At 52.0% G+C, this 143,754-nt stretch overlaps 1 protein-coding gene and 1 pseudogene across 9 annotated transcripts; both read right to left on the bottom strand.

Annotated features, from left to right (window-relative positions):
* Positions 1-18,942: 18,942 nt before the first annotated feature.
* Positions 18,943-21,166, bottom strand: LOC308556151 (transcriptional regulator QRICH1 pseudogene; annotated as a pseudogene). Its single transcript has one exon. The product of its transcript is annotated as a transcriptional regulator QRICH1 pseudogene (transcript).
* Positions 21,167-36,380: 15,214 nt separating this feature from the next.
* UGT8 (UDP glycosyltransferase 8) lies at positions 36,381-87,453 on the bottom strand. Of its 8 annotated transcripts, none has more exons than XM_081134766.1 (7): positions 87,391-87,453; positions 66,247-66,275; positions 63,938-64,761; positions 43,682-43,824; positions 42,460-42,536; positions 40,451-40,670; positions 36,381-38,722 (listed from the first exon to the last, which is right to left on the bottom strand). In XM_081134766.1, the coding sequence occupies exons 3-7, from the start codon at positions 64,757-64,759 to the stop codon at positions 38,359-38,361; spliced, it is 1,626 nt and encodes a 541-aa protein (XP_080990892.1). In that variant the 5' UTR covers positions 64,760-64,761; positions 66,247-66,275; positions 87,391-87,453; the 3' UTR covers positions 36,381-38,358. The 8 variants fall into 8 exon arrangements, with proteins under 8 accessions (XP_080990892.1, XP_080990888.1, XP_080990889.1 ...); XM_081134762.1 differs by having other exon boundaries at positions 66,118-66,275; positions 87,391-87,446; XM_081134763.1 differs by lacking the exon at positions 87,391-87,453 and adding an exon at positions 87,085-87,177.
* Positions 87,454-143,754: the final 56,301 nt, after the last annotated feature.

The raw sequence follows: 143,754 nt of genomic DNA, 5'->3' as shown, positions 1-143,754 counted from the left end.
TGCTCATACATCCTCCAAACACACTGGAGGACTTCGGGAGTCCCGAGCAGCAGGGGAAGCGTTTCCTGCTCAGACAGTTCCCCAGGGTCGCTGCGTCCGCCAGTGTCCGAGAGCGTACAATCGTCCGCAGCATTCTGGTCTATCTGATGTCGTGATTTGAGATCACAATTTGATTTGTCACATACAGGAGACAACAGAGGAAGAATGAGCTCACCATCACGTCCTGGGGATGGAAGTCTGTAGCTATAAACTCACGTGGTCATCCTGCTGTTTGCTCTGCGTTCGGGGTGCCCCTGGCCAGTTCTGCCCGAGGCCGTGACTGCACAGCTCACACTAACAATGTACCCCCAGGGCAGGCAAATCTGAGGTGCAGTCCTCAACCAAGTCATCTGAAGCATGCCAGCCTTCTTCAGGCATGCTCCTCCCCTTGGCAAAAGCGAAACCGGGACAAAGAAGCTGCCATTGTAGAGTTTATAGTTAGTGAGAAGATGAAGACATGCAGCCTTGAGGGCAGAAATCCAAATATTTAGAAATAAGAGAGTATTGATCTCATGATATGAGAATCTGTCATGAAGGTGCTTAGGGTTCCCAGAAACATGTTTTATTTCCTTAATCATACAGGATCTCCACCAGAAAGATAGGAGGAGGTGCCTAGAGAATGCGGGGAAAGGCATGCTCGGAGGAGCTCACAGTCTGAAATCCATATGCACCTAAAGGTCAGTGAGAAGATGGTGCCTGCCCTGGCCGGTGGCTCAGCCGGCTGGAGCCTCGTCCTGGGCACCACAGGGCTGCAGGCTCGATCCCTGGTGGGGGTGCATACCTAGCTTGTGGGTTCAATCCCCTGCCGGGCAAGAACTGGAGGCAACACATCCATCACTGACATTTCTCGCCCCCCCCACCCCCAAATCAAAACATAGCCTCAGGTGGGAATTTTAAAAAAAGGTGACGTACAAATAAGATCAATGTCTTGCATCCAAAGCTCCTAATCAATTTAGGCTTTAAAAATACTGCTCTGAACAACAGTGCCCCCTCTTTAGGTTAAATTCGAACCAAGGAAGATGAACCACAGAGTCTGGTCTCCAGGGGCCCAGTGTTTTCTGTCACCTGCTTTATTGTCCTTGTGAAGCAGGGTCATCTGCAGCTGGCGAGGAGGAAATAAACCCTCGTGGCGGGAGGGTAATCGCATCGCAGGGCACAGAGAAACGTGTAAATGAGATCAGCGAACCCCTCTTGGAAACTCTGAGGAGGCTGAAGGGTAAGAATGATGCCAGAGGCCCGTGGAGAGATAAACGCCAGTGCTGATCTAGAAAGAGGGCAGAAATAGAGTTCCTCATCTATTTATTATTTATGCATTTATTTATTTCTGTTTTACTAATTTCATACAGGCTTTGAGGGGATTTAGACAAAAGCGCTGTAGATATAAGAACAGCAATAATTGAAATAGAGCAGAAAAAACTTCACAGGGGGTGGGGAGGGGGAGCCCTGGCTGCTGAGAGACTTCTCATGTCTTCTGCAAGCTGGACCCCTGTCCCCTGGCCACAGCCAAGTGGACCATTCAGATCAGGACTTGCAGGAAACAGAGGTTCAGAGGAAGGGCATGCAGAGCCACATGGAACTCAGTTATATACAGCAGAGCCCGAGATGTAGGCCAGGTGATGTGCCTGTTGGGATTGTCACCTCTGGCTGGGATCCTGCTCTTCCTGAGACCAGATGATGGAGCAGGTCTTCTGGAACTTTCCTCTACAGACATTTGTAACCAAGAATCCCCACAATGTCTGTGGCTAGTCCACGTATAGATATATCTGCTGCACACACAGTAGCTTGATGGGGGAGTTTTTAGTAAGCCAGATGCCTGGGAGGTGTCATGCATTTGACAATTCAGGGACCTAAGTTTCTTCCATCTTGAGACTGGGCCCTACTCTAAGTCCTCGGAGCAAGTGAATAAAGAAAGTGTTTTTATGGCTCACTTCTCTGCCTTCCATTGACTGGAACTCAGTCTGTGCCACAGGCTGTCTGCATATCACCCAGCTGGGTGCCAGGAGAGAGAGAGAGAGTGGTGGGCAGCTGGTCATTGTCCCAGTGCCAACCCTCCAGTCACCAACTGCCTCTCACGCCTCCACACAGACAGCACACTCACCCCACTCTGGGGAACCTACCTGGAGCCCTACCTGCAGGGACCAAGGAGCAATGGGCAGGGAAGCCCCAAGGCAGTGGGTTCCGACTTCACACTAAGTTGGGGGGGCTCGCTGCCCAAAGTTTCTTCCTTCCTGTCGCCATAGGATACAAACAGAATTCACAGTCACACCTAAAACCTTCGCTGTAAGCAGACCTCCTTTGGAGATTATTATTGAACCAAGACTTTCAGAAACGAAAACGATGGAGGCAGACAAGCAGGAAACACAGTCTCTTAAGTCAAAACTGGGACTTGGAGGAATTTGACAAAAGTAAAGTTTCCTCCATCAGTGCCCCAGACTCCATAAGCACAAGTTTAGTGATCTGTGGGTAGACTGATTTCATTCACAACGACCGCCCATTTACGGGGGGGTAGACATGGGGTAACTGGACACTCAGAACTTCATCTGCAGACTACAAGCATTAGGTACACGACAGTAAAGTACTTTATCTGAGCCTCGGGATGAGAGACCGTGGGTATGTTATTACCTTGTCCGCTCGCCAGGTGTTTTTAAGAATTTTGAAGAGAGCGTTTAAATGTATAGATGTTTATAAAAGGATTTCTCTCCAACAGGAAGGCTGTGCTGTAACAAAGCTGGTTACTCTCGGCTGCCCCGGGTCCCCTGCGCGCCCGTCCCTGTGTGTCAGAGCCGGCGTGGAAGGAAAACGAACGGTGCTGCGTCCAACACTGAGCCCCTGTAAACAGGTCATGGGGGAATGCTTGTCTCCGGGTGTCTTCTGTTTTTCTAAATTACAGGCACATGGAAGGACTAAAGTCAAGCGCTGTTGATATACACGTGGACTTGACATTTATGAGGGTCTGGGTTTTCAGCTTGTTTCAGACTAACTGGCCAGATATGATAAGACACTTTTTCAAGTGACTTTAAAAGTTTCCATTCTACAATCATTTTATTTTCAACTTTCTTCCCATCGCTCTCTTTCAAACACTTATTGTTTAAAAGCTAACTGATTACAACCCCTTGGGAAGACAGTTTCCAAATGAAAACAATGACGACAGACTTTCATGGTCTTCAGCTGGACTCCAAAGAAGGCTGATCCCTCACAGGGGACAGACACCTCGATGAAAAGTCACAGACAGCAACGAAAGGGGGGCTGATGGGTGGAGAGTGCCACCCATCCCAAACGCTGTGCTTTGCTTTAGTAACTGTTCGCACTGTGAAGGCTGTGAGCGTTTGGTACGCGAGGCCCTAACTCCGACGCGTATTTATGCCGAGCCTCCGTGATGGCGTCCTTGGAAGCCCAAGGGTTTTTCCAGGATGTGTTGGGCCATCAGCTCTGTGTGCATCTTGTTGATAAAAAACATACATTTTACTTGGGAATGAGCACATGTTTGATGTAAAGGTTAGCTTGAGTTTCATGCAGAAATCAAAAGCTTTGTCAACATTACAGATCAACATTAAAACAGCAGCCGGTGATTTTAGACGCAATTGGTCCAGGGTGAAGACTGTGGAAAGACAGTCCCTGTGACTGGAAAGTAAAGTCAGGGCTTTTGTTTTCACTTGGAGGTACATTAAGAGGCTAAAGAAGTGGTCTCATGGGTTGTGTTCTGACAGGGACTATATTCTCACATGATATAAAGTGTCACTTTCTCATGGAACAGATTCCCTGTCTCTAAATCACACAGATCCCTAACTGTGGAAAATACGTAGAATCCCCCTTCTCCTGGAGACTCGCCCCAAACCCTTCTTACTGGGCACAGAGCACTGAGAATTACGGGGGATGAAATTTAAGGCCCAAGAATTGCTGCAGTTCATTTGTTAGAGTCCATTAAAGAGAAAAACAGCGAAGGACAGAGATAAACTAAAATCAGATATTCCACCTCCCGAAAAGAATGGTCCCTTTTAATTAAGAGAATGGACATTTTCCCAGAGACCTGTTTGTGTCGCAGGCATGTTAAGCCTGCTGTGCTTAAAGCTCAGGTGCGTCTTCCTTAAAGAAACAGTCCAGGGGTTTTCAGCTGAACCAGGAGTGTAAGTCCTGAGTGGAAATAATTTGACTGCATGGATTTAGGCGGGAAGTTCGGCTTGTTCAGCCGCCACGGGTCCTTTGGTGCCTATTAGCAATTGCGTCAGGAAACCGACCCGGCCCGGCGTGGTTCCCTCCAGCTTCAGTTTATTTGGTTTGGGTTAGTGCTGGAGGCTGTTGTGGCTCATTCACTGATGCCCCAAATGCCCAAGCACTAGAAAAGACAGTATTTGGCCACTTGAGCTAAATTTCCTCAGATTCCAGGACAGTCAGGCCCAAACTAGGCTCTCTCGGATCCTGAAACCCCCAAAGAAAGAAAGAGAAGGTGGAAGCGGGGTGGGGGGGGGCAGGTTAGGAAGGTCGGAGAGAGGGGGAGGAGGGTGGGGCCACCTTGACCATCCCCCTCCGACTGTCCCCACGCTTACTAGGCATCAGTATTAGTGTTTTTTCCAAACACGGGTTCTAAATTTAGAAGCTGAATTGAACTAAATTTAAGTAGGAAAGAGCTAGACTGAGTCTGGAAAAGTCTACACTTTTCCTTTAATCTGCCCAGTTGTCAGGTTCATACACAGGGTCTTACTAAATAAATCAGCAGCTGCCACCCCTGACGACAGGAGCAACGCCCTGCACTGAATCTAATGACTGATCTCCATGACAACATGAGCAGGTGGATGTCCTTAGTTTGCAGATGGAAAAACTGGGACTCTGGCAACCCTGGGGACTAGGTGTTCACACCAAGGGGTTGGCCTCAGTCGTTCGGACTTTGCTCTCTGTAGGTGTTGAAACCTCGTGGCTTCACCGACCACAGGAGGTAGGAGGCCCAGGACTTATCCGCCCGATGATGTCCGGACAAACGCTGGGCCCTGGGAGTCACTCTGGCCTCCATTGCTCAGTGTCTGTGACAGACTCAGCCCACATGTGTTACTTGTGGGATGGTCCCTCCAAATGGCAAGAGGCCCAAGGCCCCGATACTGCGTCCAGCACAGAGTCCTGGACACTGATGCAGGGCTGAGCAAGTGGTGGGGACTCGGGAACTGCTTGTTGAGACAATTAGTTATAAATCATTACAATTTGCTGTGACTCCAGTGTCCCTGGGGGAAAGATAAAATTCTGTGCACGTGGTGACCTCTGATAGCAGCAGCTACAATGACTAACTATAGACACTGTCCCCTGGTTGGGGGCCTGAGGGGCAGTGAGACCATGTGGAGGAGCCATTCCAAGGCCACGTGGGGCCATTTCCACCCATAGTTAGCAGCAGAACAGCTTCCCCTGGTTTCCAGGTAGAAGGAGCATAACTCCGCCCAGAGACATGGTTTCACCCATTTTGCAGTAAGGAGGTGACATGCTATTTAAACTAGGAGGGGAGAGGAAAGGGCTGCTTCATCATTTCTGCCTGGTAGTGTCTAGTTTATTCTCTTCAAAAGGCAGGAAAAGGCGATCACCCTCTGTTCCACCTGTGCCCCCTCGGCTGCCCTCCAGGTCACGGGGTTGTCCTGGGGCAGTAACTGGCCACCTGAGAAATCCCATCGCCACAGCACAGAAAATGTGAAATCTTAGAGCGGGCCTGGTCTAGGTGAGAACATGGAAAATTTGTAATTAAAGTAAATTAAACAATTTTGCTGGGATGGATAAAGGCAATTGACGTCCACAGACACATACATTTAGACAAACATAAGAAGTAAGTTGAGCCTGTCATTATTTCACATTGGAAATTTAAAGAGTAATAGATTACACATAAAGCTATCCAGAATCACGGGGAAATTAGTCACAGTGGAAATTTTAAATGGGAAAAGTGATGCAATTAAATATAATTGGACATTCTCTCTGAAAAGCAAGATGGTATTCAAGGCAATCAAGAATAAATTCAGAATTGGGAAGAAAATTTGAAAAGCTCCATCAGCAGTCATATCTTTATGAATGCAGTCCAGCCATGCATGTTATGGCTTTGTGGTGAAATTACTTTAATGTTCCCTGTGACCATGTGAAATCTGGGCCCCGTCCAGTCCCTATAGCCCCTCAGGACTCCCAATGTCATCTGTGCTGCTTAGAACAAAGGGGCTAAACTCGGGCTTCAGGGGCTGCCTGGTGTTCCCACACCCCTGTGCTCCACTTTCCCATCAGCTCAACAGCCTGACACAGTCCTACTGTGCGCCAGGCACCAGGGGATGGAGGGTCCATCCTCGCCTCAGTCACGATGCTCAACATGACAGGCTTGGGGCCCAGGACTACAGAAGCCCAGAGAGACGGCGCTAGCAACCTGGGTCCTCCAGGATCCGACTGGACCTGAGCCTGTCCCGTGAGGAGAGGTTTGCTGTATAGACCTAGTAGGGGAATGGGGAAATGAGCCTCTTCAGCTATCTGTGCTGAGCCATTGACCAAGAATCCCGCGCCAGACGGTGAATGACCTCAGGAGAAACTCGGCGTCATTAAGCACACAGGTGTCGGCATTGAAGCCCCCACCATACATGCCCTCGGGTGAGGAGGGGACACTCTCACGCTCCCCTGGGAAGCAGGACTATTCTCTCCACACTGACTAAAGAAGTGTATTTCCATGTCTCCCCCTCTCCGCACACTTGAGGGTGTTGGGATAAATCCACTCTCTGAAAGTTTACCAGGAGCAATGCCCCTTGTTCAAAGCTGCCCTAACTGCCCAACAAAGGTGCCTGTCAAGAGCGGGGCTCTGGAGGCAGCAGCTTGGGTTCGAAGCCGGCTCTGCCACTGGCCAGCTCGGCTTCCCGTCTCTGAGCCCTGGTGTCCTCGTGTGTGACGTGGGAGTAAGTCGTGTGGAGTTAGGTGTGACTGGGCCTGTTAGACTGCTGGCCAGTCTAGCGGCGGCTGTAACAACTTTGGTCAGAGCGTAATAAAGAGCCACACACACACACACACACACACACACACACGGGCACGCCGAAGAAGAGAATCTTGTTTTATTTTGAAAAACGACACAGATTGCCTGAGACACACCAGGTCTTCCCTTCTCCCGCCAGCCTTTAGATAGCTTACGATCCTTTACTGAAAGTGACCAAAACAGCCAGGACAGTGCGCTGCCCCCATCCTGACCGCTCCGGGCGCGAACGGCTCGGAGAGACAAGGCTGCCCTGCAGTGTGACAGACTGTCTGTGTGGCATGTCTCTTCCATGTATTTTCTTTTTTTTCTCTCAAGTTACATTCACTGCCACCACTTCCCCTTTATAATATTACTTTCTTTCTTTTCTATTTAATGTACCCCTGTCATTTATTCCCCACCACAGGGCACCTGAATCCTTAGCTACAACTATAGCCCCCTCTCCTCAAACAGCCCATCAGCAAGTCCCTTGGTTCTGTTATAAGCAGTCAGACAGACATGAGCAGAGCAGGACAATGGTCCAGGTCAGAAGGTCACCAGGGAGGAAAGCCCTGGGAGCTTAGCAAGGGGAAAAACTTGAAAAACAAGACCCTTGTCCCCAGGGGAACCTTTCCTCCCCCAGCATATCGCTGGCCATGTGGTTTAGACCCCCTGAGCTTTTCCTCCCTAAAGGTAACATCTAGGCCTCAGTTGTATTTCAGCTCCAGGCCCAGAAAAGCAGGGAAACCAGACAAGTGACCACGGTTGCCTCAGGACCAACTGCATTGACTAACCACCTGCCCCGGCACCAGCCAATTAGTGGAGACCATGACCCTGAAAAAGCACCCTGGGAAGCTGATGAGTATTCCACTGAGACCCTCCCTGAGACTCCCCTCAGATTCCCACCTCCTAGAAAGAGATAAATGCCCTCAACACAAAGGCCCTGCCCTGCGCTCTCCCCAGGGGAGCATGCCCACGCCATTCCCTTCCCCTCTTCTTCCCTCTAAGGGACCCCAGGAGACTTGCAACCAGGGGAGCCATGGCAGCGGCAGCTCATCCTGGACTTGCCCCCCCAACCTGTCCCAAGACCCCCTTCTCCCTGGGTCCTCAGTGAGCCACAGCAGCCTGCCTGGGCTCTCCTTTTGCTTCTTCTAGGCCCTTCCGTGTTTAGCTGTCCTGAGTGTGCTTTTGCTGCAGCCAATAAACTGCTTTCTCTTCTACACTGTCCCTGACTGAAAGCTTCCTTCAAGACAAGAATGGAGGTCTTGTCGTCTCATTGGTAACCGTTCCTCCTTTTCCAAACTCTCTCTGCCTCCTGTCTCCGCTGTGAACCTGACCCAAGCCCAGGCTCTAGTGTGGCTTGTGGCCATCCTGACCCCACCCACCCATCCTAGGGCTCAGCCAGAGCACTGCTGGGCTCAGCCACCTCCAAAGTGCAATAGCTGTCACACAAAGTTCACATTGCTCAGTCAAGTGTTAAATGGAAAATTCAAAAGAATTTGCACTAACTTTTTTTCTAAATAGGAGATAGTTAGAAGATAGGCAGATGGAAGGACCTGCAAGAGGAGGGAGACAGATAGGGAGGGAGGAGGAAGGAGGGGCTCACGGGCTTTGTGATCAAGGGTGAGCACGCACGCAAGGGGGTGACCTTGGAGCACTAGCCTGCAGTCTTGGCACCTGCAAAAGGACCCATGACCTTGGCGAGACCTCCTTTCAGATACAGGAACTTAAACTGCTGATTTTCTTAGAAACCGTCATTAAGCAAATGCATGAAAGCAAACGATTGCCCTGTCTGGGGCATGTCTGACTTTGAATCCCTGCTCTGTTTTAGACTCGATGCTGTGCCATTTTCCTCTCCACTCCGTGAACTCCTAGTTTTGCCGATGGCTACAGAGATGCTCTCCTGCCGCTAACAATAGGTCTGAGTTAAAACAACTTATTGTCTATATTTTGGCAGGAAACTCCTCTCAAGAAGTCATAAAGTGAACACCCTTCACCCTGTGATCAACCCCAAAGGTTCTGTTGGGCTTTTCTTGTGCTGCTGATACAAATTTCCCAGAGAATTTTAAGTTTCTTTGTCCTAAAAATCCATCAGGATTTGGGCACACTTAAAAGAAAAGGGGACTTCAGCACAAATGACAGGTAAAGGAAGGACGGGTTCCTCGAGTTTCTATCCCATCTTCGGTTTGGAGTTACACTGGCCCCAGGTAGGAGGTTAGGCGTGGGTGGCACCAGTGATCCGGGTCCATTTCCCGGAGAGCACACGTTGTCCAGCCCGACTGTCTCTCCTCTCACAGGGAAACAAACGCTTCCCACAGTTTTCAGCAGTGGCCCAGAGACTCTGCCACTCCTGCCCCCTCGTCCCAATTTCATCTGAACTCTGCTGCACCATCACGCGCCTGCACCTGCATTACACACACCGCAGGGCCCGGCGCCAGTGCACACGCCCGTCCCCCGTGCGCTGTGAACGTCAGCGCTGGAACAGGACACGCTGTGGGCCCACAGTCCTCACGGCGCACATGGGCCTGCACAGAATAAAACCAAGGCCCGTCCCCATAGGAAATGAAATGTAACGTTTCTTATCTTTTCATTAAACCACCTCAGGCCAGCCTGATTCTTCCACGGGGAACCCATCCCTTGGCCTTCAGACGGCTACTTTCTGGAAGATTCCTTCAAACCTCTTGAAGTATGTTTGCTCTCAAAGTAAAAACATGTAGCAGCTACTCCGGCAGAGTGTTGCTATAGCAACGCCGGAAGCTGCGCACCTCGCTAGCCACCTCGCGTCTCTGCCGTTTCGGTTTCAGATGATTTGGCAAGAGGTGGCACATTTGTCATCTGTGAGTTGGTGGGAAATCATGGCCAAATGAAACCGCAGCAGGAGGGTCACTTTTTATTTACTCAGACTTCTAATGCGGTTATAAATATTTTTAAAACCACGCAAAATGTAACAAACTCTGCTCCAGAGAACTTGGCGTCAGAAGGAATGCCCAGGTAAAAAGCCACGGGCACGTACAGCTTTACCTGGGCATCGATTCTGTTCGTCTTCCCGGCCACAATCTCATTTACATGCTGGGGACAGGCCCTCGGCGGAGTTTCCATCAAAGAGCAATGGTGGTGGTGGCCAAGTTGTCCCAAGTGGCAACGCTGACAACCCGCCTGGTGCTTCTCGGGGTTCATGCTCGGCCCTGAGCTCTCGCCCAGGGAGGCGGGTCACTGGCACTTGCAGGTGAGGAACCTGAGGCCGAGAGGACAGCCTGCCGAGGTCATGCAGCTCCTGGGAACAGAAAGGACGGATGTGCCCCAGAGGGTCAGGCGGCAGGGCCTGGCGAGCTACCGCTCTGATGTCACGCCCCCACCACCACCAGGCGTGGCTGCCCACACCACCCTGCGTGCTAACAACGGTGACGTCACGAGTCAGCCTTTGTCATCCCCTCAAATCACGTGGAAGCAGCACTCACTGATGCCCTCTTAGGGATGGGCCGACCCTATGCTCTGCCTGAGGCAGGCAGTCGAACACACAGGACCTGCCAGGAGCCTCCTGAGCCTGCATCGCTGCTGTGCCTGCCTTAGTTTTAGGAAACCAGGCTGGCTGCAGCAGCACCTTCTCTGCCGGACGGTGGGTCCTCCAGTGACACCACCCTCTTCCTGCCCCAGGCTCTTAAAAACCATGACATGAGCTCCTAGGAGCCTAAGAGCCGGGGTGGGAGGGGAGTGTCCCCAAGGCGCTTGTTTGAGTTTGTGTGCCTGGGACAGCGACACAGGGCCTCAAAGCATGTAAAGTGCCAGTGTGGGGTACCTGAGGGCTGAGGGAGCTCTGGGCCTGGCAGTCATTTCAGCACACCTGTCCCATGGACTCCTCAGACCACAGGGCCCTGGTCGAGTCCCCGGACCTATTAATTGGAAACAGTGTCACTGAGGAAACATAACTCCCCAACCTTCCTCCTCCGAGCTGAGCTGGAGCCGAAGCTGCTGCAGCCCCAGGCCCTGCTGAGGACAGAGTCCAGCCAGCTTTCTGGGGTCCACACACACAGAGCACTTGTTTATACAGAGATGGGAAGGGAAAATGTTATTGCATTCAGCTGCCTCAAGACATCTGCTTTTCTCTCTAATTTCAGGAATTTGCCGAAGATCCACTACCCAGAAAACACTTTCCCAGCCAGATATGTGAGTGGTGACAAGGGTCCCCTGTCGGGTGCCCCGGTGGAGCTCCGGGGTGACAGAGTCCTGGTGTGCCAGGGAGGTGCCCTAACACCCTGGGGACCCAGCATCATCTTGGGGGCAGCGGGACGGGACTGTCACCACGCTCCTTGCGGTCCTCCAGTGACTAAGCAGAAACTGAAGCTGGCCTGAGAAAGGCGGCCGAGTGGCATCTGTCAGCAAAGCCACGCGGCTGTGTTTATGGGACAGCCGTCTAGATAACAGAGTCCGTGTGGATCATGTAATGCATGCAATTTAACACCTGGCAAAAATTTGGCCCCAGCAGCAAGGAACAGAGGACTCTCCTTTTTCCTTGGTTTCTGTGACATCCTTCACCATTCTCCCCATCAGTTCTACCAGCGGGGACAATACAAGTAACTCTGAAAATCAGGCCGAGCAGCACCTGGGCTTTGTGGAGAGTGGGGCTGACCATCCCGAGGTTCCCTGAGCTCACAGACAGTCTCCCCATCCTATTTACAAGACAGAATACCCACCTAATTACGTCACAAAAATCCACTCAAATGAGAATTTTCATCTTAAAAAAATTTAAGACATTTCTGTTTCCATGAGAAAGAAATTGGTTTTCTTACTCTGCTAGCTGCTGCCTGTCTTGTGCTGTGTATTTATGGCTTTTTTATGAGCCTCAGAGCCTCCTAGGAACCTGTCCTGTTATTTTCCTCCCCGCCAGTGGGGGCCTTTGGTGATGCCAAGGAGACCACTATGGACGGTGCTGGCCGGGGGACGCAGAGGCCGAGCCACAGGCGGAGCCCACGCTGCATCTCTCTCGGGGGGGTGGGGGGTGGAAGATTGGCTTACACGCTGCCGGCCCGTGTTTTTGTCTCATCCGTTTGTTTGGAGACTGAGCTTTGGTTGGCTTTTGCGCACACATCAGTTTTCCTAAAGCAGGTAACATAATTCCAACACGTATGAAACCGTATTGACAACTGTTCCAATTCTGCACACTTTCCCCAAGTAAAATGGTGTCTGACCTTGAGGTGCTGACGAGGGGCTGCCGGGCCTTTCTGTTCCCTGGCTTCTCTGCTGAGATACCCGTCACTAACATGGGAAATTCCGTTTTCTTAAAGAGCAAAGGCACATTTAAAAAACATCAATAAAAAGCAGCTTTTATAGACTGTTAGTGTTTTTTGAAAAATGTGTTTTCTTCCCAGTACTGGAGACAAGTCTGCTAACGGTGAAGGGGCCTCACATAGTCAGAGATGAGTGGTCAAGATGACCGCCTGGGACTCGGCAGGCTCGAGCGCAGGCTGCTGTGACCAGAGGTCGCTGTCTTCCTGAGACTCATTGTCCCAACAGGGAAGGAGCCTGCCTGGGGACAGTTAGGAAATCGAGATCCTGGTTGAAGCGTCCGTGGTCTGTCAACTCAAAGAAAAAGCAGATTTTAACGGCACAGAGTCACTTAGTTCCTTAGTTCTTTTATAATTTCAACGCATCTCTTTTTGTCTGTCTTGGTGACTCAGCATCACTTCCATCTTTGTTTTCTCCCTGGTCGGATCACGAGAAATCTCCTGATGGCCCTCGGCAGCCCCGTGCACCTTCCCGAGGGTCCCCACTAGCACCGAGGGCTGCAGACCTGCGCGCCCAGCACTCCTGCCCCCTCCAGGTCTTACCACGGCCTGGGGGACTGCGTGTGAAGGACGCGCTCCCTCCGGCTGCGTGTCCATCCCACCCTCACATGCGCATCTGTCCTGGGCCAGCCGTGCTCCGGTGGACAAGACAGACCCTCCTGCCTTCGTGGGACTCACACGGAACTGTGCAGAGAGCCCTTAGTCAAATAGTAACTTAGCCAAAATAATACTAACACATCACAGCTACGGTCACCACCACCCAGGAAGGAAGCAGGTGTGTGTGGCTGTGTGGAGCAGGGCTCTGGGACCAAAGGGGGTTGGGAATAAAAATGAAAATGGGCGTGAGATGGGAAAGATGGGCAGGAGTTAGTGGGTGACTGTGGAAGAGGTGGGAGGGGCCAGGCCTGCGGGGCAGGAGCTAGTTCAAGTCCCCAGAGAAGGAGAGGCCCAAAGGGACCAGTGGGAGGGACGGGGCCACCCTGTGCCCCCTCGGGGATGTTCATGAGTTTCGTCTTTAGCCCAAGAGCAGTCAGGCGGCGGCCTGTGCCCGGACTCACTGACTCGGTAGGATGTGGTGTTTACAGGCATCTGTGGGACAGGACGGGCCCCTGGGCGAGAAGACAGGGTCTCTGTAAGCAGCCGGAGGCTGGCGGGGGCACAGAGGGGCTGTTTTGTGCGTAAATAGGGTGAGAGAACAGCAGCCTGTGAGGGGGAGAGAGAGGCTTTTATGGAAGAACCCCAGGCTCCAGGCTCTTAGATCTCCTTTGCTCTGTGGATCTACCTGCATGGCCCCTCCCCACCTCCCCACACACACTTCGGGGTGCAACTGAGCCCCTGGGGAGAAGGGGAGGGGGCGGGGGAGGAAAAGGGGGAGGGAGGGGGAGGGGGAAAGGGAGGGGGAGGGGGGAGGGGAGAGATGAGGAGGGGGAGAGGGAGGGGAGAGACAAAGGGGGGGAGGGGGAGGGGAAGGGAGAGGGAGAAGCAAAGGGAGGGAGAGGGAGGGGGAGGAGGAGGGAGGAGGAAGGGGAGGGGGAGGAGGAGGGAGGAGGAAGGGGAGAGGGAGAGGGAGGGGGAGGGAGGGGGGAGGGGGAGAGGAGAATTCTTCTACACTTATTCGAGCTAAATTTCCCAGGAGGTTCTGTTCCCTTGTGGCTTTGAACAATCTTGCTGCTTTCAGTCCTGGTCAATTATGAATCAAAACATGCTCTCATTTTGAGGACTATTTAATGTGATTAATGCATTAACCTCCCCACAAGGCTCACAGCACCCCTGATCTTCCTCCTTCCAGGAACGTCTCTCCCTGTCGGTCACTCTGCCCCTTTCTCCCTCCTGGCTCTCCTGTGCCAGGAGCAGGAGCAGTGAGGACAGGAGGTGTCCCTCAGGCCAGGTCACAAGGGCACAGCTGCACCGGCTGCCCTCCAGGCGGAGCAGGTGCCACAGCCCCTGTTGGCCTGGAAGCTCCTGAGCTCGGCTCTCCTTGTGCAGTGCCAGAACGACCTTCGTGTCCCCTACGGGCTCTCTCACAGTTCCCGACAGGGCCGTTCTCTAGACGTTTCCCCACGGGTGACCCAGCCACGTCCTCTGCTGGCATGGTCGCGGGGCACGCGGGGCTGACGCACCTGCCTCGGTCCTTCCTGACCGGCTGAAACTCTTTAAAAAAAATCCAAAACTAAGGCTATTCTCCCGCCTCGTGGAACGTGCCAGTTTGGCGGGCAGCTTTAGTACCTGTGATAAGGTAGGCAGTGAAAACGTGGGTCACTGTGAGGGGTAGGGGTCTGAGGCTCACTGGAATTCCTACATTAACACCTCCTTACAGCCTCAGCCTCTGAACCAATTACCCAACTGCGGGCAGTTTTAGCTGATGACACAGCATCGTCCCCACTCGTCCGCAGGCTGTGGTGAAAGGTGACTGTGGGTGCCCTGCAGAGAACCAGGCCCCACGCGCCCAGAGGGTTCTCTAGTCACCTTCCCCTGAGCCTTTTTAAACACTTCAGTCATGCCGTCCGGTGGACCCAGGCTCGGTGTCACTCCTGGCTGTAGGTTAGTCACCAGGATCCTGGGGAACTACGCTGCCCTGTGCTACTCGGGGCGCCGGCCGAGCCTGCGGCCGTGTCGGCTGCTGACGGTTTTCTTTAAAGGCCACCTGGCTGATTCCGAGGCCGTGGCGATACGCACCTTCCCACAGCGCCTGCCTGTGTTAACCGGGGAGTCGTGCACCCCAAAGAGAAAGGCACTCATTACTGGATCCTGATAATCCAATAATATGGTTTTAATTCTTCCTGGATAATTTAAAGGCAAAAACCTCAGCACCAAAAACATTTTCTTGTCCTCGCGATCTCGTGCTGCGTGAGCGAGGCCGAGCGTCACAGCCTTTGCCAGAACCGCAGGAATGGGCGCTTCCCCCCCACGCGTCAGCCCGCCAGTGGTGCCCCCGCGAGAGGAGAGGCGCTGGCGCGGATCAGCCCGTCGGAAGCACCGTAGAAGGAGGGAAATTCCTCTTTTGCCAAATGGGAAATGTCAGAAAACCAGCAGAAGGAAAACGAATCGGCCTTTCACGCTTCTAAGAAGTGGGGAAGACGAAAGAGAAACTGAACACCTGCCAGCCGGCTCCCCCAGAGTCACCGAGCTGGCGACAGCCCACCAGGAGTCAGAGCCGCCTCTCCTGAGCCCCGCGTCTCTCCTGCTGCTCCGGGGCTGGGCATGGAGACAGGTCTGTCCTCTCCTGCCGGCCAAGTCCCTGAGTTCAGATCCCATCTGTTCTTTTCTGCGGTAATTGTTCCATCCAGCTGCTCCCTGGCAGCGCCAAAAGGTGCCGGTAGAGGGAAAATACAGTGAGATCATCTTCAAAATATTTTTCAGAATATGACGCGTCTTCCCCAAGAGAGTATATGAACTGTATGGTTGAAATAAGGTGCCTATCACACAGATGACTGAAATCTTCAGTGTGAACCGGGAATGCGGCTTGACAGTCAGACCCAGACGGAGAGTGGAGTTTACAGTCCTGAAGGTGAGCACACCTAGTCAGATGGAATCAACATTATCGTGGGCGGCAGGAGAATTGTAAAAAGAACCATTTTTATTACTGTCTTTGGGGAAAAACGATGAGGCTGAGTTTATCCATTCCGTGTTGTGAATACGCAGTGGCACTCTCAGGGACATGGGCATTATGAGAACTAATCGTGGAGGGATGTCACCTGGCCTTGGGCTCCAATAAAGGTGGCGTAGTGGAGGGTCCGACCGACACACCTGAGCTGAGAGACAGATCATCCCTCGGAGACTTCCCACGGGTGTGTTTTTTCTAACCGATTTGTTTACAAAGATGCCATAAAGAACTGCTTCGTAATTACAGTGTAGTTCCAAAGAGCAATGTCTCTCCGAAGCAGCCGTGCTGGAAATGGGCCTGCAAACTTCATAGTTAGAAGGGGGAGAAATACCCTGTAACATCAGAAAGCAACATTACATAGCGGGGATCACTCACACTTCCTGAGAAATAGGAGAAAACCAAGCGGCATTAACAGCAGCAATATGCAGGGTGTCTCGGACTGTCTGCAATGCCTGCGCCATCCTGGGGTGTTTCCTACTGTCTGCAATGCCTGTGTCACCCTGGGGTGTTTCCACTGTCTGCAATGCCTGCGTCATCTCACAAGGATTGGGTGTAGATAAACTAAAGTAAGTAAGCTGTGTGTGCAGTATTGTGACTGACACACTCATAAAACACTTGCATAAGTTTAAAGCAGTCATTCTCTTGGGAGGTAAATTGAAATACAAGCAGATGACTTATCGAAAATTACTCTAATTGCCAACGGGTGTGTGTGTGTGAGTTCTCTGGAGCAGCCCACTGCTAACCTTGGGGTCCTAACGTTCTTTCCTTTGGAAGTTCTTTGGATTAAAACAATTGCAAAGCCTTGAGAAAGAACAAAGCTGGAGGAATCACCCTACCTGATTTCAAATTATACTACAAGGTTACAGTAATCAAAACAGCCTGGTATTGGCATGAAAACAGGCATATAGGTCAATGGAACAGAATAGAGAGCCCAGAAATAAACCCACACCTACATGGTCAATTAATATTTGACAAAGGAGGCAAGAGCATACAATAGGGGAAGGACAGTCTCTTCAATAAATGGTGCTGGGATATTTGGAGAGATACATGCAAAAAAATGAAACTAGACCACCAACTTACACCATACACAAAGATAAACTCAAAATGGATAAAACACTTAAATGTAAGACATGAAGCCATAAAAATCCTAGAAGAAAACATAGGCAGTAAAATCTCAGACATTTCCCACAGCAATATTTTTTCTAATATATCTTCTCAGGCAAGAAAAATGAAAGAAAAAATAAACAAAAGGAGCTACATCAAACTAAAGTTTTGCACAGAAAAGGAAACCGTCAATAAAATGAAAACACAACCTATTAAATGGGAGAACATATTCCCAATGATACATCTGATATGGGTCAATATCCAAAATTTATAAAGAACTTATACAACTCAACACCAAAAACCAAGTAATCCAATTTAAAAATAGGCAAAGGACCTGAATAGACACTTCTCCAAAGCAGACATACAGGTGGCCAAGAGACATATGAGAAAATGTTCACTAATCATCAGAGATGCAAATTAAAGCCACAATGAGGTGTCACCTCACACCTGTCGGAATGGCTCCATCAACAAGTCAACAAACAACAAGTGCTGGCGAGGGTGTGGGGAAAGGGGACCCTGGTGCACCGCTGGTGGGATGCAGACTCGGGCAGCCACTGTGGAAAACAGTGTGGAGGGTCCTCAAAAAATTAAATATGGAGCTGCCTTTTGACACAGGGATTCCACTTCTTGGAATATATCATAAGAATACTGAAACACTAAATTGAAAGAACTTATTCACCCCTATGTTCACTGCAGCACTTTTTACAATAGCCAAGATTTGGAAGCAGCCCAAGTGCCCATCAGTAGATGAGTGGATTTAAAAAGGCAGTAAATATGTATAAAATGGAATGCGACTCAGCCATTAAAAGAAGGAAATCTTGCCATCTGCAAGGATGGACCTAGAGGGTATTATGCTCAGTGAAATAAGTCAGACACAGAAAGACAAATACCATATGCTTTCACTTATATGTGGAATCTGAAAAACAAAATAAATGAACAAACAAAAGTGGAGCAGACTCATAGATACAGAGAACAGGCTGATGGTTGCAGAGAGGAGAAGGGTTAGGGGACTGGATGAAAAGGGGGAAGGGACTGAGAAGCACAGGCTGGTCGTTACAGTATAGTCGTGGGGGTGTAGAGCACAGGGAATACAGTCAGTAGTATTGTAATAACCATGCATGGTGTCAGGCGGGTGCCTGAGATGTTGGGGGGATCACTTTGTAAAGTATATGATTGTCTGACCACTATGCTGTTCACCTGAAACCAATACAAAATAACATTCAATATAAACTATAATTGAAAATTTAAATTTAAATTTTTTTTGAAAAGACTTGCTTGTCATTCCTAATAAACTAGATTAAGACTAAATAGGAGAAACAGTGGTATATTTATATGATACACAAGTGTATGTTACAAGGATTCCATCAGGCCCAGGAGCCTCAGGTTTAAGGCCTCAATGTTAAGCCAAAAAAAAAAAAGGCATGGTAATGTTTTTTACTTTACCATCTAAAATGTCACTTGTTCTAAAGGTGAGTGTAATACAAACTGTCTTTAATAAATCATAATTGAAGTTCCCTCGTTTTCCTTCCATTAAAATGCCAAGTTTACATCTGAGCATGAAAGAAAAGACTGTGTCCCTGTGGTCAGCGAAGTTGGCCATTCTGAGTGGAAACCAGCTGGGGAGGGTCCATCCATCATTAATTCCCTCTTTCTGGAGGAAGGGAAGGGACCATATTTCTCCAAAGAGTCCAAGCCCTTTCCCAGGCCTCAGACAAAAAAAGAGAAAGTCGGCCAGCAACTTTATAGAACACCTGGCTCTCAGGAAACGCAGAGCCCCTGTGGCCTCAGGGGTCACCACAGCAGGTTTATGAAGATGCACAGGGGCAGTGCCCTTTTACATTCTAAACAGAAGCAGCCTGAAAAGCTTCAAACTACGCCAATAAAAAAGAAAAGTGGAGGCCTCTTCTTTAGCGTGAAAGTCTGCCTGTGTTTTCCTGGGCACTCTCCCTAGCACCATGGCTTGCTTGGTCTCAGTGCACGGTGCTTGCTTGGCCACTGCAATGGCCTCTTGAATTTCTCCAGTCACCAGGATCTGAGTCAGCATCTGTCCCATCTGCTCTCTGCTGATAGGCTGGACTGAGTACCAGATTGGACTGCAGGGGCCACCACTGGCTCAGGCGTCAGGTAAGAAGTGTCATTCCCACCTTTCACACCCTGGGGACATTTAAAGAGGTGGAAATCGTAGAGTTTGAGGGGACATCTCAGTGGATTCTCTGGATACATGTCATCTGTAACTTTCTGTCCAGTCTGGTGTATCCCCAGTGCCTTCAGATACTGAATACACGAGTATTCAGTATTGGAGGGGTTCTTCTTTGTCGCAAGACCTTGGAGAAGGCCAGCGTCATGTGCTGGTCCACCGCCTTCAACAGGAAGAACTCGGTATTAAAGAACATGAGCATGGTCAGCAGGGTGGACGGGGAGTGAGCCCGAGCTGCTTCCACTCCCGCAGCATCTCCTCAGTCCCGGGGCTGGGCAGGACACAGCCAAGTGGACTGCCTCGGGCTGACTGTCCTCAGAACTTCACATAGACACTCCGTGAATCAAACATAATAAAGATCAGAGAAGATGTCCTCAACCTGTCCATTTTCAAAAGGACACTTCTGAGTGCACAGGAAGACAGAGCAGAGCACGGCTGGATCCCAGGGTTCAGCTTCTCCATTTCGAGCTTCCCGTGTCACTAGACAGAGCCCATAATTCAACTTGGCCACGGCAGAAGAGATGTGATCTCCCTGGAATCACAGGAACTGGCGTCTCCCAGTGGGCACCAGCCTATTCTGAGCATCCTTCCCTAGCTCAGCGTTCTTGGTCTGGGCCCAGTTTTTCCAGACTTCAAGCCCTCCTTCTGGCTTCAGGGAATTTGGAAGCAGAAGTTTTGGGGAAGCTGGTGGCTATGACTGTGGTTCAACTTCAGCAACTTGGACGGTCTGAGCTGAACAAGTAACCTGGCGCTGCGGTGGCGATGGCGGTGGCAGTGGCGTCTGTTCCTGGGGTGCCCACTGTCGTGGCTGCTGCTGAGGGTCGCATATGTGGGCAGTCTGAGCTGTACTCTGGTGTGTGCCTGCCACAGCCTGAGCAGCCACTGGAATGTGGACACTGCCGTTCATGAACTGTGCTGGAAAGAGAGTTTGCCAAGGTCTGCGCTGCCTCTTGGGGGAGGTTTTCACTGTGGATGTGCCACCATCTTCTCATTGTCAACCTCCAGCTTTACCGCGGCCAGGGCCCTGGGTGAGCCACTGATGGGAACTGCATTGCAGGCTTCCTGGGGAATGGCACATGGGGATGCTCTGCTGCTGAGGGTCTCCCCGGGGCTGGGTAGAGTAGACAGGGGTGGTCCAGGTTTCTCCTATAGGGCTAGCAATGGTCCCAGTGGCACTGCACAGGTGGGCACTGTCCACCGTCAGTAAGTCTGGCCTTAAAGACACATAACTCTGCTGCTGGCCCTGTGGAATGGCCAGCACGGTAGCTCCCGGTTGCCCTGGGATGGCACAGGACACAGAGATTGGCATGTCCACACTACAGTTTTTCACTGGCTGTGCCAACCCATTGCTCCCCTTCCCACAGTGAGCCATGTTGAGATGGCGTTGCGGGACGGGTACCCACAGTCTGGATTTGGATCTGCTGACCTCCTGCAGGAGACTGGCCGGCCACCAACTGAGCCTGGATCTGCTGCTGTGGGATGTGCTCCTCTGGGATCTCTGCAGCTTACATCGGCTGGGCTGCCTGAACGTGCCGCACCTGGATCTGGGCTGCCTGTGGCTGTGAGGGGCTGGGGCTCTGCCGAGATGGGGTCTGGATGGAAGGGGCTGCCGGCTGCGGTGCTTGGCCTTGGATCTGCACCTGGCCTTGGAAGGGCTGCTCTGCAGGCTGGTGAACTGTGAGCTGCAGGGAGAACTGCTGGGCTGAAACCTGCTGCGGAGACTGCTGGGCCTGCACCTGAACCTGCTGTGGCTGTTGAACCAGGGTTTGTGGCTGAACACTGGTGGTGACTGGACAGGCAAGTTCAAGCAAAGGCCAGGCCTCTTCGGTGCAGTTCCCACCACAGTAGTGGTACCTGTCTGCTGGAACTCCTGAAGGTCTCCTGGCCCCTTAGAGGCTAGTGAGTCCAGAAATTCCTTTATTCTGTGTTGGGACAGGCCGTGCCTTCACTCAGATATACTCTTCAAAGGAGACAGTGTTCTCCAGAGAATTATTCATATTGTAGAGTCCTTAGGGTTCCCAGTTGGGTGATCTCCACCGCCACTGCTCTACCTGCCAGCCCCGCCGCACCGCTCAGGGTCTGGTTCTGCCATCACCACTCCAAGACCAACCGGATTTTCCTCTCACAGCTCCCTGGATACCATCTTACATTTAACCCTCACAGCCAACGGGTGCCGAATGCCCCTCTTACAATAACCCAAGCATCCTAAATTTAAATTTCTTTTAAAAAATAAAATAAAATAAAATAAAAATATACTGTACACAGAATTTTGAAGACATTGCATAAAAATAAAAAATATCTCATGAAAAATAAATTGCAAAGCAGAAATGTGGATTGCCAGCAAAGGTGGCCTTTCTTTCCTATCAGATGTCAACCTTGTTTCTACGAAAGTGCAGGTTAGTTCTGAACATTGCTGTCCTAACCCAGGTTACCAGAACCAGGTGCGTCCCTCGCTCACCTTGGTCAGGATGTAGCCTTGAAGGAGGCGTTTACAGTGAGGGAGTCACGTCTCTGTTGGTGCAAATGGCCTGATGCTGCTGCTTGTGGTTCCCACTGAAGAAAACAAAGGACCAAGGAAAGAGCTCTCCCGGATCTCCGTGGAAAAGGTTGCCCTGCCAGACATGCGTGGTCCCGGGCCAGTGCGTGTGGTCTGGCCGACCATGCTTAGAATCAGTTCCTGGAGAACCAAGCAGGCTGGATGGCGGCTTGAACTGCTGACAGCAGCCGGGTCCTGCCTCTGGGTCCCCACCAGCTGCTCCACCCGCTTCTCTTGAGCCCTGCGCCCACCACTGCGGCCGCCAATCACCCCGAAGCCGCCAATCACGCCCGGCCTCTGTGGCTCCCCAGCAGCCGCCCCGCCCTGGGGCGTTTGCCTGGAAGGAACTTGGCAGCCCTTCCCCTGGCTCGGTGTCGGCGGGAGTGCAGCTAGAGCCCTTCCCAAGGCTCGGATTCTTCTCTGGAACTGGCTGACATGCTCCCATGGCACAAGCCTGCCTCCACACTTTGACCGCAATTCCTTGGATTTATAGATCATTGAACAAAAATACCTAAATCTAAGGTGTGGAATCTGGATTCTAACAAAGCACTTCAAGTGATCTTCTCCTAAAGTGTACAATAGGCTCACAGGGTGACAGAAACACCAAGTCCATGGTGCCCACACTTCTTGTGGCCCCAGAATACATCCCTCTGGGCAGCAGTCTCCAAGTCTTGACAGACACCTGCTACCAAAAGGCCCATAGACTCTTCTAAACAGTCATCAAATGCCCCCCATGCCGAGATCCTGGGATCGACGGAGAGGCCAAGTGCTCAGGACATGGGCTCGGCTCACAGCGGTTTGTCAATGACTTTTATTGAGGACCGCACGGCAAACATCGGCCCACGTCTGATGAACTCTGCCCGGCACGTGCGGTGCACACGCGTGCGCGCGGTTGGGGGGACAGCAGCGTCCTGCGTGGCGCTGCGAAGCCTCCTGCGCGGGGAGCCTGCTGGGGAGCCGCGGTGGGAGCCGCGTCAGGTGGTGGAGCCAGTGCCAGGCTGTGAGCAGCGGTGTCTTGGGCACAGCAGGGACCAGACGGACTCTGAAGTGGTTTGAAGCACAGGCATTTGCCTTTTTTGTGAGTCATTTCACACTGGAACTTTCTCAAGTTCAACCTAAAATTAAAGACAAAAAGAAGAGAAAAGCAGCAGACACGCTGTCTCAGGAACCGCCCGCTCTAGCCAGCAGTGGCCCATGCTGCCCCTTTCCTGGGTCTGTTTTCTTAAACAGAGATGGAGAGAGTAGGAAGGAAAAGACAAAAGGGCAGAACCAAAGGAGAAGAGCCCGAGAGGAGTCGCGTGGGGAGCTGGGCCGCCACCCGTCTCGGAAGGAAGCGGCTGCCTCCCGAGAGCTCTGGGGCACACCTGCCCGCAGCCACCAGGGACAGGGTGTCCGCAAACTTGGCACGGCTGCTTTCCAAGTCATGGCTGTGAGTTGACTCGTGTTTTTCTTTCCTTCCCATTGGCTGGATACGCGAAGGTCGGTGTAGAGTAACCGGGCCTCTCACTCACCGAGGGGAGCAGGGGAGCCCAGGGAGCACCCGGAACTCCTCCCCAGGGTCCCTGCTACGAGGATGCTTCAGGCCACCCACCCACCCACCCAGGGCACCGCACCCGGGGGCCCCACCCGCCGCCTCCCTCCCTCTCCTCCTCGACCTCGTCCTGCCCAGTGCCTTAGGCCACTCACCTTACATGACCTCAGGGCTTGGACCCCGAGGAGAGCTGTGGCTGAGGAACTGTCCACGCAGAGAGTGGGCTCCACAAACCACATCAGCCTCCCATCTGGGACACGGGAGCCTCGGGGGGGGGGGGGGACACTACTCCCATCCTTTTCACTTACGGGGCTGCATGCAAATCCCGCTTGATGAAAGTATCCTGCTACTAAAAATGTTTGGGAAACACCCGGACAGATGGACAGGTGACGTGATCCCCGGCGGTCCTTCCTGAGAGCTGTTCTCCCCAGCCCAGCCTCCGCCCCATCCTGGGGCCAGGAGGGTGGGTCTCACTCCTGGAGAGGCCTGAGCTCAGAGCTGCCACAGTGGCGGTCAGAGCAGGCTGGGCGGCGTCGGAGGCAGCCGTGAGGGACTGGCTGCCAGCCCCTTGTGAAGGTGAGGCTCCTGGGAAGGAAGGGTGCCCCTGAGCCCTGGGGCCGCTCACCCGTACTCCAAGGTGAGCCAGGTCAGGCCCAGGGGCAGGAGCAAGATTCTCATCAGACCACAATGCTGGGGGTGCGGCACTTCCCAGCAACAGTGGGAATTATATTGACAATCGTAATACTGTTTTTTTGAGGGGAGTCGTTAATCCTTACCTGAAGACAGATTTTCCATTGACTTTTAGAGAGTGGAAGGGAGGGAGGGGGAGAGAGAGAGAAACATCAATGTGAGAGAGAGGCATGGATTGGCTGCCATCTGCATACACCCGGACCGGGGCCAGGATTGAACCTGCATCCCAGGTACGTGCCCTTGACCAGGAATCAGACCTGCATCCCTTCGGTGCATGGGCGATGCTCTAACCACAGAGCACGCCGGCCAGGGCTGTAATAGTTTTGAAGGGACAACACAGGGCTGCGGCTTTACATGAGCTGCCATCTAATGAATTCTTCAACATGGGCTATTCCTTAGAAAGAGCAGACACCAGTCTTTTCTCTCTCTCAAAAGGACATACTCAGGGTTAGTTTGTCTCTCCACTGATGTCAGTGCTGTGCCGTGAAAACATCCCCAGCACCTTTACCTGCTGCAAAAGAACCTGAAACTCCAAATTTGAGCTGCCTCGAGGAAGTTTACCTGCGGGGCAGGCCTTTGCCTCGGGGCGTCTCCCCTGCAGCCCCAGAATCCCTGGGCTCAGATTCGCAGGTGCTGCAAAGGATGCGAGAACGCCATCAGCACTGAATAACCTTCAGGACCATGCGGAGGAGGTCAGTGCTCCGTCTGGGTTGGTGCAAAGTGAGATAATTAATTTTTAAAAGGGTAATAACTCAATTTTAAAAGGTACACAACTGCTCACCTTGAGTGTGACGGCCACTGGCTCGCTCTGGAGGTGGGCGGCAGGAGGCCCCACCCGATTCCGAAAGTGCAGGCGGAGCACAGCGCAGTCATAATGTATTTATCAGGGACGAATACAGACCACACCGTGTTCTGGGCAGGGGAACGCGCTCCCAGGGCTTAGAGTTTGCTGAGGAGGAGGAAGAGTTTCACACACACCCCCAAAATAAACCCCTGCTCCTGCCGCAGTGCTGTTCTCGAGTGGACCCCGTACAATCACGCGAGGCAGGGACAACCACGCTTGTAGCTGGTGCCCCTTCTTCCGTTTTCAGGTGTATGCTCCGACCAGGACGGCAACCCCGAGGTTTCTGTGGAGATGTAGTCCCAGGGGCCAAGGGCAGGCATCCCCGGCTCCTCTGGGTGGTGACGGCAGGGCCCCCCCTGAATGGCTGTCCATGCCGCCCAGCCTCACAGCCCAGCTCTGCGGTTGCACCAGAGCCGTTCAAACCCCCCCTGCATTCCAGAAAAAAGGTCAGGGCTACACAGAAAATGGGCGACTTTCTTTCTCAAATGTGCCGTCTGTTTCTGCCATTTCAAGGAGAACTTTCCCCTTGTTTCTGAGTCTTGTCTCCTCCCTAATTGATCAGATGTTAGTGACTCACAAGGCCCATGGAGCTGCCCTCAGAAAAGGGCCGCATTGAAACAGTGAGCGTGTGTCAGAAGTCCCCGCACGACACAGCCGAGATCAAACACACTTAGGAGACATCTGGACAAAATTGCATAAAACAAGCACAGGGACAAAATGTAAGAGGCAGAGAGGAGACCTGACATCAGATCCGAGGGCCAATTAGCTTCTCAGGGACAAAACATGTTAAAAATTACAGCCATTCTCTCAACAAATATTCACCAAGGTCAGTGCTGGGCAAGCTGGCAAAGCAGGAAACCTGGGCAGCAGGGAAACAGGCCCCTAAACGGGACACGGGTGCTGGTCCTGGTGCGGGGAGGCTGACCTCCCAGTCGGGTGCGGAGTCTGCCTTCACCTCGTGGGGGGATCAGGTCAGGCAGACGCCTTATGCCAAACACGAGAACGAACATGGATTGATGGAAACCGAAAATATGTAACAAAATACAACTAAAAGAAGTTAGAGCCAAATGTGTACCAACACTCCAGTGGGGATGGGAATCTGTAAGTCTGAAAACACGGGAAAAATCACAAAGGAAAAGACAGACAGAAAAATTTAAACTATTACACACGAGCATTAAAGGCAAACAACACAAGGGGAGATATATTTGCAAAAATATAGGAAAGCTTATGGAAATCCTGAAAAAATTTAAATACTAATAGACCAGGAAATCCGTACAAATACCTTTTTGATGAGGAAAGAACATGCACATGAAACTGAAGCACCTGGCAACCAGCAAAGGAAGCAAAAGCCAGCATCCTGAAGATGCCGCCAAGCCCGCGCACGGCCCGGGGCTCCGGAAAGGGCCCAGTGTCGAGAGCAGAGAGTCCCGTCCGTGGACCAGCCGAAGCCCAGCGCAGGACGCTTTCCTGACACAGTAGCGCAGACGTCGCAGAAACGCAAGCACAGAGATGTTCCTGAAAGTATGTCCACAACAGTGAACAACCGGAAGGAAACAGACAACGAAGTGTGGATGTGCTCACGTAACTGTCCCCTGGGAGATTAGGCCGTGGCAGGGACACTCCGGGGGACCGGAGCTGATAAAAACGGTGCACAGCGGGTGGAAGACGCGTGCTCTCCAATGCCGGGTGGGGGCAGGGAAATCACAGGCACACGGCGCCGCGGGCACGCTGGTGAAGAGGTGCGGCTACGAGAACAAGAGAGAATTCTCTGAGACATTCTTTCGGTGGCTACGCACTGTCCTGTCCTGTCCTGTGTCGCCCCCATTCCTCCAGCCGCCCGGCTTCTGCTTCTGCACCCGTGGGACTGTGCTGTGGGCACCCGGCCGCCGTGGGCGTTGGGGTCGGAACCCGCCGCCAGGGGGCCAGGAGCTTCAAGAGCTGTGTTTTGGGGGCAAGAAGACAAAAGTTTGCCATCTCTTCTGGAAAACAGAAGCGCCCAAGAATCACATGACAGCAAATCAGAGAAAATTTGGTACAACAGAAGGTGCTGGAAAGCAGAGGCTAGGTTGGGCACCGGCAGCAGGAGCAGTCAGCACCCTCCCAGCCTGCGACGCCCCCGCCGCAGGCGCCCCCCACCCTCGGCATCCACAGGGACACTGAGGGGCCCCAGGTCTTCCGCCCCTGGAGCACCTGAGCGGGCCCCTCATTGTCGGTTCCCGCCGGACGGCTAAAATAGCTTGGAGAGCTCTGAGGCGCCCAGGCAGCAGGTAAACCAGCCCTGCTGTGCGCGCTCTAACTTCCCCCAGAGTGGGCCCCTGCGTCCACAGCTTCTCATTCTTCAGGTGCCTGGCTGTGGGCCCCCCGCCCCCGAAAGGGTGTGTGTGGCACTCAGCGCTCAGGAAATGTCTTTGAACCCATGAGTGAAAATGGTAACCGTTCCTAAAATTCTGACTGTGTATTTCAAATATTCTCTTGTTTACTCAAAGTAAGATTAACGCTCATCTGATTTAAAGAAAAATATTTCCCAAGAAACCGAAGTCACATTACCATCCCCTCTTATCACACCCGTCAGTCACAAGTGAATCCACACAGCCACATGCAGTCTAAACACCAATTCCATCGAAACAGACCCATCGGCACTGGCAGTGAGGCCATGAAGAATTTAGTTTGGACCCTGGCCAGTGTGGCTCAGTGGTTGGAGTGTCAGCCTGTGCACCAAAGTGTTTGTGTCTGATTTCTGGTCAAGGGCACATACCTGGGTTGCAGGTTTGATCCCCGGCCCTGTTGGGGCTCAAGAGGGAGGCAACCAATTGATGTCTCTCTCTCTCTCTTTTTCCCTCCCTCCCTTCCTTCCACTGTCTCTAAAAATCAATGGAAAAAATAGCCTAACAATAAAAGTAAAAAAAAAAAAAAAAAGAGTTTGGATTAAGCACCTAATTAAGTTAACCAGATAATTAGCAAAATTGCAATTCCTCTTGTAACATGTAAACACATCCTTCAGAAGCATAGTCGCACTTTTTCCTTGCTCTTGGGTAGAATTTGCTCCAACAAATACATGGAGCATGTAGACAGTCCTGAAAACCAAAGAGGCGGACTCAGGGAGCTGGGAGTGTGCCTAATCCAGTATTTTTATTCTAAAAATAAGGTTGAGGTTTAAAGGTCTTAAATAACTTACCCCAATTTCTGTTGGTAGATTTACATCTGAGAACAGGCTCTGACATCTCCAGCACGTGTTTCTGCTGTGAAACGGGTTCATGTATTTAAAACATGGATAACTTTGTCCCTCGGAGCTTAGTAAAAATCGGAGACTATTATTTGGCCGGTTATTTTCCTTAAATAACATATAAGATGGAGAGCTAGACCAAGAACATTTTCTGCCAATAATTGTATCTTTACTTCCATCATCTTCAAAACATAGCCGGAATAAAATATAACGACCAAAGGTAGACGCTGGAACTGGGAGACCTGCACTCAGGCCCCTCGCCCAGGACCCACCTAAGGGCAGAGGGGCAGACGGGGTCCCCCGACCTCGGTGCGGGAAGGACAGGCCTCCCAGCCGGTGGCACAGGCTCCCTTTCGTCTTCCACACACTCCGCACAGTAAGAGATCACAACCCGTAGCAGAAGCCGCTCCTCTTTCCTGCCTCCCCCTTTGTTCTCAGCCATTTTTAAAGCAGTTTTCTGAAGAAAGTCGTTTACTAAATTTTTCCATTTTGTCCAAATCTCTCATTTATCTCAGCGCCCGCCAAGACTGTGGGCACTGTTGGCATCCTAACACTGAAAAAGTGAGCCGGCAAATCCGTTCCACCAGCAGATGTCACCAAAGACTCGCCCGTAGCATCGGCCTCCCAGCCCACAGCCGCCAGACTGCTGGCTGCTGCCAGAAACAGCCTAATTCTCAGCACAGCCAGGACACCATCCATTAGTGACACGTTGCTCGCAGCGTCAAATCCTCCGTGCCTGAGGGATGTGTTAGCCGGTGCAACGATACCTTTAAAATACATAAATATAGTTCAAGGTCGTCTTGATAGAGGTCGTATCACTGTGAGTTCCAGCGTTATTTCATAATTAATACATACATTCATATACTCATAATAAACACATGACTATAATTCCTCTTCAGATTTCATTTGAAAGTAGCAGTTGGACTCCCGCCGCCGAGGAGCCCGTGATGTGGGAATTACACCCCTCTCTGCCGCTGGAAGTGCTCACATCACGGGCATTGTTATGAGCCTGAGATGGAGAATGTGACAGATAATTATACCTGTTTAATGGCTTTAAATAATTTCTACCCAGTGCTTTTCGTTTTTAAATTAATTCCCACAAGAAATAATGGACTATTTGCTCTTAAGGTTTTAGGGAAGGGTTTCTTTAAAGACAGCGTTCCCTGCACAGGTCTGATTCTGTCTGAAAACTCCAGTCCCATCATGTTTTCCTTGCAGGGCGAGCAGGGCGAGGCCCGAGGATGGGCAGACTTCTACACCTAAGAGCTCAGGAAGGAAAACCTCACAGTAGCCTAACTTCAATAACGAATAACTTTTCTTAAGCACAGACTTGTTCATAACGTGCCACAGAAACCACTTTGGGCACCCAGTGCTTTCCCTGAGTGCACTTGATGATAGCCCCTCCTTTCTTCAAACTACTTGGATCGAGCACTAACCTTCAACACTCGCTTTGCTCTCTGGGACCTGCACGAGGCTTTTGGTGCTTTGTCTGTGTGCTGTGTCTGCAGCTGTGCCAACTTTAAGACGTCTCTACGTTTTGGAGAACACACTGAATGGAATGGATGGAGTATCTAACTACACCAACAACTCGATCTTTCCAAGGGAAAGAACATCAATTCCTTGCTCCAGTTCTGCCATAGGGAGCATCTGCTCAAAACTACGGTGTATCGGGCACGTCGCTCATCGGTTATGCTGATAACTTGCTCTGTGGGACATTCGGGAAAGGTGGGCAGCACGTCCCCTGCCCGCCGGCAGGCCTGCTTCCTGGCAGTGCCGCTGCTCTGTGCGTTTGTGGAGGGAATGAATGCCGAACGACACAGGCATCACCACAAGCACAGCCTGGGGTCCCCAAACCCATTGCTGCTGCTGTGAACAACCGAAACGCCACAGGTGACACTGGCGACAGCGACACCCTGGGGAAGCTTCTTAACGCGGGAACTATTTTATTTCCACAGTTTACGCCTGCGAGGAGGCAGGGGCTGCTATCGACAAGCATGGAGAGAGTGAGGGACCCGTCCCACTGTCACAGCCGCCTCCGGGAGATTAGCTGGGAGATGGAGCTGCCACATGTGACACGCTTCTCTGAACCTTCGCTGGGATATCCCGCTCCCTCCACCCCGTGTTTTTGGTGCTCAGGTCCCTGTGGAGCAAGGGTAGAGCTTGGAGGGTGCTGTGCTTTTAGGGACGGCTGCTCTGTGCCACCAGCAGAGAGGCTACGGACGGCCCTCGATCTTCTCGCACTCTGGTGGAACTGCGCCCGAGATCCTTGCTTTATTCTACAGCATTTATTTAGCGCCTGCAGGGTGCAGGATGCTAGGACCCAGTGTGGGAGACTGAATTCTCACTGAGAAATAAGTGTACACGGGGAAGAGAGACGGACACAAGTGCGCAGGTTTTAGGCGATGCAAGCTGTGAAGAGATTGGGAGGGCAGCACAGGACGGCTCGGACACGGGGGCTTAACCTGAGCGAGCAGGGCAGGCTGTCAGCAGAGCGCCGGCTGAGGACCGAGGCAAGGGCGGGAAGGTGTGAGCCCCTGGGGTTCCAGCAGAGGGCAGAGCGGGGAGGCTGGGCGACCGCGAAGCTCACCCGATCGCATGAACTGAAACCATCTGTCCCCAGGTTACAGGCACAAGGCTAAGTCACTGATGCTGTGAGCAGTCTTGTCCACTCGGGAACACTTGTCGTAAACCCGGTACCTGGATATCCACGAGGAACGTGTTAATATTAACTCATGAAAGGTAACGGAACTTTCGGAACAGGAAAAAGGCTGATTTAAGGGCAAAAGGAAACGACAGCTTGCTGCTTGCCTTTGATGAGGCCAAACAGTTACTGTTCTGAGCTTTCCTCTTGGGTTAAAAACAATATACTTGCCTGTGTTTACGTTTTTTTAATAACATCTTTATTGAAATATAATTTGCATGCCATATATTATAGCACATAATTATATATACAGTGTATAAAATCACGGAGTATAGTATATTCACGCGTTTGCCAGTAACCACAGGAAAGCAGTGTTTATGCCTAAATGTCTGACATCTCTGACTTAGGGCCACAGGAAGAGAAGCAGCTACTACACAAGCAACAGTCAGACATAAGGTTGTCTTTCTTTTTAAATTTTATTTTTTACTGATTTTTAGAGAGAGGGAGGGAGAGGGAGAGACAGAAACATCCGGGTGAGAGCAGAACAGTGACCGGCTGCCTCCTGCGCGCCCCCTACTGGGGGTGGGGCTCAAAACCTGGGCACGTGCCCTGAGCAAGAATCCAACGGGCAACCTTTCAGTGCGCGGACGGTGCCCAACCAAAGGAGCCACACCCGCCGGGGCACAAGGCTCTCTTTAAAGGACCAAGAAGCGGCGGCTCCAAGAAAGACACAGCCCTGCCTCCAGCCCCTCCCCCGCCCACTTCCCTCCCTCGAAGGGACTGAGTTCACTCTCGGCCTCCACTGAGGGGCGTCCTGGGCCAGACGCTGGCCATCGGTGAGCGAGTAGACTGGGCCTACAGTCCAGAAGGGCTGAAGAGAGCGGGCCTGTGCCTCCTGCTGGGAGCCAGGAAGGGGTCCCCCTCGAGACAGCGTGTCAAGCGGTGACAGCTGAATATATTTCGTCTCACTGTACCTGGCTTAGCCATAGTCCACCCCAGACCCTGATTGTGCTGATGCGGATGCAGGAAGGCCCGAGAGAACAGATCGCTCTTCCATTCACTCCACAAACGTTTCCCGTGTACCTCCTATGTCTCAGGTCTGTGCCAAGTGCTGGGAACAGATAGAAAAGTCGCCAATACAGGGTCTCTAGTGGAGAAACTAATCGTGAACATCCACGAGGTACAGCCACGGGCACAGAACCGGAAAGGAGTCGGGGGCAGGGCAGAACCCAGATGAGACGTCTGGGGGAAGAGGTGACCCCCGAGCTCAGCCCGGAGGTGGAGGGAGCCGGGAGAGGGTGAGGGCGCAACGGGGGGGGAGGTGAGACGGAGGCCGAGGCCACACTGATTAGGGAGCACGAGCTTGGAAGAAGCTGCACGGGGTTCATGTGCCCCGACACTGTTAGGACTCGGCAGGCAGTGAGTGCGGGGACGTCAGCGCCCGACGGACGGCCTGTGTGCTTATCTCACGGAGAACAGGAGCCACGGAAAGGCTGAGAGGTAGCGCGAGCCATCTGCATGTTTAGACAGCCTGGTCCTCAAGTGGAAGGGAAGCCGGTGGTAGGGAAGGGGTCTGGGCCGAAAGAAGACGGAGCGAGGCAGGAGGCCGGGTGAGACCACCGCAGGACCCGGGCAAGGGGCAGAGCGGACTCTGGACAGCAGGGGGGCAGCCAGCGCCTGCCAAGGGGTGGGGCCGCGTGAGGGCGGAGCCCAAGAGGGTCCCAGGTTGGCCTGGCTGGTTTATTAATGCCACCGCCACTGAGCAGAGAGGACTGAGGACGACACCGGAGAACAGGGACAAGGAAGGCCTGGTGCTATGGAGGGTGTGGGATGTGCTGGCACTTTCCTGCCACCATTGAATTTAATTTGGGGCCGAGTCCCACACAGGCCGCTCCGTCATGCTGAGCTCCAGGTCCGCGTATCCACACGCCCTGCCTGTCCGTCCCCTGGCCGCCCTTCATAGCTGGTTGGTCTGGGCCGGGTCTGGTGTTTGGAATACATGCTCCTATGACACAGGGGACAGTAAGGACAGAGCAACAGCTGGGAGAGCGAAGCCAAAGCTGCAGGAAGAGCCACGCGCGTGGGATCGATGGGGCTAAGCTTAAAGTGTCTGAAAGCTGTAGCCTAGACATTGTTTCCTGTGTCACTGCTGCTCCCATGGTCACCTCTCGTGCTCACAGGCGACACTGTGGAGATATGTCCGAGTTCACCTCTGACGGGCCCACAGCCTCTCCCAGTCCTTGGGCGCCTGCTGCCGTGAGCACCAGTCAGGTTCCCAGGCACTAACTTTTCGTTACCAGGTTCATGAAACAGATTATAAACTGCTGACGTTGCTGAATCTCTTCATGAGAACAAATTCTCGTCTATTTTCCCTCCAACTCCCCAGGAACCAGGCACAGGACAACCCTGATTTCCTCTGCAGCCCCGGCTCTACTCTTGGGTCTTTTCTGCCGTCAGGTGACAGAGGGGCCTTTCCCTCATGTGTGACGGTCTGTGAACAAGCACTGGACCCCAGCGGTACTGGGAGCCCTGCCCCAAGGCCAGGTGTCGGCTCAGGGACAGGACAGGCACCTGGGACGTCCCCGAGGAGCCAGTGAGCTTGTGTTGGACACTGACCAACTGGCTATAAATGTGTTCCTCAGAATCGTGGTCCTGTCCCTTCACCACACGGGCTCCTGCACACCTGCTCCCTGGCCACAGGACGCGCCCTCCCAGGACCACCTGCACCCACCTCTCCAGGAGGCACGTCCTTCATGCCCGTGCTTGAGGGCACTCTGTCCACACCGGCCCACAGCACACCCTCTGCTTCCTGAGCTGCTCACTACGCTTCGTCCCCTTGAACCGGGGACAGTGGCTTCTCCGTGCTGTGCCCCAGCATTGCAGGGGGCCCGGCCCACAGAGCCTGGCACTGTGGAAACAGAGAACAGCGTGGGATGGTGTTTTGATGCGGGCGGTGCTTAGAGCCGTGGCACCCAGAGGCTGGGAAGACCCCCAGCAAAGGGACAGGATTTATCGTGTTATCAGTGAAGAAACGCATCTGCCTGCCTGTAAATCAAAATAACTTTTCCGATGGCGTCCCAGGTAACATGGCAATGTGAGTCCAGAACTGACAGCAAAAAGGCAGCCTTCTCTTGATGCAAGATTCAGAAATATTAGAAAAATAGGAGGCAGGAGGTGAATGTAGAAAGCTCTCCCCAGGACGTGGGGTAAAAAGACACCACAATCTAGTCGGGGGATGTTTCAGTAACCGTGTTAGGGGAAAAGGGTCCAGTTGACACACCAAACCCCGCGGCCCGTGACGGGGGATATTCCACCCACAGGCTTGTTAATAACTGAGGCAGAGAACAGCGAACTCCGCGTCTCCGTCTAGCTGCGAAGCACCACGGGAATGCAGCTCACAGGGTGACCGTGGGAGGGCGCGACCGGGGAACTGAGGCATTCAGAGCAACCGCTCGGCTCTGCGGAAAACCCCCGGGCTTGGCCGGGTGAGGTGGCTCAGGTGGTCAGAGCGTCACCCTGTACACGAGAAAGGGTGTGGGTCCGACCCCAGTTGGGGCACATATGGGGGGCAACCAATCGATGTTTTTCCCCTCCCTTCCTTGATCTCTAAATTCAAAGGAAAATATCCTTGGGTGAGAACTGAAAATAAAATCTCCTCGTTTCATTGTACTAACTAGACGTATTTCAGTAATCTTGGGGACTGTGAATTCACTCTCAAACTACGTCTTATTTACCCACAAGGGAAGAGTGCGACTCATATAATATTTTAGTGCCTTTGGTTTTCACAATTGGGCAGGAAGACCATCCTTACTATATCCCCTGCCCCAACTCGCAACCCAAAAACCTGAGCACTTAGGAATTTGTAGTTTTGCAGAATTAGTGAAACATGACGACACGAATACTTTAAATGTATGCATTTCTAAGGCATTTCTAATGTTGGAAAAATGTTTTTGTTGTCGGTAAAAATTTTCACTAGCATTTTTTGCATGAAATACATGTCTTTAAAAGTTGGCCACTCCCTCTCATTTCCTCTCTGAAATCAATAAAGATATATTAAAAAAAAAAAAAAAAAGTTGGCCAAAGATCTTTCTACCTCAAAAGTATGAGGGTAAGAAACTGTTTAATACATGTTTTGGAGAATTTTCTCTAACTGAACTCATGTAATTCTCACACTGCCATATAAAAGTTTTGTTTCAATGGTTTTTCATTATACCAATTGTAAATACGTATCGTCCTATGTGACTTTATATTTACAAACTGGCTGAATTACTTAAAAGAATAAAAACGAGTTATAGTTCAATAATAAAACAGATCACTGAATTATCCCAAGGTGGTTTTATCGCCTCAGTTTGGTCCCCCATTTTCAAATGTTTTAGTAGCATCTTGGGGTTTGGTGAGTGGCAGGGCTTTGGAGAGAAAAGACGGAAACGAATAGGTGACCTCCTGCACCTAAGACGCTCCCAGCTGAGAAGATTCCACACATGGGTGGTGAATGAAGAATAAAGCTTTGTAAACAACTTTCAAAACCCGAAAGCACAGAAATATGGAAGAGGTCAGGCGACTCAGTGCGTCCAGGACTCGACCGCAAATCTGAGAGTTTCTGTGAGTGTGTGTGGGAATGTGAGTGTGCACGTGTGGATGTGTGTTTCTGTATGTGGGGGGTATGTGTGTGTTAGTGTAAGTGTGTGTGTTTCTGCATGAGTGTGATTGTGAGTGTTAGTGTTGGTGTGTGGTGTGTGTGTATGTGTACACACAAGCCTGGGGGTAATCACTGCACAAATAAGAAATCAAAACCTAAAGATCAATAAATACTGGATCTGGCCTCAAAGTCAGGACCTCAAACGACAGGAGCCTGACTTCCATGTGACTCACAGAATGAGACTCCCAGGACCGTCCAGATGGAGCAATTAGCACCCTGGGGTCCGACTACAGACATCTGCCAATGAGCGGCCGTGAGCAGGGGCCCCTGGGCACGGCGGGGCTTCCACAGCCCCCGCCTGGTGCCGGCACCTCACACGGCCCTGCTGTCCAGTGGACGCCGCCCAGCAGTTCCCCGATCCCAGCGGATAAAAAAATTCCTTCCTCAGTCCACTCCAGGTGTGCATGTCAAACAAGGCCCTTCCGTTTATAAACGCAAAGGCCACAGTGGCTTCACAACGAACTGGCCTTCTTTCCTGTTAACTCCAGCACGTGCTCTGTGCCCCAGGACACCTGATGAGACACCTAGTCTGACTGATGGCCGCGCAAAGCAGGCAGCTGGGCTCTGGGCAGGGCCAGACTCTGCTGGGATCCGAGCACAGACCTTGCAGAAGCAGGAGATGAAGGAGAAGGGGTGGGCAGGCAGGTGTCCCATCCCATGAATAGAGTCCTGAGGTCCAGTGTGGAGGGGCACCACCCAGGCTCAGGTGTAAATGCTGGTGGGTGACGCGCAGCGCAGATTCCTGAGTTACACCCAGGCCTGAGCTGATACCCCAGAGACCGTCCCAGAAAATGGTCGCTGAAGCCCCGGCATCTGAGGCCCAAGTTGTAACAGGGCCTCTACTCTCGAGAGAACCTCTAATTTCTTCAGCCTCGGTCCTGACCCACTGCAGTCCCAACATCGCTCCCCTCGGGCTCGACAGCCAAGCTCTGCCCTCGTCTCCGAGGGCAAGGGCCCCAGTGTCTTGGTCTCCTTAGGTGTGATCATGAGCAGCATGGAAATATCTGCACAGGCTCTTTTTTAAGACAAATGAATAAAAACGTTCTTGAAAACTCTCCTTTATTAGAGAATCTAGCTAACAATAAGCTGACTAGAAAAATACAGCAACGCTCAGCCAGGGGCTTCACTTGACATTCTGAGTTGGGGACGAGTCTGAGACCCATGGTGATGCACTCGTATGGTAAGTAGATCCCTGTCTGGTAATAAACACCCCGCGCGTAACAAACACGCCATGTCACACTTACACACAGGAACGTGGGACACCTGTCTCAGAAACACGTTCATAACGGACAAGCACACTGCTGTGAAATAAAACCTGAACAAAGTTGTATTCCAACAACACTGGTCTATTTTAAATCACGTTTATTGTTTAAGTTTTGTCACAGTGGAGATTTTGCTTAATCATCCAGTGGGTGCTACTGACAACTCCATCCAATCCCAAAACCGCAGAGTCGGGGCCTCATACACTCGGCGTCCGGCCACCACCCACCGCTCACGGCCTGGGCTCCGTCCCTTTCTGCCGCAGCATCACGGTAAGATTGTGACACCGTACGGCTCGTAGGCCTGTAAGTGTAACACCGTTTCTTCAAGTATTCGGAGAGCGTGCATGTCTGCGCTCTAGGTTAGGACACTGCTGATTCTAGCGCACCCCGGCTCCTGGTGGGGGCAGGAAGTCGCGTGTCATAGTGTACGCGGAGGCCAAAGGCGGTAGGAATTTTCACGGCTCTTCCCATGTGAGTGAACGTCATTGGGTAACTGGTGTGTTTCTACTCTCAGCTGCAGACACGGGTGTCTCAGGATCAATAAATAAAGCTCACCTCACAGAAGTGCAGGTGCTCAGTAAACAGAATGACCTGAAATAACTCAGAGGTGCCAACGGGGGTGCTGGGCCAGGAGGTCCTGACGTCACTGTCACTGTCACGTGCCCCGTCGGACACAGTGGCCAGACTCACTGCTGCGGCAGGGCGCAGAGAGAGGGAACAGGAACTCATTTTACTTGGTTTCTAAAACAGTGCGAATCCTCTGTCACGTCTGCATATCATGTCAGGTCTGAATGAAGCGGACCGGACAGAGCAGGGACCAGGACAGAGACCGACGCGTCCCCTGGACCAGAATTTCGCGTTGGCACCTCCGTAGCATAGATTGTGTGGCCCAGACAAGAGGGGTGACAAGCATGGTTTTTAAAGTTAAAACTGCGGCGGCGTAACACCTGGACATTCCACAACGACGCTGTGGAGAAGCATCGTTACAGAGCAGTCAGGTAACGGGCTACGCCGCCGCGGAGCCGCCGGCGTAGCTGGTCGCGGACTGTAACAAAAGCTGCAGCTCGGCCGCTGCGTCTGTTACACACAACGTGACTATGAAAATGAAACAGAAAAAACTATAAAATTCTTCCAGAGCCAATTATTGGTTGGGAAAACAAACAAAATGTGACAACCAACTGATGCATTTACTTAACTGTATGATTTTCCTCCAGAAGCATCCACAGTCCATAAGAAAAGGAAGACAAAAAACAAACAAAAAACTGAAACAAAAAACGTAAGAGTACAAAACCCAGTGCTCCTGCCTTTCATTTTCTCCCTGGTCGGTGTTCAGCTCTGAGGGGAAGTGTTGTTCTGCGCAGTGTCCTGAGTTTCACACGGGAGACTCTGGAAGAGAAGCATCGGCTCCTGACCGCCCATCTCACCCTTCGCAAACGGCACAGCAGCCAGGCCACGCTCCTCTAGGGGCCCGCGCACACGCGCGAGGAGACCACCCGGCCTGCGACAGGACGTGCGCCAAGCTTTGGAACGAAGGCTGACACGGGCACTGAGCCGATTTAAATAATTAAGGCTTCTAACAGGTCCAGCGCCAAACTCGACATGGGTGTTGGAATAAAATACGTTTGCACGTTAGGTTTGTGCTTTCGCAGCCACCTAACCCACAGGGTCTCGTTAGTAATCGGAGGAGGGGTTAGAACTGCTCGCTGACGCGACTCGGGGGTTAGGCTAGGGCAGCAGCGACCACGGGGCACGGGGCCGCGGGCTCACTTCGCCTTCTTGTCGAGCGCGACCTGGCCGTTCCTCTGGCACCTGCCGTTCAGGACCCCGTTGTGGGGGTACCCGTTCACCACGCTGGGCCTGTGTCTGGACCAGCAGCGCCGGGCCTGCCTGCGGACCAGTGACGTGGCCCAGGACAGGAGGACACAGAGCAGGGCGCTGGCCAGCAAGAGGACGGCGGCCACATCCAGGAGGAAGTACTGCCAGAAGGACAGCTGGTAGACGGTGGCCCGCAGGTGGTGGGCGCCGCGGTGGCGCAGGATGTACTCTATCCAGTACACGGTCCGCTCCACGGGGTGCTCGGGCTGGTCCCTGTGGATCTCGGACAGCTGCTGGGCCCTGCGACGGTAGCTGTGGGCGAGGAACACAGAGTGAAAACCAGCGGGCACGCGCGCACTGCGCTCAGGGCTTGGAGCACGTTATCTCATGTGGACACAGCGGGGTACGCTGTCAGCAGGCGAGGAACAGGGACCCAGGGGACCCTGATCACGGTCACAGAGCTGGCTGCACATGCAGCGTTTCGGACCGCAAATCTCTGTCCCCACACCAGGCACACCCCTTACGTTAGGTTTTACTAAACAGAAAGTGCCTCCTGTTGAAAGTCAATACCACAGGCTGTGGAGTAAGGATTAACTGCCCACCCTTCTCCGCCGCCTGCTTAAAATAATAAAACCTCCAGATGCAAAAGACTTCCTCCCAAAGAACAGATCACAGCTTGTGAAGTCCATCCGACTACCTGCGAGAGGCGTGAGGTGCCGAGGACCTCCTGACAGTGTGAGACGTACCCATACGTCCTCAGCAACACCGGTGACGGCGGGGACCCTGCACCGAGTGCCCGGCACAGGGTGCGCTGAAGCACGTCAGCCCTGAACGAGGCCTGCCTGTCGGGCTGGAGCACTGTCACACACGACCTCCGCAGAGACGGAGGCCCCTGGGCATCGCCTTCCCACACTGAATAAGGCACCTTCTGCCCTGAATGCACAGAGCCTCGTCTCACTTGCATACTTTGTAGAACTGCATACACTTGCTCACTGCACAAAATGAGAACACTCTGAGACCACCCTGGCCGGTGGCTCGGTGGGCTGGGGCCCTACGTGGACCAAAAAGGGTAAGGCTCAGCTCCCAGCCAGGGCCCACCGACTGACGTCTCTCTCCCCCTCACTTCCGCTCTATCCAAAACCACTAAGCATGTCCTCAGATGAGGGAAACGAGAATGCTCTGACATCAAGCGCTTCGAATACTAGGAGCCTGCCCTGGGTTTCACAGTGTGACCTCAGCCAGGTCTCAGACGTGGCCCTGCTTTGCGCCATGGGGCACAGCGACTGTGGCCGGGGGGGGGGGGGACCACCTCAGCAGCTCTGGAGGGGCCCAGACGCTGCTGCAGGCCGCCTTGTACAACCTGCCTCAGAGCCTGTCTGGTCCCTGCCATTTCCCATCAGAACATCACATTTGCAAAAAACAGACTTGGAAAGAAGTGCGGCAGAATGGGCAAAGGGGTCCCCTTCTTGGGCACCCCTGGTCACCTGTGCTCCAAGCACCAGAGCTGTGACCAAGGCGCTGGGTCCCCCCTACCCCCCGAGCCCACAGGTGGCGGCCTGCAGCCTTTCACATGAAAGAATCTTTCCTGTGGGCTGGTCCTCAGAGGTGTCCGTGGTCACTACACAGGGGGAGCAGAACATGCACACTCCTCCCTGTCAGTGTCACTTGAGGCACAAGGTCAATGGCATGTCCTTAGAAACAGGGCCACTGTGTTGTCACCATACAGCCTGCTCGCCACCAAGACTCAGCTGTGAGCGCAGCCAACTCAACACACACCAGAGCTTTCAAAACAAGACAGAGATTCTGATGAGCCCGACTGAGGGATGCCCGGTGCCACCTGGTTACTGTGAGTGCCACAGTGAGAGCAGGACGAAGGCCTGACCCACGGCGGGGACCCCGGCGACTCCCTTGCAGGTCCTCCCCCACAGAATGTGGACACATGGGGCTACTTTCATTTCCCAACTCAGAAACCTGCACAAGGTGCTGTGCACTGGCGTCTGCAGCTGCTGGGGTGTCTCCTGTCCCCTGCTGGAAGCTCACCTCGGGTCGTTGATCACCTTCACCAGGGCCGCGTGCAGCTCTGCCTCCGTGACCGTCTTCCACTCCAGCAGGATCCCCATGCCTTTGGCTTGCACCCGGGTCATCGTGTCATAATGGTCCCCGAAGAGGGGGATGCCCACCACCGGGACACCGTGGTACATGGTCTCAAAGATGCTGTTTAGGCCGCCATGGCTCAGGAAGGCCCTGATGTGGGGGTGCCCTGGGGGAGCAGCAGACAGAGAGCTCACAACCTGTCACTCAGGCAGAGGTTCTCAGAAATACCCGAGGTGTGGACACCAGTCATGATCCATAATCACCTGATTTGCATATGTCAACTAAAAGCCAGTTTGTTGGGTGATTCCTTCCCTTTATTTACAACTCCTGGGGGGTCCTTAATACCTCCAAAGATGGCCAATGATGTCTTTTTATTTATTTTTACAGTATCATTATGAACACACAAATTTTAACGTATTTGATTACTTTTTAAGGCCATCACAGTTATAGAGGCCATTTTTAAGCAGCCAAGATTTATAGCTGAGAATTTTATTACAACTTTCTCTCAAACACAAATATGAACTGACCACCAACATCTACTGAAACACCCAGTAATTAAGAGGAGGCCAATGGGAGCAAGAAAAGCAGCACAGTGACCCCGAGCAGACGCTGTCCCTGCTGCTCCAATGCTGCCCACACCACCGTCAGACCGTCCCGTCCGTGAGAACCTGTGGAAGTGGGGGTGGTCCCAGGTGCACAGGAGCACTGCTCATCCCAGGACGCTGCTGACCCTCCACGGTATCTGCCACTCGGTGCGACGTCAGCACCCACCACACTGAGTGACATCAGCATCCCCCACACTGAGTCACATCAGCTTCCAACTCACCGAGTCACGTCAGCATCATCAGCACTTGCCACACTGAGTGACGTCAGCACTGGACGGCTGACCCCAGCCGTCACATCAGCATCTGCGTTCACTGCTGAGGTGTCCAAACAAGGGACAGACACTGACAGAAACAAGCCATAGCAGATGGGACACCAGGTAACACATGGCTGTCATGGGGATAAAAGCAGGAACTGACCAAAATCAATGCGGTGTTTCAATCCCCACAGGTCCTGTGAGCAGCCAGGCTCCACGAGGGGGGTGGACAGACAGGCCCCGAAGCCCCCAAACCTGCATCTTCTGAAGACACCCAGGCACACGGACCTGTGGGCCTCGGCCTCGAGGGGCCCCAGGCCTCACTGGACCAATGTCCGGCGGGGGGTCACGCAGGTTCTGACCCTCGCCCACAGGTGGCTTCTCTCAGCCAACACCAGGACCTGCCCTCCCAGTGGACCCAAACTGTCTCCTTGAAGGGAGCGTCACTGTCACCACCAGGCCCAGCCATGAGAGAGCTGGGAACAGAGGGCGAAGACACCCTGGGTCCACTGCTCGCCCTGGAGCACCCCCTGACCACAGCCAGAAATAAAGTGTTTCAAAAATGCCTGGTGATTTAGGCAGAAATTTTGGCAGATGATCCAAATAAAGTTAAAATAAACGGTCTGCTTCCTTGGCCCTCTGCTTGTCTTTGGTTTCAAACAAATGAATAACTTCCAATTTCCCTGTGTAATAAAACTGTGACACAAATCTACATTTTCACTGATTTAATTTACTACTTTAGGCAATTAGCCTAATTAGGTGTAACTTCACTCCCTGCTAATTTACACAGTTCCATAAGTATGTGGTTATATTAAGATATTTTCCAGAAAAATCAAAACTGGTGACTGGTCTAAAAATTTTCATTTATAGGCCCTAATGATTATACTTTTTATTTTCCCACAAATAAAGATCTGACTTGATGTGAAATCTAACAGCTGAGACACCAGATGACTTCACGGCTGTCTCACACACTGCACACATGACACATGTATCAGCCCCAAGCTGAAGGCAGAGTGTGCACATCAGCGTCGGAGCCTGGTCACGGTCACCCGTGCACATCAGCCCGAGCCTGTGTGGGGTGGGGCGGGCCACTCACCCAGCAGGTCGTTCTGCGGCAGCCACTCCAGGAGCTTCGTGTTGTTCCCCAGATTCCTCGGTTTGGCTCCAGAAAACCTACACATGCAGCAGACAAGGAGCCTCTCAGAAACCACTGCACTCTGCACAGACTCCGGTTACGGTGTTAGGTTTAAAATAAGAGTCACATCATCTTCCGCTGACACCCTTTAACAAGGAACCATCCCTCTTTCACCACAGCAGAAGTCTGGCAAGTTTCTTTATCACATGTTCACTGACTGGGGGACAAACAGGCCACTTGGTTATACTGAAGCCCACCTCCCTCTGCTCTTCTCACCTATCCAGAGGTGGAGAGAGCACCACATGAACCTGTGCTCGGGACTCATCCCACCAGAGCCAGAAGGTGAACTAGAGGGATCCAGAGGCCAGCGGCAGGCAGCCACCGGCTCCATCCTGGACACGGGCCTCCGGGAGGCGAGGAGGAGAGGAGAGCGCGCGGTCCTCCCACTTGGCCGGGGGCAGGGTTCAGGGGAAGGCCCTGCCTGGCTGGGTCCTGCCTCGATCTTTGAAAGGTGAAACTTTGAGGTTTACTGGACAGAAACTGTCCTAAACAAAGCAGGGGGCACTTTCCAGGGAAGCCTAACAGAAAACCCCACAGGACGGGGTCCGAAGGGTCAACCCGAATCCCTTCCCCATCGGCCAGGAGAAGCTGTCAGAGGACACGCTCATCAGCAGAGCTCCTCAGAGCCCGCGCAGGGCTTCAGTTCCCAGCTGTGCCACTCAGGCCCGAGGGTGGTGGCACCGCCCAGCAAGCACACTGCAGGAACGCCCAGGGTCGGTGCTCTCGGGCAGACACCGGCAGCGCCTGCAGGACGCAGGGCCGCCTGTGGGCCTGCTTACCCAGCGGCCTGGCACTGGCATGCTGCTGTGCTCTAAAGGTCCGGTTTCAAGTGGGACCCGAAAGGCCCCGTGGAATATTTCACCCACGTATCATTCATCCACTGTCCCCCATGCCAGCCCTGATCTGAAGGCGCAGAAAAATGGAAATAAAGGACAGACAGACAAGTGGGGCCACCATCCCGCAGACTACATGTCCCTACTTGCAGACTCACACATTCAAGCCTAGATCTCGCTACCCGAGACACACAATGCAGAGCCCAGGCTCCGCTGCGCCTGCCGGGGCCTCTGTGGGGCTCACAGACCTGTGGGCAGAGCGGGGGGAAGTAGCTGTGAGGACACTGTACCTCCAAATCACCTTCTGGGGCAGCCTCCCCAGAGCCCCGGCCAGCTTGTGAGCGATGTCCTCTGACAGGTACTTGACGCCAGCCCCAAAGGACACGAGAACAAAGCCGTGTTCGCTGGACCCGTTCACCCAGCTCTGCAGATCCTGTGAATGTGACAAACTGCTCATCAGTGCCCCCTGCCCAGGGGTGAACATGCCTCCCGGTGAGGTTCTCAAACAATGAGAGAGTAAAGGCAAGAACTCAAGTTTTCCTCTAAATAACTGCTTTTGCTTAAAATACTTCCTCTGATAATGGAAGGAAGAAGGGCAGGTAGTAACTTTGGTAAAAGCAACAGGTAGGCATACCCCACCCACGACAGCAAGCACCAGGCAGTTTGGGGCCATGCTGTGCCCACGAGCTGGCCGTTCGCCCAGTGCCAGGGCAGAGTGATTTACTGTTACTGTATTTGCAGGACAGCCTCTTACCACGCCCCACTCTGGGCTGTCAGGGGTTCCCACGTGGCACGTTTCTAAGAATGTGTCTTTCCTTACAGTCAGTGCGTTTACAAGTGGGGCATGTTCCCTCCGTGTGCCCTGGACAAGTGTGCACATACGTGGAGCACACGCACGGAGATACCGCACTCCTTCCTGAGGAGGGCCTGCCAGACGGAGCAGGGCATCCGGGCTCCGCAGGGCTTCACCCGCCACCCCAGACCCAAACCCACAGCTCCTCTCAGGCTGTGCCTGTTGCTGGCTGGGGAGAAAGTGGTCACAATCCTGGATCATGGCTCCATTCCATTCAGTCATGTAGACGCTTACCTTTACCTGGCTATAAAGTGACTTTTATATATGGCTTCTGAAAAGACAAGCTCACTATAAAAATAACCACTTATCTCCCTGCAGGATTAAGCAGGTCACATCTGAGGTCATTTGTGGGAAAAGGCCCAGCAGTGAGGAGACGTGGGTCACACACGTATGGTAGGAAGTCAAATGCTGTTGTGCACGTGTCTGCTCGTTCCTATGAAGGGGACCTGGATACACGTGACATGTTTCCAGTCCCACCAGCAATTACACACCAGATGCCTGACTCAGGCACGGGGACAGTGAGGGGACAAGAGGTGCGTGGTCCCCCCACCCCGGGATGTCTTCAGGATGAGCCGGGCAGCCTGGCCCAGGAGACGGAGCCAGAGTGAGACTGGAGCAGCCACTCCCAACACGAACACCTTTCCTTAATGCTAGGTGACATCTGACAGGATGGATTCTGAGAAATGGGGGACAGGGGAAAATACTGAAGGCACGGGTCCTGGTGGGAACCCAGCTCGGACCTGCTGAGTGATGTCCTCAGGCCACTGGCCAGGTGCCCCAAAACCCAGCTTTCTCTTCTCCAAAGTGCTGGCTGCACCTCCCAGGCACCTCGGGAGGTCAGGTGAGGTCCAATGTCTGAAAGTGCTTTGTCACATGGAGTCACCCTAAGTTTCCCTGGACAGCATCGCACAAGCAGCATGACTGTGGCCTAAACTGATGGCCACACTGAGGAAAGGAGAAACACAGTCATCTGGGCTGCACTCTGCTCACTGCGTTTCAGGTTCTTCTGAACAGAGCTGACTCAACACACAAACGAGGAGCAGTACAGACGATGTCTGCATCCAGGGTCCACACACCCAGCAGCAGCCTCTCAGAACAGTCAGTGATTTCCAAGGTTATCCCAGGGGTTAGGCCAAGCTGACCACAGGAGCACAAGGGTCATCGTCAAGGCGGTGGTTCTACTCAACACTCAGGGGAAGCCTGGTCCCCACTGCACCCCAGGAGAAGACGGGCAGGCCTGGGGGCGGGGGGATTCATCCCCACTGAGGTCCTACGGCACCTCTGTCCTTTCTCATAGGCCTCTAAGTTTTGCCGTTACTGTTACAATGAAAAAAGGTAAGCAAGCAAAATTTGAAACTTTGGCTTGAAGGGACTTAAGTTTTCAAGGTTCTTAAGGCCTTCTGGAAATTGCACAGTCGGGGTGTCCCAAGGAAGTGACCAGAGCCACAAGGTACTGAGGGAAGCAGTGTGGGACATAACCGCTGGGCAGGAAAAGCTGAGAATCTCACCATAAAAGGAAAATCCATCCAAAAGATGGCACCAAAATCTTTCTCAGGTTACAGAAGAATCAGAGGTTGAAGGGATCTGAGCTTATCTGCTAAAGAATGTGAATGGGGGGACAGGAAAGGGCCCCGTCCTCAGCTCACCTGCCATCCCCTCAGCTACTGTTCACGGTTCTGCTGAGACAGGGCCTGAGGACGGCTCTCCAGGAGGGTCCCAGCACCCAGGAGTTTCAGGCCCACTCGCTGACTCTGCCGAGCACCCGCTGTCTACCCCCCCAGGCACTGGGCAAACAAAGGAAAAGTGAACAGGATCCCCATCCTCAGTGTCCATTCTCAACAACGTGGCCATAGCTCCCCTGGTAGCTGACCTCCTGTCGGGGCTGACACCTGTCCACTTCTCATTCCTCCACAGCCAGGCTGCCCGGCTCCTCCTCACCCCACGGTCACTTACCAAGCCCGGCCCAGACCCTCCCCTGCCCACCCCGAGACAGCCTCTCACAGGACACACATCATGTGACTGCCGTGTGTGACCTGACACAGGAGACTCTCCTCCTGGCGGTGAAACACTGCAGGTGCTCACTGCTTACTCCTTTTAACAAATCAAGGAGCAGATAGTAATGGACATCCTCATAAAGGTAACACATGCACTGCTTTATTGTTTCATTCCGTTAACTAGGTAAACAAAACTGTCTACCCTAGAATTTGAGCTACTGGAGAACACTGGGCATTTCAAAGAAATGTCTCATTTTTAAACTCCAGTCTAGCTGCTAAACCTTGGGGCTGCCTAGAGGAAACAGAGGTAGGCCTCTCAGCCCTGCCCGCCTCCTCCCCTCCAGGGAAACAAAACAGACACTCTCTGTGACCACTGTGACCACGTCGATGCTATAGCAGGCCAAGCCCACGTCTGGGGACGGACGTGAGGCCATGCAGGAGGCGCCCATGGGACATTATAAGTGCTGGAGGAAGTCAGTGAGGGGTGGGGATGGGTCCAGCTCATGTCCTGTTTCCTGCTGGGAGTCGTCCCATAATTAACCAAGAGAAGAAACGTTACAGAGAAGCAGGTGGGAGGGGAAGACCAAGAGCTTACGTTCAAGCACAATGAATCTGGGACTTCAGGGTACCATCCAAGTGGAACCATCTGGAAAGAGCTGGAAATGTGAGACTGGAGGGAAATCAGGCTGCAGACACAGCTCCGCAGAGCTCTCAGATACATCTAGCGGAAGCATGCCAATGGCTCTTACTACGCCTTTGCCCCAAAGAGCACAGAATGAAGGAAGGACCGCCACTCATGAGGAGGAGAGAAAGAGGCTCCGGGTCCAGAGAGTCCCACAGGATAAACGAGCTACGTGTCTGTCCACAGCACTAACGAGAACATGACCCAGGAGTCAGGATGCTGGGCCCTGCCTGCAGTTCCGGCCCAGGAACCCCGCAAAAGGCCCCACTGGCCCTTTGCTCAATCTGGCTCCTTCAGGGAGAACCCAGAACTGCATCAGGGTCTCAAAATGACCACCACTCGACCTCGTCAGATGGCTTCAGGTCCACAGAGCCCCTGCCAAGGCCCCAGGCCACCTCCCACCTTCCAGGAGGGGGCAGCCTTACGTCTGAGTCTAACCCACCCCACTCCACAGGTGCAGGCAGAGCCCACAGCGACGTCCCAACCCCCACCACACATGGCACCCAGCCTTGTAACACCTCTGTAACTCCCCATGGTCACTCGGGACAGCTTAGCCCACACAAGTTCACCGACAGATCTGTCTGTGCCACCCCCAATGAAGACTGAAGGCAAGAGGAACGCTGAACAGCGAACAGCACAGGGAAACCGGAAACCGTTACCCAGGAGCCAGAGTCTACCCTTCACTGTGCGGGGAAGGAGGCAGTCACGTTGTTCCTTTTACAATCTCATTTTATCATAAATCCCAATTACTTGCTCTCTAGAATATTAACGACTCTGCACTCTCTTCACTGGGGGTGCAAATCGAACATTCTAGGAAATCCACTCATTTTTATTCTTAAGTTCAAAACCCCTCCATCAATTTCAGCATCTGGCTCACAAGGTCACTGCAAATTATGTTTTTCCATTTTGAATACTGGGAGGCCAGGAGCAAGCAGACAGGGGTCTGCTTGGGTGAGTGACCCAGAAAATGAGGACCTGGCACACCCTCCCCTGTATGTCACCCCTGCAGATGACAGATCCGTCAGGAGCCTGTGACCCAGAGGGGGCGGCAGGGGGCTGGTCCCAGGATGATGGAGACACCTCAGGGAGCATGTGTCCCAGGGCAGAGTCTCGGCCCAGTGCCGGCCACACTGGAACCTTCTGGGGCCGACCCGACAGAAAGACACCTCATGGTTCCTCCTGCCAGGACAGGGAGCCTCAGCCCACCAAGGGGATGCGGGGGAGGAGGACCTGGAAGCTGCCTGGGGCTGTGTGGTCCCATCTCCCTCACCTGCTCACACAGGGCCACCTCTGTGAACACAGCGGGGTCATCACTCTTCCAACTCACAGGAGCCACTGCGCACATCCGTGAACAAGCTGCCCCAGACCTCCAGTTGCACCAGCTTCTCTCCTCTACTTCTGAGCTCTCTCAGTCCCTGCCGACCAGAAGTCAGGCTCGGTCCACTCAGCGCCCCAGTCCTCAACACAACTTCCTAACTTTACCCACGAGAAAGACACTGAAGTGTTCACTGGTCCAACCATCAGGCCGCCTGCCCCTCACGTCCGACCCAAACTTCGGACCATCCCATCAGCCCAGTCACCCGCCCATGCAGGCAACCAGTTCATGCTGACCCTGGGTCACAGTGCACCCCTCCCTCTGTCCAAGGGCAGGGCCTTTGGGTCAGGCAGACACTGCATTCTCCCTCTGCCTCTGATCTGGGTGAGTTTAAGAATTTATTACTTCTCATTTTTGATAGTACTGTATCTCTCTCATCACACTGCTCACATTTAAAACTGTTATAAAATTATATGTATACGTATGTCTTCCCCTTCTTCAGACTACAAATACCTGAAGATCGAAGCCCCCAAACTGCCCATAATTCGTGCCCACTCAGCAGTCAGTGGACACCTACAGACCTGATGCTTACAGTAGGTCTTCCCTAGGCCAACACCACCAACTATGAATGGGTTTATTCCAAAGGTGCACATGGGAGTCCTCTCTCTCAACTCCACCTGCGTTTTCACAAACTAGTTTATCCCGTTGGTCCAGTAGGTAAGCTGGACCTGAGGGTGTACCTTAGAACCTCGGGCACGCTATGGATGAAGCATAAATTTAAAGGCCTGTGGGAAATGCCTTGAGAACCTGGCCTGAGGCGTAACTTTGTTCCAGTGGGCACGTGGGGACGGCAAGTCCACATCCTCAATCCTGTCCAGTGGACACGTGGGGACAAGTTCATGTCCTCGACAGTCCCGGGCACTGGTGACCATGGACCTACTGCCTCTGCTCAGAAACCCACGTCTCTGTGCTCCGGCTGAATGCTGGGCTGTGCGGAGCGTACAAATTTGGGCCAGGTCTGGGTGAGGGGATATATGAGGGCAGGGGACACATAGGGAAACCAGCCTGGACCTGCCTTCGATCTGGACACGGTCTTAGATTCCCATAAAAATCACAAGAAGAGCTGAGACACAACAGAGAGAAACATGGTGGAAGCGAGAGGCTGAAGACACATCTCCAAGAAGAGGACTCGGGTGTCTCAACCTGCTCACACGCTTCCCGACATATGTGGCTTATTATACATTTGGCTCCAAGGGTCCCCCACCAGAACGAGAGGTGGAGAAAGAGGCAGACACTTCCACAGGGCCAGCGGTGAGGAGGACGTTTGCCAGCGAGGATCTCAGGGTCCCTACAGCTCTGAAAACCTGACCCCAGAGGCCCACTGGGAGCCGGGGCCGGAGCTGAGGTCAGTGAACGAAAGTGATGAGGCCGAGCCCAGGACCCGTCCAGGGCTTGCTGGGGTGAGTGCCAGGGTGGGAAGGTAGGCATTAGGGACGGATGTAGTGGCAGCAGGGGGTGGGGGCACCTCTGGCAAAGGGGAGGGAGGCTCTGCGGCAGAGGAGAGCGCCCCTGCCCGTCAACAATGAAAACTCCTCTGGGAAAAGGTCAATGGGCACGGTCAGGGAACAAGCAGGTTCCAGGGACCCTAACTTGCTACTGGATCCCTGTCACCTCACAGGTGATTCTGACAAACTAAGCAAACCTGAAAACAAAAGGAAAACCAACCACCCAAGGTCAAGTTCAACAGCAGGACGCAAGTCCGGCAGTGGGACTGGCGCTCGTGGCCACAGTGGACGGAGCACTGACTGATACCTGGAGGTGTGCACAGCATTGGGGGGAGATGGACAGCCCTGCAGCGACTGCACACAGGCCCCATCCGAGTGTTGGGGCCTCATAGAGCTGCTCACACCTGAGAAGGACCTGGCACCACCTGCAACAGCCTCGAGCCCCAGGTGGCCGGTGGCCAGTCATTCTGCAACCACAGGGCCCCACAGGAGCAGGTGTGAGTCACTGCTGCAGTCACGGCAGGAGCTTCAAACCTGAGCAGAGAGGACCCCGAAGCCCTGACACGTTGGGTTCACCCTGGGGCTCAGCCAGGAGACCCTAGTGCCAGTCCAGTGTGGTGAAACCCACTGGTCCCAGGTGACTGTCCACACCATCTGAATCAGTGGCTTCTGACTTTTGCCCTTCGTGATATCTGTGCCTCCCAGAGCAGAGCCCTAGGCCAGGGACACACACCAGCACACCAGGGAGTCACGCAGTCTGGAGTGCTCACCTAACCACAGTGGCCTTTAAATCCTTTCTGAACAAAACAAACAAAGGTGCATGGCCATGGGAGGGACTGCTGCCCAGCCATCCCTGTGTCCCCCAGGCTCTCAGGACAATTCCCAGCCTCCTGGGGGCAGGTCACAGCCCAAGCGAGACTCTGTCCTCCAGCCCAGCTGAGGCTAAGCATGAGAAGGTAAGGAGTCGCCTTCTGGGCCAGGACACCTGAGCAGTGAGCCCCCGTCCTGCCCCAGAGACTGGCGCTGCTGCAGGGGCTGCTGGGCCCTGGGGTCCTCAGTCACCAAACCTGCTGCCTGCCTTAGAGCCTCTTCACGGGACACAGAGACACACCTCCCAGTGTCCGGATGCACCTTTGTTTTCGGTTATTGCATTAACATGGGGTACTCAGTGACGCCCTCAGGGAAGGCAGAGAACTGAGGAGCCCCCTGAGCCTCCGTGCTGTGCGGAACACAGGGGGCCACACAGAGGCCACAGGGCCCAGGGGCCTCTCAGGTGAAGTGACGTCAACTGTGGGGATGGGGGGGGGGCGTGAGTGGTCTGTGAGGAGTGAGAACAGGAAGAGGGTCGGCCTGGCCTCCAGTCTTGGGTGGAGCTAGACACTGATGCAGGGACCCCGAGGATCCCAGGACAGACTCTACTGCAGCCCTCAAGGCCGCTCAGCTCTGTCCCAGGAGAAACCTGGGCACTGTCACCCAGCAGGGCTCACAACCAGATACAATGTGGAACAGAAAGGGGTAGGTGACAGTCTCAGGAAGAGCCACCAGTGTCTGCTTAACCAACAGGACACACACGTCATTTCTCAGGTGCGTTGAAGGTTTCGACGGCCCATGGACAGGACCCGAGTCAGCCCTGAGGACTCCTGAGGCTCTGCCTACACCTCCCATGGAGACACTGATGCAGAAACCACAGGTGGGCATCACACCCCACCAGAGGCCACAGGGCACCCACCGGGTCCCTGTCCCCCGGGCTCAGCTCCATCCAGGGACAGGAAGTGCGAGGACGGCTGTGCTGTGGGCAGGACCCCACGCTGAGTGACCAGGAAGAACCCATCTGAAGGGCAAGCCCGTTAACCTCACTCAGGAAAACATGACAACAGCTACTCTACAGCCTCAGGTGCCTTTTCATTAGCACCAAGTGACCACAAGACACAGGAGCCTGGGCCCATGTGCCTGTTAGCACAGGGCTCACTCCTGTTTTCAGGATGCCCTTGAGCGTCCCACCTGTAATCCAGGTGGTGGACGAGGCCTGTCACTCACCAGCACTACCACTATTAACACCTAACCCAGGGCCACAGGATGTCCTTCCACCCCCCGCACCTCACCACTCTGCGGTGGGCGCCCCACACACTGTCCATAACCTCGTGCCACAGAAGTCACAGAGAGGAACAGAATCCTCACCCTGGGCACGCAGCAAAACCATGCCAACCAGTCAAGTAACGGGAACCAGAAAGGTTTCTGTTTTCCTTTCGAAGCCCCCAGAAGTAGCTGCCCATCCTGGAGGAAAGTAGCCCTTCAAATGGGGTTTGTTCGGAATGAAGCAGGACGCTGACCAGAGAGCACACTTTGCATTTCAGCCGTCTCCACGATAATTCACAGGAGAAAAGTGGCATATTTTGCATTAAAAGGAAGTTCTCCCCTGGCTGGTGTTACTCAGTGGTTAGAGCATCAGCCTGCACACCAGAGGGTCCCGGGTTCAATTCCCAGTCAAGGGCAGGTACCCAGGTTGCAGGTCCGATCCGGGTCCCCCGTCAGGGTGCGTGTGGGAGGCAACCAATTGATGTGCCTCTCTCACATCGATGTTTCTCTCCCTCTCTCTCCCCCTCCCTCCCTTCCACTCTCTCTGAAATCAATGGAAAAAATGCCCTCATTCCTCGGGGTGGGGGGGGGGGAGAATTTCTCTAAAGACAAGAGGAAAATAGTAGACAAGTAATTACACTCCATTTATTTTTCTATAATTTAACCTTTCATGGGCACTTAAAAGAAAATGGTTTTTTGAAATAAATATATTTTTGTCATATACAAGCAGAAAATCAAACAGCAAAGTTAAATCGGGTTGCTTAGAAACTCAAGAAGCCGCGAGAGAGGGAAATCAGACAGAATGTGAAGTCTCATTTACTGGGCTGCTGAGCCCAGGGTACCAGCTGCCCTGCAGGCAACGAGGTGGTCACACAGCTGCTCACTCGGGCGAAAACCCATGGAAGGAATTCAGGAAGCAAAGTGCCCACAGCCTAACAGGGACTGATTTAAAAAAACAGAACAGGTTTAGCCAAAGAATCTCGTATTGAAAGGCACACTGATAAATCCTAACTAAATAAACTATGACAGAACGTGCTTCCCCGCTGTGAGCAGTGGCTACGGGCAGCCGGGGGCCCGGCAGGTGATGGGCAAGGGCGCTGAACCACACGCTCCGCTCACCGCTGTCCTGTTACCTGCAAAACGCCACGTCAGGCAGAGACTCCGTCACACATGACCAACCCCGGGTCCCAAGGCCCAAACCTCAGGTACAAGCGCTGAACAAATTCCACCAAGTTAATGAAGCTAAAGAGGCCAGGGCCTCTCCTCTAGCCACCCATGCGCCTGACGATAAATATTAAATCCTGAGGCCACGGTGGCGACTTTCGCAAGAGGAGACGCCACTGAGCACGTGGGCAGCTCTGTTCCCTGTCCACTACTGTCACGTCCTCTTCAGTGATGTTTACTTCTTTCCCTCCCCTCAGAATTTCTGTACACTTTGAAACTACTGAATTTTATCTTGTGACATTTCAAATTCACTTTAAAAATGATCAGTCCTATTGTAATATCTTTCAGTGCACAGGTGGAGGGAGAAATATAATGAGCATGAATTTTTGTTTTTGTGTCAATTTGCAAACAAAGATGAGACTAATTCAGAAAATGGGGAAATTTAGATCCTATAATTCCTTCAAGTTTAATTGCATGTTTTACACTCTCAAAAATCTAATGAAATCCCAAGCATGCAAGGCTGGGTCATCGTTCAAAAATAAACTAAGATAATCGACCACATCACCAGGCTAACAGGAAAATCTCATGATCACATCAATAAACTCAGAAGCAGCATTTGACAATCTAGCACCGATTCACGACAAAAACTCTGTTAACTAGGAACAGAGAGGCACTTCTTGGACAAGAGAAATACCATCTAGCTGTAGGGACAGCTAACGCACCAAATGGAAAGGTAAAAAATATATGGGCTGGGAAGGAAAAATGTCTTTGTCCAAGATGACATGATCGTCTCTGTAGAAAGTCAAAAAGAATCTACAAAACTCTGTCTGGGAATGACGCGATCATGGCAAGGTTGCAGGATGCGAGGTTAATCCCGTTACCGGCAATGAACAGTGGAATCAAAATTAAAACGATACCGTTTAAAGTCGCGTCTCCAAACATGAAATGCTCAGGTATAAATCTAACAAAATACAAGCAAGGTCTAAATGAGGACCACACGACACTGGACCATGAAAATAAAGAAGAAACGAGCAGCTAAAGAGAAGGCCCACGTTCGTGGACAGGAGTCCACAGTCGGGACGGCAGCTCCTCCCCTCGCCCTACACATTCAACACAACCAGAGTCACAGCCCCAGCAAGTTATGCTGTGACCCCAACAAACGGGACCTAAAGTTCCCACGGAGACAAAGCCCACAGCGACCGACACCATACGGAGGGAGAAGGGAGTGGAGGACTGACGCTGACCTGCTTCAAGGCCGGCTGTGCAGCTCCCGGATCAGGACAGGGTGGTGACTGACGGGGGAACAGGCCACAGAGCAGCGGGACAGAAGAGTCCAGAAACAGACCTCACACCCTTCAAATATGCTAAGTCAAAATGGGTCACAGACCTAAACATGAAATGAAAACTATAAAACTTCTAGAAGGGAACACAGGATACAGAGATGACTTTGGGTTTGGCGATGACTCTTTAGATACAAAACCAAAGGCACATCCCTGAAAGAAATAATAAGCTGTGCTTCATTAAAATTAAAATCTTTGCTTGGGGATGGACGCAGTCTCCCTCAGTCCTTGGGGGGGGGGGTGTCAGGGTCACTACACCACCGGGCCAGGGCACTGAGAGTGTCTGAGCCGTGATCAGTGTTTGAGACAGAAGTGATGGACGAATGAGGGAGTGAATGGACTCTGGTCAGAGGGTCAGGGAGCCCCAAACCCCTCCTTCATCTGCACATGGTGTTCTCCCCCCGGGACCTGCTCTGGAATCCCAGACAGTGGTGGAAGACCCTTTACAGCTCAGGGACGTGTCCCCAGCGTGGACTGTACCTGCCCACAGCAGGCACGCAGCAAACACTGCTCACTCCGTGAGGGAAAACCAGCAGGCAGGTATGAGGCCGCGAACCCGAGAGAGACCTAGTCATCGCGGGCACGTCACACGACAGGCAGGCCGTGGGGCAGGAAGTCCTGGGAAAGGCCCCTGCTGCCCCGATTACAGGGCGAGGACAGAGCAGAGACCCCCAGGGCTGCAGCACCACGTGCTCCGTCTACGTGAGGTTGCTCTGAGGGCCTCCCTTCCTCTGTGGGTATCACACTGTCCTTTGGCTGTTTCCCACTTGCCGACTAGGGGGCCCACTTGCTGTGTGACTCTCCCACTGGCTTGGCGGTAAGACCCCCAGCTGCTGAGAAGCCCACAGTCAGAGGGAGGCAACGTGGGAGGGGGGCCTCAAAGGACCCACGGGGAGTCAAGGGCACAAACAGGTTCTGACTCCCAGGCATTTGCTCTGGCTTCTCAAATGCCTTTTCAACCTGCCTTTAGCTCTGTTGTCGTCCAGATAAGCGAGAGGCCGGAAGAGCCTGCTTGTCATTGGAATTCCTGGGAGAAATCTCCATTAAATGTTGTCTGAAAATGCAGCGGATCTTAGCAAATGTGTTTTTAAAATTTTAATAGCTATCGACTGTAATTGGACATACAGCTCCTCCCTCATGCTTCAAATCCTTTACTTTTCCGTAATGCTCTTAAATTCACAGACGCACAAATAGGATCTCAGCAGATCTTCAATCAACGAAAACATCCCTTTACCCTCCTCTTACGGATAAGAGTGCTGCCTGTGACAGGCACCATGCCAGGGCAGGAAGGCAGACGAGTCTCGGTGTGTCTCTGGCATCCCAGGACCCACTGTGGGGACATGGGTTTGATACTGTGAGGTGGTGGAGCGACCGATCACCGAGGCAGAAACAACACAGACTGGGAGTGAGACTCGTTCAGTTCCAGACACTCATCACTGCATAGTGAACTCCCCGAATGCACCGTCCTGGACGAAGAAATGTCTCCAAGACAACTACACATTTTAAACATTATATTTAAATTTTGTGTGTGTGTTAATCTTCACCTAAGGATATTTTTTCCATTGATCTTTAGAAAGAGTGGGAGGGAGTGGGGGGGGGGGGGAGAAAGACACATCGATGTGAGAGACACGTGGATTGGTTGCCTCCTGTAGGATCCGGGACCAGGGCTGGGAATCAAACCTGCAACCCAGGTACATGCCCTTGACCCAATAACTGAATCCATGACCCTTCTGTGCACGGACCGATGCTCTAACCAACAAGCCACGCCGGCCAGGGCCAATTTAAACATTTAAATGCACTGACATGTTCTCTGCACCTCTCAGCCCCTCAAGGGAGTGTGTTCTGGCCCACTCAACCTCGACGCAGCTAAGGGAGGCAAACGGACAGCGTGCATGTCAGCCCCACGTGGGCCCACGGCCGTTCCCTCCGCACTCAGAGACTGATGGGCTGGCGCTGGCTGTGAGCAGCTGAAAGGCCGCATCACCACCTTCCTGGAGAAGCTCGAACCTTCAGTCACACGGGTGCGTGGGCAGTGAGGACAGATGCTGGGTCACACAGTGTGTGCCCGCGTGCCTGGAACCAGTCTGCCCTTCACTGAGCCAACTGACGGCTGGTATTGATTCTCCTGACCTGTGCCTTCCTGCCTCCGGCCTCCGGTTTCAGTATGAAATATTCACTAACCCTGGAAAGGAGATATGGGACGGGCACGTTGTCATCATCCACACAGCACTGGGGGCCCTCAGTCTGCTCTGCTCACGCCCAGGTTAGCGACAGGGGTCCCGGAGAAAGAAAGGACAGGGGTCCTGAAGGCGAGGCGGCAGGTTCCCAAGAGTGGCTGAGGGGCTCTGGGCTGCCAGGTCCTGAGCCCCGGGGGGGGTCAGGTTGGGGGCTGAAAGAGCAGGATGAGGGAAAGACAGAAGAAGGGGTAGTGGAGAGGCCACGTGTGAGCCTGGCAGCGGCCGAGGCTGGGTTTCCTAAAGGAGCCGCTGATAGCTTACTCCTAGCAGGTTGAATGTTTTGCTAAGGACTGCCTGCTCCATATACTCCGCGCAAATGCCTCTGGTGAATGAAGATTATTTATCTGTGTTTCTCAAACAAAACGGCACTGTGTCCGCAGCACAGGCGGCTTTGTGCCGCCCGAGGCTCTAATTGGGGAGTCCGGGCACGAGGGGACACCGGGCACAGCTGGGGCCTCCAGCTGGCAGCGGCCGCAGGGCCTCAAGACTCTGAGGGAACCAGGGACGGGGCCCTGCTCAGCTGGGCGGGTAGAGTTATCAACATGAGCAGTGACTGAGCCTGTGCCGTATCTGTCACCTCTGCCGGGAGCTATTTGGACCAGAAGGGAAGCAGCCTTGGTAACTGAGTCAGGTGACCTCACACTGTCAACTATTCCAGACTATCCATCAAATCACCATAATTAAAAAGGCTTTAACTTGATTACCAAGCAGGTCTAGACAGAGGAACCAAACTGTCTGCATTACAGACTGTAGGGAGCCATATCCTCTCTGGAAAAGGGAACTTTGCCACACAGACTACACTGTTGTACATAATTAGCACGGCAATCTCGTCCCTGTGGTCTGTCCCCAAGTTTCTTCACGATAACACCTGATGCTTCTCAACAGCTAAAAAGCAAAGTGGCCCAAATTACACCTGCCCTTTTAATCATAAAGACACAGCAAATAGTCTTATTTAAAGTTTTTATGGAACAAGGTAACTTAGACTTAACTGGAATAACTGTAAGCTGCAAAAAGGAAATGAAGAGGCCAAGCACTACACTGGGGGACGTGAACAGAGGACAGGTAAGTGGCAGGTGCCTCAGATCAACCATTCTCCTCTGAGGAACGTGTACCTGTAACTGAGCCGAGTCTCGGGCAGCTAAGCTTGGCAGCAGAGTGAAAATTCCTTACTTTTTATAAACTTCTCTGTATAGTTTTCAACTAAGCATGACCTTGACCAAAACAAAACCAAATTTTCAAAGGCTTTAAGTATTTTCCTATTTTAATTTTTGCCTTTAAAGAAAGCATATTTTACAATATCTATTTAAAAGTTCTATATAACAAAAAGCTGAATGAGACCATTTTTAAGGTGAAAAGAAACCAAATTATGTATATGGCTTGGTGTGTTTTATAATTCTCTTTAGGTTTCTAGTCCAAGGGGGGGAAAATATCCTTCAATAAAAGTGGCAACTCAATTACATTTTCTGAAAAAAATGTTATTTCTGTATTATGCAAAATAAAACCAAATGTGTAATTTTAATCAGGCTTTTTATAAATCAAATACTATGTTAATAGCATTTCTAGTTACTGTTCACCATTTACTAGAAAGCCAAAGCTCCACTGTATAAACTGTAAAACCCTTTCCCCACCTGCCCTGGCCCACCGCCCGCAAGCCTCTGCCTCTATGAACATCCCGTAGGATGCACCTGCGCAGACCCGCTTGGCTGGACGCGGCCGACACGGCTGCAGGGACTCGCATCCTCTAAGTAAAGACTGTAAGTGTATTTAATGTACTTCTGGTGCACAAAATGCCCATTTCACACCATCCCTGAAAACCCATCCAAACCCAGCCCAATCCCTACCAGTGACCCACCCAGACTTTAGTGATAAGCAAACAGCACCAGAATCCCAAGTGACCCCCCAAGGACCTGGCTGGAGACCCCAAGAGCATCGACTCCTGGTGTCCAGCTGGCCTTTGCCCACTTCACCAGTGACTTAGGCAGCCCACGGAAACCACTGTCAAAGGACAGCTTGACCTCGCTCTTTTATGGCAACAATTAAAACTGCCCAGCAACACAGGACCAAAGCACCATTCAGCAGAGATAACAACTGTGGACCATCCCCTCCTGACACCTCCTTTCTTGGATTCTGAACCCCCTTTTCCTGGCCCTGCTCCAGGTGGTAGGTCCTGACTTCTCGGCATTGAGCCCCAGTTCCTGCCCCAAACGGGGAGTCAGTGGTTCAAACTGAGCCCTCACCTGCTACACCACCTGCAAGCGGCTTCCTCCGCCCACAGCTTTAGCATAGTCTCCGGGAAGATGCCCAACTGGTCCCACCCACATGCTGCTCACATATTCAAGGCCAGTGTGACACTGGCTCCTACGTACTCACAGGTTTCTCAGGCTAAATGTCCCCCAACTGAGCAAGCCTCTTCCCTCCAACTCCTGGTCACCCCTTGGTCTGTCCCATCAAGGAAACATCACCCCAGTCCCTTAGGAGACCTGGCCATTTCCCTGCTCTACCCACTACCTCCCAAATCTGCTGAAATCCCCCCTCCTGCCACCACCTGCCACCTCCTGAGCTTTGGCCACTGGACTCCACTGTCACCCCAACACACTAGTCTCTCTTTCCCCACAGAGCAGCCAGGTCAATCCTTTCTGAAAGCAAATCAATTATGTCTGAGGCCACAACCCCATCCTGGTGTCCAAGGCCCTCCTCCGGGGTGCCATCTCCACTCAGCTCCCAAACCCGGGTAGGGGCCGTCCAGCCTCCTGGGCTTCTGCTCCTGGGCCCACTGAGCTCGCTGGGCCTTCACAGTGGGTCCCCCAAGCTCCCCATGGCTCCACCTCTCCTGAGCCCCTCTTTCCATGGCTAGTTCTAGACCCGCAGTGCCACTCGGCCACACGCCTATGGACCCACCCTGGGGACATCCGCTCACTCGGAAGGTAACTGGGCTTCTCCCCACAGAATGAAAACATAACATGCACTCGACCCAAGGAACCTGCATGGAACAGACCCATGAGCACATTTCTACATGAGCGAGTTCCACAGGGGGCCCCGCACGGCACCCAAGCTCAGCGTGGAGGGGACCAAGCTCAGAGCGAGGGCGCAGCACCCAGAGTCCCATGTGGAGCTCCAGATGTGCAGTAAATGACACAGCGGGGCACATTCTACAACAGGGCCTGTGAGGGACCAGATCCCAGCAGAGAAATAAAAACCACCCACGAAAATAACAGAAAAAAAGAGGCACGGACTGCAAAAGACACGTCTTTTGATTAAAGGACATGTTCAGCAGGGGATGTTCCAACCAATTTGCTACTCAGCTGTAACCCGGGTGCAGCTTCCTGTCCGATGAGATAACACCACCACCACAGCTGTTTCATTAAAAGGCCCTAATTTTCTGCATGCGCTGCATCCTGAGCGAGCACCTCTGCTCCAGACCCCTCCGGCATCACAGGGAAGCCCTCATCCGGGTGTCACCGAGAGGGATGGTGGAGCCCACCCTGCATCCTGGTTTACTCTTCTCATAACTGGATATGCTCACAAGCGAGTCCAAGGAACCAGCTGCTCCGCATCCCCAAGGCCGTCCTGGGAAGGACAGAATGACAGAAAGGGTCCTGACCCCACTTGGTCTCTTATCTCTACCTCTCTTATCTGTATCTGTCCCCACAACCAAACTCCCCTGAATTAAAAATGTCTCTACAGCTGGGAAGATGACACCCCTGAGCCTGCTGACCTCAGGGTGCAGGGAGGAGGACACCCCTGAGCGTGCTGACCTCAGGGTGCAGCTCACAAGGGCCAGGGCACCCAGGTCACCTTCACAGATGCGGTGGTCACTGTCCCACTCCAGTGCACGAGACCGCATCAGTTCACCCAGAGGGAAGAGGCAGGGACCTTATTACCAGCAGCACAGCAGCACAGCAGCCGCTCTAACTCACTGCAGTGACTGCGCCCGGAATGGCGCTTGGGGCTGGGATGCATCGGACACGCCGGGGACAAACAGATAACGACTGTAATACTAACTGTGCTGCGCCAGCCAAGGGCCTAGTGTTTGGCAACGATTTTTGTTTGATGCAGTTCATTCAATATTGAACATTTACTGAGTGCCTGCTATGGTCCAGGGACTGGGGGATAAGGTGACACCCACGAGGTGCACATGAGCGAGGCTCCCATGTGGACTCCCTTTAGGCAGAGTGACTGCAGGTCAGGCTGCGAGGCTGCAAAGAGGCCAAGATCGCGGCCGACAGGGCCTGACCACCTCAGCCAGTGGGAACCCACACAAAGAGCAGACCTGGAACCTGCTAATTTTAGGTAAATGCACGATGCTTCCCTGGTGCTGCTGTGACTCCTGTGAAGCCACTAAATGCTACAGGGACACCTATCAGATGTTAATGCTTCATTCACGTTTTTTTCTTTGTTTTGTTTCTGCTTTTAGTTAATCTTCACCTCAGGTTATTTTTTCCATTGATTTTTTTTTTTTTTTTAAAGAAAAAGTTTAAGGGAGGGAGAGAAAAAGAAACATGGATGTGAGAGAGACACATCGTTTGGCTGCCTCCTGCACGAGCCCCAACCTGGGGCCAGGGATTGAACCCTCAACCCAGGTACAAGCCCTTGACTGGGAATTGAACCCTCAACCCCTCGGTGTGTGGGCCAAAGCTCTAACCACCGAGCACATCCACCAGGCTTTCATTCACATTTAATACTTAAGGGCCCTGAGCCAACAGGAACCTGCTCACAGGCCTCCCTGCCAAAGTGAACCTTTTTTTAACTCTGTGTGGCTGCCCTGCACTGTCCGTTCTGACAGTAACCACACCAGTATGTGGACATGGTCCAGCCGCACCGTCTCCCTCAGTCCACCCCGTCAGGACACCGGGCAACCCGTGCAGACAGCTGGATGGGTAAGGCACATGGCTCACGTGCACATGAAGCGACCCCACAATCCAGACACGACCCCAGCTCTCGACACCAATTCAGCACTCTGACATCCAGCGTCGGGGTTCTGCCAGCGTCTGTGACCCAGCGTCTACAGCACGCATAAGGTCCTGATGCTTCACTCAACCCTCACGTAACGTCCTCATGACCTCCGAGCGAGGTATCAGGTAAAATCAGAGGACGGCCTCACCTTTGTGTATGAACCTGTAAACGGGAGGTGCCGACACCCTGACAAGGTGTTTTGCAATCCGCACTCGCCAGGCTCTGCCCGACAATCCACGAGGCCTCCCCCGCAGGAGCCACGCAAACTGCTGACTCTCCTATGGGCCAACGCATGGACCCTCCTCATTTTGAAAAAAAATTAATCAAATGAACAGGGTGAACTAGATGCTCTAGGGCTTCCCTGGGGTCAGATGTGACAGAAGCTTCTGGAACGTCTTTCAGAACGTGTCTGGGCCCTTCCTCCAGGCCGTGACATCAAACCCCACCATCCAATCACCCGGACATCTGGAGAACCAGCCTGCCCGTGTGAGACACCTGGGCAGGTAACAAAGGAGCCGCTGTCTGTGACTCTCGTGGGTGGGGATTCACTGCTGGGCCCTGCTATTCTAGTCACAGCTGTGCCTGGCAAATGTCCGGCGCTGGGGAAACTCATTCACTTCTAGAGCCTCACAGGAGAGTCCAGCGTGTCAGACCGACCACCAGAGACTCCAGGAGAACACATGGCCCTTGGCGTCTGGACCTCCCAGACACAGCACCTCCAAGAGTGAGGGGACCGTCCCTCAGAACAGTCCCTGCCTACCTGCAGGAGATACAAGGGTGCCTGAGGTGGAGGGGCCTGCAGTGGGGTGCACACTCCTGGGGTGCACAGAGCATGTCGCTGCAGGTGCCATGCTGCGGGGGACAGTGGCACACCCACGACCACTGCATAAACGGTGCATTTTCTGATGAGTCACTACAGAGAGTCCAGAGGGAGAGGAGCAAAGAAGCCCTGCACAGGGGAGCACCGTCAGACCAGAAACTACAGGGGAGCAGGAACTGCCACCTTCCTCCCCCAAGGCTCGGGCCACTGAGGAGACTTCGGAGTTAAACTAGGGTGTCAGTGTGGGAGAGGACCTTGGGGCAGAGCCCAGCCTGGGCTGCAGAGGAGAGCCATCCTCCGTGCTGTGCACCTCAGCCCCAGAGCCCGGAAAACAACGGGAAACGCGATTCCAAGAGATGGCGCAGGACTGGAGGGTGGGGACAGGCCCTGTGCTGGGTAACAAGGGACACAGCTGGTGGTTAGTCCACATGCCCCCCACCTCCCAGAGCTGCTTCGGCAGCTGGTGTCAGCTGCCTTAGGGAGGGGACTGTGACAGAGAAAAGGTAAGGATTCAAGGTGAGCCTGGTGACTCCTGAGTGGCGGAGACCATGTCTACCCTGCATGTGACATCACAAAGAACCAAGCCCTGGGCATCAGGCGAAACGCCAGGCCAGTGGCTCAAAGTCTGGTTGGGCCCACGTTCCCGTGTCACACGCAACATGTCCAAAGCTCCCTAAACACGCTCCAATGCGTGTGTCAGAAAAACCTAAAGGAACTTTCAAACCACATCACTACCCGCGAGCGACTCTGCGCAGGTCTTCACCTGAGGCTGGGAGAGTGGGACTCCTCCCTCAGCCCCGCCAGGGGGCTGACAGAATGTGGGACAGGGCCAGGAAGGAGCGGGTCGCTGGCTGCCCTGTGTGGCCGTGGGGAAGGGGAGAAGGGGCTTCTGGAGAAAACCAAGGCACAGGCTCTGCATTCACTATAGGTACAGTGAGATGTCAACAGCAGTCCCAAGAGTGCACCTGAGGACAGGGACTCACCTGCCAGTGTGACACACACACAGCGAGGACAGAGCACAGCTCTGCAGGGGACTCGCCCATCCCAACTGGCCAAGAGGACGCGGAGTGAGGACAGGTCTCTAAAGGGCCACAACCCCGGCCTCGAAGGAAGTGCAGGGACAGCTTCCCATGGTCACCTTGTCACCCATTCAAGTCAACTTTCTAGTTGTTATGATGCCAAGAAAAGAACTCTGTTCACGTGATTTCTATCCACAGCATTTGTGGACCCTGAACACGGGGGCCTTGACTGTGATTTGGGGCAGAACAGAGGGAACTGTGCTTCATTAAAGCAAAGCCACTCCTGCTCGTTCACGGCTCACCCCACCCCCTGCTCATTCACTTCTCACCACAGTCTGCTCAGACACTACAGTGAGGGCTCCCGCCCATGTCCTGACCATGTGGCAGAGTGGCCCTGGGCATCACAGACACCCTCAGAGCAGAACCGTGGTCCCAGGACCCCAACCGTCCAATCAGGGAACCCTGGTGGGCTGTTTCCTACCCGCCTGTAGCAGCATCGTGATGAAATAACCAGCCCTGTGCTCCCAAAAACCCACCCGCACTAGCGACCCTTCTGTGGACACGGTCCCGGGTGTGCAGGGGTCTTACTTGGGGCAGCGGGCCGGCGGGCTTGGTGAGGATGCCACCCACATACACGACGTTGGGCAGCGTGGGCCGGGGGAACTCGAGCGCCAGGTCGGTGCAGAGCATCCACAGGCTGGAGCCGTGCACCAGGTCGTACATGGACCTGCCCCGCAGCAGCCCATGCTTCTGCACGACCCGCTCGTACTTGGGGAGCACCAGGAGGCTGACCCCCAGCCGGGACACCAGATACACCCCCGCGTTCTTCATCCTCTGCACCAGGCTCATGCGGTCCGTGAGCAGGGAGTTGAACTCGGGCACGTAGGCCAGAGGCGCGGGGGCGCCCACCTCAGCCGGGTACCAGAGGCCGGTGGAGAACACGGCGTACTGCACGCCCAGCAGGTGCGCGATCACGAAGCCGCACATGTCATTGGGGTCCACGAGCAGCAGGTCGAAGCGCTCGCGCCGCAGCGCCCGGATCAGCGCCCGGTTGCCCAGCATCATGTCACAGTTCTGGGTGTAGTGGTCCAGGATGTCAAACAGCTCCACGGCCGTCAGCCGCCCCGAGAAGATGTTGCGCATCTTGGACTGCAGGAAGGCGTCGGACGCGGAGCTGTTGAAGATGCCAGGGTAGCGCCGCAGCCCGTAGTGGGGCGAGGGCGCCAGGTCGCGGCCCTCCGAGAGCAGGAACACCGTGCGGTGGCCCCTCGCGTGCAGGGCCGAGGCCAGCGTCTTGAAGATGTACATGTGGCTCTCAAACATGATGGGCGGGACCACGATGATCTTGGCGGCGTCCGCGATCCCGAGGGCGCCCCACAGGAACACGAGGCACGGCAGGCAGGACGTCATTGCTACGGTGACACAGAGCCCCACTGAGCAGCCAGGTCCTCACCGCCTCCCCTCCAACCCCGCGCCCTGCAGGATCCCGGCCTCCCCTCCAACCCCGCGTCCTGCAGGATCCCGGCCTCCCCTCCAACCCCGCGTCCTGCAGGATCCCGGCCTCCCCTCCAACCCCGCGCCCTGCAGGATCCCGGCCTCCCCTCCAACCCCGCGTCCTGCAGGATCCCGGCCTCCCCTCCAACCCCGCGTCCTGCAGGATCCCGGCCTCCCCTCCAACCCCGCGCCCTGCAGGATCCCGGCCTCCCCTCCAACCCCGCGTCCTGCAGGATCCCGGCCTCCCCTCCAACCCCGCGTCCTGCAGGATCCCGGCCTCCCCTCCAACCCCGCGCCCTGCAGGATCCCGGCCTCCCCTCCAACCCCGCGTCCTGCAGGATCCCGGCCTCCCCTCCAACCCCGCGTCCTGCAGGATCCCGGCCTCCCCTCCAACCCCGCGCCCTGCAGGATCCCGGCCTCCCCTCCAACCCCGCGCCCTGCAGGATCCCGGCCTCCCCTCCAACCCCGCGCCCTGCAGGATCCCGGCCTCCCCTCCAACCCCGCGCCCTGCAGGATCCCGGCCTCCCCTCCAACCCCGCGCCCTGCAGGATCCCGGCCTCCCCTCCAACCCCGCGTCCTGCAGGATCCCGGCCTCCCCTCCAACCCCGCGTCCTGCAGGATCACCTGGGCACAGACAGCAGCTCCCATGCATGGGATGCACAGCTGCGTCGATAAGAGAACCAGGTTCTGCAAACCTCCAGTGACTGAGAGGCCCCTGAGTGACAGCTGGCTCCTCCTTCCCTGAGCACCAACGTCAGTCAGGGGAGCAGGCTGAGAGCTGTGAGATTCACCTCTGCAGCCGCACACCCAGTTATGACCAGACACACGCTGACTTGCTACACAACTGTCTCAAGCTGCAGTTCTACCAGAGACGTTTTCCACAGGGAAACAGCGTGCAGTGTGTGTCTGCCTTTTACCCAAACCCCCTCAGTCCCTGGCAGTCACATTTCAGGGCTCATCTGGAAGGGACACTGGACAGGGCCTGCAGGTTCACTGGTCTCTGTCAGTGCCGTGGAGGGAGGAGGGAGCGTGACTGTCCGACACACCTGCTCTGTGGCGCCTACAACTCAGTGCTGGCCAACCTCCTCCTGCCCTTCACCGTGACAGACGAGGTGGGACGGTGAGTCACCCGCTGTCACCATTACAATGACCCACCCTGGGGGCCACACAGGTGCAAACTGCCCCCACCCTCCCTAACATGATGTCAGCTAATTTAATAAACTGTTAGCCTCCAAAAAGAAAAGATCTTACTTCCCAAGTAACTGGACACTTACTTCAAGGAGCAGATCAAGCAGACCCATGAGCGCGTCACCAGACCAGGGTCTGCCTCGCTCGTCACCACACATCAGCACCCTCTTTGGGCAAATCCCCACCACCTAAAAATGCAATTTTAACAACTGTACCTTCTCAACATTCAAACACTGCAATCAACCTAAAAAAAAAAAGAAAAAAAGAAATCAATAGCAGGCAAATGACAGATTAAACTGCAAACACTTCTATTCCCAGGGGCTTTTCCTCTCTCCCTCCAGGAAATGTTCAAACGATAAGAGACTGTACCATGAAGAGTAAACAGAAGTAACACATAAAAACATAAACATTAAACGTTATAAACATAAAAGCCTGTTAAACGCTGCTTGAATTAACATGAGGGCTTTGAACAAATAAATGTGGAGGGAACATTGCTTTTTTCACAATGAAGTGAGTTTATGCTGATTCCGGGGTCTGTGGCGGGAGAGATGGCGTGGCCAGTCTCGGGGACAGGGCCCAGCCTCCCAGGGGCTCTGCTGTCGCCTCTGCCCACTTCCAAGGAAGAAAACATTAGGGATCTGAAGTGGACCTGCTCTGAGTTCCCAGAATGAGATTTATGCAACAAGTTATTTCAGCAGTATGTCCGCTGCCTGTCACCACCCGCAAGTCCACACAGACGCAGGGGACGGGCCAGCGGTCAGGACGGCTCCCACGGGTGTGTCTATCGGGGCTGCGGGCACTCAGTCCAGGCAGCTACCGCTCAAACTGTCACTCACTCTGTATGTCACAAACAACTGGGGAACGAAACCAAAACAACTGTGGGGAAACAAATCCTTTCTGCATTTATTTTATTCTTCCTTTTTTACTTAATATTTTATTTCAGTCATTAATACAAAGTAAAAACAAATCACACAAAATGGTCTCTTTTTCAAACTGATTTTAGAGAGAAAGGAAGATAGAAACATCGATCAGTTGCCTCTAATAGGTGCCCCGACCAGAGACAAAACCGAAACCCAGGTAGTGCCTTGACCGGAAACTGACCACCAGACCCTTCCCATGGGACAAAGCTCCGACCAGCCAAGCCCCCCGCCGGGTCAGGATGTTCTGCTTTGAATGCAGATAGACGGACGAGTCCACAGGACGTTCCGTGATGAGAAATGGTCACCTCACTGCCCCACGAGGTGGCCTCAGCAGCTGCTGAGACGCTGCCATGTGCCTGGTGTGACTGAGAAACTGAAATGTAGATTTTATTTAACTTAGCCACATGTGGCTGGTAAAAAGGTAGAAAAGTAAAAAGACAGGGCAGAGATTCCATACACAGATTCTAGATTCTAGATTCTAGAAGTGACTACTCAGAAACACCAATATCACGGGGGAGGAGGTCTAAACTCTCTACTGGATCCCGTGTCCTCATGAGAAAGCACAGACAGGCCACACAGCATCATTCACGGTTACTCTGCTCAAAGGCAGGACCAGTTACGAAGACGGCAGGACTTCAGCCTCAGAAACGTGTCTGTGGTGAAGACAGCAACGTACACACAAAAGATCAGAATGACAGCAAAGACACAAAATCCACGTTACATAAAGTGATCAGAATGACAGCAAAGAAAGACATTCAGCTGCCGCCAAAGGAAGTCTGGGTTGTCAAATTGAGCAACTTTGTTCTTTTCCTACCTATATTCTTCCACAGTTCTGAAGTTTTCCACCAAAAACTACAACATCCATACCACACTCGGTGCATGCCCCGGAGCGCAGGAGCCTTCCTCTCATGCTCCCTCGGGAGTCAGTACGTTTAAAACATCAGTACGTTTGTTTGCTGGGCTCCGCTGCCTGCCACTGAGGCCACCACGGCTGCTGAACACTTGCTTCCAAGGGCACCAGATGCTCCTGATGCCCTCCTCCCAGAGGACACAAATGCCCTCCTCCCAGAACCTGTCTGGTGGGGCTTCTCTCTGGCACGGTCCTTGCTGACCCTCCTGCTCCAAACCCTGGGAGGCCGCAGCTCCACCACAGCCGGTCTGCAGAAAACCCCAAATCCACAGACATGTATGGATTTTGTCCTGCACATCAGTCCAACCCCCTGCTTTATATCACAAATGACTTCCATGAAGAAACAGCGCCCATTTCAATAGGGGAGCCACCCCGCAGCCTAGGGACACCTTTCAATCTAAGTGTGAATTAATTTGGGCAAAACAGGAAGGACACTGGGAAACACTTTGCTTCAGTGTTGCACATCCCACACTCATCCACGTGAGTGATCCCTGAAAGGCACAGGAGGGGCTCTGAGCCCTGGAGCCCCAGGAAAAATCATATCCACCGTGGCATCCTGGGGCTGGTGTTTATCACGGCGACACTCAAAGCACCCGCAGGGCCCTCTCAGGATGAAAACTACTCTGTGCACCCCTTACCTCTCCCTTTCCGCAGACACCAGGGTGTAACACCACACTCCCTGGTGCTTCCATCTACTTAATCAAAACAGTGGGGTCGCCGGTTTGGCCCCCCCTACGTGGAAGCGCCGCTCCTCCGGTTTCTCCCAGGGGACGTCAGCTCGCTAGTAACCGGCGACAGGGCACAGGAGGGCGAGCGCCCGCACACACGGCAACGCCCGAGCTGCAGGGAGGCGGTTTGGACAGCCAGCTCCCAGCAGGTCATTTCAGCCTCTCGTCCCAGGCGGGAACCTACCCAGGGTTTCCACTCCAAAGGAACGCCATGCAGGCCGTGGCAGCCGCAGGACCGTGTCCGCTCCGGCGGCCGGGCCCTCGGGAGGCGCGGCGGAGGCCTCAGCCTGGCCGAGCAGCTGAGCCCGTCCTTCCCGGTCCCGCACTCGGTGCTGTGTGGGCCTCGGACGTGAGCAAACGCGCCCATCCCACCTGCCCCCAGGTGAACACGGTCACAGTACCTTCTCCCTCCAAAGCCTCGGAGAAACCATCCAGACAGCAAAGACTCCCTGGGCATTAGTATTGGTGCTTCCAAGTAAATGGATTGCCCGGTACCCTGTTGGCACGGCTTAAGCCCCTGAAGGCAGAGGTTTCCGTGAAAGTGGGGCTGTTCCACTGCCAGCGCCTGAGCTGTGCCGACGCCCCCTGGGTGGACAGCTGCTTGTGCTCTGAGCAGGACGCGCCCCTGGGCCACGGCACCTCCACTGCCGCCTCGGCCGCTTCTTCCTTAACCTTAACGAACGAGCTCGTCACCAGGTCAGCCCCTTACTGGAGGCACAGAGGTTGGTTATGCGACTCTGGGAACGTTTCTGGGTGACAAGCTACGGTGGCAGGAAGAAGGGGCTTGTCCTGGGCGGCGTCTCACCTCACCTGCCGCCTGCTGGCCCATCAGGGCAGCGAGGTTCAGGCCCAGAAAGTGACAGGGAGGAAGCTGCCTCAGCGCTGGACCCACACACAGGCACGGAGGCGGCTGGGCGTGCACGGCCTCCCTCCTCTCTGGCCAGGGGAGCCTTCACTCTCGCCTGACTCATAGCCAAAGCCTCGAAGACCAGGTGCCCAGCCTCTGGCATGCCTGGTTTGGCCACACATGTGAGTTCTGGTCAGCGGGCATGGACGGAAGCCCAGGTGGAGCCTGCGTTTCTACCTTGTGCTCGGAGAGGTCCCACTCTCACCCTCCTGCTGGCTACAATGCGGACGCGGGAATGATCACCATCCAAAGGGAAGCCCACACCTCCCCATGGGGACAGGTGAGGGACAAAGACAAGGGCCGACTGGCTGGAGCCAGAGTCCCCGCCCCCAGCCCGTGCCCTGCCCACACCTGCCACACGGTGACTCAGCCACCTACTATTGTGAGTCCCGCTGCTCTTAATCTGCCCTTCAACCATCCTGGGTGTGCAGGACAGAGGACACTGCGGCGCATGGAGAGTCCTGGGCAGGCCGGGCGAGCTCGTCCCTGTATCCTGGGCCTGTGTCGCAGCTCAGGAGCACCACTCAGCCGAAGCCCTGCCTCCCCCACCCCCACACAACCCCTGCAGCCCAGGGGCTTCCTCTGCTCTCCTGCTGAGTCCACAAAGGATGCAGCCCTGCCATCTTCGGAGAGGAAGAGACTAGACTGGGGAGCCAGGAACATGAGCTGGGTGCCATCAAACCCACTTTCCATCCACCTGCAACCATTTATCAGCCAACTGCTGAAGATGAGGGGTCCCCCAAAACCACACGGGGGAAGGGAAACTCCATGACTGGGGGAGGGCACAGCGAGATCATTTAGAACTTTCAGGCCCTGAGGAGCAGGGGGCTAGCAGGTGCCACACCTGCAGGACTGAGGTCACAGCCCCGGGACGCCACAGCCAGCAGGCGGTAAGGAAAGAAGGTGCTCAATTCCCTCCCTCTCATCACACCCTGAGGCTCCTGCATCGTCTAGAAAGTCGAAGACACTGTATGGCCGCAGGGCTTCACTGCAGAAACAGGTCTGGCACATGCTGGACATGGCAGGCACCCAGTCACTTCTAGACGTCACAGGTAACCGTCTCCAGCCACCCACCAGTTCCACTCACAATGTCACCTCTGCCTGTTTAAATAGTGGGATTTTATCTAACAAAGTCATTTGAAAGGAGCATGGGAAATGTTCGCTTATTAACACTACATTCCTTACGCTAACCTGTCACTTATGGAAACAGGACTCACACAAGTTTTTGGAAACAGCACACAGGCAGATCTGTGTTATGCACACACTTCAAGGAATGACCGTCAGCAACACACTCAACACTCAGTTCCACCTGACGCAGAGGGTGCCCAGGGCTCACAGAAGCACCTCGGAGAGGAGAGGTTCCAGGAACCTTTGCCTCCACTGTCCACAGTGCTGCCCCATGGCCGCCGAGCAAGCACACTGACCGCTTCCCGCATGGCCAACTGGCACCTGCACTGTGTCCCAGACACGTCGGTGCAGGTGCTGAGGCCCAGAGAGAAACTCAATGCTCTGCTTATCGGTGACAGCTGGCCCAGTCTCCGACACCGGGTGGAGATAAGATAAAAACAAGAAAACAGAGAGGAAAAAGGGTAACAGGGAACCGGCGGACACTGTGCTGGAGCCCTGCTTGCACTGTGCCCAAGCAAGGCCTGGCGTGGAGACTCATCAACGACTGAACACAAACCACCACCAGGCCAAATGTTTCTCCAGCGCGTGTGTGAGCACTTAGGCTGGGGTGAGCACTCGGTGTGAGCACTCAGGGTGTGGGCACTCAGGGTGTGGGCACTCAGGGTGTGGGCACTCAGGGAGTGGGTACTCTGGGTGTGAGTACTCAGGGTGTCAGCACTAGGGCTGGGGTGAGCACTGAGAGGTGAGCACTCAGGTGGAGGTGGGCACTCAGGGTGTGAGCACTCAGGTGGAGGTAGGGTCCGGGGACCCAGAAGCTGCCCCTGTGACAAGCAGCTGGGATTGTGACCCCATCTCCCAACAACAGGCTGCAAGGCCATGGCATCGGGAACAGAAAGGCCTGCATTAAGGCTCGTGGTTGGGAGTCAGAGAGCTTAGGGAGGAGCCCTCAGGATGGAGAGAAAAGCAATCCCCAGTTTTCAAACATCCAGTACAAAGTGCCCCATCTCACGGGCGCACAAGCACAGCATATAAGGGCTGCGGCATCTCTTAACTTTCATTCCGTTTAATATCACACATTCAATTTAAACTAATTTGAACACTATTGAATTTGTAAAGTATTATCAATGTCACTTTAAAGAGATAATTAAAATAAATGTCAAGAGATTTAAAATTAAGGGCTTTGGATATGTGTCATATTTGGGTAGCCCAAGACTGTCTTTTCAGGCAGCTCACGCTTCAAGTTGCGTAGCTGTGAAGGTCGTGTCATTTTCAATGGCCCCGCGATGAAGTGCCTGCCCTACAGTGAGCGGGAAAACTAGTGTGTGCGGCACACACTTATGGGTCCCAAAGCATCAGCCTCTGTGATTTTAACTAAACTGAATTCTCATGCTCCTAAATGCCCATGTAGTAAGCAAAGTACAACATCACAAGCTTAGGATATAAAACTAACCAGGGAAGTTCAGACCAGGAGAGCATTTGGAAACCTGAACTGAAAGTCTCTTGCCCCCAAGATGATCGGACACTTTCTCGTCACATGAGAAAACTGAACTATCTTTAGTGTCACCAATCAGTGGTTCTCAAACTCTGGCAGGTGTTGGAACTGGCCCCAGGGAGAGCTTGGTAAAGCAGAGGCTGCTGGCTGCCTCGGAGGTTCCTTCTACAGGCCCGGGAGGGCCAAGAATCGCATTTCTAACAAATCCCCATGGGAGGCCGATCGCTGGTCCAGGGACCATCTTGAGAATTACTGATAGAGATAAAATTGTACAATTAAAACAGTGCCATTTTGCTTTGTGATAAAGACAACAGTAGTGTTAAAACACTGGATCTTTATTATATACCTAGTTTTATAACACAGGCACGTGTGTGCATTTAGGATGCAGACAGGTAATTAGATACAGAGACAGAGACAGATCGGCAGAGGCGTGAACGCACAGACACAGAGAAAAACACGGTGTCGGCTGTTTCTGAGAGTCGTCCACACCCGCTGGTGCCACGTCTCTCCAGGCAGCTGCGCCACGCGGCCGACCTTCAGCGAACAATCGGGATGTCTCTGCTGGGATCTGATCTCATCCTTACAGAAATGAAGTTTCATGGATATAACACGGGGCTGGAATGAGCCCCCAAGTTCTGTCAGGTATGCTCTTCTTTAAATAATAATGCTCGATTACTGTTAAGAATGTTTCGTTAGGTAGGACTCGTCCTGTCTTCTACTGGGATTTCACTGGTGGGAGTGGAAGAGACCCGATGGAACTCTCACCGTCTCCCTTACGAGGCAAATCCGCCCGTGGGGAAGCGCCCTTCTTGGCACCACTGCTGAGACCCCAAGGCCTCAGAGACGCACCAGGACCATCGCGCCGACGGCACTGCCTCCTGCCTGCTAATATCCTTTCCAACTGCTAGTTTCAGTGGGTTAACATTAACTACGGTAATATCAAGTCACAACACAACTGCAAGTGACCACAATTGTCTGGCCAGATAGAACCAAAACACAAAACTGTACCTATTTCCCTATTCGACCTCACATAGGTCTGCGCATGGAACAAGTGACAAGCTCCCCGTTGCTGTCTTGGACAATGCAGCACAATCACCAACCAAGATTCCAATGTGACATTCGCTAAAACGGGTTACAATACTCCCCGAGAAAGCCCTGGGAGGGTCTGCAGAGCTCAGAGTGCACCTGAGGCCCCCTTGCCAACAGGTAATGCAGAGCTCTGCGTTTCCAAACACCCGGGTCACACCCGATGCTCCAGGCGGAGCCAGCCCGAGGTCTGTGTGCACTGCGGCCACTGTCCTGAGTCCTGCTAACATAATGTACACTCCCTGAACTTGGGTACGTGACGTGCTTGTTACAAAACAATGACAAAAATTTTAAATGTGTTCTTTCATCCGGAAAATAAACCAGAGTCCCAGTTTCAAAACTAGAGGTAACTGACTTTAAACCCTCTTGCCCGGAGAGAAAGGGCCACGCGTGGGGGGGGGGGGCTTCCCTGAATCACATGGCAGTTCAGTCACTTTTTAAAATTCTGGGATACATAAATCAAAACAGTCGCCTTTGAAAACTCTAATAACGATCTCCTTACCCTTTACACAAATGTATGACTAAGTTAAAAAAACGGCAGTTTGGCTCCAAGGCTGAATGCTACCCTGTTAACAGCTGTGTGTGCAACGACAGCTGAATTAATTCCTACAGGTCACAGGTGCACACCACATGGCCAGGCAACCACAGGTCTGGTTCAGAACCTCCCTCCTCCGCGCCCTTCGCCTGGGGGCAGAGCCGTGGAGGGAAACAGGAACAGGAGGCAGGAGTGGTGTCAACACGAAAAATGGTGAAAATAATGCTGAGAAACGGAGCCATCGGGGCCCAGGCAGAGGCAGGAAAACCTGAACTGAACACTGTGAGGAGACCCCCGCGCTCCTGATGGGTGGGCCCCACCCCCCTCCTCCCCCTTCCACCCCCAGCCCAATTTATAATCAGTGGGGGTGTTGTCCTCTGAGTCCCTCCCAAAGGCAGGGATGCCCCCTCCAGGGCAGGCAGGAGTCAGAGGAGAGAATGTAACAGCAAAGAGGGGGCGCTGGAGCCCTTGTTTCTGGATATCCTACATAGTTTCAAAATTTGAACAGAAAGCATATTTGAAGCATAGGCTCCAAAAAAGTCTAAGTAATCAAAACAACACAGCTACCCCCCATGTCCTGAAGAATTATTTAAAACTGGCAAGCAACGGTCCCTCATCACTTCTTAGTAACAGTCTAATCTGTTTATTTCCTTATTTTTCCCCAGAAGCGATTTTGTAAACTTCATTCTTAGTCCTACTCCTACTGTCCTGCCCAGGAGACAAGTGACACAGGACCCCAGAACCTGGGCAATTTCCAAAGCAGGACAGGGCAGGGACAGGGAGGCAGCTCTACCTGCTGGAGGAAAGGTCTGGGTGAGGCTATCTTCATCTCCAACTCTGCTCCCAGCTGCAGGCGGACTACAGCAGGGCAAGCTAGAGAGAACCACTCGACACTGTCACTTTCCAATGCAGAGCTCAAGGACCTGCCATGTGGCCTCCACAGGCTGCGAGCCCTCTGCTGTGACTGAGGACCGGCCCTCTCACATACAGAACAATTCATTTAAAACCAGAGGAAGTGTCTCTAGTTTAAATGCTGCAGTTTTAGAAAAGCAACAGAACAGCAGCATAGAATGCAGAGGAAATCCGGGTGGGCTGCTTTGCTGCCCCACAGGCAGGGATGCTGTGCCCCCGTCCAGGGCGCTGGGGGCATGAAGCCTGAGCCCACCCCCAGGAGCTCACCCCTTGGAGGGAGGCTGACCGGAGCGTCAGGGCATCGTGGACAGACACCGAGATGAAAGGCAAAGAGGCAGCACTGGACTGGCCGAGCCTGGAGGGCGAGCACTGGACAGTTCCCAGGACCAGCAGGACCCTCCCAGTGCGGGCACCCGGGCGGACAGAGGGAACCTGGAGGGGGAGGAACAAATGAAGGAGGTCGGCCAGGTGGACAGGAAGGAGCCCTGAAGGCCAGGGTTTCCCATGCGGACAATGGCACAGCCAGATGTCACTCAAGGGAGGCAAGTGGCTAGGCAGTGAGGACGACTGAGGGATGGAGAGCGGAGGGGTCCATGGCCAAGGACGTGAGGGAGAGGCACTGTGAATGGATGCGGACACGGAGGGACAGCAGGTGGACAGTCTTCATGACGAGGATGGTGCCTGGGACCGGACCGGACATAGGGATCAGGCAGAGGGTGGGCTCCAAACACCAAAGTCCGTCCCCTGAAGGTGATGCCAGGAGGGGATGAGACTCGGGTTTGGAGGCTGAGCGGGCACCCTGAGGCCTGGAGAGAGTGCTGAGAAGTGAGAGCTAGACCCGCCATGTATAAACAGGTGAGTCACCTCCCCAAAGGAGCAGCCTGAGGACCGAAGTACAGGTTTGGGGATGAAGATGCTGGGAAAGACCACAAGGCACAGCCAGAGGGGCAGGGGGAATGTGTCAACAGCCGGGAGGGAGATCACAATGGGGACTAGAGGGACTGAAAGGTCACGTCAGGCATGTCAAGGGTTAAGGTCTCAGCAGGTGGCAGGTAATAGACAGGCAGGGTGCTAGACAAGAGTGGGGTTCTAACTCAAGATCCCCAGACTGTCCTCTGACCTCCAGGAGCTCCGGAGGGCAGTGTCCACCAGCCACGTGTGCGAACCCTGCCCACCTGGTGGAGAGCGCTGACCACCTGGGCAGTGGCGCTCCCTAGGGCCAAATGGAGCAAATGGAGCAGGTACCAGGGAGAAACCTGGTTGAGGGAGACTGTTCCCTGTGGTTCAGGGGAATGGAAGATTTCCATGACAAAGTTAACGAGCCATGACCGCAGCCCAGTGTCCCAGAAAACCTGGCCAGCTGCTGGGTGGCCCCACTGTGGGTACTGAAGGCCACAGGCCTGTGTCTGAATCCACCAAGTTCTTGGGTGAGCACTCTGGTCCCTGCAGGGGCTCCCGCCTCCAAAAGCCCATGCCCTCTCCACCTGTTCTCAGCCCCCATCTCCCCACAGTCTGCTCTCTCACTCTGGCCCCATTAACTGGTATTTTCAGAGCCAGGGGTCAATGGAGCCTGACAAGCATTCATCTTCTCTAAATAGCTTCACCCTCCCCACATCCACAAGTCCCAGGCTCCCCTCTGAATGAACAGGCAAACCTGTCTGACCAGCTCTGGTCCCAGCTTGCTCCCAGGGGCTGCAGCGCACCTGAGCTGGGCCCAAAGCAAACCAGGGAAAGCAGGGAAAGACCCAGGGACTGGGGGCACTGCCAAGTCCAGGGCAGGAAGGCACAGCTCCCTGTGGCTACAAAACATCCTCCCTGTCCAGTCCTCTCTTCTGACTGATGGACATCTGTCCACATTTCTCTCCTGAACGACAGGCACCGCCACAAGGAAGGGGGCGGGGCAGCCTCAGACTAGTTTAGATTCACAAGAGGAGGGATTGGGGTGGATGTGACCACGTCCCCGCTGTCCACCTGTGCTGGTAGCTGCGTGTTTGCTTTCCCCAGATGAGGAAAATCTAAATTTGCAAATCAGATTAATCAAAACAGACATCCTGTTCACAGAAAGGTTACTTGCTTTAAACAGCGAGGTCTCTAGGTGCGTGTGAAATACAGTGTCCGTGCAATCACTGTCCACACTTTCCTGTAAAACACCTCAAATACAGGGAGAGTATAAAGGTGAATGTAACAAACACTGTCCCCATAATCTACAGTTATTAAGATTCTGCCCCTTTTCCTTCAGGTTGCGTTGTGAATTTAAGATTCTAAACTCTGATTCCATCTATAGGAACTGAATTTGTGAGTGCGCACAGCCCCTCCGGCCCCGCGCTTCCTCTGGCTCTCACCCCCACAGAACGCCAGGCTGGGCGCCCCAGCTCCTCCTGCCCCGCCCGGAAGGCCACCCCTCAGGGCGAGCCCAGGGAGAAAAGGGACAGCAGGAGGAGCCAGAGGGCGTCCCCACCTGGTTTACCTGCCACCTGACACAGGGCAGGGGAGGTAGGGGAGCTCAACAGAGATGACACCTGGCCAAGCCCTGACCGTCCTACCTGGTTCCTGACACGGGTGGTGCAGCAGGGGAAGGAGGGGGGGACGAGGGTGAGGAGGGGGGAAGGGGAGGGAGATATGGGGAGAGGGGACAGGGTGGGGGTGAGGGTGAGGGTGGAGGATGGTGATGGGATGAAGGTAGGGGTGAGGGTGAGGGTGAGAATGGGGATGGGGATGGGGGTGGGGGTGAGGGTGGGGGTGGAGGACGGTGATGGGATGAAGGTAGGGGTGAGGATGAGGGTGAGGGTGAGGGTGAGGATGGGGATGGGGATGGGGGTGGGGATGGGGATGGGGGTGGGGGTGAGGGTGAGGATGGGGTGGGGGTGGGTATGGGGATGAGGGTGGGGATGGGGATGAGGGTGGGGGTGGGGATGGGGATGAGGGATGGGATGGGGATGAGGGTGGGGGTGGGGATGGGGATGAGGGTGGGGATGGGGATGAGGGTGGGGATGGGGATGAGGGTGGGGGTGGGGATGGGGATGGGGGTGGGGATGGGGATGAGGGTGGGGGTGGGGATGGGGATGAGGGTGGGGATGGGGATGAGGATGGGGATGAGGGTGGGGATGGGGATGAGGGTGGGGGTGAGGATGGGGTGGGGGTGGGGATGGGGATGAGGGTGGGGATGGGGATGAGGGTGGGGGTGGGGATGGGGATTAGGGATGGGATGGGGATGAGGGTGGGGGTGGGGGTGGGGATGGGGATGAGGGTGGGGGTGGGGATGGGGATGAGGGTGGGGGTGGGTATGGGGATGAGGGTGGGGATGGGGATGAGGGTGGGGGTGGGGATGGGGATGAGGGATGGGATGGGGATGAGGGTGGGGGTGGGGATGGGGATGGGGATGAGGGTGGGGATGGGGATGAGGGTGGGGATGGGGATGAGGGATGGGATGGGGATGAGGGATGGGAATGAGGAATGGGACCAGGATGGGGACGGGGATGGGGACAAGGACGAGGATGAAGATGGCAGGGGAAGGATAGGGAGACGGAGGAGGTGGCGGCTGAGGGAGCTCTGACAGGTCCAAGCTTTCTAACGTTCCCTGGTCCCTGGGAGAAGCTGCAGCCTCTCTCTTTGCCTCTTGCTCAGTCGCCCTGTTCTGAGGTCTCTCCTCTCCTTCCCCATGGATCTCACCTTACTTGGGGTCTACCCTGAGCAGAACACAGTGGGGAAAGAATCTCTGCCCTTTCTCTTCCAAATTCATTGTCACCCTTCCTGTCTCAACCAAGGCTTTATGGAGCCACCACCACAGCGCGCCGTGGGGGGAAGAAACCCTCCTGCTGCCTCAGCCCTGGGGGCCGCGGGCACAGGCGTCGCAGGGCGTGGAGCTCCGGCTTCCCCCCCTTCCTCTGCACACTGGGCTCCCAGGCTACGCTGTCTCTGTGTGAGCATGGACAGTCAGCATTTACCAACACGTACCTGCCTACTTTCTCATTTTAAAAAAAGAAAACCAAAACAAAAACGGGGGGGTTAGAGAAGGTCAGCAAAGGGCGGGTTTGAGATGTCTGGGTGGGTGAGTGGGCATTGTGACAACATGGCTTCTCCTTTGGCGTGTTTAATTGTGATGTCTAACGGAAATCCTTGCAATTTAAGATGACACTTTTAAAATAAAATTCTCTCCTGACGATGACTTGAGCCCTGCCGCTCAATGGAGAATTAGCAGAACCTGTAGGGTCTTACTTGGAATTGACATTCTCTATTGTAATTTTTTTCCTGTTTACTTTTAAATTTCCTTTTTGTTTCGCTGGAAAGGAAAAGATGATACTCAGTTTTAAACGTTAAAAGTGTACAAGTTGCTTTGTTACAATAAAACTAAATGTGTGTACACAGAAAAACAAAACCAAAAAAACTGAATTTGTATGCAATTTTCCAGGGACATGTTACAGAAAACACAGCATATTTGAACACTTGATCCTACTTTCTTTTTTTAATCTTTTTTTTTTTAATTCATGGGAATTAAACCAAATGTTTTGTTTAAACTAAAACATCTCACTTGGAGGAAGGGCAGCCCCATGGTTATTACTTATAAAAGCAGTTGCAGCCAAGGCGATGGCTAAAAAATTATAACTTGGTCATAAGTATTACATTTCTTCACGACAGGATTGAAAGTGCAAATTTTATACATATTTAGTAATAATAATATTACAGAATCAGGAAAATATTTACGAGATGCAGACTTATTCAGGAAGTGGAAGCCTACAGGTGCACGTCTGTTATCTAAGTCAGGGGGAGCAGGTTACACCTTCAGAACAAAACCAACTCAGCAATTACACTGCAGGTAAGCAGCAGGAAGCCTCAGAAAACAGTGTCTCCAGAATGTCCCTGACTGACAGGCTTCCCACCCAATCCAAGGGTTAATACTGCTCACATCTGCAACCTGACCGCAGGACATGCCACCCCGACACCTGGAGGCTGGGTCTGGGTTCTGCGCTCTCTCATGTCCCCCTGGACATCAGCTGGGCCTCTGTCACCTGCAACGGACAGTATGCAGTCTGAACCTAAGCTAGTAGACACACAGCCTGCACCTGTCAGGAGTCCACACCTGAACCTCTGGCATAGATGGCGTGCTCTGCAAGGTGGGGCCATCTTCCTTGGGGTCAGCACAGAGGAGAAGAACCAGCCAAAGGCAACTCCGAACAGCAAGTCCCGCCCACAGAAGTGTGGCCAGAGGATTTCAGGGGAAGAACACATCACAAACTAGATACTGCACTGAAGGACTTCAGTTCACCTTAAAAATATGGACAACTTAACCTCATTTTACTCAGAAAAACATTTAATGGATGTCCTAAAAACTGTGTCCTAAGTGCTATGGAAACAAAAGATGGTATGTAACGAAGCAGACAAACTAAGCTCAACTAAAAGGAATAATATTATTATAACCAATACTCCTAACAACGAGTCACAGTGAACGACATGCACTGTGCTCAGCTGTTAATGGTTCTGAAACCAGCTCATGCATGTGAGCATTTCTTCAATCTACCCACCAGTCACAGGTAAGAAAGTAAACACAGTAAAATTACTCTAGTTTAGATGCTTATCTCCAATATAAAGCATTGCTTCATCCAAATAGAGAAAATCCTAAGGAAAGAAGTAAATCCACTTTAAATATGAGTGCAGTGGGCGCATTACCAAAACAGCCACACCAGGTAAGCAACTGCTCTCCAGTGTTGGTTTTTCAGACCCAATAAGATCAGAAAGTGCCTTTGAATCATCAAATATTAAGTTATAGTTGGTTCAATTTAGTATGTCTTGCTTTTTGTGTTTTCAGATTATTTTAAAAAGAATAACCCTTCTCCTCATTAAATTATCTAAGAAACCTGAACTCACAATATCAAGAATATTTTAAAGACATTAAAAATCTCTACAGTAGGATTAAAGGTGGCAGGGGACTGAGTGGAAGCTACACAGACAATCTCCCAGGACCAAAATGGAATTACAACTAAAATATAGAAAAACCACCCTGAATAATCAACTGAAGATGAGCTAGACAGCACCCTCATAACCAAGAAGGAAAAGGGGAGACACATAGAAATGTGTAGGAAGTGCGGAGGCAAGAGGGCTGGCCGGGCTCCCATAGGCAGCAGCTGAAGGTCAGGAGGGAGATCACGGCTGTGGGAGGGCTTCCACTGAGGACTCTGGGGCCTAAACCCCAGGCGGCGCTCCCCAGTCCAGAGCACCAGAACTACGAAAGGAGCCCATATAACGTCTGCCTGTGGAAAGCAGTCAAGTGTCTGTCTGCCAGGGAGAGACAGCTGGAAATGCAGGCTCCCTCTTAAAAAGCCAATGCCAAAGTTTCATGTGCAACCACTCACCTCAGGCTCCAGCAGAGGGAAGGCAGAGTGTACTGGAGCTGTGTGAGGAGAAGCCAGGATTCTGGGCTGTGGACATAGAGCTCAGAGGGTGGCAATCTGGATTCCTGTGCCGAGTCATTCCCCCAAACTACAGAGGACATCTTTCTCAGGCAGACCTTTACCTTCCAAGCAGCTTTTGCCTGAGGGGGAAGCAGTTGCTCAGTCCTGCTGGAAAACCTCTCACTCAACCCAGAGGAGTTCCTACAGCCTGAGGCCCATTAAGAGACTGATAACAATCAGCTGCCCTACCCTGTGAAGTTTCTATGGCCTGAGGCTCATTAAGAGAATCAGATTAATCAGCCTGCAGGCAGAGGCAGACCTCAGGGTACTTAGAGTCTTTGCCTGATCTGCTTTTGGACCCAGGGCTTGGAAAATCAGACTTTGGTGAGCATCTTGGTCCTGTCCAACTGCACTCAGCCCCAGCAGAGCAGACCTCAAGCCCAGCATTGTTGATAGCTCCAAACAGGGTACTCAGGGCCAGTCACAAACTGTGTCTGACACTGGCCTGCACCAGAGACCTTCCAAAAAGGCTGAGAGTCCTAGCAGATCTACCTAATACATAGAAACAAACCCAAACAGGCAGCCCAAATGGGGAGACAAAAAAACAAGCCCCAAATGAAAGAACAAGAGAAGTCTCCAGAAACAGAGCTAAATGAAATGGAGATAAGCAATCTATCAGATATAGAGTTCAGAATACTGATGGTAAGGATGCTCAACAGCATGAAAAAAGATATGGAAACTCTGAAGGAAATTAAGAATGACATAGTAGAAATAAAGAATACATTAGAAGGAATAAACAGCAGATTAGAGGAAGATGAGGATCAAATCAGTGAATTAGAAAACAGGGTAGAAAAAAATCAGTCAATCAGAGATCCAAAAAGAAAAAACAATTAAAAAACCAAAGGACAGTCAAAGGCAGCTGGGGGACAACATGAAATGTAACAATATTCACATCATAGGAGTCCCAGAAGAGATAGAAAGTAAGCAAGGGTTAGAGAATCTGTTTGAAGAAATAATGGCAGAAAACTTCCCTAACCTGGTCAAGGAAAAAGTCACACAAGTTCAGGAGGCACAGAGAGTCCCAAGCAAGAAGAACCCAAAGAGGCCCACACCCAGACACATCATAATTAAAATGCCAAGAATTAAACACAAAGAGAGAATCTTAAAGGCAGCAAGAGAAAAGCAATTTGTTACCTACAAAGAAGCTCCCATAAGGCTGTCAGCTGACTTCTCATCAGAAACTCTACAGGCCAGAAGAGAATGGCATGAAGTATTCAAGGTAATGCAAAACAAGGATCTGAAACCAAGACTACTCTATCCAGCAAGGCTATCATTCAAAATAGATGGTGAAATAAAGAACTTCCCAGACAAAAAAAAGGCTAAAGGAGTTTGTCACCACCAAACCAGCATTGCAGGAAATGATAAAGGAACTGATGTAAGAAGAAAAAGAAATAGAGAGAGAAACATAGGCATAAAGAATTTAAATGGCAATAAAAAAGGACCAATTAATAATCACCTTAAGACTTTAAGGGAGAGATCAACAGTAATACAGTCATAGTCATGGACTTCAATACCCCACTGACTTCACTGGATAGATCTTCAAGACAAAAATCAACACAGAAACAGTGACTCTAAGTGGAATACTAGATCAGATGGATTTAACTGATGCTTACAGAACATTTCACCCCAAAGCTGCAGAATATATTCCTCTCAAGGGCACATGGGTCATGTTCAAAGACAGACCACATGTTAGGACACAAAAGTCTCTACAAGTTCAAGAAGACTGAAATCATATCAAGCATCTCAAATCACAAGGGCGTGAAATTAGAAATCAACTATAGTAGAAACACTCAAAGACATTCAAATACATACAGGCTGAATAGCATGTTATTAAACAATGAATGGGTTACCAATGAGATCAAGAAAGAAAGCAAAAACTTCCTGGAAACAAATGAAAATGAACACACAACAGCTCAAGATCTATGGAACACAGCGAAAGCAGCCATAAAAGGTAAGTTCGTAACACTACAAGCCTACCTCAAAAAGCAAGAAAAATTTTTAGTAAACTATCTAACCCCACAACTTAAAGAATTAGAAAGCTCCCTTGTGAAGCCATCTGGACCCGGGCTTTTGTTTGCTGGGAGTTTCTTTATTACTGCTTCAATTTCATCAGTTGTTATTGGCCTATTCATGTTTCCTGATTCTTCCTGATTCAGTTTTACATGATCTCACTCACATGTGGAATCTAATAAACAACATAGACTGAGGAACAAAATAGATCCAGAGACATAGAAGCATAGAACAGACTGATGAGTCTCAGTGGGAAGGCGGGGCTGGGGAGTGAGTGAGGAAAGATTAATCAAAGAACTTATATGCTTATATACATAACCCATGCCACAGACAATAGTGTGGGAAGGCCTGGGGTGGGGGGTTGGATGCAAGGTGGAGGAGATCAACTGTGGGGAAAAAGAGGGGATATCTGTAATACTTTCAACAATAAAGATAAATTTTTAAAAATTTTTTTTTAAAATGTTTACGATTTGGTTACCAGGTGTGTGCACTGACCCTCGTGTCCTGAGGAGGTGGCCTCTCCCCACCCTCTTCTCAGGACCCATCCCAGTTCTCTCAGCTCCCTTCAGAATCTCCAACTGCCCTATTCTACTATCTTCTTACCCAAAAGCTATAAATACAATCGCGGTTTCATCCTAAATGCATCATTTAATCTCCTCCCTGGACCCTGAGAGCAAGTGTGGCCAGAAGAAGCATCCCCATGGATGACGAGGTAACCAAGTGACCAGGAAGCAGCTGGCACCTCCTGCCACAGACCAGGGACCTTCAGGCACAGAGCTGGCAGCCCTCTGGCCTCACTGAAGCCCATAGGTGGGCGCTTTGGTCCTCAGGGTACAGATGAGGAGAGGAACCAAGCCTGAATTCAAGGTCACAGAGCTCATCAGGGGCAGAGCCAAGGAGCCTGAGAACCTCACTTTTGTCCTTGAACCCTGGCTTCCTGAGATTCTTCCCCTTTCAGGCACTAAGGAGCTACTGGCCACTCTCCTTGCCTCTCGCTCTGCGCCTTTTCTGCCCAACTCATACATTGGGGGACCTCCCAGGCTTCTTTCCCTCTCACTCTTGGTACCTGCTTAGGAAGACCTAGTGGCCTCCCTTTTACAGCCACTTGTATGGTGAAAACTGCTAAACTATCCATCCGTCGTCCATCAGCACAGACCCCGTCTCTCTTTATAAGGCCCTAGCCCCATCCCTCCTAAGTGCGGGTCCCGTGCCATGTCCTCAGATGCAGCCTTCTCGAGGCGGTGAGGCATCTGCCCATCACATCACTCCTTTGTTTAAAATCACTCAAAAAGAAATGCCCCACTGACCGGTCTCTCACGTCACCTCCTCCCGAAGTCCCCCGTCCCGGTGGAACTGGCTGCTGAGGGTGCTCTCACTGGGGCACCCGCTGGACTGTACTTACTGAGACCAGCCTGCTTTTCCCCTCCTCTCCCCAAGCCCGCAGGGTCTGCACGTCTGCGAAGCCCCCACAGCGGAGCCCCGTGCCCAACGCCTGGTGTGCTTCCTTCCCATGAGCCTCTGCTGAGCGGGGAGAGAATGTGTGTGAGCTGCTCTGGCTTAGAAGATGGAATATTATTGCAAAATAACACTGAAGTGGCTGACCCCACCCTACATAAGGCCCCCAGGACCAGGGGACGGGAAAGAGCACCTACACTCCCGGTGGCCAGTGAGCGTCAGCCAAAAGCCGTACACACCGCACAGCACCACCATTCCCAGTCACACCCAGTCCAGGCCCACGGGCAAAGGAAGCACTAGGGGGCTGCGCAACTTCTCAGAAATGTAGCGATTTTCCAGAAGTCTGAACTGCCTGAAAGTAAGACACCCCTCTAGAAACCTCATAATACATATTCTATAAAACCATGCTAAACCCTCCCTCTGGAACCTCAGCCACTCGGCTCACGTCCAGCCCAGAGACACAGCTAACAGCCAGCAGACCTGAGTTCAGGCTGTGCACACGGCAGCAGCCCCCAGGATTCACCGGGGAGACAGGTAACCCAGCAGCAGGCTCGCTCGCAGCCTGACGGCCCCTGAAAGTGATAGCTGATGACAGAGGGGGATCTGGAAAAGCATAAAAAGAACCATTCTGCCTGCATTCTAGTGTTTCAGGCGGCTGCGATCGCTGGCTGTGGACAAAGCCGTTCTCCCAGCCTTGGCGACAGCACCCTCCGTTCCCGTGAACTCATGGTCACAGGGACAGCCCAACGAGACACCAACAGTCAGGGAGCAAACAGGAGTGTAAGACTCAGAAACAGCTCGGCTCGTTTGTTTTAACAGCAATTTTTAAAGGTTCAGTAATTAATGGGGTAAGGGGTGAGCTATTTAGAAAATGTGCTCATTAAATAGCAACCACCCAGATGGTGTCGGTGTCGAATACCTGAGATATTTTACTTTTGCAAAACAACCCCACGACCGTTCTCTCCCTGTGGTGTACTCTGAAAAGCTAGCGTGAGCCAAGCAGCATGGAGTCCCTATTATTGATAAGTACACACAAAAGTAACTTTGACAAGAATCTGAGAATTGAGAGAGGTATTTCCTTCCTTTGTAATCAATATTTAACTGCCAGCTGATGGGTATGGAAGAGGAACCATGAAACGTTTTAAGTGATTTAAAATCAATGTGAACCATCAAACTCTTTACACAAAATATCTATTTTACAAAAAATATTTTTGTTATAAGTATCTTTATGCTTAGTGGTTTATTCTAATACATGCATTAATACACTTTAGATTTAAGAGTTTGAATCTCTACAATCGTATCACCCAGAAAAATCCAGAGTGTTTCTATTCACTGAAGCTCTAGGGATCTCCCACTAACCACCACGGCACCCCGCTTCCCAGGGCACCCGGCTCCAACACCAGATGTCACCCACCTGGCGTGTGGCCTGCAGCTCCAACATTAGAGTATTTCCCCCTCGAATGCTCCAGAACACTTGCTCAACAGAGACTCAGTCCTAAAGCCTAACTTCATACTGCGGGGAGACCGGTTCCACAGCCCGCTGCCTCCCTCTCTAGACAAAAACAGGCTGATTTACGACTTACTTCAGTTACACCAAGTCGGGCTCCGTTCAGGTGCATGACTTCCATTAATACAGAAATGTCCAGGGAGCAGAGGGACACCCCCTGACACTGTGAAGTCCCCATAAAGAACCACTTTCCACCCTTCCTTCCAGGGGCAGGACACGCAGTCCCAGTGCACACGTTTTCTAACACAAGATTATGAGAAATTAAGAGCAAATGCTGGCCTGTGGCCGGCTGGCACTCGGTCAGATCCCTAATCTTGAAAAGCTCTCTGTGCAGGGTGGCGGCCGAGCGCTTTCTTCCTTGTCTGGGTGGCACCCTGAAACGAGGCTGTGCCTATTACTCACGCTGCGCACAAGGGAGTGACTGGTCACCGCGGGAGACGCCCTCTGCTGCTGAGAGACCCCGCGCACCAGCCCCCTCCTGCCCGGGGGCCTTGAGGTGCTGACCCAGCGGTGCAGGTGCTGGTGCAGGTGCAGGTGCAGGTGCAGGTGGGGAGACAGGAACCCGCAGCCCCTCCCGGGATGCGCTGCGGCAGCACGGCCACCCCACTAACTCCACAAAGCTGGGTGCCCCGCCGCCCACACCTGCGCCCCAGACCTCGCATCCCAGCCCCTCACCCGGGCCGGGCAGCGCACGCCTACCCAGGGCGAGGTCCCCGCCTCCGCGGTCACTCGGGCGCGGGTGCGGTGGGGGATGGGGGACGCGTGCCGCCCCGGACAGCGCACCACCGCCGCCGCACGGCCACGCGGTGGGAGGGGGCATGGCCCCAAAGGTCCCAGTCCCCCCCCGCCACCCCGCCAGCCCCCCGCTGCGCTGCACCTGCCCTCGCCCGGCGCCCGCTCACCACGGCCTCGCTCCCCGGCGACGGGATCCGCCGAGCAGGTGTCGCCCCCTGCGGCGGCCGGGCGGGGAGACCCCGCGGCCAGCGCGGCCCTTCGCGCGCGCGGATCCCGGCCCACCGTCGACGGCGGGGCGCCTCCACCCCGGCCGCGCCCCCCAGGCCCCAGCGCCGCCGCTCCGGCGGGATCGCGGGCTCCGCTCGCCGGCTGCTCCGCCGCCACCCTCCGGACGAACTCGGCTGGAGCCCGGCCCCGAGCGCACGTGCCCCGCGCAGCGCCACCTGCGCCCCGCTCCCCGGCGCAAGCGCGCAGGGCGCCCCCGCCGGAAAGTTGAACTCGGGCCTGGGGGGGGAGGGGCGCGGGGGCGCGGGGGCGGGGCGGGGCTCCGGGGGCGGTGAGCGAGGACCCGCGGCCGCGCGGACCCACCTGCGTGCCGCCGGTCCCCGCGGTCGCCGCCGTCCGCCCCGCGGGCTCCGCGCTCCGGGAATCCGCGCCCCGCGCCGGCAGCGCGCTCCCGGCCGCCCCGCCGCGCACGCGCCCGAGCCGCGGCCCCGGGCGGCTTCCCGCAGCCGGCGGGACCTCCTGCCGCGACGGGAGCGGGGCGAGCGCTCGGCCCGTCCCGCGGGGTGGCCCGCGCGGGCTCGGACGTGCAGGGACGGAAGGACCGCCCCCCACGGACACGCTCTGCAGGTTAGGAACCGGGCGAGTGTGGAGACTCGGAGTATTCGCCAGCCTGTGCCTGACCAGGTCCCATCCTCTGCACTCCTCGGGTGACTGCACTTACAGGCGCAGCAGCGATAGACGCTAAACGCGCGAATAACAATGCCACGGACCTAAGCTAAGCGGTTCCTTAAAAGCTGTTCCCTCAAGTGTCAAGCATCAAGCTATGGTGCCTATTGATGATGCAAAGGTAAAATCTTGGTAAAAAAAATAATTAGAAATTAAGCAAGAACTTTAACTCATTAAAATCTAAAATGTGTGGCACAGTCCTTATACTTTTAATAATTTTGATTACATGACAGTAGACATTATTAGTGTGGATTTTAAAAAGGGGTTCTGTGGAAAGTAACCTCACAGGGTGAACTGATCATAAATTCCTACCCAGGCAGCTCATGGTGGGGAGTGACCCCCAGGCCGACAACAGTAACATCTCCTAGGGAAAGATTTTAAGCAGTCCTGCCCATTGCTCTAGTGCGTGCAGGTATCTCACCTTTGAAATGTCGAAAGTCATACCCTTGAAGGGGGGAATTAACCCTCAAGAGAGCACATAATCCTGGTAACCATCCTGTAATCCATCCCCGCCTTGCTTTCTCCCACCTTCTTGGAATCTTCCTACCTCCCTCCTTAATTTCAAATGTGCAAAATAAACTGCAAAAATGTTATTCCCAGGAACATTCAAGATCTTGCTCCCCAGCATATGTTGTTGTCATATGCTGTTGTTAAACTCTTAGAAAAATTTTCTACAGGTTTGGACGTTTCTTATGTCAACATTAGCTTATTCTTTATGTTTTATGCTAAAGCAGTATTTTTTTCATGATTAGAAAATGTCATCAATGAAACTTCTAGTACCCAATGAGTTAAATCTTTTAAAATAATTTCCAGAACTTGGTGATGAGCCCTTTTCAGAGTTGGTGCAGAAAACATAGGGATGGCCCATCTGTGGTAAGACCTTTAGGTTTCCGCCTCCCCCACTCACCCGACTAGGGTCCACAGGACCGAACCTGCAACCCAGGTACGTGCCGTTGACCAGGAATCGAACCTGCGACCCTCTGGTGTTCTAACCACTGAGCAATGCTGCGTCCACACAGATCCCTTCCCTCTGTCCCGCACGTGTTGCTTCTTACCGCCTGCCTGGATGTGGCCCGTAATGCCTCCTGGGGACCAGGGCTTCATCACAGGTGACAACTGCAGCACTGTCATTGGTCCGATCTGAACACACTGCAAGCTCCAGGCAACACCCACTGGTTCCAAAGGGCCAGCACCACGCGGTCACGTTCGCCTTACCTCACCCCTTCGTGCTTTTAAAGACGCCAGTCCTGACCCGCATCTTTGTACTCACCTCGCCTTCCACAGCTGCTCTGCAGACGCCCGCGTCCACCACCCACGGGCCGGACCAGACTCCAGCAGCAGCTGCAGGATGTGAGGAAACTGACTTAAAACATTCTCCTGGATCAGTGGGACAGACACATGTGAAAGAAAAGGGGGGCTGATGACACTGTCCTAGATGCTCTTCAGGTTCAGCCCGACCAACACACCCATTGTAGAATCTTCGCTCCAGCAAACAAGTCTGGGTGCAGTGGCCGAGCGCGGGGCAGGGAAATCGTAGTCAAACTGTATTATAATGTAGAGCTACCCGTCCTGAGGCGCCTGCCCGTCCTGAGGCGCCCTCCCCTCCATGCCTCACGGCTCTCCGGGCAGGTCTCTCCTGACAACGGGGTCTGTGCTCCTTCTGTCCGTGTCAGGTTCCTGTGAGTACGTGGGTCATTGTGCACATTCCCTGTGCATTTTCATTCTCGCATCTGACCCGGTATCTTCTACTCCCCTTACCCACACGGACGTGCACATACACACTTGTTGAGAGAATTCTGAAAGAAAACTATAACCGATGTACTTAGGGGCCACACACCTGACATTTTCTAAAATAGAGAAGAATCCATAAAGCAACAGTAAAGCAGGATTTACTGATGGGTATGCCCTGCGTTTGTGTCCAACGTCTGCTGAAATGAACCCCTTGAGTGTGATCTCCAGCTACTCACATCGACACAAACACACGGACATGCAGACATTTATGCTCATCCTTCCCCTCTTGATAAGAGAATATTATAAAGTCCTCTGATACCTTCTGAGAAAGTTCAAGGGCACAAGTGCAAAGAGCTATTGTCAGCAATGCTAACCTCCCCCAGAGAACAGCCTTTGATGCCCTTGTCTCCCTAACCGTCATGGAAGGCCCAGTGGTAGCCTGATTACCACGACCGCATGTGTTTTATAAAGAAGTGATGGCCTAGGAGGAAATGTGACATCTCAGCTCCGAGGAGATATCCTAAAGGCTGGCCTGGAAGTGATCGGAGGGCCAGGTTTCCTGGCCAGCGGTGTTACACAACAAACAGCATTAGGGTTCAGAACTAAATACAGGAATGTATCTGTCACAATGGAGTTGTTTCAGTTGAACACAGATGTCAGAAATATCTAGAACCGTTTCACGGAAAGGACACCTGTGCCAAGACATTCCCAGCCAGTTCTTTGATCTCTGCACACAACAGATGCACCTGCAGGAGCGGAGCCGGTACAGGACGGGAGTCAGCTGGGGTGTTCGGGGGAACTGAGTTCCTCCCGGTGCTCTGCAATCCCATGGCCTCCACCGTCCTCACAGACACATCCTGAGCCACAGCTGTGTGACACTGAAACTGAGCCCACCACAGGGGCTGGGACACGCAGAGGTCAGGTCCTCACCGTCCGCAAGCAGGAACGCGTCCTTGCATGCAATCTGAAGATTTAATCTGCACAATCCTTGGAGCTCACGTCCCCATTGTCACTGATGGGCCACACCTTGTGTTTGTAAATTCTTCATTTTTAATTTTACAAAGTTTGTGACTGCGGGGCCTACTCAGGTGTTGAGTTTCCCTTCCTGAGAAAACACTCTGAGCCCCTGGTTGGCTGCGTCCCTGTTTGTCCTGCCCTCCCCACCCGGCCTCTATACCACTTTACTGCGATTGTCAGTCTTCTGCTGAACTGTTAAGTTCCATGATGACAGGAACATGGACACACTGGGAAAACGACGAATTAATGAACAGTAATAGCTCTACCTTCAGAATCCTGTTGCTAGAAATGTGCATCCGAACCCCCAGCTGCGTTCCTACAAATCCACACCTCCCCGGACGGCAGACTCCCATGCTGAAAACTAGATCTATACATAGTCAGAACGTCTTAAGGAAGCAGGTGCTGTCTTGCTATATAATGCAAATGAAAACTAGAACAGCAAACATCTGTCACACTCATCTCTGTCTGTCTGCTAAGCAGTTCCCCTTGTTTTCTAATTTACTTCTCACAACAACTTGGAGATGTTGACAGTTCCCACTGCAGGGCACAAGTATAGTAACTGAAGATCACAGAGTGACTGAGTGAAGGAGTCGGGTACTAAATTCGGGCAATCTGCCGGTCCCCGCTGTCCCCCTTCCAGGCAGTGTTCCTCACTGTGCCCCTCTATCCCTTCACAGGCACACATGCATGCACACACACACAGGCCTTGTCACTCGGGCTGAGAAGTCACGTTTCTGTGTCCCCAGTAAGCATGTTAGCTCTGCCTCTAGTGGGAGAGGGGAGGGGTATGCTCTATCCTGGCTGCTGCCTGGGGCTCCCAGCTCTGGGCTGTGGTCCCCTCAAGTGTCCTGTGGTGTGGGCCCTGGGTGGGTCCTCCCTCCAGTGGCAGGAGAGTCCAATAAGTCCCTCTCTTCAGACTCAGGGTCCTGAGTGCATGGCCCTTTCTGAGGTTCTAAACCTCAGTAACATCTCTGTCCCTGGCTACCAGAGATGTATTACTGGTTGGAGAAACCTGGCATCCTGCTTCATTTACCTAAACCATGCTACGCTTAGGTAACATTCAACCACTGGCTCTCTGTCTCCTGCAAGGACCTTGACCCATGTGAGGTCGTACAAACAGCTGTGAAGGGCGAGGCGGGACCCAGAGTTGGCTGGTCCTCCAGCCAGCCGCCGTGCCAGCTGACATGAAATTTCACCAACTTGTCAACATTTCCTAAATTACAAAACTAAAACAAGAGCCAAGAAATAATCAAAAAACAAATTCATTTTAAAGCTTAGAAATTGTCAAATTTAAATCTATAATTGGTCTTGCAGTCACATGGACTTGTCATCTTTTCACTTCTAATGTAACCATAAAACCTAGCAGAGGGCTCTATACAGAGAGCCACCAATAAGGAACACAGAAGGTTGGTTATCTATGACGAGATCCATCTATCCATCCATCCATCTATAGATATAAATATATAGGAGGCTGTCCTATATGTAGCTAAAATTAATTGTGTACCTAATATAGAGCTAGAAAACACAACTTCCAGCTCCTGGTGTGGGCTTTGTGTGCTTAAGAGGTCAGGGAGCATTGCTTCTCACACCTAAAGCGCATGATTGGAAGGTCTGCAGTTCCTCCCACCCACCCAAGGCCTCTGGGACTCAGGTTTGTTTGTACACCCACCCATGGAGGTATGAGGCTGTTGCCACTCTTCTCACGCCCCCCCACCCCACCCCCCATACACCATGGAGCTGAGAGTCTAAGTGAGAATGTTTTCTTTTTTGGAGAATTTTTAACAAGTGGTCCAAATGGCCTTGGTCTGCTCAAGTGTTTTAACCACCTACGTGCTGCACACACGAGAGCACTGTGGCTCCTGGATTGCCCCGCAGATGGGGTAGACAGGTGTGAAACAAACAGTTACTATAAAAAGTAACTAATTTCTGAGTTTGGGGGGTTTTGGGTGAAAATAAGAAAATACCTCTTAGTATACAACTGGGCGATAGTCATCAAAACTTTAAGTTGTTTTCTTTAGAAAATGAATTTATGTCTCAGTGAAGGTTTTGAGGTCCAGGGAGACCCAGGAGCTACAGTGACTCTGTGCTGATAACCCTCCTTCCCTCGTTTTAGGCCATGCCCCAGACTTGTGTCTTGTGGGTAACAGTTCTCACACCCTCACACTGAACGTTCAAAGGCTTCTTGGCACTGTGGGCACAGAGGGGCTTGGCTGCCCTGGAGGACGTGGGAGGGGTACTGGCCCTGGCCTTGGGCTCCGCCACTCGCTGTCTGCTCTCGTTCCAGGTTCCAGGATCTTCCATGCTGTGGTCTGCTGTTCCCAGGAGTCACCAGGAGGCTGGTCAGGAACTCGCTGTCTGAGCTCCACCTTCGGGGCGCCCACAGGGTCGGGTGGGGCTCAAGGATCGGCAACCGCTGCTTCTGTTTCCTCACAGCACGCCGGCTGGGACACTCCCAACACAACAGGATCGTTGCCCAGATTATCCAGGTGCTCCGAGCAAGTGCAAGCAGAACCCAGCAGCCTGCAATGCGGGCTTGGGCTCAGCGCGAATGTGCACTAAGTCCTCAGACATCGTGGGGAGATGCTCATTGAGAATGGCCACCTGAAGATCACTGCTCTGCAGAGATGCCTGATGATTAGGGTCACCCGGGAACAGGCAGAACTCCACCTGTCCCGGTCACACCACAGCCTGAATCCAATCCCCGGGGCTCAGACAGGAAGGAGTGTTTTTTAACTTTTTTTTACTGAGACATAATTGCCATATAGCTGTCAGTTTCAGGTGTAGAACATAATGCTTCCGGTCCTGTATATTCTGTGAGATGATCAGCAGGGGAAGATTAGTTGACACCCATAACCACACATGGCTACAGATACTTTTTTCTTGTGACGAGAACTTTTAAGATCCGTTCACTTCTGGTTGCCATGCTGTGCGTTACCTCCCCATGACCTCCTTACCTTATACCTGCAAGTTCCTACCTGTTGGCCCTCACCCATCTTGCTCACGCCAGGCAGACACCCCCACCCACCACTCTGCCCTCCGCATCGAGTTTGTTGCTCTTTTGTTTTGTAGATCCCACATATGAGAGATGTCATGCCACGTCTGTCTTTCTCTCTGACTTACTTCATGAGTTGTTGTTTTTAATCCACACCTGAGGGTATTTCTCCATTGCTTTTCAGAGAGAGTGGAAGGGAGAGAGAGGGCGAGAAAGAGAGAGAGAAAAACATCGATGTGAGAGACACATCCATTGGCTGCCTCCCACTGGAATCCCAACCAGGGCCAGGGATTGAGCCTGAACCAAGGTATGTGCCCTTGGTCGAAATCGAACCCGGGATCCTTCAGTCTGCGAGCCAACGCTCTAACCACTGGGAAAACCAGCCAGGGTGCTTCATGAGATTTTTAAAGACCCCCGTGGTTGGAATATGCACAGAAGTTTGAATGATGCTAAGAGATGGATCCCAGAAGTTGGGGTGCTGACCAGGAACTAGTGTTTTCAGCAAGAGCCCCGGGTGACTCTTAGGAACCCCGAGTCTGGATGTTATCAAAGCTGATACACAGGGGTCTAGTTCACATTACTAAAGTACCATCCACATTTGGCTAACTTCACAGTAGGCAGTGCAGAAAGGTGGGTAGGTTTCTCTTCTTTGGGATTGATAATTCTGTTTTTAGCTCAAACTACCCACTTTTAGTTGTCACTGACAATTGCATTAAATAAATTAAAACACACACTATATATATACACACACACTGTAGCATTTGTACCCTTATATTGTGACACAGAACTAAAAACGCAAAAAACAAGTTATTATCTTTAAAGATTTACTCATGTGATGAAATATTACTCCCCTGAAAGGCGGTTTAGCGTGTAGGGTTAAAATTGCTTTTCCTGATTTAAACTTGCTGTTCATCTCCATCAAGCCCTTTAAAAATCAAACAGTTTCATAACTGCCACTCACTAGCATAATTCCAAACCCTTCCCATGGCATTTGGGGCCCTCATTGTAGCCTGCCACCGTCACCCACCGCCTGCATCTGCCTCCACCTCCCTGCAAACACGGCCTTTGTCTTGGTGCCTCTGATTCTGTGGTGCATCCCTGCCCTCTCCCTCCACTTCCCCCCCTGCCCCTCCCCCTCCCCCTCCCACCTCCCCTACCTCTCCCTGGCCTCTCCCTCCCCCTCCTCTCCCTCCCTCCCCTCCCCCTCCCTGTCCCCTCCCTCCCCCATCTCCCTCCCCTCTCCCTCCACTTCCCCTCCCCTGCCCTTCCCGGTCCCCCTCCCTCTCCCTCCCCCTCCTCTCCCTCCCTCCCCTCCCTCTCCCTGGCCTCTCCCTCCCCCTCCTCTCCCTCCCTCCCCTCCCCCTCCCTGTCCCCTCCCTCCCCCATCTCCCTCCCCTCTCCCTCCACCTCCCTCTTCCCCCCTCCATGTCCCCTCCCCTACCCTTCCCTGTCCCCCTCCCTCTCCCTCCCCCTCCCTCTCCCTCCACCTCCCTCTTCCCCCCTCCATGTCCCCTCCCCGTGCCTGGTCTACCTGGAGAAAGGGAAGCCCATTATTCTTTTTAAACCTCTTCAGGAAGGTTTAGATGGAATATTCCTCCTCCGCGCGCAGGCTGGCTCACCGTTTCCTCTCTTCTACTTTTGTGCAGTGTCTACGCTTTGTTGTTGGTCCTGACACTGTGGGGAGGGTCACACCAAATACCTGGGAGGGTGTGCACTGCACTCAAACGACAGAGGTCAGTGGGATGAAAGAAGCAGGCCAAGTGCTGGACCTGTAACCGCCTGGGGCTGCGGTTAACCGCCTGCCCCGCACTGCTGGCCAGGGAGACAGTGGGAGGGCACGGCCGGGCGGAGCCCCCTGGGGCCGGTCACAGCACAGGATGCGGGTCAGGGTGGAGGGGCAGGGGCGGTGGGAGTCCCAGTGGGTTTCAGCGGGTGGAGTGGAATGGCTGTGGGGTCTGTATCTCAGAGTCACAGCTCCTGCCGGAGTCCCTGCCAGAACCCCTGACACTCACTGCCCCCGGCAGCCAAGAAGACAGACCTGGGGCAGGGACGGGACAGCAGAGCCTGCTGTCCCGAGGCTGGCTCACCTGTCACACTGGCTGTCGCCACGCTGAGCTGAGCAAGGGGCCTTTCCCAAAGTTGTAGGCCTTCCTCTGGGGCTACTGCTCAGCTTGGGGACAGAAGGAACAGACTTTGCGACAGTCCTTCCAGACCCTTCACCCAAGGAGACTCGAATTCCCCTTTTCCTCCTGGGGCTCAGCGGTTAGTCTCCAGTGAGATTTCCCTCAGGAGCTTCTCAGGTCCACAGCGGACCCTGAGCAGGGTGGGGCGGGAGTGCTAGGGGCGCCCCTGTGTAGTGGAAACCCCACATAACTCCTCAGCCCTCTGCTTCTGTGACTCCCAGCCAACATCAAACACCCCTGCCCCCAGCACCTCATAGATGGCGCCTCCGTGGTTCAAACAATGTGCTCAAAACTGAACCCAGACTTCTCCCAACGTGAGAGACAAAGCAAACCCTGCTTCTCTTCAGGACTCACTCATCTGCCCAACGCAGAGGCCGGTGTTCTTGGAGAGTGTCTCCATTAGCCAACCAGCCACCCAGTCTTATCAATTTCCTTCCCAACTCTCACGTCACCCTCAATGGCACGAGCCAGGTTTGCTTGATGACCCTCTGGTCTTTGCATGGTAGTCAAAAGGGTCCCCCTTAAAGCCCTCCCTCCATGGCCTGCCACTTAGAGGGAGGAAAGGGCTCCTTACTACGATCAAGAAAGGAGGTCGATTCCCTCGCGGCCTCCTCCCCAGTATCTTTCCTGCCATGGCCTCCCTCACCTCTCAGCCGTGTGCTGGCTCAAGGAGTATTGAGGGCCTACTGCTTGCCCAAAGGTGGGGTGAATAAAACAGGCAGCGGGAAGATAGAAAAAACACCTCCCTATCATCTGTGCCGTCAGTGCCGTGTGCATTCCTGTGGCTCAGAGACGCGGAGACTCCGCCTGTGCCACGCTGGGCCTCTCACTCCCTGCACAGCAGCTGGTACAGAGGTGTCCTCAGTCAACAGTCCTTGGATCAGGTAATGGACGGGAACTGCTGCCACTGACAGAATCAGAGAACACTCTAGGGAGCTAACTTTCAAAAAGCCCTGCCCTTTGCTACCTCCCATAAGATTAAATCCTAAAATCCCTCTCTGGTCCTATTTGCCCAAGCATCAGCCCTCCCTGTCTCAATGGACAAAGACTGCAGGTTGTGTGAATGGACAGAGCAGAAGCTGTTCCTGAGGACATCGGCCCACACCTCCGTCACAAACACAACCATCTGCCTCCAACTCTGAGTCTCCAGCAAGAGTCCACACCCCGCCCTCGAGGGGGGTACTTTAAGCCCCTATCCTGTGATCTCCCCTTCATTGACCTAAAATGTTGCATTCAAGTCCCTGCAAACTTGACATGTTAAAGAAGAAACACCAGGTAACTCTGGGAAATAACTTTTGTGCACTGTTGAAGAGGCATTTTGGAGAAAGGTGATGAGATTTGGGAAGGCTCCTTCATGGATGGGTTAAGGGTGAGGTCAGATGTTCAGAAAGGAAACAGACTTAATGACTTCTTTCTGGCCCCAGATGTGTCCCAAATACATCACCTGATGCAAATTGTGTCACCTATTGAGAACAGATTAAACAAATTCATACAAATTGGCCAGCTTCCATTTCCTTAACATCACTTCTTGGTTAACTGGCCTGGTGGGCACCGGGCTGCCCAGTGACCTGTGGCCTTGGTGATGTACTGGAACTTTCTGGAAGCCTATATTCCTCCTGCACGTTGCTGCTCAGCAGAAGGCCCAGCATGGCTGGGCAGGGAAGTCAGGAGGGGTGGGCACCTGCCACTCTCACCCCACTGCTCAATGCATGAAGACCTGTGAGGCAGCTCAGAGCTCTGACACACAAGCAATTTCTTGCAAAGGGAAATGGGAGACAAAGATGTGACAAGGTCAAGTTTAGAGCTGACAAGTGACCTGTTGAATTTGAAAACTGAAAGGTGTACTGGAATAAGAATTCCAGGCAATGTGCTATTATTACCTACACAGCTTCCCTCTGTGCTCCCATTAGTACAAGTCCCTACACTGTCTTTATGGTCTAAATTCTACCCACCTACCCAAGTCTCAGGTTTGCGCAGACGGCAGTGGCCTTGACCTGCCTGCCTGAGACCTTGGCCTCTGGCACTAATCCCGTACATCCGGGGTTTCCCAGGGCCACACCCTGGGAGGCTTTGTACTTGGACCAGGTTGGCCCTGGCTGTGGTTTGCTGACTGCTGTGCAGACCGTGGAAGCCTGAGATTCTCAAAGACCTGAGGAGAGGAGGGAGCGAGCACGTGGAGACCTCGACAGAGTGTTCTGGGCAAGGAGCACGTCCCTGCAGTTTCTGGGACGAGGCACACCTGGCGTGTGTGTGATGGGCAAACAGGAGCCCAGAGTGAGGGCGCAGGGGAGGGGGAGCAAGGCAGAGGCGGCCATAAGGGAGGTTTTCTCTGAATGAAACGCTGGGGCACAGGAAACACTGAGCAGGGGGTTGTAATTCACCCACCAGCACAGGTGACAGCTCTGCTCCTCAGACCTGGGGGAAAGTCCTTCAGAGGGGGTCTCTGGCCACTGCCTCTCAGAGAGGGCTTGGATTGGGGTGCTGCGTTGGCAACTCTGAAACAGGCTTCGAGGACCGATGTCACCGCTGGCCACGGTGAGGGCTCTTGGCTGCCCTGCCTGTGTGGCCCTCACTACCTTGGACACACTGGGCCTCCAACAAGTACATGACACACGACGTTATCGTCTGATGGGTGGTAGGACTCTGGTGCCTGGATGAGCCAGTGTCCCTGCACATTGGCCCTTCCCCTTTGGGTTTTCGCATGGTGTTCATACATCTCTTCCCTGCAGAGGCTGGAGAGACCCTAAAGTCAACGCTGTGTGGAGGTGGGGCTCCGGCGCACATTGCAACCCTCACAGCTGCCTGACTTCCAGCCTCAGAGCTTCTGTCTGGATCTGAGTCCAGCTTCAGGACGTTGAGTCCCCTACGATCCCACAGAAGGGGGTCGAGCCCTCCAGGCGGCTCTCCACTTGAAGCTCACTTTCCGGTCCTCACTGCCGTCTGTTTTTTAATCATCCCATCTACTAAATTTAGCATAAATTTCCATCACAGCTATTTCATGACTTGGCTAAAATCCTCTGAGAGTTGAAGGAAGGCAGAAGCCGAGCTCCCAGGTCCATGAGGAGCCAAAAGCCAGCTCTCCGGGCACCGGGGGAAGGAGGGGACTCGGTGCCGCCACTGTGACGACTCGTGACATTTTTATTCTTTTCACTAAGAAGGGCTGTGACAATTAGGCTGTGTTATAATGAAATGTGCGTTTGTCCAGACTCCGGTCCTGGCCTGTCAATACCTCTTTGTGAGAGGGACGTCCCTGAGCCCGCCTTTGTCCGGATGGACGCGACCAGCGCACAACAGACCTTCAGAGCGGCAGCGCTGGGAGCGCGCGTCCACTTGTCCTGGGCTGTGTGCCGTCAGCACCTGACTACAGACCCTCCGAAACAATGCGCATGTTCACACATCGCAGAGAAATGCCTCTGAGCTCCAGCAAGGAGGGGAACATTCTCCACCCTCCTATGCCAGGGCAAAGTGGGCCTGCACACGACGCCTGTGTGTATTTGTACCCAAGTATACATTAAACAGCACAGGCCCTCCCAGCAGTGGCTCCTGTTGTTATTTAGATGAGAAGTGCTTGCTTTCTCGCTGTTTGGAAGGCTGCAGGACCACTGGGTCCGTCTGGACCCCTTCCTTGCCCCTGCACTGCACCCGTCCCACCGGCACTGACACCGAGGGTGAGCCAGGAGAGGCCAGGCCTGCGGCCACACGCCCTCAGCCATGGGGGCTCACGTCTCCCACGAGAGGAAGACCCGTGTTTATAAAGCATGCGCACAGAGAATGGTAGCCATGGGACAAAATCTCAGAGATTTCCGTCACCATAAGTCTATCGTGGTTCTTTCCCAACATGCCACCGATGCGCTAAACAGGGACCTGTCACCTGAGGTGGCCTGTGAGTGAGGAGCTGTGGCGGCCGTCAGGGCCCTTGGGGATGGCGGATAGCAAGGACAGAGGGAAGGACCCAACACTCCGCTCATCTCATTTCCACGTCCTACCTTCAGCCCTTCACCCGTGGTGCCCAATGGGTCATTGGCCACCATTCTCCCGTGTTCACCTCCCAGCCTACCCCAGAGCTCTGGATGGGATACTGTACCCGGGGGCCATTATCTTCTCATGGACAAGGCTCTTGTTCTGGCCTCCTGCTCCTGGTGAGCACCCCACTCTTTGTGCCTGGCCCCCAAATTTAGGAAAGTCACCTGCTCTGGAAGACTTCTCTGGTACCCACAGTCTGAGCTAAATGCCCCTCATTTGAATTCTTTTAGCACCTTTGCTACAATTCTATTCTTGTGTGATTGTAATTCTAGCAGATGTGCGCTTTGATTCTTCTGTTTCTCGTTGCAGGCGATAAGCGACCTCACGCAGGAGAATATAAAAGCGTGTGTCCCCAGGGCAGCAGCCCCGGGAGTGGCAGGCGCTGCAGATGCTACTGAGATGCTGCTGTGCTTTCTGAGGACCAGAGCCCTGGTCCCACTTCTCATCCCACTTCTTGCCCTTTTCAGGTGATTTTTCTACTGTTACCAAGATGTTCTATGTGAAAGGAAAATAGAAACCAAGGAGCTATGTCTTTATGAAAGTGGAAGTGATTCTGAAGTGGTAAGAAACGAGTGGCCGCCGCGTCAGCAGTCTGTTAGCAGCGCGGGCGAGCTGGCCGCAGCGAGATGCGGAGCAGGAGAGCAGCTGCCCTGGCAGGTCTCCCGCGGACGCGCCAGCACACCAGGCAGGCTGACCGAGGCAAGGACAGTTTTACTGCAGAGGTAACTTGCCCACTGACATTGATGGATGACAAGCTGATGTGGCCCTGAGGGGCTCCCAGCACCCAAACCTGCCTCCTCTTCTGCAACCGTGACCCTGAAATCACCACGCACCTCCTAATAGGAGGGACACTGTCGTTTCTCTCGCTAGTGCCCGTGAGTTTTCTACCTGCATGAAAGAGGCACATGAACAAAACCACAGAATCTGACGCCTACCCCACATCTGAGGCAGTACTTGGGGGACTTTGGGACACCGTCTCAGTTCCTTGGGGCTTTAACTGGTCACCTGTAAAGGCGTGACATCGGAGCTTTACAGTTCCATGTTTCTAAGACACACTTACCAGCTAAAGTCCTACAACAACTGAGAGAATAAAACAAAAGGTGCACCAGGCCCTTAGGATCTTGGGTGGGAAACCTCAGTAAAGAAGGGGGACAGGGGGGGCCACGGCCACGGTCCAGGCTAACGGCCTGTGGCAGGAGATGACTGGCGAGGGATCGAGCCCAGCAACGTCCCCATCTGGCAGCTCTGCTTAAAGCTGGCGAGACACAGAAAGTGGGGGGTTAGAGGAAATCACACGATGGCCACAGGGGCGTGGCCTTGGGAGCCACAAGGATCCTGAAGGGTTTCTGGGCTGGGACATGACGGAAGAATGAAGTGCTTGTGGAGGTGAGATTTTACACACACGTTCAGCAGCTGCCGGAGGTGCCAGCTCCAGAACTCTGTGCCAGAGCTGATTTTACATAAAATATAATAACCACAGTAACCAATAAACATACTCTCTTGATGGGCGCTGGCTAAGGGCCTCCTGCCACCCTGCGGGGTACCCTGTTGTTACTGGCATTTCCAGAAAAAAGACAGACACACGGGAAGGTTAAGGGACTTGCTCAGGGTAAGTGGTAAGAAGCACTTTGAGGCCAGGCTGCCTGACCCAAAGCAGCCGAACGCTTACCCATTAAGCTACACTATATTGATAAAAATGTCTTAACAGATATAAAAAAAGAGTTCTTTAAAAACTCAACGGTATTTTTAAAAGTGATGATCTTGTGGAGAAGGCCTGGGGGGCAGGTGGATGCAGGGGGCAGGGGGTCAGTGGGGGGAAAAGAGGAATCTATAATACTTTCAACAATCAAGATAAAATAAAGTAATAAAATAGAATAAAATAAAATATTAAAGTGATGATCTGGGACAAATGATGTTAAGCATGTGGCAACTCACTTCATCCAAAGGCGCCTGCTGGTTCCTCCCTGCAGCAGCCATGGGCACCCATGGGCACCGACGTTCAGGGGCCAGGGTTTGCTCTAGGGACAGCGCTGCTCCCCACTTCCATCCTGCAGGAACTGGTGCTCTTGACTCACTTGAGCTGCCTGCCTCAAAGCCCTCCCTGCGCTCCTAGGAGCGAGCCAGATGAGGCCCAATCAGACCGGTATCTCTGCAGAAAAATGAAATGAACAGTATCTCTGTGCCTCCATGCCCCCCAAGTCCGCTGAGGCAGGGCTTGTGCTCACGCTGACAAAGATGTCACCTTCCCCCTCTGATGGCAGAGATTTGGGTCCCTGGCAGGCCACTCCACGCCCAGAGTGGACTCAAGACTCAGATTACCTCAAATATCCATTCACCACTTTCTTAGCTTTGTAACAACACATATTTGGTTTTCTTTAGATGAAGAAAATGAAACTATCAGGAGAAATATCTAATTATTATTAGAAACTTGTTGAGAATAAACTCACAAAATGCACTTTAATATCTACCCAGTCACCACCTCCTCACAAGAAAGCACACTTACAACTCTATGGTTCTAAGCTGGTGTATTTGGGGTGCTTTCTCACGTCTCCTGCTGACAACGTGGCAGAATCGAGGCTGAACCATCCCCGCACACTAGCCCTGTGCCTGGATTCAGAGCCTGGGCTGCGTGATCTTCAACTGAGGGCATGGCTGTCATCTCACGTCAAAGTCGTGGTACGTAATTAAGCTGTAGGGACACCGGACTTGCATTCATCATGGGACCTGGGCCACATCTCCAGGTCCCACATCCACTCCATTCCACCACATCATCTTGGAACTTTCTCAGTGCAACACATTCAACAGTGACAGGAGTTTCCACGAGTCTCTAGCAGAGCACTCGGGCTGGCCGATGCCCGTGTGGCACCTTAGAAAACACAGGCTGCCTGTCACACGTCACCTGTCGTCCATCACATCACTTCTCACACTGAGTGACTTCCTGTTACGTCATGAATCCCTTTCAGCTGCAATTCCTGAGAATGTTTGTTTCCACGTGGTCAGAGTCAGATTTGCATAGGTCCCATTTCCCCAAATTCCTGCCCTGCAGGAAAAGACCACACCTGCCATTTTATCTACACTGCTCCAGAGTGACATGACATCCAGTTTTACAAAATGCTGCAGAAACCTTCTCCTTGGACAAGCCATGTCTCCCTGAGCTTTTTAGTACAGGTATGTTTCCAAGTTTAATCCGTGAAGCACCCACCCATGTCCTTCACAAGCTGGCCCCGTGCCCCTTCCAGGGAGCGCCAGGTGAGCACTCCTCATGCAGGCTCCTGCCTGAACACACACCTGGATTATGACATCATAGTCAGTGCTCCACCCCCGCCTGGATTATGACATCATAGTCAGTGCTCCACCCCCGCCTGGATTATGACATCATAGTCAGTGTTCCACCCCTGCCTGGATTATGATGTCATAGACAGCACCCTTCACCTGGATTATAATGTCATAGCCAGTCAGTGCCCTTCACCTGGATTATGATGTCATAGACAGTCAGCACCCTTCACCTGGATTATGATGTCATAGACAGCACCCTTCACCTGGATTATAATGTCATAGCCAGTCAGTGCCCTTCACCTGGATTATGATGTCATAGACAGTCAGCGCCCTTCACCTGGATTATGGTGTCATAGACAGTCAGTGCCCTTCACCTGGATTATGATGTCATAGACAGTCAGCGCCCTTCACCTGGATTATGGTGTCATAGACAGTCAGTGCCCTTCACCTGGATTATGATGTCATAGACAGTCAGCGCCCTTCACCTGGATTATGATGTCATAGACAGTCAGTGCCCCGCTCACCCGGATTATGGTGTCATAGGCAGTCAGTGCTCTGCCCGTCTCGATGCTGTCTGCTTCCAGGTGGTCCCACATGGATCTTCCCTGTGGACTTACCAAGGGAGCTCTCAGGCGACTGGGTCCTCTCTGGCCAGAGCTCCAGGAGGAGGTTTCAGAGATGAATGCAGGTCTTGTGCTCCTATAGCTTAAATTGTGTAACATGGCTTTGACATGAGATGACAGCCACCCCCTCAGTAAGAACGGGGCTCTCCCAGCAGGGTCAAGGTCGCCCCCATGAAGTCAGAGCTCGTCCCTGTGTTGGGTTAAGGGACGTGGAAAATGACGCCTTTCTGGGATGTTTCTTCACCTACTTATACTTGCACCTAAAATCCAGTTTCTAAATTTGATGGCTGAGCTCAGCAACAGACCTGTGTCCATCACAGGCGCTACGGACGGTGTAGCAGCAAATGATGCCGCCATTCATATTAGCTGCGACGCGGGTCACTCCTTTTCAGTTCAAGTCAAAGAAGCCTCTGAGAGGTGACCTTCCACTGGGATAAGTGAGAACTCAGAGGAGAGCCCTGGGCTGCTGGGGTTTAACTTTGACGCAGGAAGAATGAAGGGAATGGAAACGAACAGGCAGCTCTCACTGCCAGCGGGCTCAGGACTGTCTGTGTCCCCGGGTTTCTAGACCAGCAGGCAGCACGTGCGGCGAGGGGCTCCCGGCAGGCGCTGAACGGTGGTCCTGGGCATGTCCCCGGGCACACAGTGTGGCTCTCCAGCAGATCCTCAATTTTCAGAAGCTGCGCCAGACCACGACCCCCCACCCCTCTGGTTCCTTTGCCAGAGTCCAGTCCAAAGGAGCTGTAACGTATTTTCCCCTAAGTACATCTTTCAGACAGGCATGTGCTCCCCAAGGGACAGTTAAGATGCGGTGGGTTCTCTGGAATTCACACCACGTGTGGATGTGCCCACAAAGGGACTCAAATGACTGGGACAACAGAGCATGAGCAGCGAGAAGAGCATCTGCCTGAAGCCGAGCAGCTTATTAACAGGGACCACACTGTCACTGCTGACACTGCTGTTGTCCCAGAAAGAAACGGATTCACACACAGGGACGGTGAGGGCAGAGCACGGCTCATGGTGGGAGGGGCGACTGCAGCTCCCTGCCCCGCAGCCGACAGCATGTGACTTAAAGGCTGGGGCTGCGCGATTCCCCTCCTCCAGAACGCAAAGATGGGAACCGCGTCCTCGTATTTTGCTGCAAGGTGACAACCCGCTCTGCCAACGGAGAGATGTTAGCAAAGCCCAGTGAGGTCATGACTGTGAAAAATACAGTGTGTTCGGTTTCTCCATCTTCCAGCTGACCCTGAAAGCACTGAGTTGCGGGTGGAGGTCAGCGTGCCCTCCGAGACCCGCACCTACAGAACCCCAGGGAGCCTGTGCAGGGCCCCCCCCCCCCCCCCCCCCCCCCCGTCACCGGCCAGCTCCGAGTGTGAATCACCGAGCTGCTGTCGCTGAGGGCAAAGTGTTCTTACTCACCCTGGGGCTGGGGGCTCAAGCCCCGAACCCACTGACAGCCCACACGTCCCTTCTCCCGGCCACGTGAATTCTGGTGAAATTTCCTCGGAATTTTCCGCTCAGTGTGCTCTCCCTGTGATCCTTAGCTCCTCCTCTGTCTTTATTTCATCTCTTTTGTGGAGGAAAAGCATCTGCCCCTTTACTTTTGAATCACAAATCCCATAAAAGGTGTTTTTCACAGGTGTAATCATTTAAACGCCTAAGCCCTGCTGTCTGAGGAACAGGGAATTACAAAGCAGTCGGTGGGGAGAAACAGGAAAGTTGAAATGGTTTGTGCACCAAAGAATTCGCCTGGAAGCTGCTGCTGCGGCCGCGGGGCCACTCCTGACGGCGCCGCCTGGGCCCCGAGCGGCGACGCGCGCACCCAGCCCCCTGCTGAGCCAGGCGGGTTCCACTCTCCCGCTGAAGGAAACTTTGAATTCTTTCTTGGTAAATACTATTAGCTTCCTTCCTCAGAACTTCCACTCATCAAAGAATGCTATCGCAGCTGGGAAGAAGTGACCGGTAAATGAATGGCCAATAACCCACGCTGGATTCCTCTGTTTCAGGCGTGTGCAGCTCACGTCGGTCTGATTTCTCCCATCCGGATACGAGACAAAATAAGGCACCATGTCAATGCCACAGTGTCAGAGACGATGAGTCCCCCGGAGTCAGCTCCGTCCTTCATAGGAACTCGGTTAAACGGCGGCGGGCCACTCTGCCCCACTCTCCTCCCTCGGCTGCTCCTGCAGCCACAGTGGGCACAGGGCCGAGCTCTCGCTCGGGCACTGAGGGAGCAGAAGGGGCTGTGCCACCTCCTGGCCGGGCCTCAGCTCCCGACACTATGCTCTGGACATGCTGGTGACCAGACTGCCCCATGCAGAGGAGGACACGCTGCAGGGGCCACAGCCGCCTCACTGGCCCAGCCTTGGGTGACGTGAGGTCAAGTCCCCTTGCCCTCCCTGGCCTGGACCCCTGAGAAAACGTGAACTTCTCTCTATCTGAGCCACTGCGTTTCTGGGTCTGCTGCAGCTTCACCGTAAACTCACTCAAACGGAGACCTGATGTAAATCCATTTGAGGCACTTTCTCCTGTAAGAGGACATTTCATGTTGTACTTTACTTATTTATTAACCAACACTGTTGGTCATGAACAAGTGGGATCCAGAGTCCCCAGAGATTAGGAGGAGACGCTGCGTCAGCATAGCAAGAGCCGAGTAAACATTCGTTTAACCCGGGAGCTTTTTGTTTTATTTTATGTAAAAAGTGGTTATAAGAGGAGTATACAAGGCACGACAGTAGAATTGAACTTGATCATCGATGGCTGAACTTTATAACTATGTTCTAAGAGCAATAACACTCCTTTAAAATGGAATATTTATAGGGTAAATAACTTTATATTATTTATCCTTAAAGTGTCTAGACATGAACTCCCATTGAAACAATTGTTTTTAACATGAGGGCTCTTTGTTCTTTAACTATTGTATTTTAGCAGAACAGACTAATGAAGAAATTGAAATATCTTTATAAAAATTATTGAATGATCTGGAAACCAATGTCCATTTAATTATGGCCAGGTTTATAGGAAGCTGGAGAGAGCTCTTGTCTGGTGAGCGCGAGGTCAGTGTCAGAGTCAAAGAGCTCAGAAAGTGCCTTTCGCAGGCTGGGGTGACTTCCTGGGGGGAGCCTGGAGCTCAGCTGACAGAGCATCTTCCTGGGTGACTCTCCAACTGCTTTCCTAGTTATCCCCAAACCACCCTGGACTATACATGTGGTCCCAGAGTACCCTGTGGAGGCCTGGAGACACGCACACCAGGACAGCAAGCTTTCCCAACCAGGACTCGGAAGAACTGCCTTGCAGTGCAGTCAGCGATGTTTACTTGTTGGATCCGTCCACGTCTTGACCCTACTTGTTTATTTTATAAATTGTCTAATACCCGGAAAAACAAACCACCTGCTATTATTATGGTTTGTCCACCTGTTCCTGTTTTCCATTAATACGCAGCTAGACTTCACCTCTCCTGGGCGTTTCTTCTTGGTTATACTGACTCAGATTTATTCAAATCATAATGGCATTGCGACGCCATTCGAGTTTAGTGCTTATTTGCATTTCACTGCCCGGACAGTGCTGCGTGACTCAGAGCCGTGCACCTGTCTCCACCTTTGCTCGGAGACTGGCAAGGCAGTCAGGCATCGGGCGCCGCCAGGACCAGGACACTGCGCACAGCTTGCCTGCCAGCACGGCCGGAGAGTGTGGGCCTGCTCCTCCCCGGAGCCTCGACAGCACCCGGACCCCCTCCTCCTTGCTGGGCTGTAGGGATGCCCCCAACTCCTCGTCAGCTGAATATCGCTGCTTCAGGTCTTTGGCTGTCTCCTGCACAGTGTCAGTTCACAGTCATTTCAATTACATCAAAGGGGGTTTGGGAATCAGTATAACCCCAGTCCTCTCTGCCTGTACTTTACTGATTCTTTTTCTCCCCACACACCTGTGGTACACAGAGAAAGCCTTATCCACGGTCTCATATTTGGAAGATACACAAGTTTGTGCCCTGACTTTCCAACCAGCACCACCATGTGATCTCACACCTTCAAGAGGCGATCGCAGGCCGTCCAGTCATTGGATGTCTGAAGGCGGAGAGGCACTCACTTTATACATTCTAGGATTGTTTTATAAATTAGGGGACTGTGGCTTATGTTTACGCCCTTACTTGGCATTGTTTGTATTTTTCTGATAAAAAACTAAGATAAAGTACACTAGGCTGTTAAAGGTGCTGCTAGAACAAACAAATGCCGAGCTAAACAAAATATATCCTGCATTTCGATATAAGACCTTCTCACATACCTTTGAAATGGTCTACAAAATAGCTGATTGGTTAGACTAAATGTACTCGGTAAGTTCTTAGTTGGTGAATATACAACTGGCTTAATTTTTTTCACTATTACACTTAGAACTATATTAAATATGTTTTTACATAAAACATTTACATTATTTAGGATAAGTTTGAAGCATCACTTCTCAGAGGAAGAGTTGTTGCATTTGAAAAATTGTGTCACTTATAACGCTTCTAACTTAATTTCCAAAAGTGTTGAATTAGTTTACATAACATCAGCAATAAAAAGTTTTATTCCAACATTTGCAAAAAAAAGAGATGTAAAACAGTTTTGGAATATCTCTTTCTACTGCTCTTACTTTTTATGTTCCTTTGGTTGTTCATTCATTTGTTCATTTAACAAAAATGAGCCTCAACTATAAACCACATACTGACAGTCAGTAGTGAGAAAAAGATAGAAATAATCCTTATCTTTTTAACTTCTCTACACAATTCCAGAAAGAAAATACTTTTATCCCCAGGTTTACAGAAAAGAAAGCAGCTCAGACTAAGAATCCATAACCAATCACACAGCGATGGAAAGATCTTGGGCTCTAGGATTTAATCTAATCTGTCAGACACCAAAGCCTGCGTCTTCAGTCTACTTGGCCGTTACTGAGTGTTATTTCTCTAGATGTTTCTATTATTTTTGTTTGTTTAATAAGCAAAGTTAATACCTTACTATGTTTGCTTTCAGTTCTTTTTAATATCAAACAAGGTTGGAAATATTTTCCTGTTTGTTTAGTAATTGTGTTTCTATATGTGACAATTATTCGCTCGTGTGCTTTTAGTCATTTGTAACTACTGTGGTTTTGATGATTTTCATACTAATTTATAAAATCTATAGATCAAGATTTAGAAAAAAATATTAGTTTTTGTAATGTTTGCTTAAAGTAAATTTACATTTTTATTGTTTACTTTTAGCCTTTGGTTATAAGAATTAAAAATGCAGATTATTAATTTAACACATTGCATTTTACCCTGATGCTTACTGATAAGAATGATTAGAGGGCATTAAAAAAATAAGGCAGCTGATTTGAAGATGGCACCAGACTGAGTGGAAGCTACACTGACAGTCTCCTGAGACCAAACCAGAATTACAACTAAAATAGAAGAAAACCATCCTGAATAACCAACTGCAACTGAAGACGAGCTGGGGAGCACCCTCATAACCAAGGAGGAGAAGGGGAGACCACATAGAGACTGGTAGGAAGTGCAGAGGCACAAGAGGGCTGGCTGGGCTCCCACAGGCAGCAGCTGAAGGTCTGGAGGGAGAACTCAGCTGTGGGAGTTCCCACTGAGGACTCTGGGGCTAAACCTCTGGTGGGGCTCCCCAGCCCAAAGCACCAGACCTGAGACAGAGGCCCACATAACATTAGGCTGTGAAAAGCAGACAGGTTTCTGTCTGCCAGGGAGAGAATGCCTGGAAATACAGGCACCCTCTTAAACAGCCAACACACAAAGTTTCATGTGCAGCCACTCACCTTGTGCTCTGATGGAGGGAGGGCAGAGTGGACTAGAGCTGTGTGAGGAGAATCCAGAGGGGCTGGCTGGGGAAATAGATCTCAGAGGGCACCCCTCTGGATTCCTGTGCTGAGTCACTCCCCCATATGGCAGAGGATATCTTTCTCAGGCAGACATATACCTCCTAAGCAGCTTTTACCTAAAGGGGAAACAACTGTCCCACCCACTGGAAAACCTCTTGCCCCACCCTGTAGAGTTTCTACAGCCGGAGGCTCATTAAGAGACTGAATAACAGCCTCTGGGTGCTTTGAGTCTTTGCCTGATCTGCTTCTGGAGCCAGGGCTTGAAAAAGCAGACTCTGGTGCACATCTTGGTCCTGTCCAAACACACCCAGCCCCAGCAGAGGAAACCACAAGCTGTGGAGAATAGAAAACTTCAAACAAGGTACTCAAGGCCAGACAATGACAAACAGTGTCTGACATTGGCCTGCACCAGAGACCATACAAAAGACTGGGAGTCCTAGCATATCTACCTAATACATAGAAAAAAACCTAAACAGGCAGCCAAAATGGGGAGACAAAAAAACAAGCCCCAAATGAAAGAACAATAGAAGTCTCAAGAAGAATAGCTAAATGAAATGGAGATAAGCAATCTATCAGATGTAAAGTTCAGAATACTAATGTTAAGGATGCTCAATAGAAAAGAAATGAGAAAAGAAATGGAAACTATGAAGGAAATGAAGAATGACATAGCAGAAGTTACAAAAAGTATTGGAAGGAATAAACACCAGATTAGAGGAAGCTAAGGGTCAGATCAGTGAATTAGAAGACAGGGTAGAAAAAAATCACTCAATCAGAGATCCAAAAAGAAAAAATGATTAAAAACAGGAGGACAGTCTAAGGGAGGAGGGACAACATGAAATGTAACAATATTCACATCCTAGGAGTACCAGAAGAGGTTGAAAGTAAGCAAGGGTTAGAGAAACTGTTTGAAGAAATAATGGCAGAAAACTTCCCTAACCTGGTCAAGGAAAAAGTCACACAAGTTCAGGAGGCACAGAGAGTCCCAATCAAGAAGAACCCAAAGAGGCCCACACCCAGACACATCATAATTAAAATGCCAAGAATTCAAGACAAAGAGAATCTTAAAGGCAGCAAGAGAAAAGCATTCTGTTACCTGCCGGAAGCCGTTCCATTGTTGCTGCTTGACACAGTCCTTCAAGGAGGAGACATCTGCACAGCAAATGCGCCATGGGACTTGGTGTTGGCATATCCCTCTTCCTATTCTTGTTCCCCTTTCTAACGCTCTGTGTCCTTACCCGAGTCACTGCACCAGAAAAGGGCATTGCCCTAGCTGGAAACTTTTCCCTAGCAGGGGGACTGGAAAAGACAATGATTCAATAAAAGCCCCAAGCATTGCAAAAATATCATGTGCCGCTTACAGGAATTCAGACTCAGACTGTCAGCAGAAGAGTTAGGACTTGTTAGGCCCACTACCCCGGGGGCCTTCCCACCAGAGAAGAGGCCTGGGTTGGGGCCCCTACTGACTTGGCAGAGCAGGGCAATCCACAGGGAGTCCACCAGTGAGTTCCCACTAAGGAATGTACTACTGGGGGATGTTTATATTAATGGAAAACTTTGGGAATCCTCACAAGGAAAGAGATTATTTCAATCTACACCTGAACCCTTACCATACACAAGATATTACAATGAGGATGGACACCACATAGTTAATTACAAAGGCAAACATACACAGGTACAAACATCCTAAGCTTCTTAGAAAGGCTAGGGGGAACAGGACCCTGTGGTGCCTGTTAGATGAGAAGGTGAAAAGGCTTTGCGCAGACAACTTAGAAAATGCCATTGTAAATTAAGCAGGCAGGTCCCTTATCCCACGGACTGCTGCAGGGAGAGTCAGGGAGAGACTACGAATAGGTGCCAGACGGTAGTTATTTTCCTTTTAGCTATATGGTAGAGCAATAAATTAGTAACTTTAGAATAGAAGTAACAAAAGAGATTAATCTGTAGAATAGCCTATAGAAATATAAATAATAGATGAGACTAAAATCAACATAGCTGAACAGAAATAAATTCTTTAGCAAAGGTCAGATAAAAGGTATAAACATTAACTGTGAAGGGTTAAGACAGAAACCAGAGCAAAGCATGATGTCATGTTGTTTAACCAGCAATAAAATCAAGTAGTATAAAGAGAGTTGTAGCAAGGCACTAAAGAAGGGAAGCTGATTGTCCTGACGCTCTGAACGCTGTCTCCGTGTCCTTCATTCTTTGCCGACGCCGTCCACACCTTTGGGGACCCCTGGACCGCTGGGGCTGGACCCCGGCAGTTACCTACAAAGGAGCTGCCATAAGGCTGTCAGCTGACTTCTCATCAGAAACTCTACGGGCCAGAAGGGAATGGCACTGAGTATTCAAGGTAATGCAAAACAAGGATCTGAAACCAAGACTACTCCATCCAGCAAGGCTATCATTCAAAACAGATGGTGACATAAAGAGCTTCCCAGGCAAAAAAGGCAAACCAGCATTGCAGGAAATGTTAAAGGGACTGCTGTATTAAGAAGTAGAAATAGAATGAGAAACATAGGCATAAAGAAATAAAGTGGCAATAGATAAGCACCTGTCAATAATAACCTTAAATATAAATGGATTAAGCACTATAATCAAAGGACATAGGGTAGCTGAATGGATAAGAAAACATGACCCAAATATATGCTGTCTACAAGAGACCCACCTCAGAACAAAAGACTCACACAGGCTGCAGGGGAAAAACCTTCTGTAGGACTTTAAGGGAGAGATTGACAGCAATACAGTTTAGTAGGGGACTTTAACACCCCACTGACTTTAAAGTCAACAAGGAAACAGTGACTCTAAATGACACCCTAGATCAGATGGATTTAATTGACATTTACAGAACATTTCACCCCAAACCTGCAGAATATACATTCTCAAGTGCACATGGGACATTCTCAAAGATAAACATGTTAGGACACAAAACAAGTCTCTACAAGTTGAAGAAGACCAAAATTATATCAAATATCTTCTTGGACACTTACTCCATGGAATATTATGCAGCTGTAAAAGAAGGATCCCTTACCTCATGAGACAGCATGGTGGAGTCTGGAGAGTACTGTGCTAAGTGAAATAAGCCAGTCAGAGAAAGACAAGTGTCACATGATCTCACTCATATGTGGAATCTAATGAACAAAATAAACCAATGAACAAAATTGATCCAGAGATAGAGAAGCACGGGATAGACTGAGGAGTCTCAGAGGGAAGGCAGGGGTGGGTGGGGAGAGATTCTCCTAAGAACTTATATGCATATGTGCATAACCCATGGACACAAACAACAGTGCTGTGAAGGACTGGAGGGGGGGAAGAGTGAAGGAAATCAGTGGGGGGAAAAGAGGACATTTGTAATACTTTTAATGATAAAGATAAATTAAAATAAGGCAAGTGGCAAACTTATAAGGTGTGGGGAGGTTTCTCTCCCGGACAATGCTCTTGCTTGACTATGGGAGTACAGGACTCACATAACGAGGCGCGGGGCCCATTGACAGAGAAATCTTGATTCGTCACTAATTGTCTTGAATGCAAACTGGTATTAAAGAGCATTTTAATTTGAAGTAGATGTTTTGAGGGGGTGTTTTAGAGCCTCTCTAATACCAGTATTCAGAAACTATAAACCCTGCCCGTATAGAGTGTTAATATTTATTTTTGTCCTCACTGGTTGAATGTACAGTTGCCCTAATAAATGCTGTTACATGACTCCATGTGATGTTTTATTATTAGGTTTCATGGTATCCTTATAATTTGGCCAACAGAGCTGTGTCGCCTCTTCCATGAGTCATGTTTCCCTCCTGTGTTTATGCTCATGCTCTGTAAGAGCACACGCACCCCACTCCTGTCTCTCACCTGCTGCCTCCGGTCAGTGGATGGCGAGCTGCAAACTGCGTTAGAAACGACAGCACCGATGACTCTAGTGTGGTGGCATAAACAGGCACAGGAATGCTTGGCCTTCTCTGCTGCTGCGACTGCCGTGGCTGCCGTGGCTGCCGTGGCTGCCGTGGCTCCGTTCATCAAGCACTCCTGAGCCCACACTGCTCAGCACCTTACCTTCGTTTTTCAATTTAGTTTCACGATTGCTACACACATAATGATTAAAATGGGGACTTTTTTCAGATTTTGAAAAGGGCATTTGACACAGGTCATGTAGCTAGTGAGTAAGTAGAGAGTATGAATTCGAATCAGTTTCTAAATCTATTTGAATGTGGAATATAAATTTCAAAAATACCTTTTTACAATTCTTGGGATAGTTGTATCCCCCAGAACAGGCTAAAAATTTCACCTTAGGGCTTCCATACACAATCAGATGTAAGAAGTCTGAGTAAGACACAGAAGGCTCATGAGGCAGATACTGAGAAGTCAGAGTGCAGTCTGCTTGATGCGCAATGACAATATAAAGCCTGAAAGAATCGCACACTTCCATGCAATCCAGTGAGCCTGTCCCTGCAGCAAGTTACGGAAAAGGTGGGATTACAAACAGAATTTCGGATTTTGAAAGAGAAGTCACAGCAGGAAAAGCTGGTTATTTTAAATGAATTCTTAAAAGCATCAGCGATGCATGTTTTCCCGCAGACGGGTCTGCCCCTAGACTGGACAAGTCACGTCCTAGCCCCTCGTGTCTGCACTTTAATGAGTGAGAAACACTCACGTCATAGAACCCTCTGACCAGTTTTTACCTTAAAAGGAAAAGGCTGACACCAGAGATAAAGTGGACGTTTTGTCATGATAAAGTTCATCAGAGAGACGTAGCGACTATCATACCCGACCTCTCAACACAGGAAACCAAACGGGCAGAAACAAAGGAGGAGCTAAACCCAGAAACCTGGGCCAAGGCGTCAGCACCCCTCCCAGCATGCGACAGAATAAATACACAAATCAGGAGCAAGGGTACAGAAGATTTCGACCAACACCAGAAATCTATTTGCTCTGGTTAACATTTATAGAGTTGCACACAAAAATTGAAGAATACACGTTGGTTTTGGCTTCTACATGGAACGTTCACTGAGATAGACACCCAGCTGGGCAACGCACTTCAAAGGATTAGAACCTTAAGAGTCTGTCCCCATGCCCGCAAAGAATTAAATGAAAAAAGCAGTAACAAGAAGATTGCTGGGAAAGCACCACATATTTGGAAATCATGCCACACACTTGTAAAATAATCCAGGGATCAAATAATAACTCACAAGGGAAATTGGAAAATATTTCTAATTGATTGGCAATGCTAATGCAACAAATTGTGTGGGATCCCATGAAATAAATGCCAACAGGTGAGTTGTAGCTTTGAATGACTCTGAGATAGAACTTTTTAACAATCAGCAAAAACAGAGTGACATCAGCCAATGTGACAGAGAGGGGGCTGAAGGCCTGTCTCTGCACAGAAACACAGAAAACAGAGCCGAAACCACCAGAACCCACAGGAAGAGCTCGGGGAAACAGTCAAAGGTTTTACAGCAACTAAGAAAATGTTGATCAAGCCCGGCCGGGCGTGGCTCAGCGGTTAAGCATCAGCCTAGGATCCAGGCTATCAGGCTTCGATTCCCGGTCAGGGCACATGCCCGGGTTGCGGGCTGCAGCTGATCAATGACTCTCTCATCATTGGTGTTTCTAGCTCTCTCTCTCCCTCTCCTTTCCTCTCTCTGAAATCAATAAAGATATATTTAAAAAAAAAAAAAAGAAAATGTTGATCAAGAAGAGGCAGCTTCAAAGGGACAGGAGGCTCAGTGGCATCTCCCGTGACTCCCCCAGCTCAGTAAGTCCTGAAGATAATAACCCCTGTTCACAGTCTGGGACCGGCCCTGGTTCTAGAGCGATCAGAGCAGGCATCACTCTCAAGGAGCTGCGTGTGTTCCTGCCCGCGCGGCCCGCCCGAGGGCTCCTGGGAGGCGCTGACGCTGCTGCCCTGAGCGCGGGACTCGCCCGGGGGCAGGCGGCACTCCCTGCCACTGCGGAGGGGCAAACAGACATGCCGGGGAAAGCTGGAGGGGTTCTCTGGAGATTAGGGCACTGAAACGCTCTTCCTATGCGAGGAACATGGGAAGCCACGCACATGCCCGGGTGAGATGCCCAGAAAAGAGCCAAGAGGACCAGCACGCGCGAGAACGGGAGGCTGAGGCTGCGCCTGGCCGGCGCTGAGGGCCGTGAGCGCGTGCGGCCCACCTAGTGCCGCCGCTCCCTTTCCTTTTCTTCTCACCCTTGCTTTCTTTCTTCCCTCTTTCTTCTGTCTTCTTTCTGTGGGTGTGGGGATCCGGGAAGTCAAGGGCATTTGTCAAACGCTAGCCCACCATGAGCTTACGGGAAAGAGAATTCATGTAACAAAAAAGAGTTTACAAAAAACTACTTTACAAAAATCGTTTAGAAAAGTCACTAAACAAACAACTATAACCCACAGCAAACAAACCCTGAGAAGGATGAGAGTATGACCCCAGAGTTACTCCATTAGAATATTCACAGGTCTGGTCCCCAACAAAATAATTCTGAAACATAAAAGAAACAGGGCAGCACAGCACATCCACAGGTGAGACGCGCAGAGTTAGAATTACTAGAAAATACTTTACATTAACTGTCTTAAATATGCTCACAGCTGGAAGAGGCCATAGACAGAGAGATAAATGAAAACAGAAAACTGACTCAGCCAGAGAAAATAACAATAAAGAAACAGATTATAAAAATAAACCAAACAAAAATTCTGCAGCTTAAAGTACAATAACTGAATGAAAAATTTACCACTGTTTCAATAACAGATTGAGCAGGCAGAGAAAAAGCATCAGTGAACTTTAAGATGGGCCAACTGAAAGCCTCCAGTCTGAAGAGCAGAGAGAAAGAAAAGAAAGGACGAAAGAAAATACCCAGAGCCTGAGAGAACCGTGGGAGAGCAGCAGGCTTAGCAACACCCCCGCATGGGAGAACCAAGGAGTGGACACACAGCAGGGGGTGGAAAGAATATTTGAAGAAGTAATGGCTGAAAAGTCCCCAAATTTGATGAAAGAGATGGACCTAAATATCCAAGGAGCTCAGCACACTCCAAGACAGGTAAATGCAAAGAGATAAACACGAAGACAAATTATAATCAAACTGTCGAAAGACAAAGACAAAGAAAAAACCTCAGGAGAAGAGAAGCAGGTCATCACGTACGAGGGATCCTTAACAAGCCTAACGGATGAGTGAAACAGAGAACATCAGAACAGCCCGGAGAACCAACAAAGCCAAAATTAGCTCTTTGAAAAGAGGAACAAAATTGACAACCTTGTAGCTAGATTGATTAAGAAAGGGAGAAGATTTATTAAAATCATAAACAAATATAGAGGCATTACTACCAATCTTACGGAAGTAAAAAGGATTGTAAGAGAATGCTATGAGCAATTAATTGTGTGCCAACAGATTAGATAGCCTTGATAAAATGGACAAATGTCTACAAACACACAAGCTTCCAAAATTGATTCAATAAATAACAGAAATCCAAACACTCTATAACAAATAATAAGGCTGAATCAGTCTTCAAAACTTCACCACGAAGAAAGCCCAGGATCAGACGGCTTCACTGGTAAATTCTACCAATCAAAGAATGAACAGTTCTACTCAAACTCTCCTAAAAAATAGGAGAGAATACTTCCTACCTTACTCTGTGAGGCCACAGTTACCCTGATACTAAACCCAGACAAAGTTGCCACAAGGAAAAAACGCTACAGACAAATATTTCTTATGTTGATTAACCAAAGAACTTACGAGCGTATATGCATAGGCCACGGACACAGACAGTAGTGTGGTAAAGGCCTTGGGTGGGGGGAGCTGGACGAAGGGGGGCAAGGGGGAAAATGGGGGACATCTGCAGTACTCTCAACAATAAAAATAAATTTTACAAAATTTTTATAGAGGCAATAAATTTCAAAATACTAGCAAACTGAATCCAACAGCGTCTTAAAAAGGATTACACAACTTGGCCTGGCGGGATGTTACATCAGGCTTGTGGTCCAAATTACGAAGCCCAGCCAGTGATAACACCAGCATCAATAGAGTGAAGGAAAGAATAACATGATCACCTTGAGGCAGAAAAAGCATTTGGCAAATCCAACAACCCTTTCATCATAAAAACACTTCACAAACTAGAATAGAAGGGAACTCCTTCACATGCTAAAGGGCATTTATGAAAATCTCAGTGCTGACATCACACTTAATGTGAAAAAAGGAAAGTCTTCCCCCTAAGACTGGGAACAAGGCAAAGGTGAAAGCTCTTCACTTCTTAAAACGGTACTGGGAGTTCTGGCCAAAGCCATTAGGTAAGAAAAGGAAATAACAGCACCCGAACTGGTACGGAAGTAAAACTATCCCCATTCACAGCTGACACGATCTTACTTATAGGACATTCTAAAGAATACACACAATCAGAGCTTATAAGTGATCTTAGTGCAGTTGCCCCCAAACTTATCTGTATTCCTATAAACTAGCAACGAATAATCTAAAAGGAAATTAAGAAAATAATTACATTTACAATAGCATCAAAAAGAATAAATTACCTAGGAATAAATTTCACCCAGCAAGAATAAGACTTGTGTACCAAAAGGTATGACACTTCTGAAATTGCAGACAACCTAAATAAACGGATAGACTTTGTGTGTGCATGGACTGTGAGACTTAATATTGTTGAGATGGCAAAATTCCCCAAGCAACCTGAGTGCCAGTGTAACCCCTCCTAAAACTCTCATCGCCTTTCTTTGTGGAAACAGGAAAGCTGACCCTCAAGTTCCCGTAGAATTGCAAGGGGCCTTGAAGAGCCAACACCGCCTTGAAGAAGAACCAAGTTGGAGGGCTCACACTTCTGATTTCAAAACTTACTACACAGCTACAGTGGTCAGACAGCGTGGTGCTGGCACAGGATGACGTGGGCCGGAAGAATACGACTGGGAGGCCAGGAGCTCCGTCACCCCCCGATGGCAAACTGATTTTCACCAAGGGTGCGAATGAAAAACATTCTCTTCAACCAGTGGCACCAGGACAACTAGGCATCCACACACAGAAGATAAAGCTGGGCCTGTGTCTCACAACATCTACAGAATGAACCTCAAACTGATCGATCACCTAAGCATTAGCACTAAAACTATAACACTCTTAAAAGAAAACACAGAGGCAAATCTTTATGACCTTGGATTTGGCAATAGAATCTTGACTGTGACACCAAAAACAACAAAAGGAAAATATAGATAAATTATATTTCACCAAAATTAGAAACTTTTGTGGATCAAAGAATATTATCAATAAAGTGAAAAGACAATTCACCCAGTGCAAGAAAATATTTGCAAATCACATATTTGATAAGGGTCTAGAATCCAGAATAAAGAACTCTTACAACTCAACAACAACAAAAAACAGCCCAGTATAAAAACAGATAAAGGATCTGAATAGACGTTTCTCCCAAGAATATACACAAATGCTAAGCAGCAGGTGAAAAGATGCCCCAGACCCTTGGGCATCAGGGAAATGCAAATCTAACCACAGTGAGACCCACCCAACACCCACTGAACGGCCGCCACTCCAAAGCCAGAGCAAGCGCGGCAAGGACGCCGGGAACTGGGGTCCACCCGTGCCGGGAGCAGGGATGTAAACGTGCGGCCTCTGCAGGAAACAGTTTGGTGGCTCCTCACAGAGTTAAACATTAAGTGACCTGTAACCCAGCAATTTCACTCCTGGGCTAACACCCCGAAGAACTGAAAAAAGAAACTCAAACACATACCTGTAAATATCCACAGCAGCACCATTCACAGTAGTTAAAGCTGGAGACAAGCAAGGTCCATGGACTGGGGCGCGGATACATAAGGTGGTCCATGCACACGTGGATACTTTCGGCCACAAAAGGAATGAAGTGCTGTCATGAGCCACAACGTGGATGGACCTCGAAAATATTACGCCAAGTGAAAGAAGCCAGACACACAAAGGGACACACAAATTTTATGATTTTCTTTCCATGAAACACCCCGAATAGGTAAATCTATAGGGATGGGGGGGATTGCTGGGCGCCAGAGCCTCAGGGAAAGGGACAGGGAGTGACTGCTCCACAGGCGCCCAAGTTCCTGCCGGAGTGACCGAGTGTTTACCCTGGCAGGCGTGGTGGCCACACATCATGGAAAATGTGCTGAATGTCACTGACCCGCACACTTCAATGTGGTTCCTTTTGTTACAGAAACTTTACCTCAATAAACACAGTTAAAAACAATGGAATGCATTTTTATCTAAGGAAGCTAGAGAAGCAGAGAGCCAGCCAGCAGCAGAGTAAATGATTAATAAAACTGCCAGTCTCCTGTGAGGATGGATCGGGAAATAAAATGGAAGCCAACTGCCCACGCGGGGCCTGGAGGGGAATTGCCACCAAGGCCGCAGACGCCGGGAGGCTTGGGCGCGTGATGAAGAGCTTTGCCAGCGTGTGAGGGCCTCGCGGAGGGAAGGGGCGTCTTGACCGGCACCATTCACCACCTGACAAGGAGGAAACAGCCTGGGGGCTCCGTACCTTTCAAAGCGTCAACCCCTCACCCAGGCGGGGCGCCCGCCTAGCCCCCCGGCCGGAGCCAGGGTCATGGAGGAAGAAGCAAGGTCTGAGCAACCCTTTCAGAGGAGAAGGGTGCAGAGAGCGTGGCCCAGCGTGTTCTGTGCGCACAGCATGAACCTGTTACGGGAACGCGACAGAAAAGCGACAGACAACTGCGCCTCTTACGATAGAGGCTGCCACCCCCGGCCTTGTGCGGACGGCAGCCTGCAGCCCGGAGGGCCACAGGCCACCCTCCCGCCCTGTGAAGTGTGTCCCGTCCCACGTCCGGGAGGGACGGGAGCCAGGGCAGGTGCCCCTCAGCCTGACAAGGACACTGAGCACCCGGAACACGGCTCCGTCTGCTGGCCAGGCTTCCCCGGCGTCGCTGCGGAGAAGCGGGAGCCTGGGGCAGGGGCACCGGCAAGCACAAACGCAGGCAGAGGACACGGTCGACACAGACTATGCTGTAACCTAGCGGTGGCCGGCAAGGGCGCTGCCGTCTCGGCCCCGCGAGGGGCTCCTGCCGGGAGGCGCGGCCGGGGCGCCTGGCAGACGTCACACCGCGCCCCTGAGGTCGGGCGCGGCTGAGGGGCGCCTCCTGTCACCAAACCCCACCGCGCAGCTCTAACGTGGAAACCGATAAACTCACCCAGCACGGTACCGGTCGTTGTCGAGCCGATGAGGTTTCTCCCTGTGAGTGCTTTTAGGGACCATGAAAAGGCTCCCACACGAGGACAAACCTGTTGTCAGCCGTTTTCCCTGTGAAGCTGTTTGTTTTTCTTGAGGACACTTTACTAATCTTACGATACATCTGAGTAAGGAGGGGCGATTCAATGTCTGCGACTCAGGAGGGTTGCCGCTGTTCCTTCACTGAGTCCGCACTTAGTCCAGTCCTGCTTATTTGTTACCGCAACACCCCCTCCAGGGCACACGCTCCGGGTCTCGACTGTCACCGCGACTGCCCTCAGCGGAGCGGCCCGGGACTGCCGCACCCCTTGTGGGGCACCGTTCATCTTCAGATGTGGCCAGAGCAGGACATGTCCCTGGAACGTTCTTGTCCAGTCGCTGCCGGATGGGAAATGAAGATCAGCGGAGCCCTTGAGGTCACTGGCCAGCACAAGTCAGGCGAGCCCCACACCAAGTCGCCCTCGTACGTTTATTAACAAACCCGTCGTCCGCTGAGACGTGACCCAGCCCACTGCCCAGGCGGCGGGACAGGTGTCAGCTCCTTCTCAGCCAGCAGGTGAAACCAGTGCCAGCTTTGATGTTACCATCAACGGTGTGATTGTTTCTCACCTACTGTTGCCATAGGCTCTTGCCACGCTGCTTCCTGTCCCGTCACTTCTTTCCTAATCACGTTAACTTGCAGCAGGGCGAGGCCACGCGTGCTAACCCGGAACGCCTTCTCGTGCGTGAGCCTGGTGCCCGTCCTTGCCCGTCTCGGCCACATCGGGTCCTCCCACACTCACTCGTATTCTGTGCCGCTCTGGGTGCAGTGGCTGCTCACACACACGCACACACACATGCACACGCACGCACATGCACACACATGCACACACACGCCTGCACCAACCAGAACATCCTGTCTGTTGACCTCTCTACCTGTCCCTAAATGTTCCCAGTTTTCCTCCTGCTCCAAGTCAAGCCAGAGATACTTCCCTTAGAAATTCCAGGAGCCAGCAGGCAGGCCCAGCCTTCCGAGTTCCTCTTCTCCTCTGTCACCCTCCCTCCGCTAGCTGGGGCACCTCTTTGAGACCCAATTTCTAATATGCACGGCGGGAGAGGGTTTCCCCACACGTCCAACAAGCGTTCTCTGACACCAGCTGGGTGACCAAAAAGTCAACTCCATTCTGACACTACCTACCCGCAGACAGTGTCAGACCCACAGGGTAAGGGCTCAGTCCTGCCAGGCCCCACTTCAGACGCCAGCGGCAGGGCTTCTGGCCGACTGGGAACAGACTGGAGGCTCCAGTGACCCCTCCAGCTCAATGCCACCCACAAGTCTAGGCTATTACTTGCAATTCTGATGGACTGGCTATGAATCAGAGGTTCCCGCGGCCCCTCTTTGGGTCCCATGAACTTGCCAGAGCGGCTCACAGAACTCAGAGAAGCCCGTCACACATTAGGTCGCTGGCTTGTCACGCAGGCGTCACTCAGGAATGGCCAGGTGGGGTCGGTGCGCAGGACAAGTGTGTGGGGCAGCCAGGCCGGACCTAGAACCGGCTCTCCTTGGCCGAATCCCATGAATCCACAGATCAAACTCGAGATTTCTGGCTGGAGGTATCACTGTGTTACTCCAGGAGCTGAGGCAGGGAAATGAGAAAATAAAACTGAATAAAGGACATGACCTGAGAGGGACGCAGAGGAGCAGGAAGCGGGCACAGAAGCAGAGAGACCACCGGCTGGCGGGGTGGCCACCCGGGAGGCCTCAGGCTTCAGTCGTAACAGCACGTAAAAATTCACGTTAATTAGCCGCTTCCCATGCCGGCCACTCCCGCGGACTGTCTCATCGGGTCCTCAGGACACATGTGCAAGGCTCTGGAATCAGCCCCATTTAGTGTCCAGATGACTCGGCTTAAGGTGAGCGACGTGTCCAGTCGCACTGCCGACGAGCAGAAAGGTTCCAGTTCAAACCCAGGCCAGTCTGGCACTAAACCCTGGAATCGTGCTGCTCTGCCAGGGCGAGATGAGAGCAGAGGAGGCACAGACAAGCGGCACTCTGAAGGGTCTTTTTGGAATAAAAGAAGGAAGGAGAGCGAGCCTGAGAGAAGATAACCTAGAATCTGCCCTATGGAGGGGGAACCGCAGGGAGCCAGGCGTGAGCACCCAACATGGAACGCCGCCCCTGGGACAGGGTGTCCACGGCCCTCACTGCCCACCGCTGTCAGCGCGATGGCCTGTCTGCTGTCCCCACACTGCCCTCGGTCCCCTCTACTCGGCCCCTCTGTCAACACTTCCTTCCCTGTGCCGTGGCCCCGGGGGCAGGGAGCCTAGATGGGGACTGGGCCAAGGCAGTGTGTGTGTCTCTCCCTGAACCCTCTTTTTCAGTCACCCCGACACTTCTGCACAGGTAGAGCAGGCAGGAAGGTACCAAGTGAAGACAGTCATTTCAGAGGTGATCTGCACATGGTCCCTTTTTCCCAGGTAACAGTGACTCCAGTCACATCATCTACAGACCTGGGATGTCTCTTAAGGACATTGCTTACTTCTGTAACCTTGGAAACAATTCCAGAACAAAGAAAAAACCTGAAATGGCAGACTTTTTAAGCACCTGTGTGCTTTTCTTTACTTTTTTAGAAACCTTTGTTTTGATTTAGTCGTATTGACGCAAAGTCGCTGAAACAAACAGCTGCTACCACAGAGCAGTATCAGGCGAGCCATTCGAGCTGATTATTAATTGTTAATTGTCTTCTGATCCTTAAACCAGATACCTCAACTGAATAGACCACTATGGGCAAGAGACGCGGGTGCCCAGCACGGCGCACGGCTGGGCGGTTCCCGCTCGCCCGGGTCCCTGCAGGAGCTGAGCACTCCCCGGGCCCTGAAAGGGGCAGCCTCCCAACATCGGTCCTACTGCAGGTGACCCGAGCTTAGTGGCTCAGAAGGAGCACAATTTTCCCCAGGATCTCTCACAAAACTAACCAGAGGTGGCATTTTATGTGTTCTCTTTATGTAGATAAGCACCGGGAAAATACAGCATTACATTTATACAATAAAACACTGATCGCCTGTCATTTCAACCTCTTCTTTAATGTATGTGTTTTACGTTTTAAGGCAAACAGACAGGTTACTGTTTCCTGTGAGCGCCTCCATTCTCGCATCTTTGTGTATTTGCCGCCTTCTTAGTGCAGTGCTTTCTCTCAGGGACCACGTGGCGGGAGAAATCCTGCCCCTTCTGGATAAAATGCTCCTCTTCTGGGAAGCCTGCCCGGGTCTCCCGGACAGACAACTCCCTTTCTGAGTTCTCCCGGCGCTCCTGGCTGTCCCCAGGTGAGCTCACTCTGCTGTGTAATGTCGTGAGCCTCACAGCTCGGAACCACCCTGGTAAACCAAAGAGCAACTGGACGAGAAACCCAGCAGGTAGAATACCAAGTGCTCCACTCGGGGAAGGCAACAAGGAGTGCACGTGGTACGGGACTGTGTCTGTCGGGGCAGCAGACAGGCAGTGCAGGAAGCACCCCCGGGGGGCCGTTACGGGAACAGACGTGGCAGGTGCCGCAAAGGCCCCCGGACACTGGGGAATTCTGGGTGCGGAGTCACATTCTTGAAAATTAACAGTGAGTGATTTGTGAGGGAATAAAGTGATTGCATGTAAATTATGCTTTCAAGAAGTTTGATTAGGCAAACAAAGATGGAAACAAGAGGAATTTGTGTGGTGGTGATGGGTGTGGAGGAGGGTCCCCCAGCGGAAGAGGGGAGCACATTTACATCCCGTAAGGAAGAACTGACATTTCCTAGAGCAGAAGAGAGGAAGTGGCGACAGGGGCAGACACCCTACACCAGGTGCCAGCAGCGTCGCCAGCAGGGAGAGACGGAGGGAGGAGGCCTGGCCCAGCCGGGCCCTGTGGAGCTGGGCCGGGGAGATGGGGAGACGGGGAGACAGGGGTGGGCAGAGCAGCCGAGCAGGGCGCTTGGTTTTCACTTGTATCAAAATGGCAGTGAAATCAGGGAGCGTGGCTTCAGTACCACAAACACGGCTGAGCCGCGACGAGGAGGGGGCTGAGAGCGAGCCTGTGGTCAGGGCACCAGCAGGGCGCGGAGAGGACACGGCGAGGACTCAGGAGGCCCTGGAAGCAGTGTGGGAGGTTAGGAACCTCAGAAGCAGAGGGGCACAGAGCAAAGGCGAGGCTGTAGGGCGAAGGAGGCTGACAGCCAGAAGGGACAGGCGGGTGAAGGAAGGGGTGTCGGGCATTAACGGTTCTGGGCTGGGCTTTCCCACGGGGACACCAGCTTGGCGTGTGTTCTGAGCCACGGAAGAGGGGCACGTGGCTGATGCGAGGGTCGAATGGACCGTGTGACCAAGGGCTGCATGCGGACGTCTCCCAGGAGACGGAGAAAGATGAGCTGGAAGGAAGAGAGAAAGACTGAGTCACGGAGAAATGGCAGAAGTGGGGCTCAGAGGGCGGCAAACTTGGGTGTCACACACTTAAAGGCTGAGGGTTTTATTGCGTGAATATGGGGAGTGAGGACCTAGAATGGGCGGAGAGGGCTGGGGGTGCCAGACCGCCTCGGGAATTCAGGGTGCGGGAGGAAATAAGCTCGCCCTGAACACGCACACCGGACAGGTGTCTGGAGCATGTCCCCGCGGGCTGCCTTCCATTGGGGACATTACAGCACCTGCTTAGAACTCCAAAGAGGACCATGGACACGCTCCCCCGCCCTGTGCAGGGACTTGGGGACGAGTGCAGGTGCGCGGGCATTTGTCCCCACCGTGTTCCGCGCTGGCGCCCACACACAGAGCTCCTGGGCAGAGGGACTGGGCACCCGGGACACAGCCAGGCACCTGGCAGGGTCAGTACTGTCCTGGGCTCATGGGGACCCATGTGGACGTGTGGGTGCCCGTGTCCGGACCGCAGTGTGGCGCTGCTCCGGGTGACTCCGTGCCGGTCGCCAGTGCAGGACCTAACAGCCAAACAGGGAGGCGGGCGGATGGTCTTCCTGGCTCCTGCCCGGAGAACGCCTGAGGTCTGCTCCTCAGCAGCTGCCCTGAAAGAGGCACCGTCCTCCATCGGAAACAGTGGCTCTTTCCCACCTTCTGAGAACGCTCTTTCCTCTCACCCTGTGGGAAGTTCATGCACTTTTGTTTCAGTGGCAGTAAGTCCCACAGAGACCTGTCGTCGTTCCCCAGGCCCGTCACACAGCTGCCCGGGCCCCCCGCAACCCGCACGGCCGCCCACCCTCTCCTCGCTAGCCTGCAGCTGTCCATGCTCAGTGCCCACGGCACACACTACTTGGTGGTCTGACTGCCACAGTCGTCCTCAAACGCCTCAGAGATCCAAGTCCCTGGCACCATCAGACAGTTTGAGCTCGGGTGTTAATTTTCAGATATTTGACAAATCTCTGTAGAGTGCCTCCAACGCACGCAGCAGTGGGCTAGATCTTTGCTAGGACGTTGGGATTAAGCTGACTTCGGTTTCTACGTGAGCTGTGCCATTCATTTGTACACTGTGGAGGCTCAGTACCGAATTCCTCCGAGATGTGCATTTTTTAACTGCCACAAACAATCCCGAGAACTATATGTAGAAATACCTTTTCTTCGGAGTCTGATCTTTTGGGTTTCTTCCTTCTCTTGTTTCACTAATCTGCCTTCCATTACGCTATTGTATTCGCTTGAACTTGGCAGGATGCATTATGCAAATGAGGGCCTGCCTCTCCTGTGTCAGCTGCAAGCAAGGTCTCCGAGCAAGGTCCCCGCCAGCTCTGCGCTGCGTGAGCCGCGATCAGTTACCCCAGCCAAGCAGGAGAGCAGCGCCCTCGCTGCCAGAGGGGCCCAGGGCTGCTCCGTGCTCTTTCCCACCCGGTTCCTGTTGTACATGGGGCAGAGCTGAAATGTCACGGCTACCAGGACGAAGCTTCTTAAACAAATCCACCGACCTCATGGAGATTAATCACAGAGAGCACTTACTGCCACTGGTATAAGTCAGTCATGGATGCCCAAGGACAGTTCAGTCACCAAGCAGTGAGCTGACGGGTCTCCAGGACACACCTACAGGCTACATATTCTGTGCCTGTCGTGTCCTGAATGGGAAGCATGCAGACTGCTGACTGGGACAGATGAGTCCAGTGACGGCCGGGCCAGTGACGGCGTTACTGCCTCACCTGAGAAACGCACACAGTGTCACCTAGTTCATAGATTTATGCCAGCGTCCTCTCTGCTTCCTGTGTTTGTTCTGAGTATCCATTAACTCAAGTGAACTTGGCACGGTGCTTTTTGCAACAGGCAGAACGACATCCACCAGAGACAGCCAAGTCCTAACCCTGGGCCTGGGATATGCTAACCTGCCTGGCAAAGTGGAATGAAGGCTGCTTACAGCAGCCTGTGACTAGGGAGACGGGCTTCTTGGAAGATCCAGTGTAGCCACAGGGTCCTTGACAGTGGGAGGAGGTGGAAGAAGAGGGGAGCCAAGGAAACGATTGATGAAGGAAGCACGTAGGAATATGGGGTGTGAGAAGGAACTGACCTGCGTGGCCTTGAAGGTGGGGGAAGGGTTCATGAGCCATGAGGTGTGGTCACCTGGCATCAGGACAGCACAGGCACAGGCTGTCCCCTAGAGCCCTAGGAGGAGCACAGCCCTGCCCCCGCCGGCCGAGCCCAGGGATAGCTGTGTCCGTCTGTCCTCGGAACTGTAAGATAATACCTCTGCGCTGTTTCACATCCGTGTGACTTTGGTAATTTGCTTCAGCAGCGAGAAAAACGAATGAAAAGCTGAAATCTGAGGTCGTCTTTGAAACTACAAAAGCCAGCACTGGGGAGAAAGCTTCAGTTTTCCTTTAAAGATCAGGCTCACAAATAAAAGTGTAGACTATTATCCTCTAAAAATCCACCTGCTGAAACTGTGCTGTGACCATCTTTACAATTATTCTCACACTTACATTTAGGCACCATCCGCGTCGGACTATAATTTACGCACCTCCGTGGAGAGGGTCTAAAGGTAAACAGATGTGAATGGAGTGAATACGCCAATTCTTTCTCGGTGAGGATGCAGAGAGAACAAGCAGACCCCTCATTCTGTGTAAAGCACAGGCAGGTCAGGGCACTGGACTAGACTCCATGAGGCCTGGGAAGCCTAAATGGGCCCTCAGGGGCTGGGACGGACGCTGAGGGTGTCACCCGGAGGGTAAGCCCAAGCCAGTTGGAGGGGACGCGTGGTTGAGCGGAGCGGATGGGGGACAGTGGAGACATGGGAAGGAGGGGTGTCAGGTGGGGTCTGGGGGTCACGCTGAAGATGTGAGCTTGTGCTCCAGCACAAGGACAAGCCGTTCCTGACTTTTCAGCTCTGCAGTGACACAATCAGACTTATTTTTGGCAGGATCCCTGGCTGCTTTCTTGAGAATAAACTACTGGGTTTAAGATGGGGTGAGACCAAGACAGAAGCAAGGATAGTTAGGAGTCTGCTGGAATAAGGCAGGTGAGAAGTGGGACGTGAGACATGGTAGTGGGAGGCAGGGTAGAAGCAGGGAAAAGAGCATGATTTACAGATATTTTCTGATGGTAGAAGCAACAGAATTTGCCTCAAATCTGGGGTGAAAGGGACAGAGAAGACCCAAAGATAATACCAAGCGTTTTAGCCTTTGCTACAAAAGGTCCAGAGTTCCCATAAATAGTGATGGGGAAGGTGCAGGAGGAAGAGTTTGGGGAGACACTGGGAACCACGCGGACGTGGCAGGTTTGAGATGCTTACTGAGCGTTCAGACAGGGATGTGAAGCACGCAGGTGATCCGAGGCTCAGGGAGAGGTGGAGGTGGAGAGAGTAACTCAGGAGCCATCAGCATGCTGATGGCATTTTACCCCATGAGACTGGACGATACCACAGGGAGTCGGTGAAGCAAGGGGAAAGAACCTCTCAACACCAAGATGCCTGAGAAAAGGAGAAACCAGCGGAGGCACCGAGAAGGCAGGCGTGACGCAGGCGGACATGGTGTCCTGGAGGCCAACTAGAGCACGTTTTACAAGGCAAGGGATGTGACCGTGTCAGTCGCTGCTCACAGGTCAAGTTGAGTGTTGAGAATGACCAGAGTTCAGCAATGTGAAGGCTGAAGGAAACCAGAATGTGACACCCACAATACATGCCTTTGACTTAAGGATTGTTTTGAGCTGAAGGCAATTGAGAAGAAGGGGACACAAGAAAAGTTCCCTGCCCCTCCTGTGTTTCCCTAAAAGCAAGGCCCATACTGTCAAAGACATCCTCCCTCCCCTCTGACAACTTCAGAGCCTCAGCCTGGGGAGGAGTCTCCATAACAAACCTCACTGACCAGCCTTTTCTGCCACCAGTCTCCCATGCATTTGTCTCCCAGGCATTTGTCTTCCCAGTTTGCTGCCCTTGGAAGCCTAAACGACCTCCCCTCGCCCTGTCGTTTCTCTGCAAGGGCACTGTCTGTTGAGCGGCTGGGTAAGCCTGAGTTCTAGGCCACCTACCCGCTGAGTACTCGAAGGTGATACATGTACGATGCCCATTAATAAACTTGTTTTCCTCTGGTTAACCTGTCTTCTGTTACAGAGCCCCAGCTGAGGGACGAAGGGGTGGAGGAAAACGTGCTTCCCCTACAAGGTTATCGGCGCCTCAGTCAGAACAGGCCTGTGAAGGGGCCGGCATAAGACATTCAGTGAAGTGGCGTAGGAGCGACCAGGAGGCAGTGGAGAGGCAGAGAGTCTTGCTCCAGTTGTTGGCGGAGACAGTGCAGGAGCTGGGGGACAGCAGAGGACACGAGGGACAGCAGAGGACACGGGGGACAGGAGGGCATGGGGTCTTTCTGTTCTTTGCTCACAGACGGGGCAAACAGCATGTTGGCCCACAGTGAGACGCCTTAGGAGAGGAAAACCAAGGCAGGGAGGGGTCTTCCCCAGGACGCGGGAAGCTGGAGTGCAGGTCACTGACGTGCAGGTCGGCAAGACGGCGGTGGGGACTGCCATCTCTCTCCACTGACTCAACTGACGCGGCGACACTGTCACCCGAGCAGGATTGCACAGAGAAAGGACAAGACAGAGACCTAAAGCACAGTCACCACAGAGCCTTCCTGACAGTTCACTCCCCTCAGGTCTCCTCGAACCCCGACCGTTATTTCTAGTGGTTCCTATGGGCTTTGAGCAGCAGAGGGGATCCAGCTTCCAGGATTGTCTAAATACTACTGTGCCTTCATTTGCTGCTGCAGAAAAGAGAAGAGAAACTCCGGAGTCCTCGCCCTCCGAGGGCCAGCAGCATCAGCTCAGGGGGGCACGGCCCCACTCAGACGCTAAGCGCTTGTCAGGAGAACCTTTGCCCTTCCTTTCTCCTGTCTGCTGTTCCTGCACTTGAAATCTAGTCTCTAGCTGCAGAATTTCAGTTCACAACAAAGCTATTCCTGAGGAAGCACAAAGACCTCTGGCGTTGCAAACAGTGCTTAAGTTCTCGTTTGGCAGAAATCCCTTCCTACGGCGGCCTCAGCATTTGATACTGGTACTTGAAATGACTGAATTAAGTGCCTTGAGAGAAATGCATTTCAAAGCTACAGCCCATGTCAGGAGGCAGGTGTGGGACCTCGGACCTCATCCAGGGTGGGAGACACACGTGGGAGATGCTGGGTTTAAGTGGTCCGGCCAGCGCAGGCTCCAGAAGCTGCTGCTTCAGAAAATCGCCTCTGTTCTCTCTGCACCTGCCTGTCTTTACCACCCTTGGGGATCGGCTTGTCCTGTGACTCAGTTCTCAGGCAGATCGAAGGACAGTTGTTGTCAGTGTCCCTGCTCTCTTCCCTGCTGTGAGGATTGCAACAACCTGCAAGCACCTTACATGCCAAAGGGAACACTGGAGGGCCTTTGACAAAGGTCACTTTTTGGGGGGCACAGTTACATTGAAATGTTGCAGATTCATTTATTGCAACTTATAAGCTTTTCCCCTGAATTATACATGTGTGATTTACGTAACTGCAAGGTATATAGCTCATATTTCTCAATAGGAAAGCTGTCTATTAACATGTAATGTCATTAATAGCTCTTATCAAACCAAAAGCTTATTCATAAATAACCACTTCGTAAATCTGTTAAATATAAGTATATGTGCACAATTCATAGAAAGTTTTTTTGACTTGCGCTGTAACTTGCCAGAGGAACTGCACTGAGCACTCTGTGCGCCTCGTCTGCACCTGATGGGCAGCTCAGCACCCAGGGTGCCTGAGAGGAGGAGACCCAGGTGAGCCTCCGTCCACCTGGCAGAGCCATGGTGAAGCTTAGGAGCTGAAGCCCTCAGTGGAGTTACCAGAGACCTGCAGTCCTAGACATGGAATCTGCAGATAATGTCTTTTGGACAAAAATTGTTGAAGGAACTCTGACAATTTATGGCTACTCGGGATCCCTCCTGTGATGGGAGAGGTAACCACAGGCAACTCCATTTCTGTAACGTGACCCTCTCTCCTTTCCGTCCTTCATCAGCAGGCCCCGAGGACATCAGACTCTGTCAGCATCAAACTGTCCGAAGGACAAAGCCTAGGGCCTGCTGACCACAGAGACAGAGTTTCTGTCAAGCTGACGATAACACCTGACTTCAGTGGTGCTTCAGCCCCAGGCCCATGAGAGCAGAAGACCCACGGACCCCACTCAGGAAACCAGACAGAGCGACACCAGGGCTGACCTCAGGACCTGATACATGATGAACCACAACCTCCCCGGGTCCCAACCAGCCAGTGCAGCCCACAGCCCACTCCCTTAGTCACCACAAGTAAGGGTCACTCTCCTGAATGGCCATCCCATCGGGGAGCAGGTCTTTGAGCACTAGCTCACCTGTGACTCTGGGCTTGGCACTGTTTCCTCAACTAATAAGCCTCTGTTTTCTTGGCAAACTCCTGGTGGCGTTCGATTGGCTTTGATGCTCACAGGCGAACAGGCCCCTTAGTCGGGCAGGGAGGCGAGGCTCGCATTGGGCAGCATGTGCAGGCCTCGGGGCCAGCAGAAACCGCCTTCGAGGGGGAGCAGCAGCCGCGCAGGAGCCCTGCAGGCTCCCCTCTCCACGGTCCCCAGGAGGCTGAGCTGGATGCCTCCCGCATCACTCGGCAAGTGTTCGCCGCCAGGTGTTTGGGAGATGCGGGAACACCTAGTGCTGCGAAGGACCCATAAAATGAACATTGATGTTGAAACTTTTTTTTCTAGGTAATTGCAAATTGTGTTTGAAACTATTGGACAAAAATAATTTTACTGCATTAAAAGGCAAAGATGGTTGGTAATCTTTCACAAATTTGCCCAGCTGGCGTGGTTCAGCAGTTGAGCATCGACCTAGGATCCAGGAGATCGGGGTTCGATTCCCGGTCAGGGCACATGCCCGGGTTGCAGGCTGCAGCCGATCAATGACTCTCTCATCATTGATGTTTCTATCTCTCTCCCTCCATCTCTCTTCCTCTCTCTGAAATCAGTGAAGATATATTAAATAGTTTTAAAAAAAAATTTCACAAATTTGAAGTGTGAGTTGTGTCATGAGTCCTCCACTACTGGGCAGGCAAGAAGACATTTCTATGGGGATCAGCTGAGCTGAGGAGCACAGGCCTGGGAAGAGGCAGGCAGAGCTCCAGGCCGTCTGCACCAGCGAGTTCCAGTGCGCCCAGGCCAGTGGGAGCCGGCCGCGGGCACCCCCACCCGCTGCCCCGTGGGCCCTGGCTTGTGTGGAAACGGCTCGTCCCTGTTTTCAGAAGGTGTTCTAAGCACCTGTTGCTTCAGGAACCGTGACCCTTGTCCCCGACCATCTTCTGCTCAGCTTTCCCTTCGTCTGGGAGCATTCTGGGCCCAATATTAACAGTCTTTTTAAGCCACACTAAACTTTGGTCAGGAATTGTTATTGTTTGAATCTTTATTTTAAAGAATATTCTCATATATTTAATTGCTGTAGACTGTAACTGTGGTGCTAACTGCTTCATTTTGATGTTGACTCTTTAATAGTTATGTTCCAACTCAGTTGTTCGTTGTTTGTTAAAAGTTGTTATTTAAATCAATTTATTCTTAAATGTTTTCAAGGTGGTACACATATTTATATTATATATTTAAACAACAACAGCTGAGTTGACCAAATTACATGAAAGTGGGAGAGGAGAAATGACATCTGTAACCAAACATCAGTTACTGACAAAGTGCTGGTATAATTTAGCTCATTTAATGCCAGATGCCGTGGTCTGAAAAGTTATCCTAGAAAACACAGGGTGGGCACAGGGAGGGCACACGGTGCAGTGACACTGCCCTGCAGGCTCGGGCCAGGCAGTCACGGCTCACTGCCCCCGACAGCGCCAGTTCCCGAGGATACATATTTCTCCCCGGCGTCGTTAGTAAATATTCCTAGGATTGTCCTCACAGTTCTTTGTTCTCCGCCTGCTTTAGGGTAATCTCAGGAACAGTTTAAATGGAATCAAAATGAGACTGTCTGGCATCTAACAGGGAACATTCTTCAGACACCCACGCGGATCGCATTCCTAACAGCGCCTAAGTGGACGGCCGAGGCCTATATGCTGAATATTATCACAGAATAAACCGCTTCCCAAAATCCACTTCCTAGCATACGCTGATTTTACCACACTCTAGGAATGTTTAATTCAAACAAACAAAAATCCAGCACTTTTATCAAGCTCAGAGTTTAAAAGCAGGAGTCCTCGTTTCCACATATTTTCCTTTTGCAGAGGGAAAGGGCGCTGCACCCCACACTAAGGTCCAGCCCAGAACACAGTCTGCAGCCTCACAGATAGTCCATTATTTTTAAGGAACTGTGTGCCTCATATTAGAAGAAATTCTTTCTCGATTAAAATTACTCAGAAGCTGAGAAACCATTTTTAAAGCTATAGCCTTTCATATGTATATAGTTTTCCTAATCCTCTCCTGACCTGATAATAAAATTTACGTGGAATCATTCAGAGTGAGAGTTTACTCAGGCTCATGAAAGAGGTGAGTGGAGTCGGGGTAAGGTCCAGCTGTCCCACACCAGCAGTCTGTCCTTGGACAGTCTGTGGACTTTCCCAGTGTCCCCACCCACTTCCTCCCAGCCAGGCCCTGAGAGGACACTGGCATCCAGGCCACCGCTTGGGCAGGTCATTTAAGGCCTTACTCAGTCTGCTTGCGATGAGGCCCTGGCAAGGCTGCCTCACCCCAGGGAGCAGACTCCTGCAGCCCAGCCGGCCAGACGCTACGAAGTTACCACGTCTGCGCCTCCAATGTGCTCAGCGCCACAAGTGAAGCACCAGCTACGTGCACAGGGGGACATTATCGAGGGCCCACAGCAGCAGGGTACAGAATCTGCACCTTAAACCTCATACATTTCTACCTGCTTCCTCCTAAAGCAATGTATAGAACTGTCGATCTGTAAGTTACAAAAAAAGTTAGAACCTATTAGACCCAAAAGCAAACTCTGTTTATGGAAGTACCTATAATTTTTAAAAATCTCCTTAATTCCAGATGTTTTAATGCACTTCCCTTGTTTAGTGCAACCAATTAGGTGATGCATCTGCGCATCCCTCTTTAGTTAAGTCAGAGCTGCCAACCGAGAGTGATTAATGCTCCAAGGACGCGCAGAGCTGGCCAGAGCTGTGCAGGGATGTGGCTCCATTACCCAAGACCCTCACACTGCACCGTTAATTCTGTGGACACAATTGCTCAGCTTCATTCACATAAATCATGTCATTATACACACGTCCTGAGTAATCACAGGATGTCAGGGGAAAACCAAATCTCCACTTTCTACAGATTCATTAAATTTTCAAAATATTCAAACATTTTGTGCATTTTTTAGATAATTTGTCACCATTTTACAGACTTCTCAAAATTAGTCGAGGGATTCTTTACCAGATAAATAGGCAAAAGAAGAGAGAAACAAAAAGCATTTTTTAGAAGTTCAAGCAACGCATTAGGAAAGTACCGGTAATAACCCACCCCTGTGCCTCTCCACCTCACCTCCCCATTAAAAAGTGACCCCAACTGAATGCTCTCAGGAGTCAATGAATTATCAATTGTCAATGCCCGGTCAGGACGAGTAGGTCAGAGGGTAACCAAGACTCCCACGAGTCAAGTGCATCAGAGGGTAGCGGGCGGGGCCAGGACACCCTCTCAGGAAGAGGCTACAGCCCAGCAGATGGCAGGAGTCAAGCGCTCCTGCTGGCCTCATGTTTTCCAGCTGAACTACCCGAGGAGTGGTGGTGGTGGGCAGCGTTATCACACGATTAGGGAGTGGCCCTCACCTTACAACACAGCAGTTTTAAACAGGCAGTCTGTGATTCTCAGCAACTGTTTATGAAAGTTGTGTACATGTAACACTGCAATCTGTTTTGAGGGGCAGTGGAGGGCCGACTGTGGAGGAAAGGTCCCTGGAGGCGGATGGCCTCGGGCTCTGCATCCTGTCTTCGATTGTTGCACAGCCTCAGTTTCCTCACCTGAAAACCTTAGTCACTGCTATCACTCAAACGACACAAGTCTATGCATCTACTAAAGAAAGTGATTGAGGTCATTTGTATTTTAAGACCCACAAAACAAGGCCCCCCCCCAGTGGCCCAGCCCACGCCCCACATCCACCCCTAAGGCAGCCTGACACTCGCCAGTCCCAGCCCTCGCCTCAGCCAGCTCACTCATCAGACCGAAGTGAGCACAGGGTGGAGGTCCCGATGCCCACACCGAGAGCATGGTTTCTGAGCAGTGTAAGACTTTTATGTTAAAATCAATGAAGTACTTCCAATCTGACCTTACTTCCTAGAAGTGGAGCCCGTGAGCTGGCTCAGGTTTAATAACTTATCAGGTTTCTCATCTTCTGACATCAGTTTGAAACAATAGCTTTAAAGGCCTCTAATGGGCAAGCAAGTGGTCTTTGGAGGGCCTGCATCCTGTTCCGTGGGCACCGCCGAGCTGCCCTGGCAACAATGCGCACTCTGAACTCCCTCGAGGCCACGTGACGGCCACAGTAGGCTCAGTGTTGCAAGGACATTCCGGGAACAACAATGTCACTTTTGTGCAGCTTTCTCAGATCTCAAAGATAACTATGCAGACGCTGGTAAATACTTTCAGATATCAAGGAATTTTTTTAAAAAACAGAAATTCATGGAATCAACTCCATGCTAGTAACTTTATAAAAACGACTCAGTTTGGTTTTGAAAAACACTTGTTTCCTCCATGGGTATAAGGAATATATAAGCGTTGCTCACAAGAGAAAACAACAAAAGGAGAAGTTATGAAACTGAGAAAGGAAGTAATGGGGGCGGGGCGAGGGAGGGGAGATAAAGCAAAAAGAGTAGAAAATAAAAGAAAAAATACCATGACCCCACCCCACAAAGCGCAAACTACCTAAGAAATGAATACAGTCACCACAGCATCTATGTTTTCCTAACAGCAGCGGCATGTAGATGTCACAGTATCTTAGAGCTTGATGACGTTACTAAGAAACGAAGCTCACGGCTCGTTGCTGGTGGTGGACCTGAGGCCCTTTGCGCAGCAGCTAGAGGCCGGCTGAGTTCCGCACCTCCCCTGACGGCCCCACCTCCTGTGCAGTCCCGTGGAATCCTCACCCCTTGGTACGGTGGGGCCTGGGTGTCTGAGGTGACATCACCCTTATGATCCTTAGTATGAGCCAAGTACCCACTTTTTATGGCTTTTAGCTCAGGTCAGGCACAAGACAGCCTGTGGACGAGGCAACGAGACTTCCGCACAGGCCCTGGCTGGGCATCTAGGTGGCCAGAGTGTCATCCTGGAGCACCGACACCGCAGTCTGACCCCCGGCCAGGGCACATGCGGGAGTGAGTGTGTAAAGTGGAACAGCAGATCGCTCTCTCTCCCCCGCCTCCTCTCCCTAAAACCGATCATTAAAAATGACCTCTGCGCAGCTCCAGCCTGTGTGGTGGAAACAGCACAGTGTCCAGAGCAGCCGCAGGCGCCGGAAACAGGCGGGGATCAGCGAAGGAGGGTGGGACGGCAGGAGCCCAAATTCTGCCAATAAACTACAAATCTCTGCGACCCGAGAAGGCTCACAGGTGGGAAAGACCCGAGTTCCACAGGAAAGCACGCTCCGTGTGGTTCACGCTTCTCCGACCGACCCTAGCACAGGGCTCTTTTCCTTCCACATGAAAACACACCTCAGATAACGGCGGGAGAGGTCACCCTGTGAGCCTGGGGACAGGATCCTAGAAAAGGGTGATTCCTGTCACCTTTGTGCTTCCACATCACACGTCACAGTGAACACCGTTGTCCCAGTAGAGGTCCTTGACTCTAGACTGGTTTTCCCTGACCCAGCGACTTAAAGACAACATGATTTTTTTTTAAAATAGAATAATTAAAATTTCAAAACTTCTGATCTGTTATAGATAAACTATGTAAAGTGAAAAGGAAATTAACCCCCTTGGGCAAAATGCTGGCAAATCAGTTGACAGGTCAGCCCTCGTCCCTGGTCCCTGTACCTGGGAGAACGGGCGACTTCAGCTCTCGGGGAAGCACCTGGGCGCAGGGACCGGAGGCGGAATGAATCCTCTGGGTTCTGCTGCCACCGTGTGTCCTGCAAAGAGGAAGCAGTCCCAGGCCGGCTCTGGGAAAAGCGCTGGGCGGCTGTGGAAGGACGACCAGGCACTTAAATATCGGACCTTGGCTTTCTGATGGGCGACATCACTCCTCTGAAAATGCAAGCAGCCCATGTTACCCAGAAGGTGCCTCTCTGTTCTGACCTTTAGTTTGAGAAAAACCCTTTAATGTTGTTCCTCTGTCAGGAAGAAGAAAACACGGATATTCATAACGGAACTGAAAGACATGTCAGTGCATGAGAATGAAGCGCGAGTATCAGTGAAGCAGAGGACGGAGGAGTCACTTGCATCGAAACAGAAAATCGAAGCCTCCCCTGGAGCGGGGTTCCCGGACGCTCAGACCCCGTTCCCGAGGACCGTGTTGGCCATTTGAAGCTCTTTCCTTGGAGGCGTCCTCCTAAATTTAATACGCTCCAGGCTCCACAGAACCTGCGTCTGTCCCCTGCTGCACCCCTGCTCCCCGATTTAGACGGTTACTGGACTCTGCCCCCGACGCTGGGACGGGGAGCGCAGGCCTGCCCGAGGAGGGGGCTCTCGGCCGGACCCCGCGCTGCGACTTAGCCGCTCAGTCTCTGAAAACCCCTTTAGGACCTCAGAATTCAGATGGAAATAAAGGGCGTTTTACAGACTCTAATGCACATGGGGTCTATAAACTCTCCAAACTTCATAGAAATGATCAGAAACGATGGCCCTGTCACCCAGCCTCAGAGACTAACGCCCTTTGCCAGGCCAGAAAAAATGTACGTGGAGATGGTTTTGTTGTAGTTGAACACTTTAAAACCTTGGAAACTTCAAAATCATATAATTTCCTAAAACAAATATTCTGCTTTAAGCGTGTTGTTCATCTGACAAGCCTACTGAATGTGAACCATGAATATAATGCAGTGTCCTCCCCACAACCTCCTCTGAGCCCCTGTCCTCTCGGGGTCCGAGGACATGTCTATAGCCTGAGCTCAGCTCCTGTGGGACATTCACGGCTGCCCGAGCTCCTGAAGACAGGTGGGTGCAGGCAGGGGCTTATTCATTCATCGTATTCCAAGCTCCTGCTCTCAGATCTCGACTCTCAGCTGAGCTGCTGCTTCTCGTGACTTCTGAGCCTCTTTCCATAGCTCGATCCCAAAGGTGTGTGCATTGAATTTCTCCTTTATTGACCAAGGCAGCACCTGCACAGTCTTCTGCGGGGCTCAGGGCAGGGTATAAAACTGCAGGTCGGAGAGCATGTTAACAGCACACACCACTTTCTTAAAGTCCACTTGGCAGGCCCAGCACAGCCAGCTTCTCCGTGGCAACCCCCTCCCTGTATCCCAGTCTGCGTTCTATGCCGGGTGTATTCTCGCTGTGGTGACCTTCTCCAGCGTTCTTTACCCAGACTCCATGCTGCCCCTACTTTTTTACTCATCTACTTTTTGATAACTACCCCCAATCCTCTTTATTAGGCAATAAAACTAACTTATTTTGGTTCAAATTCCTTCTTCTAGATTATATCCAAATACTTGGCTCCATCAGGAAATCTCTGATACATCTCCAAAGGCCCCAGGCTCCTTGGCCCAGTCTGTACCCTGAAGAGTATAGGGTCTCCCCGCACTGACACACATACCATAGGTTGTTTTCACACATCGCAATTCTCTCCACCCTCTTAAGATTGTTCCCATCTCACCACCTGTGCCATGGTCTTCATTCCTCATAAATCAATGCTTAGTCAGTAAACCTTATTGCAAATTTTACTTATTGTAGAGACTGTGTTTGCTAAAATAATGCAAAAAAATGAATTTAGACACAGACATATACCCTTAATGAAAATTAACTCAAAATGGATCACAGACTTAAATGTAAAACACAAAACTATAAACTCCTAGAAGATAACATAGGAGAACTCTAGATGACCTTGGGTATGGCAATGACTTTTTAGCTATTGTACCAAAGTCACAATCCCAGAGAGAAAGAATTAATAAACTAGACTTCATTAAAATTAAAAATGTCTGCTCTCTGAGAGACACTGTCAACTGAAAGAGAAGACAAGCCACTGACTAGGAGAAAATATTTGCATATCTTTGCCCAAAATATGCAAAGAATTCTCAAAACTTGTCAATAAGAAAATAAACAATCTGATTAAAATATCAGACAAAGACCTTAACAGGCAGCTCACCAAGAAAGATACACAGATGGTATGTAGTCATATGAAAGGTTGCTCCACATCATATGTCATCAGGGAAATCCGATTAAAACAGCAATGAGCTACTACTATACCTACTAAAATGGCCAAAGCTAAAACACTGACACGCCAAGTGCTGGAGGGACACAGAGCAGCAGGAATCTCACTCACTGCTGGTGGGAACACACGTGGCTCAGCCACTTGGGAAGATAGTGCGGTGGGTTCCTACAAAACTAAACATATTCATATGATCCAGCAATGTGCTCCTTGATATTTACCCAAAGGATTTGAAAACTTAGGTCCCCACAAAAGCCTGCACGCAGATGTTTACAGCAGCTTTATTCATAGAGGCCCCATGTGAAGCAGCCAAGATGTCCTTCAGCAGGTGATAGAGAAAGGAGCTGTGTGGTCCATCCAGACAAGAGAATGTTATTCAGAGCTAAGAACAAATTAGTTGTCAAACCATGAAAAGACAGGGAGGAACCTTAAGTGCATGCTCATGGGTGATAAAAGCGAACCTGAGAAAGCCACACGCTGAGCGAGTCCAACTCTAGGATGCTCAGCCATGAGCAGTGAAAGGCCCGTGGCTGCGTGGGGCCAGGAGGAGGGAGAGGGCACTGGGGGTGTTTGGGGCAGTGAAGCAATTCTGTATGACACAGTCATGGCGGACACATCATACGTTTATCTAAACCAGTAAGACTTCAGTTCACCAAGCCTCTGCTAATATCCCATTAAGCAGAGAAGGGCCACCTTCCCACCATGGCCTGCAGGATGGCACATGGGAACACAGACTTCGGTGGAGCGTTTTGCTGGTCTTTCTAAACATGGGAGTTCTTTAGTTTATATTTCTTCTTTGGCCAATTCTTACCGATTTTTTTTTGTTTGTTTTTTTGAGACTTTGCATTTTATGTCAGTTTTCAAGCTCAGAGGCATGAAGTAGCTCAAAATGTCATCTTATTTTCAGACGTCTGCTTCGTTAGTCATCTCCCTTCCTCGCTCCTGATTTTGGGGACCTGTGCCTTCTCTCTCTTTTACCCCTCGGGTGATTCTGCCAGAAAATATTAGGGGCTAAAAGTAAATCTGCTGCTTATATTTCCTAACTTAAACTTATTAATTATAACTTTAACTATGAATATATTGTTAGCAATTATTAATATATGCATGGTTAATATTCACTGTGAAATTTTAATTAAATTATGAATATTATTAAGCAATACTCTGCTGTGAATGTTATTTACAAAGATAAAGATAAAGTGGGACGGTTTGCTCCTGTGAACGGGGGGAACTTTTAGCACTCAGGGCTGCTTCTCCCCCATCCCTACTTTCCTCTTTCGTCTCATCAGTATTAATTCTATAGGAGCTGGAGAGAAAGGGAGAGAATCGCAGGCCAGCTCTCGGCTGCTGCTGCAGCGGCAACTGTGGGAGACGGGCCCTCCCACACTCTTGACTTGCAAAGCTATTCACTGGCACTCAGGCTGTGTCTGATGTTCCATAACCATTGAACAAAATTATGAACTTAATCCCAAACTCCATTTTAAATACATGTTATATCACTTACTCTCAGTGGATGGAGCAGATTACAAATTAATACCATTTTGCTCAGTTTCATAATGGAGTATTTTATCATGAACCTGAGAAAGTGGATCTGACTGCCTGAGAGCAGCATTAATCAGGTGAAAGGCATGTGTGTGTGTGTGTGTGTGAGAGAGAGAGATTGAAAGAGAGAAAGATCTGTGCTGAGTGTGGGACAATACATGGCCCTGTTCCTCTGCCCCTTTTAATTTCAGAAATCATGGTTCATAATAAAAGGCCAGAAATACAAAGAGAGAAGAGAAATAGATTATGATGATAGATAGATGACAGATAGAGATAAATAGATAGATAGACAGATAGATAGATAATAGACAGATGGATTATGATTATAGAGAGATGATAGATCAGTAGATAGATAGATAGCATCAGGAGTTCTAGAATGCTATTAAACTATTAAATGACAAGCAGCTTTAAGTCTAACATACAATATGTGATCACTGTCTGCAGGAACCAATATCACCAAATCTCTATTTGGAACAAACAAAGCCTGTAAAAAGATTTCCGCTTTTCGGGGCCCAGAGCACCTAAGAGGGAGCGCCACTCACAGCACTGGCCGTTCCTCTCACTTTGCTCGTCCACAGCAGAGACTTTCGCTTCCCCTTTAGAGTGGACGGGACGCCTTCCCCCAAGCTACATGTTCAGGGCTTTCAAAATCCACAGCTGAATGGTATGCCGGGGGGGGGGAACCCTCGCCTTTCTAAGTGAGAGCCAGCTCGTTAGCCCATGAAAGGTGCAGGTAGACACGGCCTCTAACCCAGAGCTCCTGCGGTGCTAATTGCTCCGTGTGACCTGCTACGCATGGGTGCCAGCCACACATGTCCGCTCCCTATGAACATGTTCCACCTAATCGTCTGCACTCCTGCAGGTCCTCACGGCTCATATTCCTGTTAAACCATTAGCAGTCGGCCTGCTCTACACTGAGCCAGGTAACAGCCCATCACCTGGAAGAGACGCTACTGTGCGTTCTCCTCTAAGGTTCTCTCTAGTTTCTTTACAAGTTCAAAATTTTCTAGGAAATTCCTGTTCCATGATAAAATAAAATTTGGAAAATGATCTATTGGCTAGTTCTCTCTTTAATATAAGTCTCTGAATAGTACAAGAGTAGAGGAAAAGATTTAATTATGTTATTCCAAACTTCTTTAACCAAAAACCCTCCCTATACTACTAGCCCAAATTAAACGGAGTAACATTCTGTGCCACTGACTCCTTAGTAAAGACAACTGGAGGAGTAATTTCAGGTTGCTGTGCACGTTTGGACTACATACACTTTTAAAAGCTCTAAAATTGAGGAAGTGTTTTTTATTATCTTATCAGCTTTGATAATGTACTATGACAGACGACTGATGAAAATCACAAGCACACCCAGGGATGACTCACTGCGCACACACCGAACACACCACCAGGGTGCAGGGCTGCTGGCCGATGTGAGCGCGCCATCCAGAGTCGAGCAACACGCGGCCTCTTCGCGGCAACGCTAAAATCAAAAGCAGAAAGTGGTGGAAACGGCAGTTGGTCTTTCCTTTATCACAGTGGCTCAGCTCTCCACCTCCTGTGTTCTTTCTGTGCAGTGGCTGGGTGCCGTGGGGGGACACTGGTCATTACAGTTTAACCTGTGCTATTATATTAAGGACACAGCGCAGGAGGGGGTCACTCCCACATTGCTGGGGTGACGCAGTGGGAGAGGCACTCTGGGAAAGTCAGTGAGTCCTGCCCTCCCATGAGAGCCAGCGATGGACTCCTAAGAGAACAAAAACTTAGGTTCACACAGAATGCCCGTGCCTGTAGCAGCTGCATTCACGGTGGCCCTGAGCCGAGGGGGCCGAACGCTCTCCAGTGGCCGACTGGATCCACTCCAGCTACATTCACACAACAGAGGCAGCTCAGCGATGGAGAGAGGAGGTGGCAGGATGGCTCTCAAATGCATCACCTGAGAGAAGGTAATCAGAGTCAGGAGGCTCACTCACATGAAATCCCAGGACACAACCCTGCGGAGATGGAGGCCAGACGGGGGGCCGAGGGGAGGGCTGCAGGCGGCTTCAGTGGAAGTTAAGTCGTCTAAAGCAGGCGGGAGGTGAGGCTCTGTCCTGTGCCCTGACTGAGGTGCCGGGCACCCAGCTCTGTATTTACCAGACCTCATAGGATGGTGGGAAAGATGTGAATGTCACTGCATGAAAATTAAAAAGTCAGTGTATTAAACATGATAAATAATAAAGAGCTAAGGAATGGTAACATTCATTTTGAACGTAGCTCCCCCAGCTACGTGCAGCATACCTTGAATAAAATCATACACTGAGGACAAAATATGCCGTTATTAGGAGTACACAGAAACTCAATCGGAGCATGGACACCTCGCTGTAAGGGGGCCTCTCGGTCCACAGCAGTGTTTTCCAGACTCTCCTGTTGGTAGAACAGATTTTGGGGTGCTACAGATGCCCTCTTAACCTCACGTAACTCACCCCACGGGCCCGCAGACGATAAAGCACTGCCGATGGGCAGAGCGCGTCTGTCGGAGGCCAGCCCGGCCCTGCTGCGCTTCCTGGCTTTTCCCATGGAACCTCGTGCTCACCAGGAATCGTGCGCTTTCCAGGGACCCGCCACCTCACTGCCGCCCTGCCACTGGACCACGTATTGCATGAACAGGTGAGCGAGTACAGAGTGGAAGAGACCTGTTTCCATGAATGTTTTTGAAATTTTAACAGTGAATTGCTAAAAAGTTGCTGCTCAACTGAAATGTACAAAGTAACTCCAAACGCTTGGAAAATCTATAAGCCTTAGGGATTTCTGAATTAGACCCCTTTTGACTCCATTTCTGAGAAAATAAAACTGATGCAGACCCAGGA

The sequence above is a fragment of the Miniopterus schreibersii genome (assembly GCF_964146895.1).
Source record: "Miniopterus schreibersii genome assembly, chromosome: 4".
Classification (NCBI taxonomy): Eukaryota; Metazoa; Chordata; class Mammalia; order Chiroptera; family Miniopteridae; genus Miniopterus; species Miniopterus schreibersii.
Note: the sequence above shows the minus strand (reverse complement) of the source record. Positions and strands in the feature narration are given on the sequence as shown.

Coding starts and splice junctions, on each gene's coding strand:
- UGT8 (XM_081134766.1), bottom strand. CDS start 64,759: ATGACGTCCTGCCTGCCGTGCCTCGTGTTCCTGTGGGGCGCCCTCGGG. Junction 43,825..63,937: donor CCGCCGGCCCGCTGCCCCAA/GTAAGACCCCTG, acceptor TCACATTCACAG/GATCTGCAGAGCTGGGTGAA. Junction 40,671..42,459: donor GCCGCAGAACGACCTGCTGG/GTGAGTGGCCCG, acceptor CTGCTCCCCCAG/GGCACCCCCACATCAGGGCC.